The sequence below is a fragment of the Thermobia domestica genome, chromosome 7 (genome assembly GCF_964235325.1).
Source record: "Thermobia domestica chromosome 7, izTheDome1.hap1.1, whole genome shotgun sequence".
Classification (NCBI taxonomy): Eukaryota; Metazoa; Arthropoda; class Insecta; order Zygentoma; family Lepismatidae; genus Thermobia; species Thermobia domestica.
Window position 1 is genome coordinate 277,909,456 of NC_137460.1, and position 144,179 is coordinate 278,053,634.

The 144,179-nt window shown below is 35.3% G+C and overlaps 1 protein-coding gene across 1 annotated transcript; it reads left to right on the forward strand.

Moving 5' to 3' along the window:
• The first annotated feature begins 1,110 nt into the window (after positions 1-1,110).
• Positions 1,111-62,469, forward strand: LOC145690952 (uncharacterized). Its single transcript, XM_081766415.1, has 2 exons — positions 1,111-1,725; positions 59,837-62,469. The coding sequence occupies exons 1-2, from the start codon at positions 1,361-1,363 to the stop codon at positions 61,704-61,706; spliced, it is 2,235 nt and encodes a 744-aa protein (XP_081622541.1). The 5' UTR covers positions 1,111-1,360; the 3' UTR covers positions 61,707-62,469.
• The last annotated feature ends 81,710 nt before the right edge of the window (positions 62,470-144,179 follow it).

Consider the following 144,179-nt stretch of genomic DNA (forward strand, 5'->3'; position numbering starts at 1 on the left):
ATCATAATATAGTAATACAATGCAATTTTCTTTCTGATTTTACATAAATTCCCATTTTGGGAATCTTCCCGGGAATAATCCCGAAAAATATCTTCCCGGGAATTTACCCATCACTAGTCGTGACATCCTCATATATATATATATATATATATATATATATATATATATATATATATATATATATATACCTTCTGCGTGTGTGTGCCTCTCCAAATATCCAGAGAAATGAGCGCCCTTGCCTAGTGCTATATACCTAGGTACTTGCTAGAAATTACAGAAGGTTAATCGTTTTATACCCACCCATTTTCGGTTCGGTGCTGCCACCTGGCGTATCATACTGGAATTATGGTCACCTTACAAGGGCAGCGTTTGTCTGGCCTGGAATTCTAGCAGACACAGTTAAAGATGCTTTTATCATGGAATCTGGAAAGTCCTCAAAACTTTCCCTTCTGTTCTTTGAGATATTTGTTAGAGATTTATGACCCCGTTACCTGAAAATCAACGTTGCTACTTCCCTCTATTGTCCCTTTCTTTTCTCTTTCATTCATTTTGTTTTTAAATGCTGAATTTTGTTGTTTATGAAAGGTTACGGAAGTACGGCAACATTGAAGAGAATGACAGCGCACGTGCTGCTTAAGATCAGCCCTGGGTTGTGTGGGGGGAAATGTGTAGCGTTTGGGGCAAGAGATCTCTAAGTTTGTCTCCAATAGTTACAGTAGGTGCGTGAGTGATGGTAGTGACTGTTATCAAATGGCACCGAAAATCAACGTCTTATTCCACGAGACGCTTACACATACACACAAAAGCCACAACCAGTTATTGTTCTCAAGTGAAAAAATTGTGTTAAAATATTAAATTGTTCGCACTAACTATCTTATGTCGCGGCACAAGTCACAATCAAAAGTAGCATTTGAAGCAATAATAGCACGTGTATTAAATAAAATTAGTACCGGTATACGCAACGGGAGATCGACAGTCAGTCAAACCGCAATGGCATACAGAAATACATGATTTGCTATTCCCGCTAAAACGATAAAGATGGATGGATAACTTCTGAAACACGAGAATAGCGGTATGTGAGTGTTAGCTACACTAGCGACAAAAGATCTCACTTGAACGAAATATGAACTAAAGATGTAAACATCCGGGTTCCTTTTCATTTTCCTCCGGCTGCTACAAACAAACAAACAATTGCCTAGAGAGCGATCGTGGCTAAGGAAATAAGGATCTGCAGAAGATGATTTTAAATATAAAGTTGCTTTTGTGAACGTTCTTGTAAATCATTTCATTAAGACTGGCAACATAAAATATAAGGGAAGTATAAGAACAGTGTTATATTCTTATTATATTTCAATTCACAATGGCTGGTGAGGCGTCTGTTAAGATGGAATTGATGTGCAAAGAAGAAACTGCTTTTGACTTACCTCAGGAAGATCCACTCGAAGGGAAAGGGTGGACATACGAACTGATGACTGGCAAGAAAGAGTTAATATTATCCACAACGGAAGGAGAGGAAACAATGGACAAGGATACAGCTATGTGTTCTTTGGATGTGAAACTAAACGTTGAAAGGGTGAAATCAGAATTAGCAGTAGAAGATGATCCTGAATTTGAAAGGAATATAGAAACGCCTAGAAAAATAGTGGTTCAGGAGACTTGCGCGTCGTACTCTAATAACTTCCAACAATTAACAACAAAAAGTTTAAATTCACTTCACCCAGAAAGGTAATGTTCAATTTTTCATATACTAATTGGCTCAGATTGATAATACAGTTACATGCGTTCGGAAAGTGTGTTGGCTAAAAGCAATACTTCACGAGAAATATTTAGATATGGGAGATATCTCGAACGTAAGTTAGTAACCTACAATTAGGAAATTGGAAGACACAGGTAGATAAGCTGTATACCAAATAAAAATAGGATCGATACGACTAATACAAATCTTGTGTAGTTTAGATCTTGATAAACTAATTATTTCTTTATTATTGATCACACACTTCTCACTAATTGTTGCACATATTTTAAATATGGGTGCTCGACAATATTGTTTTATTTATATAGAGACTTATGTAAAATAACAAATCGTGAGAATGGTATATATCCTAATATTTTGCAAATTTAAACGTAAAAAATATTATATTGGAACAAGAACTATGGACGTTTCTGTTTTTACTTAGAATTTAGCTCAAATGTGTCTAGCCTCATTTTTCCGGAGGGCTTCGAAAGACATTAGTAAAATACAAGAGAAAGAATATTTTAACCATCAATGAATGTTCGTTAATTGTAGAGGTCCATACATCAAACCATTTCATAGCTGCACTCATTTCTTTCAAGGAAGTCGCCTTTTACATTCCCAGGAATCATTTCTAGAGTATGAACCTAAATTTCTCAATGTATAATCACTGTAGGGGCTTAGTGAACGTACATGATGTGTGAATTATTGTACAGACAACGCTAACCAGCATGTGCTAGATGGCCGGTAAAAATAAGATTGCTATGCAGATTAGAGCATATACGCAGAATGTTGGTAAACGAGGATAGCGCAAAATTCTGTATTTAGGATAAACTTACATGTCTTACGTGTTGAATGTGTTCTTGTACGTTCCTAAGTATTTTATAGGTAACATCTTGAAATGCTTTCTTTGCTTGTATATTTGTGTTCCAAACTAACGCAATATATTAGGGACGTAATTCCTTAGTTATATGAATTCCTTCCTTCCGAAAGGTTTTTCTAGTTTTGTGTCATGATTTGCCACATTGAATGTTGATATTTCATTTCGCTTACAGTGGTAACTAGCTACCGTAACACGGGGTTACTTTGCACATTGGGCATTACTTCCCACAAAATATGAAAAGAGTTTCAGTCATCTGTTAGTAAAAGCCTGAACTGTAAACAGATTGGTGGTAGTTCATAGTTTTCTCACTGGGTGTCTGTACAGTCATATGGTACTATGTTACTGTGGCGCCACATATTCTGTCTGCTTGTATGTGTGGAATGCGGTGAGCGGGTAATTGAATTTTGGTTTCATGGCGACGATCGTGGTAACTATTCTACAACCAACTTTACTGAATAAATAACTTAGTTCTTTTCATTTTTAGTAGTTAAGTTTAACAAATTTAGATTTGTACTTTTTACAATTTAGAAATTTATAAGAACATCCCTAGGTGGGGAATACAAAGAAAGTTTGAATTCGTTCTATTTCAAGCGCTTTCCAATTCGATTTTTTCTCTTTTTTGCGCTGCTCTGAGCCTATCGTAGAAGTATGTATTTGACATCTAGGTATTCCTAGTAGAAGTGGCAAGTAGCTCGCGAGGTTTTTTTTTTTTTTTTTTTTTTTTTTTTTTTATGAAGAAGGATGTATTAATGTTTGTACTGACAAACAATGAAAGACATTTTCATCGTAGCTTTAAAGTTGTTTCAAACTTCGTGATCAGAACGGCTCCTACTCTGCGGATGGTATAATTTGAGAACGTTTCATTTCTTTTAGCCGAGTGAAATAAATTGAGATCTTATTTGAATTTATAAAGGAAAGTAAGAATATCTCAGGTACAAACCATGAAAAATTTCCCAACCATTCTATTTTTAACATCTTTCAAACTTTAACAGCTATTGCCAGTTATTTCGCTTCTAACTGCAGTGAATGTAATTTGAGATAACGTCTTTCTTATTAGGTGAGTTAAATAAATTTTGTTACTCTGCTTTTAGATTTTAGATAGAGTGAGAATGGCCATAGATACAAGTCCCGCAGGATTTTTTTTTTTAAGAACAGTTTGGAATAGAAGATTAAGAATAGATTTATCAATACAAAATAACTATGCAAAGTATCTCTTTTAGCAAAATAGAATCTTAATATGTTTTAAAAATGTGCCCGACGTCGGTTTCTTCTTTTTGGGTTCCCTTTAAAGGGGGAGGGGGTTCATTATGACTACAAGTCGATTTCTAAGTAACGTTAGTTTCAATTTTTGTTATGGAGGAGCAGCATTTTATCAGATAATGTTCTCGTTGTACTGTTGAAAAGGGTATTTTATAAACGACTTTTCCTTCTTCTACATAGAAATGTAGAACTTCTGTATAGATCATCATTATTATTTAAATTCATTTCAGAACGATGTTAAATCAAATTTCATTGTGGGTTACTGAGATATACTCATAAAATACCAGGGAAGCGTTATTTATTTATTTATAAATTAGCCTTTTTAGAGTCCAGATTAAGAATATCATTAATACGATATTATTAAGTATATCCCGCCCCTCGGACAAAATTTCTTACAAGTAAACCTTACGTTTGGGTGAATCGAGTTGCTGACTGAGATACATATGAGAAAGTAGTACTAAATGTGGTCAGTATTTCAGTGAAGTTGTAGGTGCGAAGCTCCAGGGGTTTAGGAGATACAGCTACCAGAACATCACATGGAAGTAAAGAATAGTCTTCATACAGTTGGAGGTAAAAGCTCTGTAAGACCTCTTGTAACGACAAAAGGTGAATAACAAATATATGGGTACATATTAGGACTAGGGGGAAGTCATATAGTAAGGGTATACCTGACGGCGGCCATCTTGAAATCCGCCATTTTGAATTAAGGTTAAGTTTCTAAAATAGGAATAGGGTCATGTGATACATGATTTAAGGCGCAAATTTAATCAGAAGAACAATGGTGACGTTAATTTTGATTTACGCGCAATTGATAAAAAGTTACAGGGAAATTAAATATTGATGCAGCATATGTATTAGTCCTTTACCCCACCTTGTAAATTTTGTGTTAATGATAATAATTAAATAAAAAGCAGGTGGATAAATATTAGGTCTATGGTAAGAGTTGTCTTGATGGCGGCCATGTTCAAATCCGCCATTTTGAATCAGACAAAAGTTTTAAAGAAAATGCGAAACATTGACACCTTATTAATAGTAAATTTTACCATAAATCCAACGGTATAACCATTATTGCTTTATCATTAACCAGCATTTGTTATTGCATAAACAAGTTGCTAATTTAATGAAAAATGACCAAAGTGGAATTGAGTCATAATTGAACTTGGGTCTTTCTTCCAGAAAGGTTCTCAATTAGTACAATCAATATGTAGTTCAGAAAAGAGTGCATTACTTGCACAAATGCTCTGCACACAGTGAGCACACCTGACATAGGCAATCGAGTTACACTTGACACATTTGTCGTTAACAATTCCGTCAAAGCAGTAGTCGTAAGGAGCGATCCAACGTCCAGGTTCTTCATTCAAATATCCAGCCTGATTGAAAGCGAATCGAATGGTAAAATTTGCTATTAATAAGGTGTCACTGTTATGCGTGTTGTTTAAAACTTTTGTCTGATTCAAAATGGCGGATGTGAAGATGGCCGCCATCAAGACAACTCTTACCATAGACCTAATATTTATCCACCTGCTTTTTATTTATTTATTATCATTAACACAAAATTTACAAGGTGGGGTAAAGGACTAATACATACGGTATGCTGCATCAATATTTAATTTCCTTGTAGCTTTTTACCAATTGCGCGTAAATCAAAATTAACGTCACCATTGTTCTTCTGATTAAATTTGCGCCTTAAATCATGTATCGCATGACCCTATTCCTATTTTGAAAACTTAACCTTAATTCAAAATGGCGGATTTCAAGATGGCCGCCGTCAGGTATACCCTTACTATATGACTTCCCCCTAGTCCTAATATGTACCCATATATTTGTTATTCACCTTTTGTCGTTACAAGAGGTCTTACAGAGCTTTTACCTCCAACTGTATGAAGACTATTCTTTACTTCCATGTGATGTTCTGGTGGCTGTATCTCCTAAACCCCTGGAGCTTCGCACCTACAACTTCACTGAAGTACTGACCACATTTAGTACTACTTTCTCATATGTATCTCAGTCAGCAACTCGATTCACCCAAACGTAAGGTTTACTTGTTAGTATGATAGAAAACTACATTGTATAAGCTGCATTTCATTCTTGAATGTAGGTTTACATTAGGAAAGCACGATGATGGTTGAGTCCAAGTTTTTGTGAGACAAAGATTTAAATTGCTTTAAGAAAAATTATTTTCCACTTTTATTATATTTCTTACACGGGGGAATATATTCTATGATCCAATCGAAAGTGCAGGAACGTGAGAGTAAAACTAACCAAGACAGACGAAAAGATTATGGAGCTAATGGTTTATGGTTTACTTGTTTATCAGTTTTCTGATATATTTTGTGTTTCCACGTATTTTTCCTTTCTTTAATTTGCATTTTTCTCAATTTTTAAGATTTTTTCACACCATTTTAGACTAAATTCCACCAAGATATGAGTTTTCCATCATTTTGTCAGTACTTGTGTGAATTGATAGCTTTTCCCATAGTTCATACTGCCTTTTTGGACAGGTCTATATTTTTGCTCTTAAAGTTGTAAACGCTGAGCTATTCCATATAAAATCAGGAAGTTCACGAGTGAAGCCTTAAAAATTAAAGTTAGATTTTATGTTTCAAATGAAATTGACGTTTGTTTGATTTGCACTTGCTGATGGCTTAAAGCTCATAGGATACAGGCTTCGGTGTCGTTTCTAAGCTTGTGCATCACACTTTACAAGAATTTCCATTAACAAACCTGGATTTCTTTAATTTGTATTATTGTTTTCTTTTGAGATTTTAGCTTGCATTCTCCGTTTTTTGTTGACTACTTACAGCTTTATCTCGGGCACTTGCGTAATGCTTTTTCATCCTTGTAAGTGTCTATTTCCTTTGTTTTTTTTTTCTGGTTAGTTATAACTCAGTAGCTTAGGAAAATGCATTTTAAATATTGCATCGTCCCTGAATTTTAAACACAATCTTTTTCTCCTTCGTTTCCTTCTGCTTTTTAAACCTTAAGACGAAATATGTGTATGTCAGACACCTATGGTTTTTCTTTGTATTACATTGGCAACACTGATTCACTCAATGTATCGGTTCTTTCAGTACCTTCCAATTATTTAGTTGTTTGTGTTTCGCAGTAGTCTATTGTTGGCGTAATGTCTGAGTGAACATTTATCGATGATTTTACAAAGAGGCACACATTTCCATTATTGTTTATATTTTTGCGTGATTATTGGACACACATTTCCTGAAGAGAGTTTTGCTTTCAAAAATTTTTGTGGTTTACTTTTATTTACCATGAAATAGAAGCTATTGAGCTCTTGAAACATACAATTTTGTTTGTGTGAGATTTTATGTATTTGCAAAATATAGACCTAGTACCTCGAGAAAGAAATTTAAGAATGAAACTGTAAGTACAGCAGATCCTTATTTCACGGGAAAAATTCCAAAAATGTTGAAAGTACAGAAGTAATTTATATTATTGTCTTCAGTAGATTCTGACTGAGACGCCTAATTTTTTCCTCAAATCAAGAATTACCTACTGAAAGTGAGGACGATACCAATTCTGATACAGTGCCAGGTGTGAGCTCAAGTAGTAACAGAACTGTCAATGTGAGAAGCCCTAGTGAAGTTTCATGTGATAACGAAGGCCTTAGATACAGAGGTAAAAACAAGTTTGTTTGGAATTGAAATGCACCTCTAAGAAACCGAAGGGTTCTCATCAAAACATAGTCAGAGGGATTCCTGGTATAGTCACCCATGTAAGAAATCTGGGAAAAAAATCCTGTCTAACTTATGTAATGATGATATAATTCAGGAGATTTCAATATGAAGTTGGAAGAAAATCGAAACAAATTTGAAGTAAATTAGAGCAAAGTCAAACTACAGATCTACTGACCTATTTGAAAATAAAGCCCTTATTGCTCTCCTAATATTGTGTTCTATTTGTAAATCAGGCAACGAAGACATGTATTCACCATTTTCAAGACACTTTGGGACGACCTTTATTTAAAGCTACCATGTTCGTTAAACGTTTCCAAGGTCTTGGACAAATAGAACATTTGTACAGGGCAGCTACATGTGGACAAATAGCATATTTGCGGGGTAGTAATATGTAGAATTATACTAATTTAAAATTTGTCAGTTTTTAAATTTATATTCTATTTTAATTTAGATATTGAAATATTTTCCGAATTTATATTCCAATAAAACCGAATTAATATATATAATTCTGGTTTATCATATTTTGCTCGAAGTACAAAATATAAAGTTTCATTGTTCTACATTACACATACGTTTTTTAAAAAAGATCTTACTTTATACATGTCCGTGTCCCAGAGACACGCGTTTCTTGTAAGCGAACAAAAATAACGTTCCCTGTTAAGGGTTAAGATATTTTCTGACTTTAAAAATTACTCTAATAGAATACATTTTACAAAAATGGAGATCCTAAAAGAGCTGGGAGTGAATCAAAAAACTACTCTCTCTTCTTTGTCTTCAGTTAAATATAATGTTACTATTTGGATGAATCTTTCGCGATTAATTCCAATCAGTATTGTCCTAAAATCGATAAGATAAAGCGCAAGTAAAATGGAATTAAAACAAGAAGAAACAGCTGGCAATCAACAGGGATATCATCTAAAAGTTTGTCCCTGGCTTTCTTTTCATTTTTCCGAATATCTCTTTTCTATTTTGTCTATTGCCAAACAACATCTGGAATTACAAACATGTATTATAACGAACATTAACATAACGGAAGTGATGTTCACCTGTTCCACGTTATTTCGAGAGAAGATAATTTTGTTTATAACAAGTTTTCGTCTTCGTTTATAAAGATTTATAATTTGTGCTGAAGGAATGTATGATTTTTTCTTGCTTTCCTTGTTTTTATCTTCTCCCGATATTCTTTACTATATTTTGAGCTAAGTTCTGAAATTAATTTTCTATCTTACCATTTGATGTTATCCCATGTATCTCAATTAGCTTTTTCTAATAACAATATTGTTCTCGTTTCTACCAGGGTCATAATGAGAAGCTGTGAAGGGCGTAGACATAAAATCATAAATAAGGCGCACTGACTGTAACATAGTGACGTTATTTCATATGCGTATTTTTTTTATTAAACATGCTTATCAACAGTTGTATATGCAGTATTATTACAAACTATCCTAGCAGACCGTTTAAACGCTCAAAATTGTAAATAAGTAAAATGCAGCGAAATGATAACTATTTCATAATAAGTTACTAGGTTTGGAAACACCTGCTCGACACACAGGTACCGTAGTGAGTCATCAAAATTGCCAGAATGCCATTTTATAACATTTTATAACTTTTTCGTTTGTATAAAAATGTTAAATCGAATATTTCTGGTTCAGGCCTACACATCCAGGATAACAATGATACCAACTTGAAATGTAAAAAATATAGCTAGAGGACCAAATATTTAAACATGTACAAATTTTGCCCTGTACTCCAAATTGAAAAGTTGAATATAATACAACTCAAAGATATGGTTGTCAAATAGATTGATTATTTGATCTCTGTGGATTCAAACTTCAGAAAAACGATCATATGGTATTTCTCTATATTTGACCCAAAAGCCGTTGCTTGTAGGAAGCGCAAACCGTTGACCGCTAAGTTAGTCCGACGGTGATTTCTTCCGACTTTTGGTCTACCATGCAGTAACATGTTAAATCACATTAGGTATTTAATCTTCTAGTATAAGAATTACAGGAACCCTGACCTGTGAACTTTTTCAAAGTCTGTTTAATTCCCTTTTCCCTTTTTTAATTTTAATAGTCGGTATATTTTTTTCAATTTGTCATCTCTTGGTTAATTTTTACCATGATATGCATTTTCTGTTGATGATTGCTTTTTGCTGCATAACAAGAATTGTTCCAAATATTTCTTAAATGTTCACTTATTTCTCTTTAATCCAATTTTTTATCACTTTTCCATGTCAGCTAACCACTAACATTTAAGGGGACTGGCGTTCTAAGAAATATTAGCTCCTTCCTCCAGTTTAATTCTTTCAGTTTATGGCTGATAGCTGGACACCGAACATGGCAACACGTATGCCCCGAAATATGACATGCCAGTATATTTCTCCAATTGGAGCAAGAAAGAGTGAATATTTCGCCATGACTTAGAGACGCACTAGATAGATTTGATAAACTACATTCACTTTGAATTCTAAGGTATGAAAATTAATGCAAGCAAAATGAATATAACAATATGCATCATGCTAAGACAGAAAGCATGGACACGACAACGAAATTTCAACTTTTAACAATAGAAAGTCTGCATTTCCCATCCTTTTGTTTTTGGTTTTTCTCTTTCCTTTAAAGAATATACCGCTTTTAGTTTCAATAGCGAACATAGCTTACCATGCTTAACTCCCTGAAAAACAAACTGTAGATCCAGGCTGCCATTCGAACGAAGATTAATTAGAACGAGTCTTACACGCTGTCGAATTGGGGCACGATCTAAGGCGTATGCTCAAATCAGCCATAAAACTCCACACTGCCACATATTGCCCCCGGTTCCATTTCAATTTTTAGTTTATTTACGGTTTATAAATGTTTATGGGTTAACATCTGGCCTCAGAAAAAAAATTGCATTTCTAGATCAAGGTCAGGCAAATTTAATCCACTATCTTAAGAAGTTACTGTTAAGTCTAAATATATGTAGGATCAATCGAGGGTTTCCATTGAGAAAAGCTAAAATATCTAAGCTAGAAGCACTTTGCATGTGGTCTTGGAGCACAATGTTGCGTATATCATGGACCGAAAGAAAAAGAAATGAACAAGCACTAAGGGTTGCTAATGAAGGACAACAGATCATGAAAATAATAGGAAAAAGAAGAAACACTATGCTTTGCCATCTTATTCGGCACTCTGATGTGATCACCATGCTGATAGCGGGAAATGCAATAGAAATACCAGGAAGAAGAATACCAAGGATACAATATATAGACAGTTACAAAGAAGAGACGTTATCAAGTTTTAAAACTGATCTCCCACGGTAGAGAAGAGTTTCAAAATTTCCATGTTGCCCACCTATCTATGGTTGGGGTGAACAGGATGGAATCGACGATTTAAAGATTGGTTTCCCTAATTTACTATATTCACACTAGCTCTTTATAGATAATTAGAACATTGATTTCATAAATCTACGAAGCCAGTTGTACCTCTTGAAGGAGGTGTACTCACCAATAATGCATGCGGGAATGACATTTCTTAGCTTTGTTATGTAATGTTCGGGCAGCGTAAATAAAACTTCGAAAATAATATTCGCAACCTCTCACGTGAATACGTCGGAACTAGGTCGTGTTATTTTTTGAAATAAACCGCGTTCAAGTATCGGCTGGTACAAGCTATATTTTGCTCTCAAAACACATTATTTTGTTAATAATAATATGTTTTCTGCATTTCTTGTAGATATCTTAAATTTTATTGGCCAGTGGTTAGTGGAGGTTAGTGTTGGTGAAATATCTTTACACTTCTATTTCTTTCTTTTAACTGCGTGGATTATTCTAGTGGCCATGAAATCCTGTTTCCTGTCGTTAGAATTTTGTAAATATATTCGGAAAGTTCATATAGACTTTCGCTTTTTTCCCAGAAGTTTACACATCCTTCTCTCTCTCTCTGTCACTTGTTTATTGCTTTTATCCCAACTTTGCTACGGCAAATCAGGATTTCTTTCGTACCTACATTGTGTCATAAACCGAAGCTGGGGAGAACGGTAGACAAAACATAGATACCGTAAAAATGGAAAAGTGAACAAATGATCAAATTAAGCTCAGGTATTAACAAACTAAAATTATGATGTGCAAATCACAAAACCTGTTTAAACTTTACAGAAAATATGATAATACCAAATATAATTCAGACAAATTAAAGAACATCAAAAGGTTACAAATGATAAAGTAGCTTTTATTGTATATATTTTCGGCTGTTTTAACTTGTTTTATTTCCCCTTTTATCTTTTATTATTTTCGGTATTTTCGAAATATCTTTTTATTTTATTTTCGGGTTTGTCACACAAAACTGAGATTAGAAACGATTGTTAGGATTAAACAGTGGAGTGCATTGTTCTAAAGTAAACTCATGTTATACTCTTATGAGTGCTCCAATTGTACGGATTGAGCTTCGCAAGCTAAATCGCCGTTTGCATACGTGAGATCCAATTTTTTGTTTGTTTATCATCAGTGGTTGTAGGATATTTTCATACGCCTCCGTGTAAAATAATTTTTTCAAATATTGTGCAGAAATCAGCAGTGAAGTGACTAGTACATATGTGTTAGCACCCTAACATTCGTTTGTAATCTCAGTTTTGTGACAAATTCTGGCTCCATATCATTGAAAAGGAAGGAGTAATTGTGCCTGCTTGAACGATCGCTTATTATTATCTGCAGAGGACTCCAGCGGACCCTTGGGATAATACGACGTGGAACGCCTGAGATCCTATTAACTGCAACGCCTCTGAAGGAGTTGACCGGTCGAAGATTATTGTGATTAAGTGAAATCTTAATTTATCAATTGTGCCACACAGTACAGTATTAAAAGAAAATAAAATAAGATAAAAGTGGAAATAAAAAAAGTTAACACGGCCGAAAATATATACAGTAAAAGCTACTTTTTCATTTGTAACTTTTTGATGTTCTTTTAATTTGTGTAAATTGCAATCAGTATTATCACATTTTCTGCACAGTTTAACCAGGTTTTATGATTTCTACCAGAAGATAATTTTAGTTTTTTAATATCTAAGGTTAATTTGATCATTTGCTCACTTTTCCATTTTTACGATATCTATGTTTTGTCTACCGTTCTATCTAGCTTCGGTTTATAACAACGTATGTACGGAAGAAATCGTGATTTGCCGTAGCCAAGCTGGGATGAACGCAACACACAAGTGAGGGAAAGGATGTGTAAACTTTTGGAAAAACAGCGAAAATCATTATGAACGTTACGGTTATATTTACAAGGTTCTAACAACGACAAAAACCGCGATTTTATGGCCACAGGAATAACCCACGCAGTTAAAAGAAAGAAATAGAAGTGTAATGATTTTTCACCAACAATAGCCTCCACTAAGCACTGGCCAATAAAATTTAAGATATCTACAAGAAAAGCAGAAAACAAATTATTATTAACAAAATAATGTGTTTTGAAAGTAAAATATAGCTTGTACCAGCCGATACTTGAACGCGTGTTCATGCGAGAGCTTGTAAATATTATTTTCGAAGATTTATTTACGCTGACAAAACATTACATAACGAAACTAATAAAAGTCATTCCCGCCATGCTTTCTCTGTCTCAGCATGATGCATATTATTATATTAATTTTGTTTGTATTAATTTTCCTCTCTTAGAATTCAACGTGAATGTAGTTTATCAAATCTATCTAGTGCGTCTCTAAGTGATGGCGAAATATTCATTCTTTCTTGCTCCAATTGGAGAAATATACTAGCATGTCATATTTCGGGGCATGCGTGTTGCCATGTACGATGTCAAGCTATCAGCCATAAACTGAAAGGATTCAACTGAAGGAAGGAGCTACTATTTCTTAGAACGCCAGTCTCCTTAAATGTTAGTGGTTAGCTGACTAAGACAAGTAATAAAAAATTGGATTAAAAAGAAATAAGTAAACATTTAAGAAATCCTGGAACAATTCCTATTATGTAGCTAAACGCAATCATCAAAAGAAAATGCATATCATGGTAAAAAATAATTATAAAAGGACAAATTTGAATAATATATACCGACCTTAAAATTAGGAAAGGGAAAAGAGATTTAAACAAAGAAACGATGGAAATGTTTATAGGTGATGGTTCCTATAATTCTTATACTAGAAGATTAAATACGGAATATTATTAAACATGTCACTGCATGGTAGACCAAACGCCAGAAGAAATCAGCGTCGCACTGACTTAGCGGCCAACGGTTTTCGCTTCCTACAAACAACGGCTTTTGGGTCAAATATATGAAATGCCATATGATCGTTTTTCTGAAGTTTGAACCCACAGAGATCAAATAATCTATCTATGTGACTACTCTATCCTTGAATTTTTGTTATATTCAACTTTTCAATTTAGATTTCAGGGTAAAATTTGTACATGTTTAAATACTTGGTCCTCTAGCTATATTTTGTACATTTCAAGTTGGTAGCATAGTTATCCCGGATGTGTAGGCCTGAATCAGAAATATTCGATTAAACTTTTCTTTACAAACGTAAAAGTTATAAAATGGCCTTCGGCAATATTGATAACTCAATACGCTACCTGTGATTCGAGCAGGTGTGTTTCCAAACCTAGTAACTTATTATGGAATAGCTATCATTTCGCTGCGTTAAGTTATGGAGAAAGAAGTTAGGATGAATACTGTGTAGAAGTTGTGCCGTATACTGTATGAATACTGTATAGAAGCTGTACCGTATAAGAGATGTAAAGAGTATTTACCAACCTTTTCTTTTAAGATTTGTGTGTTTGTAAGATTGCTGAAGGCAATGGTTTCATGGTAAATTCAAGGTGAAAACAAATAGTGTCTGGAGAAATGTAAGATCATTATGTCGTTTCATTACGTTTCTGGTTTTAAGTTTGTTAACGTTGAGATCTGCGCTAAAATACAATTACTATTAATGCGAATACATTTTACTAATCCTCTGGACTTTCCTGACTGGGTATATACTATTCATTTCACTCCGTTTGCTTGTTTGGAAATAGTTCCGCAGGTGTGAATTCGTTTTGCTAATGATTACACTAGGAAAGTAGTACGCAAATCATGTGCTGGCATGTGATGGTATTATTGCCACCTCGCATACTTCGTTTTGATATTTCGTGACTTTTCACGTCACACTTAGTTAAAATAAAAATTAATGTGTCTATTGAAGCTTTCCTGGCGACGTATTGTGAACAGGTCTTCTCGGGCTAGCAGCCAGGTGAATACTGTTATATCTTGCGACGTTTCGAGGGCTGACATCGTCCTCATCTTCAGGCGAATATGATTGTGCAATGGAGTGTATGGAATATATATACTCATGTATGTACGATTGGACTCTTCTGATTGGTGGTTGCAATGGCGGCTTCTGATTGGTGCTTGAGATGGCGGGATATGATTGGTGTCCATGTTTTACTCAGTTGGAATCCTGTGTCTCTGTTAAGGTTCGTTTTTTCTTGTATGATTGCAACGGCTACTTTTATCCTCCTGTCCCAAACTCTTGAGCATTTTGCTATTATTTCGGCATCTGTGAACAAAACCTTATGTTGCTGTTTGATGCTATGTTCAGCCAATCCGGATTTTTCTGGTTGGTTTAGTCTGTTGTAACTGTTGTGTTCTTTGAATGCGGCTTCAATGGTTCGTCCTGTTTGTCCAATATATGACTTACCACATTCACATGGAATGCGGTAAACTCCAGGAGTTCGGAGGCCCAGGTCGTCTTTGGTTGATCGTATTAAGTTTTTTATTTTTGCTGGAGGCTTGTGTATTGTCCTGATGTTGTACCTGGCAAATAGTCTGCTGAGCTTTCCAGAAGTGTTCCCGGTGTATGGGAGGCAAATTGTGTTTTTCCGTTCTTCATTCACAGTTTCTTCTGCACTTTTGTCCTTGTTGTCACTGTCCTTCGTTCTGGTCCTTTTCAGGGCCATATTTATATCTCGCATTGAGTATCCATTCTGTAGCATGGCGCTGCGAAGATGATTAACTTCCTCTATTAAGCAATCTTTGTCGGAGATGGAAAATGCTCTATGTGCTAAAGTGTTGAGAACTCCAAGCCGTTGAGCTTTGTGATGGAAACTGTTTGCGTTCAGATATAAATCTGTATGTGTTGGTTTCCTGTATACCCTCTGGCCTAGGCTGCCATCCGGTCTTCTGTATATCATGATGTCAAGAAATGGTAGACGTCCATCTTGTTCAACTTCCATTGTGAATTTAATATTCGGATGCTGGTTATTAAGATGCTGCAGGAATTCCTGTAAGGAGCTGCGTCCATGTGGCCAGATGGTGAAGGTGTCATCAACATACCTATAGAAATGTGTGGGTGCCAGTGGTGCTTTCTTCAGTGCTTCAAGTTCAAAGTGCTCGATATAAAAATTGGCTACTGCAGGTGATAGTGGAGAACCAATGGCGATGCCGTCTGTTTGCTCATAGTACTGACCACGGTATAGGAAGAAGGTTGAAGTGAAAACATGTTGAACGAGATCCAATATCTCAGGCCGGAAGTGTTTCCCAAAAAGCAGTATTGTATCCTTGACCGGAACTCTGGTAAAGAATGATACCACGTCGAAACTAACCATAAGATCTTCGGAAGAGATCTTCATCGTCCTCAGGATTTTTACAAACTCTGTTGAATTTTTCACATGGTGTTCACACTTGCCCACGTATGGTTGGAGTAATGTTGTAAGATACTTGGCCAAAGAGTAGGTTGGGCTTCCTATTGCACTAACAATTGGTCTCAGGGGTACCCCTGCTTTATGTATTTTTGGTAAGCCATATAGTCTCGGAGGCATGCTGCAGTGTGGTGTAAGTTGTTTGCGAGTATCTTCGTCCAGTCCCGACTTCTTTAGCAGTGAGGCTGTTCTTCTTTCTACTGCAGATGTTGGATCTCGTGACAAGGTGGTATATGCTGGAACTCGAAGTAACTGTGAAATCTTCACTTGATAGACATCTGTGGGAAGCACTACAGTGATGTTTTCTTTGTCAGCCGGTAGAATAGTGACACTTGCGTCTTCTCTTAATGCTTTAAGTGCGATCCATTCGGCTTTGCTAATGTTTGTGTGGGCATGACGGCTCTTTTCAGGACCACGCTCGCTTCCTGACGTATTTCTTCTGCTGTATCATTGGGAAGATTGCTAACTGCTTGTTCTATGCTGGCAATGATGTCTATGGTCGTAATTTTCTTCGGAGTGATGGCAAAATTTAGCCCTTTCTTTAGTAAACTGGAAGTGTTTTCATCCAAAGGTACATTGGTGAGATTGACGACCACTTTCTCAGCTTCGATTTCGTGTTCGGTTGGTGTGGATGGTTTTAGTCGATTGAATTTCTTAATTTGTTTAGTCGTCCTTTTGGCGCGTGAAATATCGGCCAACGCTGTTGAAGACATGTCGATCCATTCCCAATCTATTGGCGAGAGACAGCCGGCTAGTTCCAGATGAGTTGTTAGAAGCTGTCGGTCCATACGGTCTAGCTGCTGACGGGTGAAATGTATTCGTTCTCTTACAAGTGCCATACTTGCGTGTCTTAAGATTCTTTAATTCTGGCAGACTTTAGAGGAAAGTGCAGTCTGGTAAAGATAGGTGACACTCCATTGTCTCTGCATCTCAAGAAGAAGGCTAAGTTGCATAAAAGACGTGCCTTCTTGCTTCGTAGTTCTTGTAGATGGTGAATGCTACGAAGTATTTCCTCCCCGTAAAGGAATCTAAGGTATCTATTGAAGCTTTCCTGGCGACGTATTGTGAACACGACTTCTCGGGCTAGCAGTCAGGTGAATACTGTTATATCTTGCGACGTTTCGAGGGCTGACATCGTCCTCATCTTCAGGCGAATATGATTGTGCAATGGAGTGTATGGAATATATATACTCATGTATGTACGATTGGACTCTTCTGATTGGTGGTTGAAATGGTGGCTTCTGATCGGTGCTTGAGATGGCGGGATATGATTGGTGTCCATGTTTTACTCAGTTGGAATCCTGTGTCTCTGTTAAGGTTCGTTTTTTCTTGTATGATTGCAACGGCTACTTTTATCCTCCTGTCCCAAACTCTTGAGCATTTTGCTATTATTTCGGCATCTGTGAACAAAATCTTGTGTTGCTGTTTGATGCTATGTTCAGCCAATCCGGATTTTTCTGGTTGGTTTAGTCTGATGTAACTGTTGTGTTCTTTGCATGTGGCTTCAATGGTTCGTCCTGTTTGTCCAATATATGACTTACCACATTCACATGGAATGCGGTAAACTCCAGGAGTTCGGAGGCCCAGGTCGTCTTTGGTTGATCGTATTAAGTTTTTTATTTTTGCTGGAGGCTTGTGTATTGTCCTGATGTTGTACCTGGCAAAAAGTCTGCTGAGCTTTCCCGAAGTGTTCCCGGTGTATGGGAGGCAAATTGTGTTTTTCCGTTCTTCATTCACAGTTTCTTCTGCACTTTTGTCCTTGTTGTCACTGTCTTTCGTTCTGGTCCTTTTCAGGGCCATATTTATATCTCGCATTGAGTATCCATTCTGTAGCATGGCGCTGCGAAGATGATTAACTTCCTCTATTAAGCAATCTTTGTCGGAGACGGGAAATGCTCTATGTGCTAAAGTGTTGAGAATTCCAAGCCGTTGAGCTTTGTGATGGAAACTGTTTGCTTTCAGATATAAATCTGTATGTGTTGGTTTCCTGTATACCCTATGGCCTAGGCTGCTATCCGGTCTTCTGTATATCATGATGTCAAGAAATGGTAGACGTCCATCTTGTTCAACTTCCATTGTGAATTTAATATTCGGATGCTGGTTATTAAGATGCTGCAGGAATTCCTGTAAGGAGCTGCGTCCATGTGGCCAGATAGTGAAGGTGTCATCAACATACCTATAGAAATGTGTGGGTGCCAGTGGTGCTTTCTTCAGTGCTTCATGTTCAAAGTGCTCCATATAAAAATTGGCTACTGCAGGTGATAGTGGAGAACCCATGGCGACGCCGTCTGTTTGCTCATAGTACTGACCACGGTATAGGAACGACTGGCATCCTCTGGCACCCACACATTTCTATCGGTATGTTGATGACACCTTCACCATCTGGCCACATGGACGCAGCTACTTACAGGAATTCCTGCAGCATCTTAATAACCAGCATCCGAATATTAAATTCACAATGGAAGTTGAACAAGATGGACGTCTACCATTTCTTGACATCATGATATACAGAAGACCGGATGGCAGCCTAGGCCAGAGGGTATACAGGAAACCATCACATACAGATTTATATCTGAACGCAAACAGTTTCCATCACAAAGCTCAACGGCTTGGAGTTCTCAACACTTTAGCACATAGAGCATTTTCCATCTCCGACAAAGATTGCTTAATAGAGGAAGTTAATCATCTTCGCAGCGCCATGCTACAGAATGGATACTCAATGCGAGATATAAATATGGCCCTGAAAAGGACCAGAACGAAGGACAGTGACAACAAGGACAAAAGTGCAGAAGAAACTGTGAATGAAGAACGGAAAAACACAATTTGCCTCCCATACACCGGGAACACTTCTGGAAAGCTCAGCAGACTATTTGCCAGGTACAACATCAGGACAATAACAAGCCTCCAGCAAAAATAAAAAACTTAATACGATCAACCAAAGACGACCTGGGCCTCCGAACTCCTGGAGTTTACCGCATTCCATGTGAATGTGGTAAGTCATATATTGGACAAACAGGACGAACCATTGAAGCCACATGCAAAGAACACAACAGTTACATCAGACTAAACCAACCAGAAAAATCCGGATTGGCTGAACATAGCATCAAACAGCAACATAAGATTTTGTTCACAGATGCCGAAATAATAGCAAAATGCTCAAGAGTTTGGGACAGGAGGATAAAAGAAGCCGTTGCAATCGTACAAGAAAAAACGAACCTTAACAGAGACACAGGATTCCAACTGAGTAAAACATGGACACCAATCATATCCCGCCATCTCAAGCACCAATCAGAAGCCGCCGTTTCAACCACCAATCAGAAGAGTCCAACCGTACATACATGAGTATATATATTCCATACACTCCATTGCACAATCATATTCGCCTGAAGATGAGGACGATGTCAGCCCTCGAAACGTCGCAAGATATAACAGTATTACCCTGGCTGCTTGCCCGAGAAGACGTGTTCACAATACGTCGCCAGGAAAGCTTCAATAGATACTTTAGATACCTTTACAGGGAGGAAATACTTCGTAGCATTAACCATCTACAAGAACTACGAAGCAAGAAGGCACGTCTTTTATGCAACTTAGCCTTCTTCTTGAGATGCAGAGACAATGGAGTGTCACCTATCTTTACCAGACTGCACTTTCCTCTAAAGTCTGCCAGAATTTCAAGAATCTTAAGACACGCAAATATGGCACTTGTAAGAGAACGCATACATTTCACCCGTCAGCAGCTGGACAGTATGGACCGACAGCTTCTAACAACTCACCTGGAACTAGCCGGCTGTCTTTCGCCAATAGATTGGGAATGGATCGACATGTCTTCAACAGCGTTGGCCGATATTTCACACACCAAAAGGACGACTAAACAAATTAGGAAATTCAATCGACTAAAACCATCCACACCAACCGAACACGAAATCGAAGCTGAGAAAGTGGTCGTCAATCTCACCAATGTACCTTTGGATGAAAATACTTCCAGTTTACTAAAGAAAGGGCTAAATTTTGCCATCACACCGAAGAAAATTACGACCATAGACATCATTGCCAGCATAGAACAAGCAGTTAGCAATCTTCCCAATGATACAGCAGAAGAAATACGTCAGGAAGCGAGCGTGGTCCTGAAAAGAGCCGTAATGCCCACACAAACATTAGCAAAGCCGAATGGATCGCACTTAAAGCATTAAGAGAAGACGCAAGTATCACTATTCTACCAGCTGACAAAGGAAACATCCCTGTAGTGCTTCCCACAGATGTCTATCAAGTGAAGATTTCACAGTTACTTCGAGATCCAGCATATACCACCTTGTCACGAGATCCAACATCTGCAGTAGAAAGAAGAACAGCCTCACTGCTAAAGAAGTCGGGACTGGACGAAGATACTCGCAAACAACTTACACCACACTGCAGCATACCTCCGAGACTATATGGCTTACCAAAAATACATAAAGCAGGGGTACCACTGAGACCAATTGTTAGTGCAATAGGAAGCCCAACCTACTCTTTGGCCAAGTATCTTACAACATTACTCCAACCATACGTGGGCAAGTGTGAACACCATGTGAAAAATTCAACAGAGTGTGTAAAAAACCTGAAGACGATGAAGATCTCTTCCGAAGATCTTATGGTTAGTTTCGACGTGGTATGATTGTTTACCAGAGTTCCGGTCAAGGATACAATACTGCTTCTTGGGAAACACTTCCGGTCTGAGATATTGGATCTCGTTCAACATGTTTTCACTTCAACCTTCTTCCTATACCGTGGTCAGTACTATGAGCAAACAGACGGCGTCGCCATTGGTTCTCCACTATCACCTGCAGTAGCCAATTTTTGTATGGAGCACTTTGAACATGAAGCACTGAAGAAAGCACCACTGGCTCCCACATATATCTATAGGTATGTTGATGACACCTTCACCATCTGGCCACATGGACGCAGCTCCTTACAGGAATTCCTGCAGCATCTTAATAACCAGCATCCGAATATTAAATTCACAATGGAAGTTGAACAAGATGGACGTCTACCATTTCTTGACATCATGATATACAGAAGACCGGATGGCAGCCTAGGCCAGAGGGTATACAGGAAACCATCACATACAGATTTATATCTGAACGCAAACAGTTTCCATCACAAAGCTCAACGGCTTGGAGTTCTCAACACTTTAGCACATAGAGCATTTTCCATCTCCGACAAAGATTGCTTAATAGAGGAAGTTAATCATCTTCGCAGCGCCATGCTACAGAATGGATACTCAATGCGAGATATAAATATGGCCCTGAAAAGGACCAGAACGAAGGACAGTGACAACAAGGACAAAAGTGCAGAAGAAACTGTGAATGAAGAACGGAAAAACACAATTTGCCTCCCATACACCGGGAACACTTCTGGAAAGCTCAGCAGACTATTTGCCAGGTACAACATCAGGACAATACACAAGCCTCCAGCAAAAATAAAAAACTTAATACGATCAACCAAAGACGACCTGGGCCTCCGAACTCCTGGAGTTTACCGCATTCCATGTGAATGTGGTAAGTCATATATTGGACAAACAGGACGAACCATTGAAGCCACATGCAAAGAACACAACAGTTACATCAGACTAAACCAACCAGAAAAATCCGGATTGGCTGAACATAGCATCAAACAGCAACATAAGATTTTGTTCACAGATGCCGAAATAATAGCAAAATGCTCAAGAGTTTGGGACAGGAGGATAAAAGAAGCCGTTGCAATCGTACAAGAAAAAACGAACCTTAACAGAGACACAGGATTCCAACTGAGTAAAACATGGACACCAATCATATCCCGCCATCTCAAGCACCAATCAGAAGCCGCCGTTTCAACCACCAATCAGAAGAGTCCAACCGTACATACATGAGTATATATATTCCATACACTCCATTGCACAATCATATTCGCCTGAAGATGAGGACGATGTCAGCCCTCGAAACGTCGCAAGATATAACAGTATTACCCTGGCTGCTTGCCCGAGAAGACGTGTTCACAATACGTCGCCAGGAAAGCTTCAATAGATACTTTAGATACCTTTACAGGGAGGAAATACTTCGTAGCATTAACCATCTACAAGAACTACGAAGCAAGAAGGCACGTCTTTTATGCAACTTAGCCTTCTTCTTGAGATGCAGAGACAATGGAGTGTCACCTATCTTTACCAGACTGCACTTTCCTCTAAAGTCTGCCAGAATTTCAAGAATCTTAAGACACGCAAATATGGCACTTGTAAGAGAACGCATACATTTCACCCGTCAGCAGCTGGACAGTATGGACCGACAGCTTCTAACAACTCACCTGGAACTAGCCGGCTGTCTTTCGCCAATAGATTGGGAATGGATCGACATGTCTTCAACAGCGTTGGCCGATATTTCACACACCAAAAGGACGACTAAACAAATTAGGAAATTCAATCGACTAAAACCATCCACACCAACCGAACACGAAATCGAAGCTGAGAAAGTGGTCGTCAATCTCACCAATGTACCTTTGGATGAAAATACTTCCAGTTTACTAAAGAAAGGGCTAAATTTTGCCATCACACCGAAGAAAATTACGACCATAGACATCATTGCCAGCATAGAACAAGCAGTTAGCAATCTTCCCAATGATACAGCAGAAGAAATACGTCAGGAAGCGAGCGTGGTCCTGAAAAGAGCCGTAATGCCCACACAAACATTAGCAAAGCCGAATGGATCGCACTTAAAGCATTAAGAGAAGACGCAAGTATCACTATTCTACCAGCTGACAAAGGAAACATCCCTGTAGTGCTTCCCACAGATGTCTATCAAGTGAAGATTTCACAGTTACTTCGAGATCCAGCATATACCACCTTGTCACGAGATCCAACATCTGCAGTAGAAAGAAGAACAGCCTCACTGCTAAAGAAGTCGGGACTGGACGAAGATACTCGCAAACAACTTACACCACACTGCAGCATACCTCCGAGACTATATGGCTTACCAAAAATACATAAAGCAGGGGTACCACTGAGACCAATTGTTAGTGCAATAGGAAGCCCAACCTACTCTTTGGCCAAGTATCTTACAACATTACTCCAACCATACGTGGGCAAGTGTGAACACCATGTGAAAAATTCAACAGAGTGTGTAAAAAACCTGAAGACGATGAAGATCTCTTCCGAAGATCTTATGGTTAGTTTCGACGTGGTATCATTGTTTACCAGAGTTCCGGTCAAGGATACAATACTGCTTCTTGGGAAACACTTCCGGTCTGAGATATTGGATCTCGTTCAACATGTTTTCACTTCAACCTTCTTCCTATACCGTGGTCAGTACTATGAGCAAACAGACGGCGTCGCCATTGGTTCTCCACTATCACCTGCAGTAGCCAATTTTTGTATGGAGCACTTTGAACATGAAGCACTGAAGAAAGCACCACTGGCTCCCACATATATCTATAGGTATGTTGATGACACCTTCACCATCTGGCCACATGGACGCAGCTCCTTACAGGAATTCCTGCAGCATCTTAATAACCAGCATCCGAATATTAAATTCACAATGGAAGTTGAACAAGATGGACGTCTACCATTTCTTGACATCATGATATACAGAAGACCGGATGGCAGCCTAGGCCAGAGGGTATACAGGAAACCATCACATACAGATTTATATCTGAACGCAAACAGTTTCCATCACAAAGCTCAACGGCTTGGAGTTCTCAACACTTTAGCACATAGAGCATTTTCCATCTCCGACAAAGATTGCTTAATAGAGGAAGTTAATCATCTTCGCAGCGCCATGCTACAGAATGGATACTCAATGCGAGATATAAATATGGCCTTGAAAAGGACCAGAACGAAGGACAGTGACAACAAGGACAAAAGTGAAGAAGAAACTGTGAATGAAGAACGGAAAAACACAATTTGCCTCCCATACACCGGGAACACTTCTGGAAAGCTCAGCAGACTATTTGCCAGGTACAACATCAGGACAATACACAAGCCTCCAGCAAAAAAAAAAAATAATATGATCAACCAAAGACGACCTGGGCCTCCGAACTCCTGGAGTTTACCGCATTCCATGTGAATGTGGTAAGTCATATATTGGACAAACAGGACGAACCATTGAAGCCACATGCAAAGAACACAACAGTTACATCAGACTAAACAACCAGAAAAATCCGGATTGGCTGAACATAGCATCAAACAGCAACATAAAATTTTGTTCACAGATGCCGAAATAATAGCAAAATGCTCAAGAGTTTGGGACAGGAGGATAAAAGAAGCCGTTGCAATCATACAAGAAAAAACGAACCTTAACAGAGACACAGGATTCCAACTGAATAAAACATGGACACCAATCATATCCCGCCATCTCAAGCACCAATCAGAAGCCGCCATTTCAACCACCAATCAGAAAAGTTCAATCGTACATACATGAGTATATATATTCCATACACTCCATTGCACAATCATATTCGCCTGAAGATGAGGACGATGTCAGGCCTCGAAACGTCGCAAGATATAACAGTATTCACCTGGCTGCTAGCCCGAGAAGACCTAAAAATTAATGGTTTAACAAATTCTTCATTCCCATAAACAAGTAATAAAAATATCATTTAAATTACTTTGACGATTCCCATAGTACTTAGATACAAAATTCAAAATATATATGTTGTATCTGTTAGTGCGCTCTAGTTCTGGAACTGAGTTGTTGACCACGCGGAATTTACGTGGCATTTCACACCAGGTGTTGACAATAAGGTAACACTGGTTAACAAAAAGAATGTCCTTGTAATCCACAAGGAGCGTAGCAGATTGGGTGTCGCGTAAACGGGAGGTTGTACGGGTAGTAGGGAGTTGGAGAGGGGTAGGTTCCGAAGAAACCAGCAGGAGGCATGCGTTTTGCTGTGATCAAATAATATCAAACCATAGAATGTATTCGTTCGATTGTAACGTTATAATTAAATTTAATGTATTTTTCGTCACATTAGCCCAGTTCGAATACTAAGATAAGTTACTACTATCAGGCACCCTCAATTTATACGTATATTTGTAATAACTAGTGATTGCATAAATTTCAAACTAGACACATCACATTGACTACAACTACTTTTTATTATGTAGTCTCCATAATTAAATACCAGTTGCCATAGCAAACCGAAACAAAAATTCTATTTTATTACTGTAACCACAAACAGAGACTATCTATCTGAAATCAACATATATTCTATATGTTTTTTCTTCTTCTTACACGAAAACCTTTACCACGACTTTGTGTGTTTCGATCCCAAGCGGATTTCTAATTTAAAAGACGTACTACCCTCAAATGCAATGAACAAAATCTGTGGCATAGATGAAGGGAAAACTATCGAAGAACTAAAATTTTATGCAGATATTTAGTCCAAGACATCGCAAGGAGATGTTGTGAGTGAATATGAAATTGAATATATAAGTAGTGAGTATGAAGAGGAAGCATGTTAAAGCGATATTGAACCAGGGATGTAGGAAATCAAAGTAAACTTGCAAGTCCATCCTTACGTGTGCGTTTAAAATTATATATGAATATCACATGTATGCCTTATGTTATACATACCTCTTTAAAATGTACAAGTTCCTCCTTACTATCCCTCTTACACATGCAGAAAGGAAGTTGTAAATATGCTTTTCTTGAAACTCAATATTATAAAATAAGGATTGAGAGCAAACCACGGGAAAGACAACCTTCAATCGTTTATGTTAATGCAGTATGAAAGGATATACTAAATAGAGTGAATAAAGATGTCTTAAATAATAAATTATGTCATGATAATGCAGAATTGAAAAATTTCTGATATAAGGTAAGGATGTCCTTCCTTCTTGTTATGAAAACAGATCAAAGTAATAAAAGTTGAATGCTATATATATATATATATATATAATGCACTGCCACTACATATATATATATATATATATATAATTATTGACAGTGCATCAATAGTAATTAAGCTGTCTGAAACCAAAGTGAACTATTATAACTCCATTTTCGAGCTGTCAACAAGTATGTGTAAAATTGGAAACCCTGGATGTCAAATTCCACAAAAATTGTACATTGCCACATTTTTACATCAGCTTTTCATGTGAGTTTATCCACCACTCTTTCCAATAAGTGATAATTTATCACAAATTATGAAAAACTACAAAGTGTAACCTTGTTGCTGATAGTTTGAAAATGCATTTAGTTCACTGTTTTCACTGTGTTCACTGTTTCAGACAGCTCAATTGAGGTCCCCATAATAAAAGGGATCCAAGTTATACATGATGTTTCCAATAAGTTTTATTTATAATCGGAAAACCACTCTGCGGATCACAATATGCAAACTTCGAAAACCTCATCACACTCCACTCGAGGGTCTACCAACGAGTGAATTGTGCCGTGGTTATCCTCCCAGCTTATATACAGATGACGATAAGAAAAATGAAAAAAACTGTTGTTGGCAGCACGTCAGATGTATGGGTTGGCAGTAATGTGGCACGTGCAGCGCCGGACCGCTGGTGGTGGTGTGTTAGGTCGGTCTCCATACTACGTCAGGCGCAGTGGAACAGCAGTGTCCAGTGGCTGCCTCAGACGGAGGTAGTGTAAAATGGGACACCTATCAGATTTTCAAAGAGGGCAAATTGTTGGTGCGCGGTTATTTGGAGTGAGTGTGACGGCAGTGGCCACTATGTTAGGTGTGTCCCGTAGGACAGTGTCGACAACACTCGGGAAAACCACATCGGGAAAGCGGAATAAAATCATGATTGACAGGTCACGCCGGGTATTAAAGCACATTGTCACCCAGAACCGTCGTGCCACTGCGGAGCAAGTGGTGGAGGAACTCAACCAGCACCCCCCCCCCCTTTTTCGACAATCACAGTCCGCCGCGAAATACATGACATGAACTTAAGGGGTCGTGTTGCACGTGCCAAACCGCTCATCAGGGACCATAACGCTTTCACACGCCGCAAATGGTGCCGCGACCATGCTGCTTGGACCGTTGAGGACTGGAAACGTGTGATATGGTCCGATGAGTCATCCTTCACCCTATTCCCAACCACGGGCCGTGTTTATGTGTGGAGAACACCCAAAGAAGCTTAGGATCTGCAGTGTCTCCGCCCAACTGTGAAACATTTCGGCGGCTTGGTGATGCTGTGGGCCTATGGTCAAACTTAGCGGACGAATCACTGCCAACGATTATGTCGCAATTCTGGAGACCACTTGCATCCTATGGTCCAGATGTTGTTCCCGGACAATGACGCCATCTTCCAGGATGATAAGGCACCCATTCACACAGCTGGAGTTGTTGCAGAGTGGTTTGAGGAAGATCGGGATGACGTTCAACACCTTCCCTGGCCCGCCCAATCACCAGATTTCAACATAAGTGAACATCTGTGGTCCGTCTTGGAAACAAGATTCCGGCGAAGATTTCCACCTCCATCCTCTCTCACAGAACTGGCCGATGCCCTGCACGAGGAATGGTGTAAAATTCCACTTGCTACCATTCACGATCTCTATGCCTCCATCCCACGTCGCATCAAGGCTGTTGTGAAGGCGAAAGGTGGCCCGACACCATATTAATCTGGTAAGTTGCAATTTCGTTCAGGTGTTTCCATTTTTCTGATCACCATCTGTATTTCACTATGGAGTGTCAATTTCCTAGACAAATTTATCTACTTCAAAAGTCACTTTCCTTGCCCTCTAAGGTCTTCACCTTATGTTTGATGTAGATGTATTATTGAGTGGAATAACATTATGTGCTTTTGAAACTTACAATTTAGAGCGTTTAAACGGTGTGCGAGGATAGTTTGTAATGATACTCCACATACAACTGTTTATCAGCAAGTTAAATAAAAAAATACGCTTATGTTATAACGTCTGTATTTTACATTCAGTGCGCCTTATTAATGATTTTAAGTCTACACCTCTGACAGCTTCTCATTATGACCCTGGTAGATATAAGAACACTATTGATATTAGAAAAATCCAGAGGCCAGACTAATCCAGAGGCATTGGATAACATCAAGTGGTAAAATAGAAAATTAATTTGAGAACTTAGCCTAATATATAGTAAAGAATATCGCGAGAAGAAAGAACAACGAAAACAAGAGAAAAATCATACGTTACTTTAGCACAAATTATAAATATTTACAAACGAAGCCGAAAACTTGTTATAAACAAAATTAATTTCTCTCGAAATAACCTGAAACAGGCGAACATCACTTCCGTTTTGTTAATGTTCGTTATAATACATGTTTGTAATTCCAGATATTGTTTGGCAATAGACCAAATAGAAAAGAGAAACAAACCATAACAAAATGATACTCGGAAGAATGAAAAGAAAGCCAAGAACAAACTTTTAGATGATATCCCTGTTGATTGCCAGCAGTTTCTTCTTGTTTCAATTCCATTTTACTCGCGCTTTATTCTATCAATCTTATGACAATACTGATGAGAATTAATCGCGAAGGATTCACCCAAATAGTAACATCACATTTAACTGAATACAAAGAAGAGAAAGTAGCTTTTTGATTGACTCCCTGCTCTTTAAGGATTTCCATTTTTGTAAGGTATTTGCTATTAGAGTAATTTTTAAATTCAGAAAATATCTTAAAAACAGAACGAAACGAAGGAGAAAGGGATTGAGTTTAAACTTCAGATACCATGCAATATTTAAAATGCATAATCGTAACCTACTTAGTTATATCCAACGAGAAAAGAGTGGCAACGAAAATAGACAATTACAAGGAAGAAAAAGGCATGAGACAATGGTCGTAGATAAGACTGTAAGTAGCCTACAAAAAACGGAGAATGCAGGCTATAATCTTAAAAGAAAACAATACTACAAATTAAAGAAATCTGGTTTGATAATGGAAATTGTTGTGAAGGGTAATTCATAAGCTTAGAAACGACACCCAAGCCTGTATTCTATGAGCTTTGAGTCATCAGCCAGTTCTACTCGAACAAACGTCAATTTCACTTGAAATGAAAATCTAACTTTAATTTTTAAGGCTTCACTCGTGAACTTCCTGATTTTGTATGGAATAACTCCGCGTTTACAGCTTCAAATGCAAAAAAAAAAAAAAAAAAAAACCTGTGCAAAAAGGCAGTATGAACTATGGGAAAAGCTATCAATACATTCTGACAAAATGATAGAAAACTCATATTTTGTTGGAATTCAATCCAAAATAGTGTCTTAAAAATTGAGAAAAGTGCAAATTAAAGAAAGGGAAAAATACGTGGAAACACAAAATATACCAGAAAACTGATACACAAGTAAACTATAAACCATTAGCTCCATAACCTTTTCGTCTGTCTTGGTTCGTTGTACTCTCACGTTCCTGCTACTTTCGATCGGATCATAGAATATATTCCCCCGTGTAAGAAATATAATAAAAGTGGAATATAATTTTTCTTAAAGCAGTTTAAATCTTTGTCTCATAAAAACTTGGATTCAGCCATCATCGTGCTCTACTAATGTAAACCTACATTCAAGAATGAAATGCAGCTTAGACGGTGCAGTTTTCTATCCTACTAAGAAATTTTGTTCTAAAATCGGGATGTACTTAATAAATTCGTATTTAAGATAATATTCTTAATGTTGACTTTACAGGGCTAATTTATAAATAAATAAACAACACTTGGCTGGCATTTTATGCGTACATCTCAGTAACCCACAAAGAAATTTGACTTAACATCGGTCTGAAATGAACTTAATTAATAATGATAATCTACAGGAGTTCTATATAGAAGAACGAAAAGTCGCTTATAAAATACCCTTTCTAAAAGTACAACGAGAACATTATTTGTTAAAATGCTGCTGCCACATAACAGAAATTGAAACTAACATTACTTAGAAATCGATTTGTAGTCATAATAACCACCCCCCTTTAAAGGGAACCCAAAAGGAAGAAACCGTCGGGCACATTTTTTTAAATATATTAAGATTCTATTTTGTCAAAAAAAGATACTTTGCATAGTTATTTTGTATTGATAAATCTATTTTTAGTCTTCTATCCTAAAGCTGTTCTTAAATAAAAAATACAAAATCCTGTGGGACTTGTATCTATGGCCATTCGCACTTATGTCTAAAGTCTAAAAGCAGAGTAACAAAATTTATTTCACTCAACTAATAAGAAAGACGTTATCTCAAATTACATTCTCTCCAGCTAGAAGCAAAGTAACTGGCAATTGCTCTTAAAGTTCCAAATATGTTTCAAATAGAATGGTTGGGAAATTTTTCATGGTTTGTACCCGGGATATTCTTACATTCTTTTATATTCTCAAATATGATCTCAATTCATTTCACTTGCCTAAAAGAAATGAAACGGTCTCAAATTATACCATCCGCAGAGTAGGAGCCCTTCTGATCACGAAGTTTGAAACAAGTTTAATACTACGACCAAAATTTCTTTCATTGTTTGTCAGCACGGACATTAATACTTCCTTCTTCATAAAAAAAAAAACTCACGAGTTATTTGCCTCTTCTACCAGGAATAGCAGGATGTCAAATATGCATACTTCTACGATAGGCTCAGAGCAGCGTAAACAAATATTCGAATTCGAAAGGGCTTAAAATAGAACGAATTGAAACTTTCTTTGTAGTTTCAAGGTAGGGATATTCTTACAAATTTCTAAATTGTATAAAGCACAAACTCCTTATTTGTTAAACTTAACTACTAAAAATGAAAAGAAATAAGTTATTTATTCCGGAATGTTTGTTGTAGAATAGTTGCAAGTAAAGGGTAAAAATCCGATACAAGTTAGGGAAATATTTCCAATCCTTATTGTTGAAATATTATCAAACTTGTGGTTGGTAATAACTATTTTTCCGCTTCTCAACACAAAGTATATAAATTGAATTTGTCTTATCCGTAAAAAGTGAGGGAAACACATTTGTTACTATGTGATACAATATGAAATATACAACTATGTCCGTAGATAACAAACAAAATTATCCGTTTCTTCTATTCTTTACGTACTCTAAATTTTGGCCCCTCATTTACTCTCTCTGAGGAACTGACGTGGAAGTGTTTCACTTCAAATCACGTTATCGCTATTCGATGAGTGAAATAATTAGTTATTTTCTACAATCCATTAAAGGATCAGAATATATGGTAAGGTAATATGGTCAACCACTTGCACCTTCGTTACTTTCTGATTATTGCTAATGCTCCTATGTTTGTGCTCTCAACATAGAATTTATTATAACCTGCTCTAATGCTAATCGCAAAAATCGAAATATATAGCCTACTAGGTTTGGAATTTTGCTTTTACAGAATTTTTGCAAACAATGCCTCTCGTGTGTTATTAGCATCGTGAAACACTCTTCATTATTGTTTTTTACGCTAAAAGTAAAAAGGGCATGCGAAGATAAATACTACACTCTGAGTACCGAAAAAGAGAAGAAATATGTTATGCATCACATTCTAAAATACAGGGAGCTGAACTGTTTGAATAAATATTTAATATTATAACACGATTGGTTCGTGTTTCTGTTCGGGAAGGTCATTCATATAACTTGGTGGGGTTCAATTCCTGCCTACCCCTATTTGGGAAGACATACTTATGACCTTCTGGGTTCGTATCTTGTCCGGTACGCCTTACTAATGGTGGTTTTAGTGGTTAGAATTCGTACGAGGAACTAGACCTGCTCGCAACTTGAGATGAATCCGAACCAAGCTGGCATACGCGAGTACCCACCTTCAGTGACACGCCTACTTCGAGTCCACTCAAGATCTGTATTAGGGAGTACTTAATTCTTACCGTACCTGTAGTGATTGATGCGAGGAACATGGATAACAACTGAAAACAAAAATGTACACGAAATTGGTTTTATTCAAGCACAAAATAATATACATATCACATACATACTTACTTCTGTATTTTATTAATATTGACTTTATTTATACCTTTTGATGCTTTTGTATTTCAATTCTTTCCATTCATTATTTTAGCGTACGAAATATAAGCGCATATGTTAGTTAATAGGAGAATAAAAAAATAAAAAAAGAATTTTAACAGATTAACTCAAAAATATAGGATATGACGACGAAGAAGCCGGGTTATTGCGTGATAAGAGAGATGATTATTTTACGCACGTTGCTCACTGAACACTAATTCACACAAGAGTTTAATTTTGGAGATTTTAAGAGAAGAAAAAAGGGAGGGGCATTTAATTATTCCGAGTTAAGGAGTTCCTTATAAATTCATGTTTCCTCTTCAATGGTCGTATTTTAGGCTCTATCTCGGTCGCTTCTGTGTAATTTTGCCAATAGTCGAATGTATAACTGCATCTATCCTTTGTTCAAAAGTCGTGGTCATTCGTCACTTCGAAAATAATGCGTTTCTTTTACATACGTTCATTCACTCTATGAAAATTTAATGCTTAAACTATTATTTTGATCATAATTCCTTTTTCACACAACTTTTTCCACTACACCTTTAAAGATGATCAAAGAAATTTTTGATTTTTGATGCACACAACATTTGCAAGACAGTCCATATTGCAATCCACGCCAAGCACACCGCGCCTTCTTCTTTCAGCGTCTGTAAGATTGCGCTAGCCATGACAGAGAAAATATTTTAAGAATATCTATAAGAAGTGTTTTCTTACAAGGAATATATATATATATATATATATATATATATATATATATATATATATATATATATATATATCGAAAAGTATTAAATGTATACTTCATTAAAATACGATGATTAAAATATTAAAAGTAGTTAAAATATTCTTCGATTACTTTAGATTCAATTGGACTATTTTTTTATAAAGTCCCGACCACATCACATTCCTTTGTCCGACGAACAAGAAGTTCAAGTCACCACTCACAGTACGGCCAACTCATTGACAAAGATAAGACCATAACACAGTATGCGTCAACGTACAGTGCATAGAGCCTCATTCCAATTCAGGTAGAAACAACTGGAAAAATTAAGATGAAATGGGAGTGAGGGGGGCCACACGCTCACAAATGGCGCGCGAAAGGGACGATGATCTTCTTTGAAGATTATCAGAATCCTGGAATCTTGGAATTTTCCTCTTCTTGAATTTATTTTTCTGGTTATTACTCCTCTTCATTCTTTCACTATTAATATTTGATTTACGATGGTTCACTAATACTTTACACAAACGTAGATGGGCTATTTTACTTTTATAGGCTATTCACTTTAAATGTTTTTATTTGTGCAAGTATAAGATTATATTTTTGTTCATAGCACAATGTTTCAAAACAAATGGAATAACATGTTGATTATCTATTATATTTCCATTTTATATCGTATATATGTAGTTTTCATATTCTATTTATACACATCACATAACTAATATATTTCTTATACCATTACATAAATCGTAAAATTTCAACCTTTCCTTTTTTTCTTTCTTTGTAAGTATCTGACTCGTGTTATTACATCTTACACTAAATATCCTTATTATACTAAACATATAAAATTTTCAATATTTTAAACAGAATAAAATATAAAATGCAAAGATAACTATTTTTATACGTATATATACTTACTTATGGCTAATTTTCAAAATAACTTTTAATAATGTAATATTTTCATTATTCAAACATTCAAAATACGAAATTTAAAGACACTATATCAACTTATAAGTAAATTTTCAAACATAATGCAATAATACGATAACACGAATATATGAAATAAATTCTCTCATTAGTAAATATTTTTTTCAAAACATATTACACATTAAAACTTTATTTTCACACAATATTGACTAACGTACGTTTTTGTCGAGATTTAATAAAATTTATCGGCGCCTTTAAGATTCACAGCTAAATTTTTACATCGTAATAATTCAGCTATGATTCTTTCTGACCACTCGACAAGGTCTGCCTGGCTAAATTTCAAAGATACCTACCCACAATGAATTATTTGTTTTCCACCCCGAGATGAGGCCGAAACATAGAACACAAGGTTAAAAATTTAAAATAATAAAGAATGGGACTTACCAAAATTGCTTACTCCGAGCGTTAAAGAAATAATACATTACCCAAAATATATAGGGGGGAACCTCATCTCAATGACTTGGCATATATTTTTGCTAGTTTTTCCATTACTTTGGAAAAGAAAACATCAACGGCCATCTGGAAGTCGCATAGCTGATCACAGATGCCTGCTTATATCGTATGAAACAACTTTTTTTTTACATTCCTTGAACTCTCTCATTTAATAACACATAAGGGTTTTGTAAATTTACCAATGCTAATTCCAACACATCGGATGACCACAGATTTTTACAGTAGAGAAAATTCAAATATTTATCAACTTCCAACAATTTTCCCAAAATTTTGTGTATTCGTTGGTTATTACTTCTTGATTGAACCTTTTGAGATAAACACACTGGTATTGTGGTTAATGCGTTGCAAAGAACAGTTTGAACACTACTTTCTAAATCTGAATTTTTAAATTCGCTTGAAATCACTTCATGGTATTTCTCAGAATTATTTTTCACAGCTAAATCTAACCAAATTTTACGAGTTTGTTTCGTAGGTTTTCACACCTTAAATCGGTCTACTGAATGCGATCCAATTGATTTACCAGTTAAAGGATCGAACAATTCGAACACCTTTTCTGAATTTGACGGTTTATTAACACAAAGATAAAGTCCTTTGAAAACATTAAAGAATTTTGAGATTTTCTTGTCTGTTGCAGAACTTAAGTTTGTCTGTTTCAAGAAAACCAGATCATTCACCTGTATTTTGTGTTTACTCTCCTGTTGAGAATTGTACCTCTCATTTCGCTTTCGGGTCACTTCTTTTCTTTTGAAATCTGCCATTACCAATTTATTATCCCAACTTTCATTGTCATTTTCACTTTTATCATTTGTTAAAATGCCAAAATGTTCGAAGATGGGTTTTTCAGCATGAATGTTCAAATGTAAACTAGCTGGACTCGCGCCAAGACTACTTGATTTCGAATAATTCAATAACACAACAACTTGCGGTATAAATTTCTCCCAGGAACCATGATCATCTTTACAAAATAGTCTGAACAACCTTTTCGTCTCCCGATGGATTCTCTCGACCGCGTTCGAGGCAGGATATGGCGTGGAATAAAATATTTTAACACCATATTCTTCCATTTTTTGTTTGAAGTTTTTAGAAATAAAACAACTACCATTGTCCGCTAATATAGCTGAAGGTATTTCTAAGTGCACAAAGTACAATGATTCCAAACATTTAGCTACACACTTCGTAGTAGCGTTCCGGATCGGATAAACAACAAGGTAGCGAGTAAAAACATCCAAGACTGAAAGTATAAATTTACATTTTGAAGGAGATGGCACAAGAAGTCCGATGATATCAATTGAAATCAATCTCCTAGGGCCTTTCACCTGTATGGTTTCTAGAGGTCTAGCTGGGAGTCGAGTATCAACTTTAGTTCGTTTACACTCGAGACAATCGTTAATATAGTTCATCACGTCTCGTCGCATAGATTTCCAATAACAAATTTCGCTGATAAAACTTACAGTTCTTTCACATCCGAAATGTCAACGGTTGTAATGCATTTCTTCAATTACCAGATTTACTAAATATGGTGGAATGCAAATTCTTCAGCTGTTAGGGAAATGAAAGTTCTTATACAACAAAATCGTGTTTTCCAATTTGTAGAATTTCTCTACATTTCTATTTTGCATCTTTGAATAAGGGTCGTTTGGTTTTTCTAAAAATTTTATAATTTTACTGTACTCAGGATGCTCTTTTTGTTTTTCGGTTAACTCTTCTGGTGTGAGGTTTCTGAAAAATGATGGGAGGACTTCCAAATTGTTAATGTCCAAAATTTCACTAAGAGGGGCTAAAACTATCCTGGACAATGCATCACTGGAAACATTTTCATTCCCCGAAATGTGCTTTATTTCTAAGTTAAATCCCTGTAGTTCGAGACTCCACCGAGCAAAACGAGATTTCCAATGGCGAATTTTATTCAAAAACACTAATGAGTTATGGTCTGTATAAACTTTCACGTGATGTCCATATAATAAATGTCCCCATTTACGTATAGCTGTAACAATTGTATACGCCTCTAATTCCGTGATAGTGAAATTTCGCTGTGCACTATTCAGCACACCGCGTCTTCTTCTTTCAGTGTCTGTAAGATTGCGCTAGTCATGACAGAGAAAATATTTTAAGAATATCTATAAGAAGTGTTTTCTTACAAGGAATATATATATATCGAAAAGTATTAAATGTATTCTTCATTAAAATACGATGATTAAAATATTAAAAATAGTCAAAATATTCTCCGATTACTTTAGATTCAATTGGACTATTTTTTTTATAAAGTCACGACCACATCACATTCCTTTGTCCGACGAACAAGAAGTTCAAGTCACCTCTCACAGTACGGCCAACTCATTGACAAAGATAAAACCATAACACAGTATGCGTCAACGTACAGTGCATAGAGCCTCGTTCAAATTCAGGTAGAAACAACTGGAAAAATTAAGATGAAATGGGAGTAAGGGGGGCCACACGCTCACAATATGTGGAGCGTTTTCATTTATGTGGCATTTTATTGCGTTACGTTCATTCAAATGGGTATCATAAAGACGGGAACAGGATTAAAACTGTACTTCAAATATTATAATCTGAGTGGTCTCTCTTGTTAGAGAAAGGACAGTTGGCACACTAGCCTTTTTTACTTTTAAAAAAGTGTCGCCTGCAGCAGTGTTTTCGGAAATAAACATTCAAGAGAGAGAAGACGAACAATCTGCATACTATACTTCAGTACAAAAAATTCAACATCAACCTAATCTGGTATTAGCTCCAGAAATGGCTGAATCGATTGATATTAAATTTTACGTGTCAGCAGTTAGCCAGACATGTAACTCATTTAGAAAACTTTTTATTTTTTCTTACGTTACTCTCACTAGAATGAAGACCCTACGAGTAAAAGAACAGATTTAAATTTTACGCTAAAAATGGTGAGTGGATTATGCTTAGGAGGTTTCTTTACGCTATACCAGTGAGCAAGTGATCTACGACTTACGAGATGAAAACGGGTAAATTCCGCAGATTCCGCCTTAATATGCATTTATGAATAACAGACAATGTTTTCTATATGGTACTAGTTTATATCTGTTGATATTTTATATTGAAGCACTTCGCAAAGTGTAATCTGAGCTGTGAATAAAACAAGGATTGGTTGCTAATGGTCGTAATATCAAAATTCTTTGTGTTTCAAGTTTTAAGTGCATGTTTCTTATTTTCGTCACAAACTGAGACATTTATATTTTTGTACTTTGAAATAGTTGCTTTTAACTCATATCGATATGGAGGCTAGTGTTTTAGAACAATTTCAAGCAATGTTGACAGAGGAATTATAGAAACAATTAGAAACCATTGCTCAGAAAATGGAATTGAATATTGGACGTCTAGGACAAAAATAGATGAATCTGTAAGTGATTCAATTGTGAAGAGAACCGCGGCCGCCAGAGGGTTAGTGGTCTTTGTTAAGTATCACTGAGGAAATCACTATATTGTGGAACGTCCTATATATAGGTTCAATTCACTGGAAGTTCACCATGGAAATCGGTATATTGGTACCTCACTGTACATAATGGATCACTTTTCACTTGTTAACTATAAGGTTATTCAACCTATAAGACGATAAGCCACTGTTTTTAAAGCCACCTGTTATATTTATAATCCCTCATTTAAGCCACCATTATACCACCATTAATAAAAATGTACATATTATTCATTTAAATTTGCAGTTTATAAGTCCTTTTCTTTCATTCACTTATTTATTTATTTGTCTATTTATTTTTCAACTGTAGGTTTCTCACCATGAGTAGATGTTTAAATTGATTTTCCAATCTTTTTCACTGAACATATAACATATTTGAAATCATAGTAAACACCTGAAACTAAATGAATATACTGGTAGACATTAACACAAAAATACTTAATTACTAAACCATAATAGAAAATGTGTATATTTCGGAAGCGTTGCCTAACAACGGTGTAAACGCTAAAGCCGAAATTCCTAATATGTGTATATAGTGTAGTGTAATGTGTGTATATGCACCTTTTTTTACAACAAACTTGTTCAACACTCAAACCTTTTTATTCAAAAATATTTTGTAATATTCAACTACTAAATATAAACACACAATGTAGCATTAAAATGATAATATAAATTAATATATATATTCATACACAAAAAACATTAAAAAAGCAAGACAATTTTCAAAACAAGCATTTCGCAAAATAGTTATAACATTACTTGTATATTGATTATTTAAAATACTGTATCACAATTTACTAAATAACAAAAATTCTAAAGGAATACAAAAACATTTAAAGTCTCAAGTTTCAATAATCATATTACTCATACGGCAAAACGAAAGACTCATTAAAATGTTTCAAATAAATTTAGAATAACAGGTCAACTCACAAAACAATCCCTCTTGTCTAGCTGTTATTTAAACACATATATATGAAAACTTACATTTTTTTAAATTATCAGTAGTACTCGCAAACAAACTTCTATTTTTACCAAATCATCAAATATAACAGGTACATAGGCATCAACACTAATGCACGGATCTTTACAACATTAGCGAGCACGCGATTTTTAGCTGATAGAATCATTACTTAATCTTATTTTCAACAAACATCTTATTAGCTACGGCAAAGTAAAACTCTACTAGCACATGCACAACAAACGGTTCCTACTCATCTATCATTCACAAGCTAGGCATTCGGGAAGCAAGAAGGAGTAACTATCTACGGAGTGATCCGACCTCTAATGGCCATTGGCATCACGTTAAAATACGCATTCATTATAACTGTAAATTCATGTAAGGATGCCACTCTAAATCAGCCTTTTGGCATCTTGAAAATAGCCCTAAATCATTTATAATGCTCAATTGCCATTTAGTTGAACTCAAACGTACACAGCTCTAAAACACTTTATAAGCAATCATTTTGTTCGCTTGACGAACGTTATCAATTTTCACGTGCCTAGTTGGGTCATGCATTACTCCCTCAACATACCATGAACAACGGGACCTACCCATCACTAGATTCCTCAACGAATCAAAAAAAATTCTTATGTCGTTTTTTAAATATCAGAATTCTCCAATTCAATTTAAAATCCGTTACATAGTATTACTGTTGTGTGAATCATTCGAACCGTAATCAGTGAAAGATTTATGGGGTTTGTAATTTTCAGGCTGAAGGCCACCCAAAATTGCATGATTTCTTCTTTTTTTTAAGAAAAGGAAAATACTTAATTAGACTCAAACAGTGACTTTAGACGGTTCTTATTGTTTCAATCACTTCTCGGAACAGTTTCTGCGTGAGTCACTTGCTGGAAGTGTTCGTGCCTTTTGAGTGACGTCCTTTTTGGTAGTTCATATTTTTCTCACTATATGTCTCTGTACAGTCATATGGTAGTTTGTTACTGTGACGTCACATTTTCTTTCTGTTTGTATGTGTGGAATGCGGTGAGCGGGTAATTGAATTTTCGTATCATAGTGCCAATCGAGTTAGCAAGTACGAATGAGAAACCGTAACATGAATTTAATACAAAGAATTTGAACTTGTGGTTTTTAAATAAGTTTGAATTAGATTCGGATATTAACTCATCGCTTTGCAGCATTGTGTGGTTTCATTGAGTTAGAGAAATCCTAATATGGTTGTGGTCGAAGGCTGAAGATATTTTCGACGTATGGTAAAAGTGGGCGTTTATTGGTTAGTCTTGTTTGTAACAAGTGTCCTCGCTTTAGTAAATCGACGTCTGTGCGGAAAGGAACATTTTTCAGTAATGTGAAATTGAGTATTGCGCATGAGTTCTTGCTATCTTATTTTTTCGTGAATCATCACTTGTGAGTTCATTATTCATGAATGTTCTGGTATGGGGAAACGGTGAGTGATTTCGTTATTAATGGATATTAATTTTATTCTTGATTTGCTTTGCATTTGAGTTTTTAGCAAAGTATTTGTTTGGCTGCTGGTGGTTCCATTATCTTGGTGAGATGTACTTTATTTTTCTTCGTCATGCTGCACTAATTTATAATTAGTGATGATTCTTTTTTCTAAATTTTTCCTTCTTACGTCAGCTTTATAGTACTGGTTTGAATAAATATTGTTTTTTGGGATGTTTTTACGATATTTGAGTGGGGGGTTGAGGGAGCGGTAGTCCCCATTTAGATATCAATATTGATAGTCATCGCTTCACCTGGATTGATTAGGTATAGTGTTTAGTAACATTTTGGCCCTTGTATTTATAGCAACATTCTTTACATTGAACTTTACTTTGACTCGGAAAGTCACTGTAACCGATTCATCTGCTCCGGTTCCGGGAGCAATTGAGGAATGATTCCTAAACTGCTCTGGTAACTGGATCAGATGAATCGCTTGCAGTCACTGTTTGACCGAAACTAAAGATTTGCCGAAAAATCTATTGTTAGTGATTCCAACATGTATAAGGTACAAACCTACTCACAAAAATCTAGTGATTTCTCAAATAATAAGAAAAGGATTTTTGAATGATGGTCCTGTCAAACTACTTTTCTGGATTCGCCGCTGTTCATAATTTTTTTCTAACAAGAAATTCATTCCGGCACTACCTAAATAGGAAATTTACCTAACGTTAAAACACAGGAGGCTCCAGTGGTAATAATTTCCTATCTAAGCGTTATTTTGGACCGGTGCAAAATAACCGCGAGTATAGGCTGAAACCCCTTCTCCCAGTTTTACGTTTTTTATGACTAATACGTTAGACATTTAAATTTCAACTACTGCATCAAAGTCGCACTATACATGGTAGTCTACGAAACTAATTTAACCTTGACGGAAATTCTTATAGATGATATCTTTCAAATTTTATCAGCCTTTACAGTGATTGCTTTCAATACCTCTAGAAAAATAAACTTTCCCGGTAAGTAGAACTGAATTTAACCACTAACATTACAGCCAAAATACAGTTACATGTTCTATCTTACGGTGGAAGTTGAAACTTCCGGTTTACTGCTCATGGTTTTCCCGACAGAAAACTGTGAAACTCTTTTCGAATTTTGTGCAAAGTAACGCCCGATGTGCCAAGTAACCCCGTCTTATGGTACTTCAAAATAGTTTTATGCAAGACATCATGGTTTTCAATAAAGAGTAGGTTATATATCATTATTTGGTTTAGCTTAACTGGGGAAAAGGAATTCCTATGATGATGTTATTAATTTATTTTTTTTCTCTTTCTGTCATCACGTTAGGAATATAAAGCTCGATTCGTATACTAATTTATAACAGCAAGTTAATATACATTTATAACTAACATTATGGAGAAGAGAACTATAGATGTGAAAGACCCCAAAATATTATGAAGAGTAGAGATGAGAAAATGATCCAATTGGGCCGCTATCAGTATCCATAGTCTTCTGGCGCAGTAAATGTTGCTTGTTGATATTTATTTTGCTTAATTTTTATAATAATAGTTATTATTATAATTACAATAAAGAATTGCAAATGTACCGGTAATAGACATTGAAATCGCAAGAATGTGTTTTTTTATTTATTCTCATCAGTTTCTTATTTCAAAATTCTTTCTATATGCGTTTCTTTCCTAAAGCTAGTGCAATTTCGCCTGACACCTGGTAAAATACAAGTTTGTGCAGTATTATAATAAGAATTTTTACCTAATACTGCGCAAAAAATTCGTATTGTGTATCATTTGTTTAACAAAGCATACAAAAGATATAACTGAAAAATATATATTAATAATCAGTACCTGTTGAGTAATCGAGGACAATACATAATGATTCCAATGATGTGTAAAAATATTTATAACAATCTTTGAAAGATTCACCACTCGAAATCGAAAATGGAATCAATAATCACTACAGTCTGGAAATACGTTTCAAATAAAAAAAAGCTAAGAAATTGTTTGTGATTCCTATCTAGTCCCATTCGTTCTGTAAGATCCTCGAAAATTTTATGTCATTTCACTTGTGTTTTAAATGGTGTGATTTCAAATTATAACTCCTATGGTGAAAAGCTGGACGCACGCCATTAATAGATGCAAATTCAAAACATGTTACAAATAAAACGATTGAGCATATTTTTATAGCTCTTACCTACGATATTCTTATGATTTCCTAGATTGTAGAAAATAATTATTTCATTCCTCGGATAGCGATAACGTGATCTGAAGTGAAACGCTTCTATGTCAGTTCCTCAGAGTGCTCTATGAATGGAATAAATTTAGCTGTTAGAATAGACGTATCACGCAGCTACAGTTTCACTTGCAATCGATCAGGAAGGAGAAGGTATCGGTTGACCGGCTTTACAAAATTTCATCTGAACTGTGAACAACTCTACAGAAAGACCAGATTGAGAAATGGATGATCATTTCTTTTATCTCAAAAAATAGAAAGAAAGAATAGTGGTTTCGATAATCTAGTTTGATCTACTAATCCTTCTAAACATGATTTTTTTTAACTATTAACTTTCGGAAAAAAATAACGTGCACAATGATGCACGTTCGGCTGGTATTGTATATATTGCTGATTAGAAGGTCAGGGCTGAAAGGGTAGAAATGGTTATTAGCAATCAGCAATAAGACGTTACATCTTCAATAACTTACTTAGCGTGAGATGAAGGAAAGAATGTTTACATGTTATATATATATAGTTAACACTTACAGTAGAAACCGATATGTCTACTATAGGCGGGTCACGTCGCTTGCGTCAGTAATATGCATGTGAACTGTAAAACTTTCGTGAAAGGTTGGTGTACCAAAACGATAAGATAATATTATACAATACGATAAACTAAGAATGGGCTATAATAATAAAAGTTGGCATGGTTTATTATACTATTTATTGATTTTAGAAAGGCTTACGACTCGGTTAGGAGAGAAACATTATACAACGTTCTTACAGAACTTGCTAATTAGATTAATTAAGATATGTTTAAGTGAATCCCAAAGTAAAGTCCGGGTAGAAAAATTTTTGTCCACGAGCTTCCACGTCGAAAATGGCCTGAAACAAGGAGATGCGTTGTCGCCATTATTATTTAACTTTGTGCTGGAATACGCCATAAGGAAAATCAAAGATAGCAACCAGGGCCTAGAGTTGAACGGCAATCACCAGGTTATGGCATATGCTGATGATGTAAATTTAATAGGGGATGATAGGAGAACAGTAGAAATAAATGCAGAGATCTTATTAAGCGCTTGCAGGGACATGGGTTTAGAAGTAAATGCAGAGAAAACTAAATACATGGAAGTGCGTCGGGACCGTAATACGGCAAATTGTGGAGGCGTTAAAATATTAAATAATGCTTTTGATAAAGTGGATACTTTCAAATATTTAGGATCAATATTAACAGACGAAAATCATATTCACGAAGAAATTAAATGTCGACTAAAAGCAGGGAATTCGTGTTACTATTCGGTTCAAAATCTCTTGTCGTCGCGAATTCTGTCGAGGAATTTGAAGCTTAAAATATATGAAACGATAATCATGCCTGTTGTACTGTATGGTTGTGAAACATGGTCGCTTACTCTGAGGGAAGAACATAGACTGAAAGTATTTGAGAACAGGATCCTGAGAAGAATATTCGGACCCAAGAGGAACGAGAATGGGGAATGGCGGAAGCTTCATAACGAGGAACTACATAGTTTATACGGTTTACCCAACATTGTTAGGGTTGTCAAGTCTAGGAGGCTTAGGTGGGCAGGTCATGTAGCTAGAATGGAAGAAAGTAGAAACGCTTTCAAAGTCTTGACTGGTAGACCCATAGGAAAACGACCATTAGGAAGACCTAGGCGCAGATGGGAGGACAATATTAAGATGGATCTCGCAGAGATAGGAATACAGAGTAGAAACTGGATGCAATTAGCTAAGCATAGAAGTCAGTGGAGAGCTTTTGTGAACGCGGCACTGAACCTCCGGGTCCCATAGGCCATAGAGTTAGTTAGTTTAGTATGGTTTATTATAGTATGAGATCCAGTTGAGAAGTTAAATGTATGAGATGTGGGACTTCGGTTATCGTTAATTACTGAGTGAATGAGTTTCGTAAATTCTTGAATGTATACGAAACTTTAAAGTGAAGTATATATTTTATTTTTAAGATATTAATATTTGCTGCTAAAATTACACAGGGAAAATTACTATGAAAACTTCAAATGAAGGTCACGTTTGTTCCAATCAATTGACTATTTCGGCCTTCATTCATAATTTCGCGAACGTATGCTCATTACGTTGTACTTTCTTGTAACCAGCGAAACAAACATCTGATCACGAGGGTGCTACCTCTGCAAAAGAATGTGCAGAAAACCAATGCTTAATCTCAACTTTTAAATTTCACACATAGTACAGTAAATACAACCAGGACCAAGCTTATGCTTATTGTCCCAGGTTCACGATATGCTTACGCTTATTGTCCCAGGTTCGATATTTTTTCCTAGATGTATGTAGATATACTTCCCCATATAAGTAGATTGCTCAATATAAGTAAAGAAGCACATTCGGAAGGAATAAATGCGTAGTTTGAAAGAGAATGACGAAAATACTTTGTTTCCTAGTAAACAATTTTTAAGTCGTATACCACAAGCCTTTTTGCTGCTTTTGACGTTGCTCTTGTTAAAACATCTAAAGAAGTCTATAAGTTTATTTGAGGTTTACAGCTTAATTTCACAGTATCCTCTTGAAAACGTAGTTCTTCTATAATTCTTTTTATGCTAGCAAAATTGTGATCACTTGAGTGCATCAGCCAATGTGTGATGAAGTTCTGTACATTGCATATTAATGTTATATCATATGGTAAATTTATGTATTATGAAACCTGCGGAAATTGCCCGTTTTCTTTTGTAAGTCTTAGATCACTTGCTCACTGGTATAGCGTAAAGACACCTCTCAAGCATAATCCACTCACCATTTTTAGCGTAAAATTTAAATCTTTTCTTTTACTCGTAGGATCTTCATTCTAGTGACAGTAACGTAAGAGAAGATTAAAAAATTTTCTAAATGAGCTACATCTGTGGCTAACTGCAGACATGTACAATTTAATTTCACACGGTTCAGCTATTTCTGTAGCTAATAGCAGATTAGGTTGATGTCAAATTTTTTGTACTAAGATGTAGTATGCAGATTGTTCGTCTTCTGTCTCTTGAATATTTATTTCCGAAAACTGCTGCACGTGACACTTTTTTAAAAGTAAAAAAGCTAGTGTGCCATCTGTCCTTTCTCTAACAAGAGAAACCACTCAGATTATAATATTTGACGTACAGTTTCAATTCTGTTCCCGTCTTTATGATACCCATTTGAATGAACGTAACTTAAAATGCCACTTAAATGAACACGCTCAACATATTAAATATTTATTTCAAACAGTTCAGCTCCCTGTATTTTATAATGTGATGTATAACATATTTCTTCAATTTTTCGGTATTCAGAGTCTAGCATTTATCTTCGCACTCCCTTTTTACTTTTAGCATAAAAAAGCAATAATGACTAGAGTGTTTCACGATGCTAATAACACTCGAGGACATTGTTTGCAAAAGTCCTGTAACAGCAGAATTTCAAACCTATTATATATTTCGATTTTTGCTAATGGCATTGCAGCAGATTGTGATAAATTCTATGTTGAGAGCACAAACATAAAAGCACTAGTAATAATGTAAGAGTAACGAAGGTGCTGTTGGGTATCCATATTACCTTAACGTTGAATTCTGGAATCATTATATCATGTATTTCAAATAACTACATAATAATAACAATAATTTACAAACTCTATGCTTCTCAAATGTATTTGTTTATTTAGAATGTATGAGATGTAACTACGTCGCTACATATCAATATAAACAAAATTTTACTATCTCAAGGTATCAGATTATATAAAGCGCAACCTTAAAATGGAATGCTTAATGAAATCACGTATCTTGTGCAAAATTTTAAAAGTTGTTATATCGTCCCTTTGTTTCTTTCTAATCATAGCGACAGTTTCTTGTAGCTGCAATTGCAAAAGTTTCATCCGATTTTTAAATTTTCTGACACATAGAGCAATAATGTTAGTGACAACGGATCTCTATTTTCACTTATAATAAACATTTACTCCATATAGCACAAAATAAGTATTTTGTATGTACCTGAGTTAACTCTGATATCGTATGTGTCGTGTCGGACATAAGTCTTTGACCAGATAATGGCGACTGCTTTGAAACAAATGCAGAGTGTAAGAATTAAATCTGCCATGTCTGTAGTTTCGTGTGCAGAAGATACATACTTCTGGGTCATTATCGCAGTGGGTCATGGTGAGTGGTGAGTTGTAGTGGGTCGCGTGCTGTTGACCAAGTATCGACTGTCCCACCGACTCAATGACCAACTCCAGCTGTGGCACTTTCCAGAATATCCGTACAGATTTTGAAAAAGTTCTAAAGGATATGTAATTGTTACATTTTAGGTTAAGGTATTGCTAGTCTGCTGTTTTATTTTTGAATGGAATTACGATTCGCCATGACTTTTTCTACATATTGTTTTTGTGAGAAAACCTTAATGAGCAATAGAAAATACAACTGTTTTTCAATTCGGATTGGTCTGGGTTAACAGCTTGAAGACGAAATCACCCAATGTCCAACGCTTATGCCTGTTAGCCTAAGGAAAACTATGATTGAAGCAGGTGTTGATGGATTAATTGGTGTAATGAGGAATTGCGAGTGTCCCGAGAAAACCCACGACCACTATTTTGTCCGTCTCAACCTTACTTGCCTTGGAAACGAAGCAGGCACCCCACCCATCTGATTGATTAGTAGGCGGGGTCTCACTTTCGATTCTCGATGGAGAACCTTTGAAATATACGATGCCCTTGGTGTTTCCCTGCCCTTCCAGGTTATTGAAATTACCTGTAGAATGAGAATAACCGAATAGAATAGAGGCAAATTTTAGAGATGCTTTCAGTCTTTTTAAAATTTAATCTTGAATTCTCTGGACTGCACTATTTTATCATGACCAAAATCAGTGATTCATGGTTAATAAAACATTGCATTTGTAAACGTTTGCATTTCCTACATAGACGAGTGATTCTTCACACTTACTTAAAAGAGCATTATTATGGTAGTGGCTTGAGTATTCGCTTTGTGTATTAGGGATCCGCGATTCGATTCTCCGTGGATATTCAGAAAAGAAATTATAATTTAGAATGATCATATTTCTGATTTGTAATAAAATGTAGAATTGTCGATTTCTCTCGTTCTTACAAACTAAAGTTGAAACGACTTCCTTCACAGGGAAAAAGTAATTACATGACGTCACAGTCTACAATCTCGATTTCTACTGTCTGAAAAAATCGCTTGTTTCGCAAACGATTCATGAATAGAAACGGGTCATTTTTCAGGCCTAGTTTGAGTCATAAATTTTCCTGGAACGTCATTGTGTAATTGTTACTAAGTGTTCTTGCACTCTTACTAGAAATAATAATAATATTTTCTTTCGGCACTTACAAGAAGTTCCGTATATTCCTTCAAGAAAAATTGATAAATTAAAATTATTCCTTTTTATATATTTTGATAATATATCAATATTGCGCATACGTAATCCAATGTCTAGTATTGTAATAACCTAACTTCTGGGCCAAAGCTCTGGCCAACCCATTTTGGAAATATCTTTTACCAGCACAGATTGAGTAGGGTGAGATTGAGCAGGTTGCTTTGGGCATAGGGTTTTATGCCATTTAAAATCATAAAAAACTTACATCTAAAACTGCATTACAGTAAACATAATTACATTTTTACTCTATCGCATAATGTCCTCCTGATTGTATATAACTTCTAGACCATTTTTTGAGTGTCTATAACTTTCAGCACACCCGTTATCGCAAGGCTTTGATCAGAACATAAGAATAGCGTGAAGTATTTAATAATTAGAATGCTAAAGTGCTTTGAGGTTAAAGCTAAATACTGTACATTGGTCTACAACTAACTAACTAACTAACTCTATGGCCTATGAAACCCGGAGGTTCAATGCCGCGTTCACAAAAGCTCTCCACTGACTTCTATCCTTAGCCAATTGGATCCAGTTTCTACTTTGCATTCCTATCTCTGCGAGATCCATCTTGATATTGTCCTCCCATCTGCGCCTAGGTCTTCCTAATGGTCGTTTTCCGATTGGTCTTCCAGTCAAGACTTTAAAAGCGTTTCTACTTTCTTCCATTCTAGCTACATGACCCGCCCACCTATGCCTTCTAGACTTGACGACCCTAACAATGTTGGGTAAACCATATAACTTATGTAGTTCCTCATTATGAAGTTTCCGCCATTCCCCATACGCGTTCCTCTTGGGTCCGAATATTCGTCTAAGGATCTTGTTCTCAAATACCTTCAGTCTATGTTCTTCCCTCAGAGTAAGTGACCATGTTTCGGAGCCATACAAAACAACAGGCATAATTATCATTTTGTATATTTTAAGCTTCAATTTCCTCGACATTTTCTTCAACAAGTTTTTTCTTTTTTGGTCTGTATGTGATGTATTATATAAATTGAATAGTCTTTATCATACTTTAGAAGTAAATGCAAAGAAAACTAAATACATGGAAGTGCGTCGGGACCGGAATACAGCAAATTATGGATGCGTTAAAATATTAAATAATACTTTTGATAAAGTGGATAGTTTCAAATATCTAGGAACAATATTAACGGAGGAAAATCATATTCACGGAGAATTTAAATGTCGACTAAACGCAGGGAATTCGTGATACTATTCGGTTCAAAATCTCTTGTCGTCGCGAATTCTGTCGAGGAATTTGAAACTTAAAATATACAAAACGATAATATTGCATGCTGTTCTGTATGGCTGCGAAACATGGTCGCTTACTCTGAGGGAAGAACATAGCCTGAAAGTATTTGAGAACAAGATCCTGAGACGAATATTCGGACCCAAGAGGAACGAGAATGGGGAATGGCGGAAACTTCATAACGAGGAACTACATAATTTATATGGTTTACCCAACATTGTGAGGGTTGTCAAGTCTAGGAGGCTTAGATGGGCGGGTCATGCAGCTAGAATGGAAGAAAGTAGAAACGCTTTCAAAGCCTTGACTGGAAGACCAATCGGAAAACGACCATTAGGAAGACCTAGGCGCAGATGGGAGGACAATATTAAGATCTATCTCGCAGAGATAGGAATGCAAATTAGAAACTGGATCCAATTGGCTAACGATAGAAGTCAGTGGAGAGCTCTTGTGAACGCGGCATTGAACCTCCGGGTTTCATAGGCCATAGAGAGAGAGAGAGAGAGTCTTTGTCATTCCCATAGACATTTATAGAAATATTAAGTAATTTTTCGACTTTTGGAATATCGCTTAGTTTTACAGGAAAATGAATATTTTTTAGTATGGATTCTAAGTTTGACAATAGTTCATCATCTTTTGTTACTCGTTCAGGATGTGAATTTGTAGGATATAAGGCACTGTATAATGAGTATAAGAAGCATTTTCCGTCTTAATTTTTACATTAATTACTGCCTTTTTGTTTGAATCTGTTTAGGTAATTCTATGTATGATGATCCTCTGTATGGTATATATTTAACGATTGCTAGTTCAAAAAAGTTAATGTTTATAAGAGCCCAGCCAGAACTTCAAGCTTGAAACTCATCCATTCTTGTTCTTAATGCTTGTTTCATATTAGTTAGTGGTTCCTTTACATTGGTTGATTGATATATTACTCGGTTTTCAGTATTAAAATAAAACTCTTGCATTTCTTTTCCTTTCTTATATTTAGAACAAACATAGATTAATTTTCAATGAGCCATGTTTTTGTAAGCTGAGTTGAATTATTAATTTTCAATGAGCCATGTTTTTGTAAGCTGAGTTGTATTCTTCTTAATATAGCTTTAGATGTTGTTTTAATATTATGTTCTATTGGATCTTCTGGTTTGTATTGTGTTGTGAATCTCCATGTTTCTAATTTTGATTGAAATGTAGTATTTTGACGATTTACATCGATTGGTATTGATTCAGATTTGATTTTTGGTTCTTCAAATACTTCTTTTTTAAATGGAAACAGTTTTAAAGCTCTCTTCCTACCTAATCTCTTATGTTTTGGTTTTCCAATATGCCTTTTTTTAATGGGAAAGTTTTCCTAAACTTTAATCTGTTTTGCTCACCTTCATATTCTTTAATACGGTCTATGAGTTCTGTTTTTCCTTAATCGGGAATAACTTTTGGTCCCCTTTCCTTTACATAAGTTTTTTTTAATTCCACTACTGTGCGCTTAATTAAATTCATAATTACTCTCTTGCTTTTATTATACAAAAAAAAATTTTTAATCATTTTCGTTATTTAATACAACAGCTAATATTCATGTGACGTAGGAAATCTCGATGTCTATTAGCATATTGTATTAGAACATTGCTTTTATGGGAATAACCCATGAATGTTACTAATGATCTAATGTAAACTAATTCATTTTTGTTATTATTTTTTCAAATCTACCTCATCATGTTCATCACTATCATTTGTAGGCTCAAGTTCTTTGTCACTATCATTTGTGGGCTAAAGTTTTTTGTCGCTATCCCAATTTGATTCTGGTGTATATCTTTCTAATACTCCATCCTCTTTTTCTTTTAATAGCATTTCTTGTTCTTTTAATATTTGTTTTTCTAGTAGTACTGTTATGAGTTGAAGATCTTGATGAATAAGGTTAAGTTTATTCTGTATCCATTCATACTGCTTATCCATATTTATTAAATACAGAAATGAACAAAAATGAATACCTACTTTCTTATTATTATAAAAAAAGGAGGTTATGGAAAGGTAAACTATCCCCCAACTTAAGCAATAATGTAGAGAGAACGGAGTACATGGTTATTCAAAGCTTAGAAAAGCAAAAATAATAGCCTTAATCAACGAGCACAGAAATAAGTCTCTAGCAACAACTGCTGCAAATTCACAACAACCAAGTAAACAAGATAAAACAATGATGAATAAAGATGAGCTTATAAAAGACACGATTCAAAGGTTAAACCCTGAGCATATTGTAAACTACTTTCAGAATCCGATTTGTAGAAATATAGTTATAAATGAACTTAGTAGTCGAAAATTCAAAGAATGGAAACAAAGTTTAGAAATAAAGAACTTACCTGATAACTTTCTACATATCTTCAAAAACAAGATACATTTGTGTTGAGTTACATCAACCCATAAACTGTCACTTTCTTTTATAGAACGTTATGAAGAACACATCAATTGGGTCAGATTATCAAACAGGAGAGACTTAGTTAGATACGAAAACATTATTAATAAGTATAGTGATAAACTTTTCTGAGACAAATTGTGTGAACGAAGGTATGGTTCATGTTGTTATCATCATTTAAAACCAGATTTCGTACGAAACCATAAAGAACATACAAGACGACATATTCATTGGGAAGACTACACGTATAAATACGGTCAACAAATGAGTGAAGATTATGTTAATGAATTTAAAGAAAAAGTTGATTGGCTCGTGTTTGGTGAAGAAAATAACTGGAGAAATATTCGCAAAAACAAGCTATTGAGGTTTGCACACAATTCCAAGAATACTTACTTTGGAGCATACTCTCTTGCAAAACAGATTTGCTTATACTTACATTCCTAAAGACCTTTAAAGACAAACTCTGTTGGGATATAGTTTCCAAAAATTGTCGCATCTCAGGAATAGAACTAACAGCCTTCTTGAGAGAATTTGATTCTATTATCGATTTGCACGATATTACACCACTGCTAGATGAAGCACATGTGAGAAATAACAAAATAAAGTTTACTGGTCAAATGTTTGTTTACACGATAAAAGCAAAAAATTCGTTCTCGAGTTCGAAAGCAAAGATTTAGAGTAAAAACAGCATAATAGGCATTTGTTGCGATAGGAAGTTCTCAGAAAACTTTCTAATAAAAATCACACGTAAGATCGATATGTTTAAATTGTTAAGAGTAAATAAGCATGTCACGAGTCCCTCAGAAACAAACTAATGCTACTCTTAACAGGTTTACATTTAATAGAGAACTCAGAAGAATGCTCAATATGCAAAGAAACAAAAACTGAATTATGCAAAATGACGTGTAAGCTTGTGTTCTGTGTTGAATATATGCTTACCTATTTAAGAATTAATAACACTTGTCCTTTCTGTAGAACAGTTATTATACTTAACAACAATAACAACAACAACAATGAATATCCTGAAGAAAATCCTGATTTTGATAATCCGTTTTTTTTTCTGTGGAAGATTGGAAATATCAACATCGAATATTGATGTTAAGTTTTTTTGAAATGATAGTCATAAAAGTTATATCGAAAGTTTTTACATAGGACTAGATGTTAACCGATAATAGAAACAATCAATTTTTTTAATTTCTTTAACCAAATCTTCTTCTGATAGGGACGTCCAAAACTCATTACCCTTACCTTTACGAATATCTAATTTTTTTCGCACTAGGTTGAATAACTTAATACTGTTAGGACCTCGAAACTTTTCGTATATTATCTCATGATCTGGATATTTTTCTTCTGCCTCATTAAGAGGCTTATGTAGACTTCTCTTTTGGCATCTGATAGCATAATAAGGGAAAGGATAGGGCAAGTTTGTTCTTCTTGTATATGATTAGGCAATTATCTTTTGAATCTTCGTCTGTATATGGTGCTGCTATTTTTTTAAGCCCTTGTTCTTAAGACAACTTTTCCGTCTTTATTTCTATTCCTTGCATTCGTGTTTGGAGTAATTCGTTGTTAACTCTATATTGCTTAAAGTCTTGGATGAAATAGTCTTCGATAATATCATAACACTTATTGTAAAAATCTTTAGATAACAAAAAGGCAACAGCTAGAAATATTTCTTGTGTACATAAGTTCCACATATGATTAAGGTTGCTTCTTTGTCTCCTCCTTTTATTAGGTATGTGGAAGAGCAATTCCTATAATTAGAGGAGTTGGTTAATTCTAGCTCATAGTATCTTATTAACACTTGTGACTTTATTTTTTAACCAATTATCAAACCTCTTACCACCATCTTGACACAACTTAGTAGCAATGAAGTATCTTCTACTCTTATCCACAATCAATTTAAAATCTCCAAAAATAGCATACCAATAAATGTCTTTAATCTGTTCGTAACAAATAACGTTTAAACTATCCATAGTACTCGTATTTATTGTTTAGAAAATATTTTTTAACATTATTTCGTAACCAGCTAGTTTTACTGTATAAGGTGAGTTTTTGAAGTGGCCCGAATTCGGTCCACTTAGTTTGTTATTGTAATATTCTAATATTCTAAAATTGCACACAATTGAGTAGCATTGAAGTAACCTGTGTTCTTATCTATAATCAGTTTAAAATCACCAAAGATACCATACCAATATCTTTAGTTTGTTCGTAACATATCTCATTCAAACTTTGATGGTTAGTTCATAACTAACCTATTATGGTTTTATTCTATAAAAATAATATTTAAATTTATACTACAACTTTACTTTTATCTATCCAGCTATTATGTGAATCATCAAATACTAACCATTTTACTTATGCTTTGTCACCTTTCTTTCTCAACACCTGCACTAAGTATTCATCTTTATGTTTCGTCTTTAATAGTTCTGGTTCGTAAAATCTACCTTGCACATCCTCTTTTTCTAAAGCTTTAATTATATACGTAGGTGCATTAGATGGTATAACTTCGCTAATAACAAATACTTCTGTTGACCAATTAGGTGTATATCCTTTTTCAAATAACCCTTTCGATTTCCTATTTGCTTATTTTTTTTATTCACTTCTATAGGCTTTAAACCAATGGTTCTATGCATAGAATTATTATACTTGTTAACTAGTGTTGGTAATATTTCTATCCATTTATAATCTCCTTGTGTTGTAAATTTTTCCACATGTTTTGTTTAAGAGTTCTATTGAATCTCTCACCAACAGAAGCTTTCTTACCCCTATAGGTTGAGTAATGATTAATCTTATTTTCCTCCATCACCTTCTTAAATTTTTTATTGTAAAACTCTTTGCCTTGATCAGTTTGTAAGTTACTAGGTTTTCCCGTTCTTAATATGGATTCAAATGCTTGTGTAACATTTTTACCGCTCTTATCTTTAACAGGAACTGCAAAAGCATATTTCGAAAACACATCTATAATCGTTAGCAAATACTTATAGCCTTTGTTTAACTTGGAGATACCTTTTAACATGCCACTATGCATTTCCAAGAGATCTGCTAGCCATAAATCATCTATACCTTTAACAATAACATTTAACCTAAGATAATTCTTTCCGGAACGTTTGTGAATTTTTTCTATAATGTCTTCTCTAATACCTTTACCTTGTTCTAGTCAATCTTTCTTTTTAACGAATTACGATTTAGTAACACCACATACTGAACCAATACCTTTCTTACTATATCTTCCATTCTGTTTTTTTCAATTCTAATAGTGTTTTTCTTCCTATCTGTTGATTTCTTACACTTAACACAATACATCCTGTTTATTATATAGAAATTTAAAATTCATCATTACCTAATACTACCCTCCTAACATTATCATTATCACTTGATTCGTTTTCGTATTCATCTTCATCCTCTTTTTCTACATACATAATAAGCATTAACGATTTGCCTTGTTTCAAATCAGAATTTTTGGATGGTCTAATGTTTAACTGATCATTTATATTAAAATGTAATGGAAAACTTTCAAATAGAATGTCACTTAAAAATGTGTCTATAAGTTATGAATTTAAACTTGATTCTGTATGCATTAACTACTTCTATAAATAAATTTGTAGGCAGCAGCTAAATTATATACAAAAATGCCTGGTTTCTCAACATCATCTTTTGCCAATCGACATGGTAATTCTACAGTTTCTTTTTGTGTAAACTCTTCGTTTGCTTATTCAAGATGCTCTAATGTTACAAGATCTTGTTTATCGATAGCATTAGATACATTAACCAATCTTTTATTCTGAAAATCAACCCAGCATGTATAATTTGACATAAAAACTTCTTTTTTATTTTTAATATTAGATGTAAGTTTCAGATGTAAATATTTTATGATTTTAAATGTCATTAAAGCCTATGCGCAAAGCACCCTGCCTAATCTCACCCTACTCAATCTGTGCTGGTCAAAGATATTTCCAAAATGGGTTGGCCTAGAGTTTGGCCCAGGAGTTAGGTTATTATACTACTGTCCTTTACCCAAAGAAAAGGTGTTACTTCGAAAGGGTGTTGTGATTAAGACACATCCTACTTAGGTTCTGTTCGATTTTCACATTATCCAGTAGCTGACACCTTTTTCCTACCTTTTTTTTTTGCATAGTATCTCATAACTCAATTTATCCTTATATAGGGTTAAAAGAATTTATTTTCATTTCCGTATCTTCAGTATGTTTATTTACATTGCTGTAGGACGTAATATTGAGGTCTCAAATATTCAATAATAATAATAATAATAATAATAATAATAATAATAATATAGGTAACAATTTCCGTATGAGGACACAGTGTATTAAAATCTGTAAAATCGACCGTAGCGTTAGCCAGAAGTTACAAAACAGTCGGGATTAGAGAGAAGTGTCAGGATCAACAGGACATACCCTCACATACGTCCCTATAACTAGCTAAACGTTATAACGGAAATTTTCCCTAGTACTAGTTAAATGTTATAACGGAAAGTTTCGAGGCAAATTTCGTTTAGAAAGTATGAATTCTGAACTAACAAGAGCCGTAAGAAAATTTGTTTTTAAGTAGTGGTTATGCCGGCTAAGCTACAGAACACGTCGATGATGAGAATGAAAGAAATATTGAAATAAAGAAAGTACGAGGAAGCAGAACACAGAGGAAACCTATGCACACGTTGTTTGTTCAGCACAATGCATACTAGGCGGGAGCTAGGTGGGACAGGTTGTACCATTAAATTTACAACACTTCAATAATAATAATAATAATAATAATAATAATAATAATAATAATAATAATAATAGCAATGGTATTAAAAGTTTATAGTTGCACTAAAATTCGGCAAAACTTACTTAATCGTAGGGGTTTCGAGGAAGGGGTACAGCTACTCTAATTTAAACGAAAGCTTTCTGCTAATATTTCGTGTAGAAAATATTCTACTTTACGTTTCCAGGAAAATAACTGTAATAGAAAGACCTGAATATAATTGAACACTAAAGCTTGTAATAAACTAACGTGTGGAGTTCGCAGATGTAATTATAAAAGCCTTGCTACAAAAATATATACCCAGACCATAAATCAGTGAGCTCTGAAGTACAAACTAACAAAATAATATATAAGATTCAGTCTACATAGAAATTGTTGCTTAAAGAGTGGCATATACTATTTCTAGAATCGAGATAAGACGAGAAATGTTTACGATACTTTTCGTCTCGTCTCGATTCTCATCTCCAAAGCATGACGATACAGTGAATTAGCCTTGTCCCGTCTGGAATTAAAATGTTAAGTCTCATCCCGATTTTGTTTTGTTTGTTTTTAGAATCGAGATGAGAAATTCGTCTTTTCATGGGCAACGTTACACAAGACCAATTTTTTTTATTTCTGCTTGTAATGGTATGACCTGAGCGATAATAAATTTTTAAATATTTTTCCGGATAATATTTATTATCACTAGTATTATTCCTGAAAATTTGATAGTTGAAGTGTTGAAACAAACGAGTATTTATTTATTTATTTATTTATTTATGTATTTATGACTTCTTTTGCGTGGCGAAGTTAAGGATCTGCAGCCTTCTTCGAGCACTTAACCACGTGCATACATTATATATTTTTAAAAAACACACCATTATATAGAAAATATTAACAATTACAAAAGAAAAGTATTGAACCACATAGGAAAACAATATACTACTTAATTTAAAAAATGGTTAAGCACTTCAAAAAACAAAAATTGAAAAATAATATTCAATAGGGGAATCAAAAATAACATGGAGAAACCAAAAATTGCATATTGCATATAGCAGTACTAGAGGTATGAATAAGCTGTACAAATTAACATAGGTTATCTATTGGTTGTGTGTTCATAAGTGGGTTATTAATAATCTGGTAAAACGAAGATGCCTCATGTGTTACCAGTGTCCTTATCTTTACTTAAGAGAAGAGAATATACCGATTTTTTTTTTAATTTGGCGACTGTGGAAACGTTGTGTATTATTTGAAGTAAACTGTTCCAGATGCGTGTAATACTTACTGTGAACGATTTTGAGTATGAATCAGAATTGTGACTGCGGATGGAGAGCAAGAAATTTTCTTGTGATCTTGTGCTTCTAGTATGAAAATCTCATAAATATAAAAATCTACGGGCTAGATACGATGGTTCTGACGTAGTAAGTATTTTGTACAATAGGGTAAGATTATGTAAATTTCTTCTTCCGACTAACGTCAGCCATGACAGTTTTTTTTATAAAAAGATGTGAGATGTTCCCTGTAAGTTATTTTGAAAATAAATCCATTGCAGGCATTTTGCACTCTTTGCAAGCGCTTTGATTGATTTTCTGTTAGATCAGAATAGACTGAGTCGTAATAGTCAAGATGTAGGAACACCAGCACCTTGACAAGTTTGATCTTCAAAGATATTGGTAAGAAAATTCATAGTCAATTTACGTATGTAGGGCACCAAATGCTCTCTTACAAACTCCATTTATTTGATCTGACCAGGAGAAATTTTGATTTATTATGACTCCGAAATTTTTGGCAGCTCTAGAGAATGGAATAACAGTATTGGACAATATTATATTTGGGAGCTGATAGATATTAATAGAAGAAAGAATTCTTGGAGAGCCAATTAAGATGCACTGCGATTTTGTTGCATTTAATTTTAACCCATGAGCCGTAGACCAGTCGCTGATTTTGTTTAACTCAGTATTTATTTTGTCAATCGCATTATTAATATCTTGTTGGGGAAAAGAAGCATATAACTGAAAATCATCAGCGTTAATATGGTATTTACAATAGGTGAGAGATTTAGGGAGATCATTAATATAAAGGGCAAAGAGAAGGGGACCTAGTACGCTACCCTGCGGCACTCCACTGTTGATACAATGCCATGTCGATATGTGATCCTGATTGATCACTACTCTTTGTTTACGTTCGTGAAGGTAAGAATGAAACCATTTAACCACGGATTCAGAAAAATTAAACAATAATGATAATTTCTGAACTAATATGTCAAAATCAAAGGTTTGAAATGCCTTACTATAGTCAAGTAGAGTAAGGAGCGTCAGGTTTCTTTTATAAATAGCCAACCTTATATCCTCCGTTATGTTTACTAGTACAGTGCATGTGCTATGATTACTTCGAAAACCAGATTGAAATGTATCCAATAAATTATTTGTTGTTAAGTATTCCTGAATTTGATCATTTACAATATATTCAAAAAATTTTGAAAGCTCGGGAAGGACACTGATAGGACGATAGTCTGCAATATTATCAGCGTTGTTCTTTTTTGGAAGTGGGGGGACCTTAGCGAGTTTCAATACTGTGGGAAAAGTCTCTGTTTCAAGAGAGTAATTAAAAATGTCAGTGATGGGATTAAGTACATGCAGTAGGATTTTCCTGATCATGGTTATTGAAATATCATCTGTACCAATGGCTTTACATTTAATTCTTTGGATCTCTTTTAATACATGTGCTGTACGTGAGAAGACGAGAACAGAGAGTTAATTTCCGAAGCTACAATATTATTCATTGTTTGCAGTTTCAAGGAGGCTGGTACCATACAGGTTTGACAGAAAAAAGTGTTCAATTCATCTGGCGTATAGTTAACAGCATTCTTGGCTATGTATCTCCCAACAGCTAATACTTTAGCCTTTTCCAAAGAACTGCTCCATTATTTTGGAATTCAAGTATTTAATAGGCAAAGCGCCGTTTTGCCTTCCTTACTTCTTGAGTGCAACGGTTTCTTAACATCCTATTATTTTGAATTTCGTATCAGGATATTGTGCTATCATTGGAAGGATCACTATTTTTAACATGTCTCCTGTATTATCGATAAGCTTTATCTCTCCGCGCCATTAACGAAGTAATTCATTGGTTTAGCATGGTGATGGGTGTTGCGAAACACGTTTCTTAACTACAGGGGCGTGTCTGTCATAGAAATCTATTATTAAAAAATTATTAAAGAAGTATTCAAATATTTGAATGTAATAAAGCGTGTGTTATCGCTGGTCAACCGCCATCAACATTCCTAAAGTAAAAAAAAAAAATGCTCGACGTGTATTCGATCGAAAAAGTTCCAGATTACTCGCCAATCGCCTAGACCACTGAACTAAAATCACTACGCTGTAAATGATTCGTACTGTTCGATTTAATTCTCGTACTGTGCATTTGTTTCAAAGCAGCCACGGTCAAAGACTTATGATAGCCACGGTATAAACGATGGCTCAATTTGATATATTGAAACAAACTACAGCCTCTTATTTTGAGAATAGAAAGATATGGAAACTACTCAGTGTTACTCCATTTCACATTTGTACAATATTTCATGTAATAAAAAAATTGAGTGTAATTTTATCATGAAATAAAGAGAATGATTATTTTTTTGTTGCTACTTAATCATTATCTCCATTCACATTTCCTTATTTGTTGAATTTGTTACAGGCGCGATAACGTATTACCATTCCACGGAGAAGACGACTCGTGTATTACTTTAAAGGAAACCATTTCTCATTCACATGAGGAATCTCATACTTCGATGCAGTTTGGCAAGGGGTTTCATCCATCACTTTTGTCAAGGCATATTCTAGCTCAGGAGAGTGAAAAGCGTAATACCTACCGAAAGAGTGAAAAACACTTTAGTCAAAGTACAACTTTGTCAAGCAATAACTTAGTGCACACAGGTCAAAAATCCCACAAATGCGGAGTATGTGGAATGGAATTTAGTGTATGTTCATGTTTGGCTACGCACATGTTAAATCGTACAGGAGCAAGGTTACACACATGCCAAGAGTGTGGTAGGGCATTTACTCGACGTTCATATTTGGCTAGACACATGTTAATCCACACAGGAGATAAACCTCATGCGTGCCAAGAGTGTGGTAAGGGATTTAAACGACGTTCTGATTTGGCTACACACACGTTAATCCACACAGGAGAAAAACCTCACACGTGCCAAGAGTGTGGTAAGGCATTTACTGCACGTTCAGGTTTGGCTTCACACCTGTCGATTCACACAGGAGAAAAACCTCACAAGTGCCAAGAGTGTGGTAAGTCATTTACTCGACGTTCATATTTGGCTAGACACATGTTATTCCACACAGGAGAAAAACCTCACGCGTGCCAAGAGTGTGGTCAGGGATTTAGAAATCGTGCTCATTTGGCTACACACAAGTTAATCCACACAGGAGAAAAGCCACACACGTGCCAAGAGTGTGATAGGGCATTTACTGCACGTTCAGGTTTGGCTAGACACATGTTAATCCACACAGGAGATAAACCTCATGCGTGCCAAGAGTGTGGTAAGGGATTTAAACGACGTTCTGATTTGTCTATACACACGTTAATCCACACAGGAGAAAAACCTCACACGTGCCAAGAGTGTGGTAAGTCATTTAATCAACGTTCCCATTTGTCTTCACACCTGTCGATTCACACAGGAGAAAAACCTCACACGTGCCAAGAGTGTGGTAAGTCATTTACTCGACGTTCATATTTGGCTAGACACATGTTATTCCATACAGGAGAAAAACCTCACGCGTGCCAAGAGTGTGGTCAGGGATTTAAACATCGTGCTCATTTAGCTACACACAAGTTAAGCCACACAGGAGAAAAGCCACACACGTGCCAAGAGTGTGATAGGGCATTTACTGCACGTTCAGGTTTGGCTAGACACATGTTAATCCACGCAGGAGAAAGATGCTACACATGCCACGAGTGTGGTAAGGGTTTTATTCATCGTTCAGCTTTAGTTAATCACGTGTTAATCCACACAGGAGAAAAACCACACACGTGCCAAGAGTGTGGTAAGGGATTTAGTGCACGTTCAGATTTAGCTACACATATTTTAATCCACACAGAAGAAAAACCTCACACGTGCGAAGAGTGTGGTAGGGGATTTAATTTACGTTCACGTTTGGCTAGACACATGTTAATCCACGCAGGAAAAAGATGCTACACTTGCAACGAGTGTGGTAAGGGATTTAATCATCGTTCATCTTTGGTTAGACACGTGTTTATCCACATACGAGAAAAACCACACACGTGCCAAGAGTGTGGTAAGGGATTTAGTACACGTTCAGATTTTGCTATACACACGTTAATCCACAAAGGAGAAAGATGCTACACATGCCACGAGTGTGGTAAGGCATTTTATCGACGTTCATATTTGGCTTCACACATGTTAATCCACACAGGAGAAAAACCTTACACATGCAAAGAGTGTGGTAAGTCATTTAATCGACATTCCAGTTTGGCTTCACACATGTCAATCCACACAGTAGTAAAGCATCACACGTCCCAAGACATGGCATAATTTCAGCTGCTATTTTTACGCGCGTTATGAAAATCGTACAATGCCAAGTCGAGTGCTTGAGTAGAATGTTCGACAAAGGAATATCATTTGTGCGATGTTATCCCATGTTTACTGTAGTTTCATATGTAAGCCCAAGATATATTCACGAAAATGAAGAATTTTGTCACCTTGTGACAACATTTGGAAATGATTCATGGCATGTTTCAACTAAAATTGAGGACTGTTCGTATATGCTCTGCAGAAACACCAGACGAAATTTGTTTTGGATAGACTTACTTAAGCTCAAATACTTTTACACTCACCTACGAGATCATTCTGTGCTGTGCTGCCCTATTTATTTTAATACTACAAACAATCCGCCCCTGTGGTCTTGCGGTCGTTTATCTATGTAGAGGATTGGTTGAGAAAAGGCATTCCACTCTTCCTTACCAATACTTTCAGACACGTTTCAATTACCACTAAACAGCATATTCCAGCAACTAACTAATATTCATACCACAGTCCGTAAAATTGATTATAATGCATTGTATATTTAGATAGTATAGTTTAAACGTGGTTTTGTTCACTGCACTTTTGACCAGCATTCTTCTCTACATCACACTCGTGACATTCATTATTCTTAACCCTACAGTGGTAACGTGAAAGAAAATTTCATGAATGGTAACACTTTGCTTCCTGGACCCAGGACAGTACAAGAATTTCTTCCTGACGAAAATACCACCTCATAGCTTGGTATTAACAAGGATCACTGCATGGAATATTGCTGAGGTATTTGGTGTTTGTTTAGAACACATTAACCGAATTTCAAAATATTCGAAAGAAAATCCAATCATATTGCTCCTCGAACACCACGAAAACTTCGTAAACATCATTGTGGTAGAGAATGCTTACCAAAATAGCGTGTAATGAACATTTTAACCCGCATTGCAGTCAAACTGCATCTGGTGGATGTTTCGCTTTATGGACCTCTGAAGACCCATTACAATCGTGTGTGCAATGACTGGCTGATTAATAACCAAGGAGAAACTATTTCTCCTCATTCTATTGATGAGTATATAGGACGGGTATATGCTATGACACAATGGAATATCATATCTCGATTTAAAAAGACTGTAATATACCCTTTCAACAGTGCTTCTTTTACAGAAGACTAATTTCTGATATCTTTAGTAAATGACCGTCCAAATCCCTCGTTGAACAGAAACGCACCGTTTCACCAGCAAAATCTATAGGCAACCTTACCACACAGAATGTTCCTGTCATATCTGAGGGTATGGACCATGGTTCATCAGAGTTTCTGCCTCAAAGCTCGCTTATATTAGCTATCCAAGAAACTACATATGTTATATTTTGCAGCAATATCTTCCACTGCGTTAGTATTCACTCAGAATATCCGTCCTTATCCGAAGGCTGCCTACCCCTCTTAATAAAACCAACCGTGAGAAAAAGAGGAGTGGTCGAACAAGAATACTAACAGCAACTCCAGGAAAGATGAAACCAAAGAAGAAGGCTTTGCACAGCAAAAGCGAAAGAGATGTCGGTATTAGAATTCATTTACAACAAATAATAGGAAGGTTGATACGAACTCAGAGTACTCAATCGAAGACAGTATTTTCTCTCAAGAACAGTGTGTTGATATATCCTTTAGTAGTTCTGTTAGTGATGTAGGTCTATCAATGAACGAAATAGGATGGGAAAATACTAATGTCAATGTTGAAAACAGTATTATTATACTTCTTAAATTTTACATCAATAATGCGTACAGTTTCTGCCAGGTTTTCCAGACCAATTACTAATGGTTGAGATCACTCAATGGTAATGGTTACTTCTTCTTTTCAAATTAAATAATATGTTTCAGAGTAACTTCCGAATTTTTTTCATGAAATGAGTAGTGTGTTTTCTTGGAATGTAAATAATTATAAAGTGGAAGTTATTATGTATATGTTGAAATTATTAATATGTCAGGCGATGTAATTGTAAACTTAATAAAAAAATAAGAAATATCTCAACTCTGCGCTGCACAGCATTATTAGTTTGATAGAGATTATGATTATTATTATTATTATAGTTCGATGTGTCCAATTCTGCTCTGAGTTTATGGGAGTAGGTGATGGTGATGATGAACGACAAAGTAGACTGAATAACGTGAGATAAATCGGGTTCGGGACAAACCTGAGAAGTCACACGGATAGGATGTTTATCTAGCTAAATGCCCACTTAACAAGAGCCAGGATCCAAACAGGAATCTTACATATCAGAACTGATCGGTCTACTACTGAGCCACTTCGAGAACCGGAAACATTCATGTTGGAAATGAACGTGATCCTTTCTACTCCATATCTTATCCCGAATTGCATCCAAAGCACCGAGAATTATCAAAAACCCTAAAAAAAATACGCATACTTCATATTATGTGAAATCAAATGTACATTCTAATTATCCATATTCTTCTCCACGTCCACATTTCAAAAGCCTGCAATCTTTTATCGTCCCTTTTGCTTAAGTCCATGTTTCTGCCCCATTGAGAGAAAATGTATAAAGCAATCTAAACATCTGAAAAGAAAACAGGTTCGCAATTATAGTATCGGTGTCTAAACGTATAAACAAGTACTATGACTATGGGGGGCTATCTAGAAGCAAATGTGATTAAGAGGTTTGGATAGTTTATCTATTAATGTTTACAGCGTTGAATATTAATGAAAAACGCAAGTGCAACTCTGCAAAAATTGAGTCACACACAACATATTACAGTAATGCTTAAACACAGTTAGTGATGCCCACGAGACAAGATTTGAGAATGTCTCGTCTCAAAATAGTTTCGAAGTTCTGTCTCGTCTCGAAAACCGTATATATTTTCTATTGAAATAGATCTATCTCGTCTCGAATCTTGTAACGAAAATTCTGTATCATCTCGTGCGTATCACTAAGTATAGTGTGTGAAGTAACAAAAAATCAAAATCACGAACCTTGATCCTTCAATAAATCCCAAGTTTTAATTAATCTTTAGTCTAATTTTTGAATAGAATTTACAAATGTTAAAATAACTTATTCGTATGTTTAGTTTGGACCCTCGAAAGCTTTGGATCCCTTCCGAAATAAGTTCCTGCACACGTGACTGATTATTAGATATTCATGATTGTATATACATAGTTGGACTTCCGTTTTTCTTCAGTTTCATCCCTTAGTAATTATAATACTTCAATATGAACGACTCGATTATGTTATATACAGAAACAGTATCGTCAATATTGTATACGCTTAGTTAACTATCTACTCTCTGTATTTCGCGATTCATCGCCATATTTAATCTCGCTCTATTAATAGAAAAACTCCAATTTAATCTTTTCAGGTGGCTAAAGCGCGTAGCTCTATGGTAGATTCATAATAATTAGAGACTTGCTTTTCGAACTGACTGAAAATCTTACCTGGTGAGGGATAACGCGCTCTTTAGTGTCCGAATTCTCGTTTATATTCGCGAGATCAGACTAGTTAAAATTGTTTGCGGTGTTACCTCTTACGAGAAAACCTATCCAAGTAAAACTCTTGACTTCGAGTCGAGACTATGGCTGTTAGATACCTTGTCCCAAAAGAAAATAACACGAAAAGGGATATCCTCGATCGCAACCATTGCGGAGATAAAACGTGAAAAGTTAAATATTGAGCTCCATACTATATATTACAAATTCGGATTCCGGGTCAAATTTTTCGGGAACGGTCCCGTAAGGAAACGTAGCCAATAACTTTCAAATTAGTGTTGGGAGCCCAGCACCTTTTGAATGAAAAATTTGTGTCACCGGGGCACTCGCAGGGTCCCATGCGAAGTCCAACTCAAAATTTGCTAATCGAACCTGGGGTCAAGTAGCATACTGTATAAGAGCTATTGTTAAATAAAATAAGATAGAGCAAATCTCAAATCTCTACGATAACGCTGTGCAAACGGGCAAGTGGTCAAAATGTCAATACAACCTACATCAGAAAATCTATGGCCAAGCTTCTAAACCCGTTAAGTTGCGACTATAACAAAACAGAAAAATACGTTTAAAAGTGCAAGGTATTGAAGTCAAACAAATTGCTGCAGTCTCTCACAGAGTTGCACAACGGACCTTATCCTGGTATAAGTGTGACTTCGAATGACCAATGGACCACAGAATGACAATGGCCATTGGATTTCGTGTCCTAGAAGAGAATGGTAACATTGTTAGCCGCAACCGTCGTGGAGGGTGAGAAGGTCAAAAGCCAACGGTATATGCGTCGCACATCGGGACCCCAAATTCACAGATTCCACCGTGGAATTTCTATTGGAAGTTTGGAGAAACCTGGAATAATGGTGCAGAAATAAAATATATCGGAGGATGCTTTTGAGAGAATGACTCTGCAGAAATTTCCTTTACTTCAATACCTTGCACTTTTAAACTTGTTTTTCTGTTTTGTTATTGTCGCAACTTAACAGATTTAGAAGCTTGGCCATAGATTTTCTGATGTAGGTTGCATTGACATTTTGACCACTTGCCCGTTTGCACAGGGTTATCGTAGAGAGTTGAGATTTGCTCTATCTTGTTTTATTTACATGTTAGGAGAATACATTGGGTGAGAGTGTTTAACTCATGAATAGTCTGCACCTTCGTTGAGTCTTGAAGTGCGTAGGTCTATATAGATTTGCATTGAAATGAGTATTAATACACAATATCTGTTGAATATTTCGGAGGCTTGCGGACAGGTTTGCAGTGCATTTCACGGAGTTCGATATTGTAAGGATCCCAGCGAACTCCTGAGCCTTCCACACTGTACACCGTAAGTTAAATTCGTGCTTAATTAAAAACTATTTGTTTAAATTTAACACTGTTAACCGTTGTCACCTGTGCACTACGGGCAACAATCCGCTAGTACTTCTTCAGTTTTGTCCTTTGTTTTAGCGCCATAAATGTTTTTGTTCATAAATTTCTTTGTCTATGATTTTGCATATACGTAACGTGGGCATTAGATTTTGACTTCTACTTCATATGCATCTAATTACAAACACACGTATAGAATGAACACAGTAAACTTGGAATATATAGTTTGTGAACAGAAAATCATACACGAGGTGCTGCACGGGAGAGCAGTGTGCATATTTTTGGCAGTCGACTTCCTAAGAAATTTATAATAATAATAATAATAATAATAATAATAATAATAATAAACCGAAAACGAAACAGTTATTTACATAATTTATTTATTTAAGTATGTAAGTGCAGTGTACTTAAGTTTTCTCTCTCTCTCTTTCAAGGCAACAACCTTTAGGGTACCAAGACGTAGAAAAGGACTTTTGGCACTCACGACTATAGGGTGGTGTGTGTTTGGCACATCGGCTAATCTTGTTGTTAGTCCCATTTTTTAAACCGGATGAGTTATTCACGGTAGAATATACAAGAAAATATACTTTTCTTTTACTTTTAAAGTAAATAAATACACTCATTCCCTCAATGTGATACTTGTTTGTTTAACTGTATACAGATAACTGATCCGTGGAAGAATCGTTGATAATAATAAATAAAATAAACTCGACAAATATTCTTGTAAATAATAAGTAAAAGTTTGCGTTACACTTCATTTTGCTGGGCACGCCAATGTGCCGTGTTATCCGGTTGTGGCACACTGGAATATAGGGTATGGCTTTCTATTTTTCCCAGCTATTTTAACTGCTTCAATTGAAATGAATCTATAATAATAAGAGAGTGAATTTAGTCTTTTTATCCTTCGATTTGAAAGTAAGGTCCACTAGAATTGTATATATAAAAATAATAATACTCAGAATTCTATACAGTAGTTTGTTTTATTCGAAATGACATACTCCCTGCAACTGTTTGAGTTGGAATTATTTGAAATCAAATCTTTAAATTTTACGACCTACGGTTATACCGGCTAGGCTAAAGGACACGGTGTCGATGAGAAATGAATGAAATGGTGGAATGAAGAAAGTGGAAGAAAACGGGAGAACCCCGAGAAAACCCTTCTTCATGGTGCTTCTCCACCACAAAATTCACTTGGTGCGAGCTGGGGTCGAACCAAGAATCCCATGCACCAAAGATGAACGCTTTATCACTGACCCACCGCGGCCCCTCTGAAATTATTTATAGGAGAGATGACTACTTTATGAAAACTTGATATCGAACACATTTGTTTAAAAAAATCCAGCTTTTTGTGAAATATTGCTTAATATTCAAGAAAACCTAAGTCAATAATAATAATAATAATAATAATAATAATAATAATAATAATAATAATAATAATAATTTGAAAACTCTCTGGACCTAGTGCATTGGCACAATTCCAAGAATTAAAAAGAATTTGTTTCCTTCTCGTGTAAGTGCACAAGGACTTGATCCCTGTTGCTTTCAATATACGAAGAAATTGTCCAACTGTCAAATGAGATGCTACATAAAATGCCCTATGCAACATAATGTAGTATAGAGCCATCATTTCAGGTTGTCTAAAGAACACTTTCGTTTTAGCAAGAAAAGATGAAAATAGGAAGTAGTCAGTTTTAACCTAGTAGAAAGTTTGCAGATTTAAGGGAAAATGCACAGAGTTGTTGGATATTAAATGTAGTTCGGATTGATGGAGTAAGACATCGTAAGTAGTTTATTGTTTGATATATACTGGAAGTGACCAAGCCAATACTTATGGAAATATCGAAAGAGATACGTTAATGGTGTTAGTTTCAAACTATTGTAGAAATGAAAAATTTAAGGAAATCTCTAAAACTCTGAAATCACAGATCCACATTCACTGACTGCTAAGTAAAACTGCTAAATCTGACTAAAGCCAAAGAAAAAGTCTTAATGACCTTTGTTACAGTTTCAGACATATCATTCTCATATCAAAAGTTCGATAGAAGTAAATTATGAATAAAGGTGAATTTAGGTTTGGAATACCAACAAATGATTTTGCTACATGTAAATTTTGGGAAAACTTTTTATAAGGCTTTAGATTTTGTTTATTGGTTTGTTTGTTTATTAGCTTCCTCATGCCGTAAACGTCGCCAATACCTAGTGGCTCACTTGACGGTAAACGGCGATTGTCGATATTGCGACGCGTCGAAGGATTGCCGCTAGTGTGCCAAGAGTGGCAGGGATTCGTCGAGTCGAAGGAAATATCGGAGGTATTGAAGTTACCACCACATAACAGCGAGAACTTCATTTTGATCCGCGCTCCTTTGATTTGTCACGGAGAATGGCAAAGGGACAAACACGAACTATCGCCAGTCACGTGCATGCGGTTATTATTATATAATATTTTCCCTGACGAATTGTTATTATAAGGACAACACTTGAGCTCCGGGGGTCAAGAGTAACTCGTGCTTTTGCATCTTGAAGTGAAAAATCTTGAGATGGGTGCGTATAATCGTATGAATTAGGTTGGCAACTGTCACCGATCACTAGCAAGTGAATATGGGAGAACTATGAAAAAAGTAAATAGACGCTTGTCATTTTGTTATAAAATTACATGACGAGTGCATTTCATCTGATTCCAAACAGTTATTGTCAAATACACACGGTTAAAGGAGCATTCTGATTAGAAATATTGAAACGACTTCAACGATTTATCACTCTACAAGCTGTCTTCGTAATCGCCTCCGTGGCGAATTCGGAAAAACACGCAACTAGTAACCCTAAGGCTGGTGTTTCATGCCGAGCTCAGGGCACTTCTTTTACTTTTTTAAAAGTGTTTTAGACTCACCTTGATGCAAAGAAATTACGCATATAGGCGATTTAACGTATTTTAGGGGAATAATTTTGTGGTTCGTTGGCGTTCCGTCGCTTCTCTGCCGGTAGTGGTATAATTTTCAAAACGGAAGTGGGACCAAATTTTGGCTGCTGGACCGCCAATTATTGTGGACGTGTCGCTAGTTGCTTATCGGTGGTCCACCGACGCTTACGGCATGGGGTTGTCCCCTCACAAGTGAGACAGATTGCAATCGACCAAAATTGTTTTGGAAAAATGGGAAACATCTTCCGACTTCGACTTCCGAATGATTCGTTTAGGATCAACTCGAATCAAGGCCGCGCCACGGGAAGGTAGAACAAGTGAGGCAATCGCTCCAAGCACTACGCTCTTGAGCCTCCGTGTCATTGAAGACTTAGACTCTTCAGGGAAAGTAACAAGTTTATTACTTTATTACTAATACTCAAGATTTTGATTTTGAGTATTAGATTCATAAAAACAGCAAATTGTCAGGAAATAATAATCCACGAAAAACAAATTACATAAACATTGTAGTCATTGCATTTTAATGTAGAAATACTTATGCAACGATGGTATGATGTACGCTTTCTCTAGCAAATTGTTTCATTACAGGAAATTAAAATCAGAATTCAATTAATGTCCGATTGAAAAGAATTGGCAGAATTCGTTGTAAGTAAATTTGTAAGATGTTTGTGAACACAAGACACTCTTCTCGGGTATGTTAGAATTGCCAGTAATTGTGAGTCGAAGCATTCCAAGCATTGCCAGTCGTCGACCACAATGAGGAAACCATTGCGTTTCCTAGACAAGAGCACACGCCTCTGACGTCATGCAGAAGCGGCAGATTCCAGGTCACAGGAAGTTCAACAAAAACGAGAGGACCAGAGGTCACTGGAGCAGTTGGACAGTCGAGATCAGATCAGTCAGGAGTGATCAGTCGAGATCAGTCGGAGACGGAGATTTGGAGAAACGGAACAACGACTACAAGTCGGAGATTGACGTTAAAACTTCTAACTAGTAGAATGTCTAGAAACAGCTTTATTTAACTTAAGCGAGTTAACGTTTCGCTAAGACGAACTCTGAAAGCTTATCATACGTTACGGAGGAGATATTATTATGCTGACCGTTCGCAAAACTTCGGCGTAATCAAATCATATCGCAGCCCGTTCTTAGTTCGAACCTCCGTTCCGTCCTTTGGAGTGACCGCCAGCGAGATACCATCCAGCCTGTGGTTTGACGATCGGAAGGAGATTTTGGTGGACCAGCATTTGCAGGAGCAGCAGAACAGAACACCAAGAGGTATGTGCTACATTCTAAACATTAGTCGAAGGCTCAATGTTTGGTATGCAGTGTTAGAACTGACAATTTCTAATTACCCGAATTCATACACGACACCTTACACGTACTTACACAAAGTAATGAAAATACAACAGTAATTCAATTATCGAAATCTGGAGTTGTTATTTAATTACAGAAATCCCCATAATAACATGAACCGAAATATTATCTCTCGCTTAGTTGTACATCATATTCCCACTCATTTCAGATAGTGAGTGGGAGGTAACTTCTCTGTGTTCACTCAAAACAACCCCAAGATTAGAAACGAACCAGGGAGGTTCACAAATTGTAATGTATTCTTGGAGTCAAAGTATTTTGCATAAAACATCGTTTTGTAAGATATGTATACGATTGTATACTATTAATTTCGAAAATTGTACTCATAATATAATTTCCCATCATGGATTTGAAAAACCAAAGTTCGAAGAAAGAAAGATCTCCGATCCACATATCTCTTCATGTTTGATATGGAAGTCTCATCTTCATTATTGACTCTTAATCTATTTTAGTCCTACGCAACGCGAATCAATGGGATGGCTCTAAGTGAAAACATTCATTTAAATGGTTAAGTAATCAGGAAATTCATGCTGTTATTTCACGAAACACAATAGATCTTGAGGAAAAAACAATTTTGCTTATCAGGGGGAGGGAGTAAATCATTTGCTTACGTTTGCTTAACTAGGAAGAAGGCAAGGGCACCGATCCTGGGGGCCGGGCGCACCAAAGCTCATGTAGGCCCCTTTTGTATTTATGAATATACAATATTTGGCATAATTTGAGTGCAATTTATCTTAAAATCCTCATATATATTTTCTGCATTTGAATATCCCCCACCAAATTTACAGAGAAATCGGCGTCCTTGGAAAAAGGTCTAGTGAAATAAATAAATAATGTTACAACGTAATACTTGAAAGTAGAGTACATATGTAGGTTCTAGGACACTTTTCCCCCTCCACCCCCTGACAACCAAAAATTATGAAGCCGCCACTGACTTTAACACAGATGGATAACCCAAAGTGAGATTGAATATGCTTTTATGACATTTAAAATCATAAAAACTTGCATCTAAAATATTACAATGGAATCCCACACAAAATATATTTATTGCATCTTAATCTCCAGTTTATAAGCTTTCATTTGACACTTGAATCATGAAAATCCGTTAGTAATTAGCTTTAAAAACTCAATAAGAAGGAATACATACAACTTCGGAACAGGTGATATGTCACTGATTCATTTGAACGATTCCAGTACCAGCGCAGGACTGTCTAATCCGATTCTCTTTCCTTGTTCTCATATCAACATACATATATATGCATTAGCCTCTTCCTTCAACAGAGCTTCTAGCTAGCAGTGGACAGAGGGAGCTGTACAATGACGTAGTCTCCTTTGGGGAGAAAACGTAATACATGACGTCATTGAATCCGTGACGTAGTCTCCTTCGGGGAGAAAACGTAATACAATCCTTTAGAGAGAGCATGAGTATAGAAGCGGTAAATTCAAAATATATAACAATAAGATTATCTATATCTTGGTTACTATTGAATATTTTGGCAATCTGATTGCATTTTTGGATAGCCCATATATGTATTGCGGGTTGCATACTTATAGGGGCAAGTGTTCCGGATTGCATAAATTTTGAAATTACAGGGGCAAAAACGAAAAAATGCTTATACCATCCTTATTTGTTAACCGATTTTCAAAATTCAAACGGCAAATGAATACCAATAGCATAACCAATTTTTTAAAATGCATAAATGGTTGCATAACCCACAGGATATTTTCCCGTTTTTCAATATCTCTACAAAATTTCAACAAATCGAAAAAATAAAAATACTACCATAATCACAATGAATTCTAAGACTTTTTTTAAGAATAACATTTCCCCGAAAACTCAAAAATAAACCCGTAAAAAATTCCCGAAATTTCGAATTGGCTATAACTTCATCAAATATTAACCGATTTTCAAAATTAAAACCGTAATCAATAGACAATTTAATTTCCTATCTATCCTGTGTTCTGTATACCCAAAAGTCATAGTTTTTTATAGTCTGATACTATAAAAACACTTATACACTTAAAACATACTTAAAATTACAAGTTCGGATACAGATAATGAAATATTCTGTTAACCTCTATGAAACAATGACATCTTAAACTCTGTCCACTGATCATAATTCAAGCTGACTAGACAGCCGTTAATATCAAAAACTACTTGAACTTCGGTTTGCACATTTTTCACAATTACATTGAAATTGATAGTAAGAATGAACTTCTTTTGGGGATCCATTTCTAACCACTCCATTTTTTACTTCTGGCAACATATTTTTGTTCATTCTTATTATTTTCTGGATTCACATACAGAACTCAACAGTTGGATAGTTATCTTTTAGACCAGTGTATTTGATTTTTATTCCATCTTTAACGATCTCGTCAATCATTTTATCTGTTATGTGTTTTGTAAATCTAGGTGGAAGAAAGACCTTCAACTCCTCACACTCAACTAAAATGCTCTTTCCAAACTTAGTTTTAATCTTTTCCACTTTCACAATCTTGTATTCTGTATTTAATTCTAATTCTCTTAATCCAACAACTTGTTTCTGCTCAACACTTCCAAGTTTATTTAAAAGTTCAATATGACTCGCCATCGTATTTATTATATAGAAAATAAACTCTTCAATTTTTATCTTCACCAAAATATTTTACTCATTTTTATCGATTTCGTTTAATGGAAAAACTTCCATAAAACAATGCCAACATACATGTAACTATCTAAAACTCCTCTACAACTTTCTCATTCTTAGGGTCATATGTAAAGTTCTTTCGTCCAATTAAAATCGCATAGCATATAGTATCAGCAGCCACAGCTTCTGCAAAGTCTACTACAATCTTTATGTTTGTTCTCTCATTTACCGATACATTCTTCCTCTTACTACAATTAATCACATACATTGGTCTGTTGTCTATAAACTCTTTAGGATCATAGTACATTTCGGTATTGCCACATGTTATTCTCTTAAATGCAGTATAATCTTCGTACATCTTAAAATAATCCTTGTTAGCAATATCTAAGTTTCTTGATTCTTTTGGAAATACCTCATTCCTCCCATTCTTAAGATAGATATTCTTTACCTTACAATGATCAAACTTACTTGCATCTGCTGTTTGTTTACACTTCTATCAGTTTGGAACATTACAACTACGAAATCAGGCATATCAAATTGTCTAGAATTAAATTGAGTAGTAACATCAAACTCCAAGAAAGAACCTGCAACAGTTTTTTTACTAATTAAATTGATATGTATGGAATGAAAACATGATTTTAGGTTCTTTAAGAATATTCAACTTTAACTTGTTTTCATAATTAGATACGTATTCAACAATAGGCATTCTTATCTACATACTTTTTATTGTTATTTTTCCATCATGAGGAGCTGCTCCTGATCCAGCCCATTTGTACAAGACATCGTTATTATTGTTAGCTTTTGTAAATGTTATTCTCAATCCACCTTTCCACATAACCTCTTTATAATTACTTAAAAAGCCTGGAATTAATCTTAATCGATACAAAACGCTAAAGTCCTTTCTTAGACCAAGTTTATCATCTGTTTCAAATCCTGCTTGTTTTAGATATTTAACTTCTGGTTTGAAAATCTTTAATGTTCCGATAGCTGTAGATGTTATTCCAGGTAGTTCAATCTTATCTATAACAACTCCATGCTTTCTAACCTCAATTTGAGAAAAGAAGAATGGGAAGAAGTTATCTGCAAGTTTTATAGTATCATTTGCACCAAGTGTTCCTCCAACTAATGCACCAACAACTTCAAAAGTCATATGGCAATCTGCTTTGTGTGGATGTATAAAGCCATCGCCCACATCGAAATCAAACTCAATATCTTTGTTAGCTTCATTCAAATTATTAAATGTTCTTGTGTTAGCTTTAAAATTCTGTAACTCGTAACTCTCAACACTATCCATTTATTATAAAGAAAATCTTGAAACAACGCTTTGATGGGATATACCCATAAAAGAATCATACATAATAACATTTAAAAACTTATAACCTCCATCCCAACTTAACCTTAGCATTCATAGCAGTACCAACTCCAAAAGCATCTAATTGTTCACCAATTGATGCATCGCTGCTAAACGCTCTTTTCCAAGCTTTAGTTTCTAGTTCCTTATCTGCAATATGTCTTGACTCTGTATCTTTATTGTCTCTGTAGTATATAACGTGTTCTTTACAAGCCTCATCTAATGGGTTAATACCTTTATCACCTCTTTCTAATCTTTCTTGTAGCTTAGTTCCCGGACCACAGTACGAAATCCTGGAATATGTAATTCAAATGGGAGTTTATTAATCAAATCATTTACTAATCCTTTCCCAAGCTTCTCATCATTCCAGAATCGTGGTGGTAATGTATTTAAGATCTTAATCAAATACCCTATTCCTTTTGGATCATTAGGAATAAACTGTAAAAGCTTATTATTAATCATACTCACTATACCTAGTTTCTCATTGTAAAAGTTATTATTGCCAGCCTTTTCTTCTCCATCTATAACTATTAGCCGATCAATTAACTTTCCCACATCATCCATCCATATATATTCTTTAGGTATCTCTGTATATTGTTTGATTCCTTCGCCAGTCCTTTTAGGTGTCGTGCTCTTTTTAGGAGTTGGAGGTAAAGTTGGTTTAATATAATTATCCCAAATAGGCTTGATAATATTAATGTATTTAGAACCTCTACTAGATGCTACCTTTTTATCTCGATTATATTTTTGGAAGGCAGCATCTGATTCTATTATTATTTCTTTGTACTGTTCAAAATCATCATCATCATAATCTTCAATGGTTTTATTAGTATTCGTCGTTAACAATTCCCATAGACCTTCTGTTCCTTTATAAGTTTTACCATTAATTATCAAATCATCACCATTCACTTTAACTTCCAAATTTCCTATCTTATTTATTATTTTTCCATCTTCTTCTACAGTTCTTATTCCAAACACAGTATCATTTCTTTTACTATAATATTTCGTTGCAATCTTACCAAATGACTGTGCTGTTGTTAAAGGTTCTACTCCTTCCACTTTGTCTTTAATTTGTTTTCTCATTTGTTTTATTTCTTCCGTTATAGGCGTACCACTACTACTTGGAAAACTATCATATCTTTTTAGGTGTTTCTAGTAGACTATGATATATTGAAGCCGTCTTATGTGCAACTGGAACAAGTTCAGTTATTAGATTTTTATTTTGTTCTGCTACTTCTTTGATCTCACTTCCCAAGTTTTGAATAGCATCAATTACAGGTTGTTCTTGTGTCTTAAATTTATCGTATATACCTGCTCTTTCTTTCTTCCAAGATTTGAAGCCCTTTATCAAGAACTCCTTTAACTTGATATTCTTATTAATTTCTTTCTCATCCATTTATTGTATAGAAAACGAACAAACGTCAATAAACGTGAAAGAACGTCAATAAACGTGAAAAAACGTCAATAAACGTCAAAGAACGTCAAACGTTAAAACGTAAAACGTGAAAAAACATCAAACGTTTAAGAAGTGTTTTATCTTGTTCCTATACTTACCATTGTTTATCTTCCTTGTCATATCAATTACTATAAAACTATAATCTTCTTGCCAACATTTTGAACATATCTCTTTAAATTTATCATAAGACATATCTCCTCCAACAAACTCATTATACACATGTTTAAGATTAGTATCATCTTGCCTGAACATACATAGGAAGTTAACGTTATCTCTTATAAGCTGTTTAGGTACTTTTGAATATGTTTGTGCAAAATAGAAACAGTCTAAATGTCTATGCCTACCTCTTGTAAAGTAATTTCTAACAGTATCTTGATCCTCCAAAATGTAATCGTCAAACACAACAGAGTATTTTTCACATTCATCAATAGGTACAATAGAATCATTACCGCTTAAGAACGTTGCTATTTGCTTCTTAAACTTTAATTCTGCCTTTTCAAATCGATCTTTTAACTGCTCATACTTTGGCTGATTCATGCTTTTAGAATATATGTAGAAGTAATTATTGTTTAACCAACCTGGCTGTAATAAGAAGTTAAATAACAAAAAAGTTTTACCACACGCCGACGGACCCACTATAACACAACGAATATCATCAGGTATAAGTTCTCCATTTCTTTTCTTAGCTGTTGTTTCTTTTAGAATCTCTTTTACATCCCAATTAATAGTTTTCTTACTCATTTATTATAGAGAAAATCGTCTCTTTTATGATTAGAGAGTACAGACCCGGTTCGTTGATAAAGGTTGTGTGAGGTTGTTCATTTGGAAGAGTGTCCGGATTACGGACGCTTTCTGAACTGGTCGGGATTCAGGCCACTTCGAAGTTTGTTGTAGTAATCTAGGACGCCATTTGTAGCCTCCAGGTCTTCAAATCTACTCTGAAACTTTGGCCTTACGTTGTCTTTAAGGACTTGACTTGTATTTACATAGCCTATCTTATATCTTTAAGTTGTTCTCTGATCTTAAGCAACGTATCTTTTATATATTCGCTATCCATTTCGCCATTTAATGTTATTATCATCTCTAACTGTTCTTTAAATGAGTTAATACAAGTGACAATGGTTTTATATTCGTCTTTTCTTTTGCTTACGTTTAACTTAGAAGACAAACCTGTTATTATAGCACTTCCAGTTGCAAGAGACCTTGTTAATATCGAGTAAATTGTTACAGGTATAAAAATATTAATAAACCCAGTTGTTGCAGAAAGTATAACCGACAACGTGATCAAAGTGTAGTATGCATATTTAACAATTCGCAGTTTTCTCTTTTTCTTCTTTAAATTGTATTCTAACTTTCGAATGACATCTTCTATTAGCTTGATTACTTTCTCTCTTGGAATATCTCTAGGTAAATCAAACTCATTCATTTATTATATAATAAATGGCTAAGGTATTTAAGCTAACGAGTGATACTTCTGTTTTAAAGAAGAAACTCCATTACGAATTAGACAACAAGAGCAACTATTTAAGTATAGGACTAGTTGGGTTTTACAGTACATATCTAACTCCAAACATAACAACAAAAAAAACAGTTTCTCATATGGTGATAGACAAAGTTTTTATACCAGAAGGGCAATACAGCTTAAACAGTCTTAATGAATATTTAAAATCTCAATCCATCAACATAACATTATCAGAAGATCATTTAAGAAATAGAGTTAAAATTGAAACTGATAGTTATGATGTTACAATTGGGAGTATAGGCACTGTCCTCGGGTTTTTAATGTTTTTGAAGTTTTAGAAAAGAACAAAACACACATTGGAAGTAAGTTGCCAAAGTTTCATCCGTTTGATACTATAAATGTTCACTGTAATATAGCAGATGGCATGTTTGTTAAAGATACAGAGTACACACATAGAGAAACAGGAATTATAGCATCATTCAAAACAGATGCTGAGTTCAAACATAGTATTATTTACGAGCCTACTTATCCATTATTTTACCCTATATCCAAAGGCAAGGTTGACAATTTTGAGATAAGGGTAACAGATGAGAATGATTCCTTAATTGATTTTGGTGGAGCAACAACAATTGTATTTTTACAAACTAAGATTTTCTCTTAAATAAATAGGAAGATGTGTTCTATTAAAGGTTGTATGTTTAGTGTTCCCTACAGTGAACTAAAGGATTTAAATATTGATCATGTATTAACAAAGAAACAACTTAACGACAAATCTAAGAAAATTAAAGAAGGTAAAGGAATGGATTTAACTTTAACTACTGCACAAATGAAAAAGATTAAGAAAGAGCATATGGGTGGTTTTATCTTTACAATTCCAGCCATTTTAGCAGCTTTAGGAGAAGTTGGCTCATTGGCAGGTGGTGCAGCAGCGATTACTAAAACTGTATTGTATGCTAAGAAGAATAAACAAGAACTTGAAGAACAAAAAAGACACAATATGGCTATGGAAGAAAAGCAGGGGGCAGGTAAACCGAAGAAGTCAAAAAACTAAAACCATTGACCAACTTCGATATAGAGAGGTTGGCTAAAGAACTAAACATAAAACGATTTAGAGGTGTATTTATGAGTGATGAACTTCCACAAAAACCATATGTAAATGAGTGTGGTGTAGTTAACCTTGATAAATTAGAAAACATTGGTAATCATTGGATATGCTATTGGAAAGATAACAACATAAAGTACGTGTTCGATTCTTATGGTGGTGTTCCACCTAAACAGCTGGTACAATATCTTGGTACCGAAAACTTATTTTACAATGACGAACGAATACAAGACTTTAATTCAGTTATATGTGGTCATCTTTGTGTTAAGGTTTTAAATCTTCTAAATCAAGGGCATTCTTTTAGTGATGTTATGTATATGATTAAAAATGATTAAGTGCTTTTATGGTTTACATCCATAAAAGTTTAGTCGTTATCATGATTAAGAGCGACGACTACCGCAACGGGTTCATGAACGCAACTAAACTAAGTAAAGATGGGGAAAAGGATCTATTTAACTGGAAAAAATTACAAGATGCGAAGGAAACAGTTGAAACGTTTACAAGACTTTTAGGCCCTTCACATGTGAAGGGCCAAGGATTAGAGTTCTTTAACAAATCAAAAGGCACAAACAAGCTTGATCTTCTTATCTCAGACACATACTATATACCATCTTCTAAATCAAGGGTATTCTTTTAGCGATGTTATGTATATGATTAAAAATGATTAAGCGCTTTTATGGTTTGTATCCATAAAAGTTTTGCTTTAAGATAAATATGGAAGCTATACACAATAGATTTTTAGATTACTTTGAGAAGCATGAGGATGAGCTAGATGCGCTAGATAGATATAATTTTATCAGTATTTTGAGTATGTTAGCGAGATAGACTTAAAAGATAAAAACAACGTATATGATGTTATTGATTTATGGAAAATGCTAATACCATAATTTTTGTACATGGAAGAAGAGCTGGAAAAGTTACGTCCAATAATTAGCTTAAAGGACTTGTTGTCAAATTATAGCTCTAGACCATTAGAATGCAGTAATTGTGGTAGTAAGTCATTAACAAAAGGTATGAGTAGATACATTTGTGATGATTGTTCTGTAGAGAGTGGTTGGGTTTACAGTACTTGTGAAGTAACGAAAGCTGCTTGCGTACGAAAACCATGGTATGATACTATAAAAGGATTTAAGTTACAGTTATCTCGTTTGCAAGCTTTACAGGATAGAATTATTCCCGAAGAGGTGCTCAAGGTGTTACATGATAAACTTAGAGATATACCAAAAAACTTAATAGAACAAAAGATGTTCTAAAAGTAATAAAGAAAAACAAATACACAAAATATTATGATGATGTCTATTTAATACACTATCACCTTACCGATCAAAAACCATTAAAATTACAACATATGGAGGAAACACTTATAAATGAGTTCGAAAACTTTCACGAGGTCTTTAGGGAGCTGTACCCGGAAAGAGCATTGTTTATTAACTTAAAATGTGTATTGTACCATCTGTTGAAAAATCACGATGCTCATGTTGATATTGATTTTAAACACTCACCTAGACAAATAGAGATGTTAAAGAAATGTTTTGAAAAACTAGGATGGACATTTTCTGTATAATAAATGAGTATGGATATATTCGGTAATGTTAAAGATAGGAAAGGTGATGTTGATATTAGTGAAGAAAAATTAAAATTATTGGAGAACTTAAATGATGTTGTTAGCGTAAGTCAACTTAGATCGATAGAAGCCCAATTAGAGAACGATAGAAAACGATTTGAAGATGCATTAGAAACGTTACAAGACACATACGTCAAGAAAGAAGATATTGAAAAGATTAGGATGTATACTACTAAATTGGTTATGCAGAAAGAAACCATGCCTCTACTATATCGATTAAGAACTAAAAACGTTAAGGAGCCAATCTTTAGAATATTTAATCTCTCTAATGGTTAAAAATTTCTCTATAATGGGAAAATAATGCACATGGAATTAAGTTTGGATAAATACTTTCTAGATATATATTTGGGTGATACTTTGATTAAAGAGATACCTTTTAGCTTTAACAAGAACGATATAATTGCGATTAAACCAACTAAAAATTCAGCTATGGAAGAAGGGCAATTATTGTTTGTTGTAATGTACATAGAAAGAGAGCTTTCCTAAGGACGTTTGCTATATAATAAATATGGATATCTTTGGTAATGTTAAAATGACATCAGAGTTAGATAATACAGTTGTGAGAAAAGATATTGCCATGTTAAAAGAAGAGCTTAACTTCATCAAACGGAGTCATGTTATAGAACTTCCAAGTCGATTGATATCAAAAAATGTTGAAAATCCGTTCTTTTTAATACATAATCTATCTACCGCATACAAATTTCTTTATAAAGGTAGGGTAATGTATATAGAATCATCTTATAATACGTATTTTTTTGATATATATTTAAATGGTTCTCTAGTTGAAACTTTTCCATTACACTTTAATATAAATGATCTATTAGCAGTTAGACCATCTAAAGATTCTGATCTGAAACATGGTAAATTACTATTGCTTCTTATGCATGTAGAAAGAGAAGACGAAGATAGTGATGATGGTGGTGAGAATGTTGATAGCATAATATTAAACAGCGATAGTTATTGATTTTCTATATAATAAACAGGATGTATTGTGTTAAGTGTAAGAAATCGACAGATACGAAGAAAGATACCATTAGAATTGAACAATCAAAGAATGGAAGATATCTAAAGAAAGGTATTTGTTCTGTATGTGGTGTTACTAAAACTCAATTCATTAAAAAGCCTGATTGACTAGAAGAAGGTAAAGGTGTTAGAGAAGACATTATAGAAGAAATTCACAAACCATCTAGAAAAAATTTTGACAGATTAAGTGTAGTTATAAAAGGTATCGATGATCTTTGGCAAGCTGATCTTGTAGAAATGGATAGTGGAGTATTAAAAGGTGTTTCCAAATTAAATAAAGTTTATAAGTATTTGCTAACGGTTATAGATGTGTTCTCTAAATATGCGTTTGCTGTTCCTGTTAAAGATAAGAGTGGTAAGAATGTTACAGAAGCATTCGAATCCATATTAAGAACAAGAAAACCTAGTAACTTACAAACTGATCAAGGTAAAGAGTTTTACAATAAAGAATTTCAGAAGTTAATGGATGAAAATAAGATTAATCACTACTCAACCTATAGTTGCAAGAAAGCTTCTGTTGTTGAAAGATTCAATAGAACACTTAAACAGAACATGTGGAAAAGGTTCACAACACAAGGGAATTGCAAATGGATAGAGATATTACCAACACTAGTTAAAGAGTATAATTATCAAATTCATAGAACAATTGGTTTAAAGCCTATAGAAGTTAATAAGAAGAATGAGCGAACAATATTGGAGAAAGTGTATCAAAAAGAATATAAGTGTGTTAAACCCAAATACAAGTTAGGTGATCATGTTCGTATAAGTAAATCAAAAGGGTTATTTGAGAAGGGATATACGCCTAATTGGTCAACAGAAGTATTTGTTATTAGTGAAGTTATTCCATCCAATCCACCTACATATAGAATTAAAGATTTAGAAGAAGAGGATGTGCAAGGTAGATTTTACGAACCGGAACTATTAAAGACGAAACATAAAGATGAATACTTGGTGGAAAAGGTGTTAAGAATGAAAGGTGACAAAGTATATGTTAAATGGTTAAATGGTTTGATGATTCACATAATAGTTTGGTAGATAAGAGTAATGTTGTAGTGTAAATATAAATGTTGTCTTTTATGGAATAATAGCCATAAAAGGATAGTTTAAATGAGATACGGGTAAGGAAACGATAACCCTCATAGCATATATTTCCGGGGACGGTATTCCGACTGTAGAAATTATAAAAAAAAGGCGATGGGGACGATTCTACCAACCGCTCTATATACACAATCAAAATATGGAGAAAGGCTTGATCATTGGTTAGAAAATAAACGATCTAAGAGACGAGTTGAATATTATGAGAAAAAGCATGGCTCCCGGTATACCGGTGACCATCATCAGCTATTTTGGAACTCCGAATACAGAGGGGCTAAAAATTTTCTGAAATTTAGAGACCAAGAAACAACATCAATCATCTCAGGAACATATGTCTACAGGAAAATATTTCTTGCTATTGCTTTTTGAATTTCACAAGACTTCTATGACAAATGCTATGACTACAAGAAAATTCGAAGTCGCCGGGATTCCGGCCACTTCAAAAACTCATCTTACACAGTAAAACTAGCTGGTAACGAAAATGAAGTTAAAAATAAAGATTTTCTATATAATAAATATGAGTACTATGAATAGTTCACTTAGTTTAAACGATATTTGCTACGAACAGATTAAAGATGATTACTGGTATGGTTTGTTTGGTGACTTTAGACTGATTATAGATAAGAAGACTGATTACTTCAATGCTACTAAACTGTGTCAAGATGGAGGAAAGAGGTTTGATCATTGGTTAAGGAACAAAGAATCAAAGGAATTGATAAAAAATTAGAAGAAAAGTATCAGTCTAAAAAATATATTACTTGATTTTAGGAGGAAGACGAAAAATAATCAGGGGTACATATGTTCATCCAGACTTGTTCCAAGAAATAAGAAGATAGTCTCAATTGAAAAAAGATAATGATAAGTCAGGTTTTGTTTATATAGCAACTACCAAACAGCACCAAGAGAAGAATATATATAAAGTGGGTTCTACAAAAAACCTTGAACAACGCCTAGGTCAGTTTAATGAGTTTAGACTTGACTTTGAATTATTTTATTATGAAGAAACCTATAAGACAAATGATGCTAAAAAGTTAGAGTCACTTGTGCATAAACAATTAGATGATTTTAAATATAAAGGTGAATTTTTCAAGTGCGAACTCAACACGATCAAAGAAGTTATAGAAGAAATTCAAGATGATGAAGTAATCGAAAAATTAAAAGGATTGGAGTTAAAAGATGACTTTAAGGTTAGTAAGAAGTAAGAAACTACTTGAACATTATGATAAAAATTAGCCGGCTTACATCCAAGCCAGCAGAACTCAACGTATTATATAGAGCCAAAAGGTACAAACAGTGATCAAAGATTTTCTATATAATAAATATGAGCACTAAGGATAATTCTCTTAGTTTAAACGATATTTGCTACGAACAGATTAAAGGCAATTATTGGTATGGTATTTTTGGTGATTTCAAGTTGATTATAGATAAGAGTACAGGATATTTCAATGCTACTAAGTTGTGTCAAAATGGGGGAAAACAATTTAAACATTGGACAAGGTTAGATAAATCAAAAGATCTCCTGCGATATTACAAGAAATTAGGTGGGCCAGATCTGCACCACCAAAACCCAATTTACATAGTTGAGTCAAAAGGAACAAATAAACAAGATCTATTAGTATCAGGAACATATGTAAGAAAAGAATTAATATTGGGTATCTCGTTTTGGATTTCAAATGAGTTTTATGATAAGTGTTACAATATAATCGAAGATTACTTCACACAAGACTTCAAACAGATTCATGAAGACCAAAAAGAGTTGCAAAGAAGAGTAGAGGAGATAGAACAAACAATGGAGCAATTACGATTGTACAATCAAGAACTAGAAAGCAAAGTTGATTATCTTATAACAGTTGCAGCACCATATACAGAAGATCAAGGAAAGATACACAGGCTATTTATTATCAAGAAGAACCTTAGTAAAGAACAACTTGAAAATATACTCCTTTACTATGACGAAGAAGAACAAGACCAAAAAGAAAAAATAGAACAATATAAGTATTGGGTTGGAAGAGTACAAACACGCAATTACGAAAATAGAATTAAACAACTCAAACTTAAATACCCAAGTATGAGTACTGTGCTTAACATTGATGATCCTAACTCTATAAACTTATACAACAGAGCTAAAGAAAGATATGATGATAGAATAACTTGGCACGGCTCGCATATGAACACAGATTTAAGTGATATAGATCTTGTTGACAGGTTTATTCAGTTAAGAGACATTTAAGTATAAAAACGAGAAACTAAATATGCTATTGCTTTTATGGGTTAACCCATCAAAGTACAATTTAAGTGTTAAACAAAACCATCTGCTGCAACAGCGAATGCTACATTCAACATATCACCTAAATCGGGATTATTATGATATTTTCTTATTATAGCTCTCATATCCACAAAATATTTATATGCATATATAAACTCTACAGAGAGGTCTTGATAAATTGAAATGTTATGCCAATGAACTCTGTTTTCGAACTCTGCAATAAATCCTTCTGTTAAATTTTGAGACATTGAAATCATTTCCCAATCTACTTTGTCAGCGTAATCTCTTATAAGGTTTTCTGATAATTGATGAGTTGCAGATATGCACCACCAAGAAACTTTATCTGCATGTTCTCGTATAAAGGCTTCAGAGAGTTCGTTTTTATAAGATATAGCATTAAAATCAACTTTATCTATAAACTCATTAATAAATTCTTCAGATAGCTTTTGATTATACGATACTTCTTTCCAATCAACTCTATCTGCAAATTCTCTTATAAAGTCTTCTGATAAGTCTTGGCTTCCTGAAATAATCTCCCAATCAACTTTATCAGCTAATTCTCTTATAAACTCTTCCGATAACTTTTTCCATAAACATATTTCACTCAAATTAACTTTCAGCAGATATTTGCGTATGAAATCTTCTGTAATATGATCATAGTTATATTCCCCCTCATAATGATCATAGCCTATAGATAACCATTGTTCATCAGTCAGTGAATCTAATATTTCATCAGACAAATTCATAACGTTTGCATAGAGAATGGTTTGTATGAGAAATGAGTTGTTTTCTTTACTGGCCTTCTTGAACAAATGATCTAACATACCTATGGACACGCTAAAATTTATTTTGTCTCATCATTATAACCACCAATATCTAAATATTTACATACACAATCAAATATAGGTTTGTAAGATAATATATCCTTAGCACTGGTCATGTTTGTTTTTATTTTAGATTTTTTAAATTTATTTCATTTTTTCTTGGTTTTCTATATAACAAATATGGAAGCACATTTTGATTTATTACATGATAGACTTAAACTAATTCATCATGATCTTAAACTCTTAGCAACACTACTAGAGAAGCAAATACTGTTGAAGGAAAAAGAATTATTAATAATGCAACAAAAAACATCTGATTTGAGTAGTGATGATGAATATAAATATGGTAGTGATGATTATGATGATGATGAGTAAGTTACAAAAATGATTTAATTTTAATATGTGTATATGTGACTTTGATGAGGTATTCTCATCAAAGCCGTGTTCTAATACAGCGCGTAATATGTAGACAATGGCAGGAGTGTACAATGTTAAGCGTTGAATTAGGATATATGGAATTAAAAATAGCACGAAAATGAACTGAAATAATCCGGTGAAGATAAAAATTGAGTTATAGCAAGATTTTCTATATAATAAATAGGATGAATAATTATAATACATTTACCGTAGTAGAGTTAAGACGACAATGTAAAGAGAGGGGAATCAGAAGATATTCCCGATTAAGAAAAGCAGAACTGATAGACCTTCTTAAACAATATGATGATGAACAAAGCAGAAGACAGATTAGAAATATATTCCCATTTAAGCAAGAAATAATTGAAGAACCGAAACCAGCACGTATACCAATTAAGATAGAATTAGAAGAAACAGCATTCAAGAAGCGTTTACAAACCATTAAAGTTGAAAAGACAGGAGGATATAAAGACCCAATAAAATTTTTAGATACAAGTGGAAGAGTTGCTATTAACAAAATCTAAGAGGAATTAAAATTTCACCCTGTTAAAGTTAACCTTGTTTTCATTTGTGACTATATTAAAGATAAAGAAATACAAGAGCGCAATTTCAAAACATCAAACGAGAGAATATTAGAATCAACTGACTTAAGTGAATATATATATCATGCAAAATAAAAACTTCGTAGAGAAATGGAAGAGTTTGAAGGTAGAGGATCAGGATGGACATTACACCAAATTAAATACTTACAAATCAGATTAAACAAATATGTACCATTAAGAGCTTCTTCATATATTGAACTTCCTAAACCAATTAAAGATAAGAAAGCAGTGATTAATGTTAAAAATAAAGACAATAAATGTTTTTTGTATTCTATTGCAAGTTGCTTAAAACCTGTTGAAATACATCCTGAAAGACCTTCACATTATAAACAGCTTGTTAATGAATTGCAAAAGAAGTATTGTGATAACATTGAATTTCCTGTACAATTAAAAGATATTCCAAAATTTGAAAGAAGAAGAAATATCTCCATCAATGTTTACAGCTATGACAAGAACTATAATGTATATCCACTTCAAATCACAAAAAAATAAGCAGGAAACTCATGTCAATTTATTATATGTAAAAGATGAAAAAAACAATCATTTTTGTTGGATAAAAAAACTATCACGATTAATAAGAAGTCAAGTGACAAAACATGAGGAAAAACTATACTTCTGCGACAGATGTTTATCAAGACACTTTCGAAATGAGAAACAGTTGCAAAACCATGAGCTATATTGTAAAGAGCATGAGGCTGTTAGAATAGAACTTCCTAAACCATACGACAATCAAATAAAGTTTCAAAACTATAATCGATCATTAAGAGTTCCATTTACGATAATGGCTGACTTCGAATGTATCTTATGTAAGTTAAAAATAGAGCATAATTGTAGTAAAACAGTAAAATATCAAAAGCATGAACCAATGAGTTTTTGTTACTATGTCAAATATTCAAATGGGGACTATAAAGCTCCTGTTAGTTATATAGGTCCAGATGCTGCGAAAGTATTTATTGAAATGTTACAAAAGAAGCAATAGAAATTATGGAAATATATAATAGGATAGTTGATATGATCCCGCTTAGTGAGAAGGAAATAGAAGCTTATAACAGTTCGGATACTTGTCATATATGTGAGAAAAACTTGAATGACTTACCACCAGCTGTTGAGAAAAAAATAAATATACTGAAGAAGAAAATACAATTCTACAAGGATAAAGATGATATGAGTGAAAAAATAGAAGAATGGAAGCATGACTTAAAAAAATGTTTGTATAAGATAAATAAAAATAAAGCAAAGGTAAGAGATCATGATCATTTAACTGGAAAGTTTAGAGGTGCAGCTCACAGTTATTGCAATTTAAACTATAAAAATCCAAACTTTGTTCCTGTATTTCTTCACAACTTAACTGGTTATGATACGCATTTCTTTATTAAGGAGTTAGCTTATGATACACAGAAAATTAAACTGATCGCTAATAATGAGGAAAGGTACATAACATATGAAAAATATGTAAAAGCAGGATCAGAAAAAGATGGAATAAATTTAAGATTTGTTGATTCATTTAGATTTATGCCAAGGAGTTTAGCAGAGCTAACAAAGAATTTAAAGCCAGAACAATTTCGAGAAACATTAAAGTTTTTCCCGATTGATAAACTTGATTTAGTTAATTCTAAAGGTGATTACCCATTTGATTATGTTGATTCATTTGAAAAATTGAAAGAACCTGTTCTATTATCTCCAGACAAATTTACAAACAGATTAACAGGAGAAAAAATGAGTCCTGAACGTCATAAGCTTCATGTGCGAGTTTGTAAAGAATTCAATCTAGAGTTATTGGAGGACTTAACTGAACATTATAACAAAACAGATGTCCTTCAATTAACAGATATATTTGAAAACTTTAGAGATGTGTGTTTAAAGGCATATGGATTAGATCCTGCTTGGTATTATACAGCACCAGGTCTATCGTGGGATGCAATGTTAAAGATGACTAAAATTAACTTAGAAATGTTGACTGATTATGATAAAATACTAATGCTAGAAAAGGGTATACGAGGAGGAATCTTACAATGCAGTAAACGATATGTAAAAGCTAACAACAAATATATGCAAGATTATAATAAGGATGAGTGTTCAACATACCTAGCATATCTAGACGCAAACAACTTATATGGATGGGCTATGAGTCAATACATGCCTTATAAAGACTTTAAGTGGGTTAAACCTTACATAGATATAATGAACAATACAGATGATTCAGAAACTGGCTACATATTAGAAGTAGATTTAGAATATCCGAAGTATTTACACAACAAACACTCTGATTTACCATTAGCTCCAGAAAACATGTGTCCACCAGAATCAAAACAATCGAAACTACTAACAACATTTTATAATAAGGACAGATATATACTTCACTATAGGAACTTAAAACTATATATGTCGCTTGGAATGAAATTAAAGAAAGTGCATAGAGTATTAGAATTCAAACAATCAGACTGGTTAAAGAAATACATTGATTTAAATACAAATATGAGAACGCAAGCTAAAAACAAGTTTGAAGAAGATTTTTATAAGCTCATGAATAACTCGGTATTCGGAAAAACAATGGAAAATATTCGAAAGAGGCAACCTATACAATTAGAATGTGATCCTGAAAGAGTAGAAAAATTAATTACAAAACCTAATTTTGATTACAGAAAAATATTTACAGAGAATTTGTGTGCTATACATATGAAAAAAGAACGATTAACATTTAATAAGCCAATATATGTTGGTATGAGTGTGTTAGAACTATCGAAGCTATTAATGTATGATTTTCACTATAACACGATGAAGCCGAAATATGGAAACAATATAGATTTATGTTATATGGATACCGATAGCTTTATATATGAGATTGAGACTGATGACTTTTATAAGGATATAGCAGAAATAGTTGACCAGTTTGATACGAGTGAATACGGGGAAAATAACATATATGGACTGCCACTAATAAACAAAAAAGTAATAGGTAAGATGAAAGATGAGAATAAGGGTAAAATAATGACGGAGTTTATTGAATTGAGATCAAAGATGTATGCTTATAGAGTAGAAAATAAAGAAGAGAAAAAAGCTAAAGGAGTAACTAAATGTGTAGTTGCCAGGGAGTTGCAGTTTGGTGATTATAAAGAAAGCTTATTGAAAATGTTAAAACGTATAAAGACATAAACCTCATTAGGAGTTATAAGCACGATATATATAGCATAACCGTTCATAAGCTAGCATTAGATTCTTCAGATGATAAGAGATATATATTACGAGATGGGGTAAATACATTAGCTTGGGGTCATTATAAGATAGAAAAGAAGTAGATGTAAGTTAGTTATAAGTTTTAGATGTAAGTTTTTATGATTTAAATGTCATAAAAGCATATTCAATCACACTTTGGGTTATCCCTCTGTGTTAAAGTCAGGGGTGGGTTCATAATTTTTTGGCAGTTAGGGGTGGAGGGGGAAAAGTGTCCTAGAACCTACATATGTACTCTACTCTTGAATAACTCTATCTAATGGTGGAAAGTAAATTAGTATTCAACACTTCTTTCAATTTTAAGCATTTCAAAGATTCTCGTAATTTAGTATCGTCCCGGATTTGCATTTCTGAAGTACGAGAACTCTATCTATATCTTAACGTGGGAATCGGTTTCGGACCATGCACTTATGCCGCTTTGCCACAAGATGCACATAGGAGTTTTTTCTTTCGATTTCCTTAGGAATATTACGAATGGTATGACTTTTAAAACCATGTTTAAAAAATAATACACGCCGACACAATAAGATGATAATCTGATACTAGGAAATATATTGAATTGTTTTTAATTTGTTCTCACGCCACCAAAGCAGTACTTATGCTTTTTTATTCCAGCCTTTTAATATAAGCATTTCCCACTATTGTCTGTTCTAGGACAATACAATTCTAGTTCATTTATATGCTAGCTTTAGAAATACAGTAGGCTTTCGCTTATCCGACATAAACAGGCAGGCAGAACGCTGGATAATATGGATGTGTTAAGAGAAGACCTATTAAAAATAAAACTTATGATATAATTTTACATATTACGCCTCTAATAATAATGTTTCATAACAAAAAACTGCAGTGCACTGAATCAGGGATGTATCCAGCGTGAGGGCCTGAGGGCTGGCTCCTCTGAAATTCAAGCACTTTTTAATAAACTTGTTTCTACCCTTTTGAGGTTCTTTTATATCAGTTTACTAGTAGTCAGTGTTCAAACTTTGGGCAATGTGCTGTTGTCTTGTTATAATTCTAAGAACATATCATAATGCCATTATACCAGGTGGAATTAACCCGTAAGTACTATGGACCATCTCTCAGACCGCTGCTGCTTTTCGTATCAATATATTTTCTACAGTCTCACTACTACAAGTGGATCTTTTCGTCTACATTCCTGTCTAGCATATGGTTACGTAGTGTGAAGTTCGTGTTATAATTGATCTCCTGTGCTCGGCGCTGGAGGGGTTGAACGGTCTCACAGACGTACTATAGTAGTTACGTGAGTATTTTGCTGTTCAGTTGTCTTTTGTTATCTACTGATTATTATCAGTATTGAGTCTTACCGTGTGGCACGTCTTACACCACACATCAAATAATGACCCAGAGACTAGAAAATCTGAAATTATCATATTTTATAACATGAGTAAAGGCGGAGTGGATACTCTAGACAAAAGATGTACAGATTACACATCAAGTCGTCAAACAAAACGATAGCCATTGACAATTTTCTTTTTTCTGGTGGATGTTGAGTGTGGTGTCAATGTGTATGCCTTGCCTCAAGTCTATGCTAAGTCCGAAGTGATGACAAGACTTGATTTCATGAAAAGGTTGGCAAAAGGACTTGTTAGGCCTCACATAGAACGTAGAATATTCATTGGACATCTGCCATGAGAGCTGAGTTTTTCAATCAAGAGCATACTATAACTTGAAAGTGAGTTTCCCACCATCGCGCACAAGGAGTGGAAGAGGAGAACATAGTCCGCTCTACACTAAGTTGTAACCGCAAAGCAATGATATTCGTGTCAGCGGTGTAGGGTACCGATTTCCATGTAGTGAAGAATAAAAAGATGTAAGTGCCTACTTGAAGAAAGTGCATGCAATCAGAACAGTTAGTGCGGTACTTTCTTTACCGGCAAAACGAATTTTCTTTACTCTCGCGATCATATAAAAGCTAAAGATAGGTGTTATTCATTACCTTTTTACTACAAAAAATATAACAGTACAACTGTAACTGTGCTTTCTTGTAAGTTTTGAAAAGCTAATATTCCATGTTTTTCCTCCGTTTTTACTGTATTTTTTATTCTCAGTGCATCTATAAGTAGAGTGTATTTTAAATTAGTGTTAATTTTACTACATAGAAACGAAGAAAAAATTGAATATTTCAACAATTACAATTTTAGAATAACAATGAAAACATTGTTGCAAATTTTAACTATATTATTTTTCTCATTACTTTAAAAATATAAAACTTTTTCTACATCGTGAAATTACTGTTTTATTTTTCTATAAGCAACTAAGATATGTAGGATAGCATTATAAGAAAATATGCAATAAAACTACTATTCAGAAAATGTAAAACAACAATGCGGTCTGACAGATTATGTGATTATTTTCGTCAATAGTACTTAAGGGTTAAAGAATAGTTTCAAATAGGATTAACACTTCGTTTCCGTTCTATTTTTAACTTTAGTATATTAGAACGATACACTCAATGTCTTCTTGCTATTTTTGTTATGTGATATACGTAATAGACAGTTTTCTTTAGTTACATTTCTCTCGAAAATATATTTCATTTTGTTTGTGCTTAATGCAGTTTCCAAAGTAAACCGGTTTATAAATGAAAAGTAGGAAAAAGTTTAAGAGAAGTACAGAACTGTTGCAATATTATTATTATTATTATTATTATTATTATTATTATTATTATTATTATTGATATTTTTAAAACATTAGAATTACGTGCTTACGAGGATTCGTGTTGGGCCCCCTCCGAATCGAAAACCTGGATACGTGTCTGCACAGCATGATAGACGTATGAGTCAAGGTGTAGACTGACGCGATTGGCGATAGACTCCAGAGCATGAAAAATATATTAAGACCACAACTAGCAGTTCTTCTTGCCGATTGGTGCTATCTGCAATGATATATTGGATCATACAGTATGTGGAACAAAGGATGGTCGGATAAGCGAGACCATGGTGTATTGGTGTTTAACGCACCTAAACTTGTAAAATGTTTGTATAAACAATTATCTTTCACTCTTTAGCTAAATTTGTGGGTACGATCGCAGACCTTGCCTCATAAAGTATAGTTTTATAAAGAAAAAAAAACTTTTTTTTTACCTAAAAGCTAAAGAGAAGCCAACTTCAATAATTTTGTTTTCTTTTTTTAATAATGGCAAACTAGTCCATTTCATCACGAGAAATCAGGTTTGGTACTAAGATGTCTTCTTCTGTCCGTATATATCCTTCACACTTTGTTGGAGACAAAATTGTTCTCTTCCCAAGAAAACAGGATGAGAGAAGCTATACAACAGCATGAACTGAAAACAATAGCTATTATCAATAGTACTCTAATCCTTGATAAATACGTCATTACAGCAAAATATCAATAAGTTGACCTTATTATATTGCTTCGGTTCTTATTAACATGAAAATTATAATGTTTTGTAAAAAAAAAAGAAAAGAATGGGATAGGATGGGATTCGTTGGTAAGATAACTACGAGTCCGCCACTCTATCCACCTAACCGCGGAGGCAACGCTGTGTTTGCTCTTTTTTCTTAAGAAATAATCTTCATAACCATGGTTCGTATCGCTTCGAACCGTAAGATAAGAGTTTTTCTGTTTAATTCTATATTTTCGTACGACATCTTAGTTACAGAATCTAATTTATATTTGGCAGGCAATCTACACACTAGGTTTTAACCAATAAATGCAACATTTTACTCCACTATCCAGTTTCTTGATCCAACTCCTTGACTCCCCTACTGAATTCCCTCCGCAAATGTGCTCTGCTACTGAAAACATCCCTAGAAAGCATCGCTGCCAGTATACACAAAACCGAGCATAATTTTTTTTTTGCTTATATTTTTATTATTTTATTATACTTTTTGAAAATATCTCGTTAGATGGATTGCTTTCTATTATCTCCACATAGTAATTAGTGAATTTTACCCATAAAATGGAATATATGCGAAAAAACGTGAGTTGCAGTATACGCGCAATTTTTATTTCGCATGGGAGTACGTCCGTCTGTCTGTCAACAGCAAAATGGCAAAAGCTGTCGACAAGCCGTTTTCAAGGATCGATTCAGCGTTCAAAACATATAGACCAACGGCCAAGAGGGTGATAACTCTCCCCCTAGGGAACTTTTGCCACTATATTAGGAATGTTCCTTAGTGTCCTTAGAATCTAAAAATAGTTGTTAGTCAACATATAATTGTAACACCTGGGTCCCTTAACACTTTAACACCCGTGTATGTATACAGACATCGACAGGACCTCTCTAAATAACCGTAGATCAGACCGTTAGGGCAACACTGGTATACGTTATACCTCAATCGATTTATACGACTGTAGGCTTTCAGTTTACGTATTAAAATTGACATTTCTGTGTACAAAGGAAAACTAATGGAGGGATATTTAACAAAGTTTCCCCTAAAAACGTCCCTTCTTGCCATTCTTTTAGTTACTACGTGGCAACACTGAAAACTACGTAAACAATAAAATGCATTTATGGATCTAATTTCATGCTTAACTTACGCTGAAAATTTCATCTTGATCCAACAAATAGCAGCAGAGGAAAGTTTTCACAAAGTTCATAACAATAGATATTCACGGAAGTACGAGTATTACTTTGTGTCAATATTCTGACCGTAGGTGCAACACTGGAACAAGTTATACCTCGATCGATTTGGAAGAGTGTAGGCTCTCAGTGTACGTAACCAACGAGACATTTCTGCTTACAAAGATTAAATAATGGAGGGATATTTAAGCAAATTTCCCTTAAAAAGTCCCTTCTCGCGATTCTTTTAGTTATTACGTGGCAACATTGCAAATTGGGGAATAAAAATGTATTTAGGTATTCTGTTTTATGTTCAACTTAAACTGAAAATTTCGTCTTCCTCCATCAAATAGCAGCAGAGGACATATGTATTTTATATTCTTCACAGGGTTCATAATAATGGATTTTCATGGAAGTATGAGTATGACTTTGTGTCAATGTACAGTTATTACGTGGCAACACTGCAAACTGCGTGAATAATAAAATGTAATTATGTGTTCTATTTTATGTTCAACTGAAACTGAAACTTTTGTCTTGATTCATCAAACAGCAGCAGAGGAAATATGTATTTTAAAGTCTTTACAATTTTCGTAATAATTGATTTTCATTTAGGTATGAGTATGACTTTGTGTCAATGTTCCGTTTTATTTTTCTATAGAAAACAAGTGATACAAATTATTCTATTCGATTTTCTCATTAGTTGTATTACGACATACCCCAGTACCGAGAAATCCCCCAGGAAGGTTTAATGGTTTGTTGGTTCGTGGTATAATAGAAAAAAATTTTAAAGCAATAATTTTACTGTTGTTCGATTACATTATGTTCCTTTCAAAATACTTGTTGTTCTGATATTCTACAATGAATACACTTCTAAACATGTCTGCTGGTATGTGAAGTTAGTAAACAGCTCTCGAACGTATTGCGTAGGACATGTATCCTTATTGCATGTGCACATATATAATCGCACTTAATATAGTATGCAATATGTAGTTTTTTAACTGCCGTAATATTAAATAATTTGTTATATTCTTTGTGTTCTTGTCTATCTGTAAGTTGATAATAGTAGAACATTCGCCCTGAAATCACGTGTTCTCAGTTATTCTGAAAAGAATGATAAACAAAAAGAAGCCAGTCCGACAGACGACAATTGCAACAAGAAAAATGATTACTGTAATGAAAAATTGAAAATCCTGTGTAATACACTACGCATAAAACGAAACTGACACGAGGACGATAAATTTCATTAAAAAACCTTCCGTATGAACTTTCAGGTCAAAGTACTGCGGCAAGAGACTGACACTGCAAAGCTGCATCGGTCAACATCAAATTGCATCCGAATTCCTACAGAACACGACACAAACAAACATGGTCTATCCCTGGGACTACCAAAATTTCACAAAATTACCACGATTGCTAAGTCAGTCTGCTGAATCCTGTGTAGCGAAAAGTTGTACACTCTTAGTGGATAATTCACCATATTTATAGAGTACTGCTATACGGCAATATATAGCAGACAACGTGTTTAACGAGGAGCAGTGCGTGTTTGGTTAGAATTAGAGCTAAAATGGTAATGACGAAAAAAGAGAAAGGATGTTTCATGGGAAACTCTGTTGACATGTGTTACTAGAATAGTTGAATGTGTCATTAAAGAATCACCTATTCGATAGGAAGACGAATCATTAGTGTTACACATTCAAGAAGTGGATATCATAGTAGCCGAAATGATGAACCGTAACTTGTACCAGATCGTCGAGCTGAAAGTGTTCATGGAAGAAACATTCCTAATGATAAATTCATTGAAGACGCAGTGCTAAGAGGGAGATGCTATTCGAATGAAATCAATCAATGATGAACATGAAATCAGAGCAAACAAAATATACACCTGCGTTTCAAAGAAGCTGAGCAAGATTTTCAGAAACACAAACTTTATTGTGAAACTACTTTGTTAAAGAAACCTGCATTCTATGTTTAATTGTAAATTTGGTGATTCTGTGGAAACTGAAATTATTTAAATTTTTCTTCAACAGAAATCATGTGAGGCACGCACGTACGCAGGAAGGGAAAGTGCCCCTGGTTCGATTCCACGGCATGTGAATTTGTGATGATCAACATTACGTTTTTTGTATTTTTTCTGGGTTTTCCTATTTCCTTTCATATTCTTATTTCACGATGTCATTGAAAACCATTCACTATCATGGATTATCGATCTCTTTTAACTTCTACAGGGCATACAGTAATCGTCGTTCATAAAAGTAGGAATTTAATTTTCTACAATAGAATCTACAATAATAAGTGAAAAATAAAAAGCCGAAACGAAAGTGTATAACTATTCCCACTATTTTTTCCCTCAGAATTTGTTTCGAGATTACCGAAACGATACCGAAAGCAGATCAAGAATAATATTCTGAACGAGACGCTTTTCGACTCGAGACGAGACTAAAACCGCTGTTGTTTTGACTTGTCCTGTTTTGTTTTCATCCCTTGCTATTTACATTCGCCTACTCGCTAGTCTTATTATTTTAAAAACAGTTGGAATGTAGGAAAATATTATTGTAAAATATCGTCTAGAATATATGCTAATATGTGTAACTAATAATCATAGTCGTAGCTATGGGGTGTGCTGAATGTGCCTTTACACACACACAAATAAAATGGTTTGAACCTATTATCTTCAAAGGTCGTGTAAACTAAAACGCTTTTTTGTAATTCGTCAATTTATTATCTGTTATTTTATTATTTGTAATACATTTAAAATCCAATAAAATTAGCACGTGGAAATGTTATGGTAAGATACGGTCGAGCTTAATTACCTTTGGACAAATCCATTGAAAAAGTTATTTTAATTTCTTAGGCGCACACGCATATGAAAAGTTATGTTTTGTCTTTGATACACCCGTATGAAAGATCTTGGTTTAATTACCTTTGGTAGACCCGTATAAAAATTCTGCTTCAATTAACTCTGCGGACACCCAAATAAAAATTTCCGGCTACTCCTATGTAATAATGTAATTTATTAGAAGTTTCAGTACATACAAAACAAAGCACTTCAATTGATTTTGCGCACCAGTATATCCGTATTCCACAACTCAGAAACTTCAACGTCAACGTCCATTTACCAGCAGTGTATCGTACTAATGTTTAGGTCTAATAACTCATACTTTTACTTCATGTGTCTACACACAAAACTCATTTACGGCTAGTGATACGTTAGTTTGTGTGAGATCGAGTTATTATATATGAAAATATTAAATACCACATAAAACAAACTAACTTCGATGCACTATAGACGTTAAAGATTTGCAATTAAGATGTTTCTGGTTTGAATTCTGCGGTAAATCATCTCGAGTTCTATTTTCTGGTTTTACGTGGTTGCACAAGGGCTATTTATGGACCTTAAATACATAGCCACCAGAAGAAGCGACTTTCCTCCACATACTGAATACTTAATATATAAATCAAGTAGAATGTAGTGAAAATTCGGTGAAAACTGGAAATATCAACATATTTTCCTTTTCTCGCATTAATATATGCATCGCGGGTGCTTTATTTGAACCTGCCGTAGAACATCATATTGCTGTTATTGTGTTTCATTACAGTTTAGCGTGATCCTTTTCAATACTGAGATTACATCAGATAAGATCTACATAAAGAGGGATCCGAATCATTACTCAAGATTCTATCTAAGTCAAGTACTCTCACGAGAATCGAAACTGGAACGATGTAGAAACATAAGCGCTAGGGACTTGGCCTATGTACCACCGTCTTACTGTATTCAGAATGAAAAGACATACGTGATCTTAATAAATATTTAGTATTAAATTTTCTATATTTGTTTTGGTTTACCAAAACTCCTTTATATATTTACCATATCTGTCTGTGTGTGTGTGTGTGTGTGTGTTTGTGTGCTCGGGAAACAAAATTATCAAGAACTTTTTGATGGATCATCACCAAGTCCAACTTCGGGTATCTTCGGAAAAAAGTAAACCAGGTTCGAACCTCGAAGCCAACCTTTGCAATCGGGAAAAAGTTCGCAGATGTGTTTTTCTTCTTTTAAATGTAATAAGACTTGTTACCAATTATATATATAAAAGCAACATTGGTTGAAATACTTAACGATACAGTATTTCGAAATTTTGTATTAATGTCATTACATGCTTGTTTGTCATTTTGCTCTCCATACTTAAAAGAACATTTAGATACGTAAACGAGTGTTTCCATATGTAAAAGAATGGTGAAAATTAGGACTTAGAACATAATTATCGCCTGAGTACTAAAATAAAAGTCAAAGTAGTACAGAAACAGCGTTTCCAGTGGATACAAATGTCATAATTATCTTAAATACAGCTATATATGGCTAGAAGTATATTCCGACTAGCGCTTGTGTTAGCTCAGTGGTAAGCCGTTGCATTTCAAATTGCAGCGTTGTGAGTTCGATTCCCATCTTGGTGAATGCCATTTTTTATGAAATTCTATTTTCCGCAATGCATGAAAAATTATATAAAATAATTACATTAAAATACATCAGTTGTATATATATATATAACATATAATCAATCCAGAACATAATGATTATTATGTTTAAAATATAACAGGTGTTCACAGTACGTTGGTATTCTGTGAATATTAAATACAAATTAAGAAAATAATATCATCGCAAGAAATAAAGTAGTGTATTTATTTGGAGCTATTTGACATATAGAGGTTACTTCTCAACATTCGTATTACAATTTGTCATTGATGTTCTTGAAAAATTATCCGAGGCATTAAAAGAGGGTATAAACAGAGAATCCAAAGTCGGAACGCTCGCAAGAAATTCATGAACCCCATGAAGGTCACGTGAGCAGACTGGAATTGTTCTTATGAAGCATGCCACATAAGAAAGTCTTTACATAGATTTTCAACTCAATACGTGATGTATGCTGAAGTGGTGATGCAATGTTAAAGTGGTGATGCTTTTGGTCGGTCTCTTTCACTTTCTCGCTCGCTCACTCTGTATTTATATATATAAAAGTGGATGTATGTGTGCGTTTCAACATAATTCTGATATGTCTAGAGCAATTTTAACCATATTTCTTACAATCTGGAAAAGAGTACTTTTGGGATACATATCAAAAATGCTAGAAAAGGATCGATATTAGTATCGAATCCATAGTTTCGTGGTCGCTTAGGTAAACAATTCTACTTTTAATTCAAGTCCAATTAAGCTCCCATTAGCACCCAGGGTGGTTACGTAGCGACATAAAAATATCAAAATCAACCAATATTAGAGTCGAATCGTTAGTTTTTAGTGCCGCTAACAGTGCCGCATTTCCCATTAGTCCAACTAGGCCCGTTTGAAGAGCGCAAAGTTTAAAATTTTATTTTTTTTTCGTATGAAAAAGTGAAAAATCAAGAACAAATATACTATTTCATGAGCAATTCTCTTTTACTATCCTAATATATTTAATGATGGTGTAAGAAATCTAAAAATAATTCAGAACATGTTTCCCATTTATTTTTTGTTAGGCAGTTGTAGGTGTAGCATCTAGTCAGTGGTATTTAACTCCAATAAATTCACTAATTAAGCATATTCGAATTAAGTTTTATTTGTAAGTTAGGGATAAAGGGCCAGAGAAATATGTAGTTATTGGTTGCGCCGAGAGTAAAAGTGCGTGAGGACGCCGAGCTTCTAAATGCAGCACTGGTCGCTAAATTTATTGGTAGAAATTTTAATGCCGTTTAAGACCAAATTTAGTCCTAGTAGTGGCACTATCCGTCTGCTGTCCTATGAGGAATGAAAGGGGCTGACATCAAAATTATAAAAAAATGACCGACATTAGTGTCGAATCTATAACTTTGGAGGTTGCTTAGATAAAGAGTGGCACTCCGGATGCCATGTAATTTAAGCCCCCGTTAGCACCCTGAAGGAGTGTGTGAAATTTGTGACATGTAGAAGTAATTGAAAATGACCAATGTTAGTATTCAATCCATATCTTTCGTGGTCCCCAAGTTTATTGGGAGCAGTTCTGATGACCTTTAAGTTTAAGTTCAACTTCCAGTAGAAGTAAGATCCCCCAGCACATCTAATAAAGAGAGTCGAAGGGAGTAACATAAACAATGATTCAAAACGACCGATATTAGTGTAGAGTCCATAGTTTTGTTATCCCCGAGATAAATAGCAACAATTCTGAACGAACATGTCAGCTGGATTTTGAAGTTACAGGGGCAGAATCAATGGCATTGCTCGCACACCTCTAAGTATTTTAATGTTTCTGTATAAATGGATATTCCAGCGTATTTCTGGAATGTCTGGGACCACCTTTACCAAACTTGGAAGACATATTACTTTCAACCTAAGAAGAAAATATTGTAGTAGTATGAAGTGATGGAAGTTGATAGATGTGACATATAAACATAATGTAAAACGACTGATCTGAGTGTTTTATCCATAATTTTCTCGGTCGTTGAGATGGATAGTGATGCCCCAAATGGAGTTTACATCCAAATTCATCCCCATCTTCACAGGATGATGGCCTGGGAGAGCTAAAAATAAAATCTAAAAAAAATTACTGAAATATTTGTCGAATTCACAGTTTTCGGAGTGAGAAAGCGTTTCTAATAACTTTGGAAGGTAATTTGTACCCACTTCAAGATGGGCTTTTTAATCATATCAATTTCTCATCTTAAGAAGAAATTACCATTTCAACTATGATATTAAGCCAACCTTCGCACTCAATGAAAAAAATGTGTGGATGTATGTTTCGTCTTTTAAATGAAATAAAACATGTTAAAATAAAAGATGAGATGGGTCAATGGGTCGGTTGGTAAGTGGGTGAAATGGGTCAAGATTTGTGAGTAAGTCAGTGGATCGTGGGTCAAAAGGACGTGACCTACTGCGAAATACCACTCACCGTGACTCACATTGACCCACCAGCTCACCACCCTTTTCGTCCAAAGAAGATTCGTTCAGAGACATTTAATCCAAATACATTTGGTCCAGGTACATTTGGTTCAAAGGACAATTCGTCCAAATGACATTTCGTCCAAAAGACAATTGGTCCAAAGGGCATTTCGTCCAAAGGAAAATTGGACCAAAGGACATTTCGTCCAAAATACAATTGGTCCCAAGGACATTTCGTCCAAAAGATAATTGGTCCAAAGGAATTTTGTTTCTATTAGAAGAGTAAAATTGATGTATATAACATTATGACTCAGTAGCTTCTTAATTCTAAAGGACATTTGAAATAGAGATTTATTCCGCAATTTTCATTTCGATAGAACAAATATATTTATTTATTTATTTATTTATTTATTTATTTATTTATTTATTTATTTATTTATTTCCTCCAACAGAGAGATCTCTTCAATTATAGAAGGTGTACACAATTGATTACATTATTATATAATAATAATAAGTAAAACAAATTTATAAATGAAAATAGTAAAAATGAAAATATTAAGAATATTAAGATAGCAATAAGCAAATACAATATATAACTTTGTATACGAACATTCCACAGATCAATGCATACATTTTATGAAGCACGAACTCATGCTCTCATTCTAGAAATAGGCATACTTACATAATACACACTAGCATATACATATACATACACCAATATTTATACATGCAAATATATATGGACGAACACACACACATATCTCGCACATTTCACATGCACACATTCATGTGCTCACCATTGATATTGTACATTACAACAACATGAAAATAGAAAATAATCAAATTTCATTACCGTAGTTAATATAGTAATATCATATTAATTACGTTTTCCATTTAACTTAATTTCACACAAATATCTGTTCAATAATTTTTTAAATATTTTTTCTTTCAAACTTAAGTCAATGTAATCGATACTCTCAGCTATATTATTATATAATGAACATAATCTTATTAAAGGTGAGTTGTTGTATGTGTTGGTTTTCGCAGTTGCATACCATAATAATTTCCTCGTTCTTAAAGTTCTTGATTTTATATTGAATTTGATATACTGCAAAAACTCACTGTTATCGAATTTACCATTTACTATTTTAAATAAACACATTTCTTGTAGAATAACTGATCTATCCGAAAAAGTTGAGTAATTAAATTCACCTAGTAGTCTGGAATACGAAATTTTATTAGTAATTGCAGATTGTCCAGTCTTCTTGTAGTATAGATACCTTAGAAACCTTTTCTGAATAGCTTCTAATTGATTGTTTTGAGTTACGTATTTCGTAGTCCAGATCACCAAGGCGTACTCCATCTTTGATCTTACAATACTTTTAAAAATAGTTCCTATAACATCAATGTTAGTAAACATTTTCGTGTTTCTTATTATAAATCCTAATTGCTTAGAAGCGTTATGTGTTAGCAACAATGTATGTTTATTAAAAGACATATCACAACTGAAAGTAATACCCAAATCTTTATATGTATATACACGTTCTAATACTTTGTTATCTATCTTATAGGGATTAATTTTAGTTAACCTTCTTTGCTTTGAAAACATCATGAATTTACACTTGTTAGTATTAAAATATAATTTATTTTCTATACTTCACTGATATATGTTATTTAGATCCTCATTCAGTTTTAATACATCCTGATTTTCCTGTATATCTTTGTATAATTTTAAATCGTCAGCATATAATAAACATTTGGAATATTTAACGTATGTTGGGAGGTCATTTATAAAAAGTAGAAACAATAAGAGTCCTAAGTTTGATCCCTGCGGGACACCGGAATTAATATTATAACTGAATGATCTTGTGTGATTGAAGTATACATACTGTTTTCTATGATACAGGTAACATTTAAACAATTTTAGTAAATTTGATGAGAATCCAAACCTTGAGAGTTTTCTAAGTAGTATGTCATGATTAATTGTGTCAAATGCCTTTGCAAAATCAATATATATTGTGTCTACTCGTTTGCGATCATGAATAGCTTCATGAACGAATTTAGTGAAATTAAGCAAATTTGTTACCGTCGATCGTCCAGGGTAAAATCCATGCTGGTTTTCACAAATATAGTTCTTTACATGGTTAAAAACACGATCATAGAATATTTGTTCAAAAACTTTTACTGGTGCACAAATTATGGCTATCGGTCTATAATGTTCTATTTTACTCTTATCCCTATTTTTAAAGATTGGTGATACTTTAGTAATTTTCAAGATTTCAGGAAACGTTTGGGTTTTAAGTATTAAATTGAAAAGTATAGACAGTGGTTCTAGTAGTATTTCCGAGCATGCTTTTATCACATATGGAGGAATACCATCCGGTCCACATGCTTTTTTAGGTTTTAACTTCTTAATAGCTTTCCTATACTCTTCATTCGACACTCTATCAATTTCTAAACAGTTGCTTACCTCCATATGTTCTTCCTCAGGAGGGTTGTATGATGATATATTTTTATCATATGGGCCATTCCACGCGAAAGTGAGCCTGAACCCAAATTTTCGAAAACTGTTAAAATCAATGCATTTTTACGTATATATGAAGAAAATAGAACGAAATTTACTTTTTCACAAAGAAAAACTTATTTATACTTAGAATTCACATAAAATTTTAAGTCTGAGTTGTGAATTTGTAACATGTCAGCTGCGAGGAAATTTTTTATTCTTGTTATCGGCAACATTTTACGGTATATTGTGCATGTTTGGCTGAAGTAGCTTCGAGCTATTCAAGATGCTTCTTTTTTCTACAAGCTGCAGTTGAAATAGTGTTTACAGGATAAAAATTGTTTATAATATTATTAAACATATAAACGTCAACTTGAATGTCCTGCCCGTGACAGAAAACTACCAAAAGTTATTGTACTGAATTACTAAATTTGTGAATGTGGTTCATACTTAGCAGAAGTAACAATTTTCACGTGTACTTCACATTTACCAAATTTTGAACTAATGCTAACAATATATTTCGATTTATTTCAATTTGAAAACTTGTCCTGCCCGTGACAGTGGGCATGCCACTGGTGGGATAGTTTGTGTACATTGGTTATTCATGATAGAAAATGATTCCATGTGTACTAAAATAAAGTTTCCTAAGCATTAACATTATTTACTTAAATAGAGGATTATGTGTTACTGTCAGTATGATGTTTTTTAAAAATAAAATAAATGTCATATAAATATTATCATTAGTGTCACCTTTCTGTTCGTTTCAAGGGAGCAGTAGATGGAATTGAAGTACGTACAAAACGGCCAGTATGGAACTTTGTCAAACAAAACAAAGTAATTGTAGAATGTGCTGCTGATTTCGTAGCAGCTTTAAACTCTTCGTTTCAATATATATCTGTTTTATTACTATCATCAGCAGAAATTTGGTAGTTCGTCGAACTTTTAAATTAGAGCTTTATCCGTATAAAATCTTTAAATTTCTAAGAGACTTTTATTCAGATTCTGAAAATGGTGACTCCAAAAGCCATGAAGGTATCCTGAGGGACGACTTACAAGGCTTGTGCATGTTAACAAGGCTTGTGTTAGACCAGCTGTTGAAGATATAACACAATAAACATTTTTGTTGATGGAATTTTTCTCTAGTGGACAGAAAAAGAAAACATAGACATGCAACTATCGCACAAAGCTCAGTAGAAGAGGACGAAGAAGTCAAGGAAATTCGTATGAAGACCGTAAGCGATTGCGGTAAAATTTTCAAGACTGTTGAAGATGTGTCTTACGTGCATTTCGATCAAATAATACCTTTAATACCAGCAGTGCTGTGCCCCAGGGGGAAGGGGGCCAGCGTGGTTACGGCCCCGGGCGTCAAAGTAAGGGGCGAAAAATTCAGGAGGAAAAAATAATATATATAATGGAAGGAAAATAGTATTAAAAAGTGCTCAAAATCAAGGAAAAGCAGAGTTTATTTTTGAAAATTTTCTTACGCATCGCGCCAACCATGGTGACGCTTTGCGGCTGGTCTGTTGATCTGAATCATATTTACGGGAGCGCCGTCGCGACGCGTCGTATACTCTCGCCCCGGCGCTGATTTTCCACGGCACGGGCACAGGATACCAGCACCTATTTTACATACTGTTAGACAGTGTTTTGTACGAATTTCCCTACAAGGTGGGTGTAAATGGGCAAATAAAACCATTTCCTAAAGTGTAGGTGGTAAGAAATAAGTGTACGGCATATTATTATTTTTATGTGGTAAAAGCGAGCCTCAACTAAAGTAAATATAATTATTTATGTAAAATGGTATAACAGAACAGCAGAAATTAACTTATTTTCCATTTTATTTCTTTTTTGAAATCATTCTTATTGAGATGTTGTGTGTTGATTCACACGGTGTCCTGCCCGTGACAACCATGTGTCCTGCCCGTGACACGGTAAAGTTTAGTTTATTCATTAAATAAATATTTGGCAAATTTCTATTATGTGAAGTTTGTTTTAAAATTTCATGATTTATACATTTCCATTTAAATAAAAACATTTTGAGCTAAGAATTCACAGAGTTTTGTAACATTCACTTGGTGTGTCGAACGTCACTTCTCTTTTTTGTCCCCACCCGTGACAGACATTTAGGATTTAATATTTTCTACTCTAAACAGAAAAAAAAATACTGAAAACATCAGCTACATATACTCTTAAGTCTGTACTGCTCATATATCATACAATTAGCAGAATTTATGTTGTACTTTTCGAAATATACAACTTTAAAGCATCAAAAATGTAGTGAAAATGTCCTGCCCGTGACGATGGAATGGCCCATATACTGATTTAAAATAATTTGCAAAACCATCAACAATTAGTTTGTTTATGTTCAATGTATTACCGTTTAACGTCATACTACCACTTTCACTATTATTGTTCTTCTGTTTACATTTTATATATGACCAGAAAGATTTTACATCCTTTTTAACCTCTATTTCGCTTTCCCTAATATAGTGTTCATACGCCTTACGAATAATTTTCTTTGTATCCTTTCTTATCTCCTTATACATATGTTTATTATATTCTGAATATTTCATGTGCTTCCTATAATGTTCTTTTAATTTTAACTTGTTTATTATATCTTTGGTAAACCATCACGGATATTTTCTCAGACTACATTTTCGTGTTTTAGGTACTGTATCAATGATTATTTTATTTATTATATCATAAAATGCGTTAGTTGCATCATCAATATTACTAAATTGTTTTAAAACCGACCAGTCAACTTCTCGAATTAATTGATATAGTTTTAAAAAATTAGCTTTCTGGAAGTTGAAAACAATTTTGTTTCATTTTTTAGTGGATAATTTTGCCCTTTAAACGGAATAGTGATTTCTAGTGCAGGATGATGGTTATCTTCATTTATAATCGGCAATTCACTTCTTTGTGCAACAATACCATTCGAAATATTACTAAACACTAAGTCTAAAGTTCTACAATAATAATTTTTTGCTAAGATATTCAGAAAAACACTAATGCCTGAAAACAAAACGGCCGAACAACAGGAATGAGGGAAAGGTTGCAGTGTGAAGTATGTTGCTGTAATAAGTGCTAACATGACATCTACAATTTTCATGTTGTGAATGAAATAGTTCTAAAATAAGTACCGGTAACTAAAATTAATGGAGTTTAAATTTGAGTAAGTAAAATATTAGGCATTTAAACCTCTGTGTTAGAAAAAGTGAAAAATAATGTATCAAGTATCTGAAGAAATACTGAGAATAGAAAAATACACATGTGTGAAACATATTCTTAGTGACCAAATACAATACTCTTAAACAGTCACATTCTTGGCTGCAACATTGAGAAACGTGATGGACAAATATAAGATGAAAGTTGGAACATTTCGTGTAGATTATACGTATCTTTTCAGGATAACTACAAGTCTTGTTTCTATTCGTACACTATTGATAGTGTGTAACTTCGGCAGACGTTTCTATATAATTAGTGAGTTGTATGACAAACTAGAATTGTTAACTTTTCTTGTATTTTTATTTCAGTGTTATTCCTATTGAAAATACAGTATATACTTTGGCTTTCATATTGACTTTCCCGGTACAGTACAGTACATTTAAGATATCCATTGCAAAGTCTCAAACCAAATACAAGATTCTCATGATCATGCGGAGGCAATGTTGTCCTCAAATGAAAAGGGAGTTTGCTCTTCAAAGGGTTGTTTATTATTTCGGGTGGAGATGAATTCCTTAACCAACGAAGCTACAACTGTATTTTTGTAAAATTATTAATGAAAACAAAGAAAGGTAGCCATTTAGTTTTCAGCGTTTACGTTCTTCTGAATATCTCAGCATATATTTGTTCTATTGAAATGAAAATTGCGGAATAAATCTCTATTTCAAAATTTCCTTTAGAAATAAGAAGCTACTGACAAGTAACACTTCTTTTCTTTCTAGAAAAGAAAAAAACTGTTGAGCGGACCGAGGTGTTGAGTGGCGGAAGGTGTGGACCGAAGCGAATGAAATTGTATTTAGATATTGATACGTAAAATAAGGCCTTTCGTGTTTCACAAGTGTCTCCATCCGATTTCTTCAAATTTGGCATATCAACAAAAAGCATAAACAATATAGTGTATTTTATAGCGTTTCAGGAGGCACCTTTAACCCTTACAATGTTTTTCCGCAAAAACAAAAACAAGTGTCGATTAATTTCCTGTTTGCTGTTGATGTGCAAAATTTGAAGCAAAACGGATAGGGACACTTGAGAAACAAGAAAGGCGTTATTTTACATAGGATCTCTAAAATATCTACCCGTAATTTCATTTGCTTTGATCCATTACTTCCTGCGTTATTACGGTAATATTTACTTTTTTTCGGAGGCTTAGGCCCCAACACTCCATACTCTTTAATAACTTCTGATGTATAATTATTTGCACTTTTGACATTTCGTAATCAACGGTTTAAAAGGTCCGTGATATACACAACCGCTTTTTTCAGGAAACTACTAAACCCAATTACCTCAATTTACGTCTACAATATCTGTGCACAGTTTCATTAAATTCTGTGCACTTCTTCTTGCCTTTTAGGCCTCAGATTTCAAAATTTTGAATAGGGGATTTTGCCCCTTAAAACCGTTCTTCCGCAGAAAATAAAAAAACCGTATTTGTTTATTTTTTGCGTATTGTCCCTTCTCAAAATTTCGTTGCAATTCTTCATGTCCTTTACACACATCTGACATAGTTATTAGCACTTTTGATATTTCGTGATCAAAGGTTTGGAGGGGCCCGTGCCCCACGTAACCATTTTTTCCAGGAAAATACGAAACATGTATTCCCTCATTTTACGTCTGCAATATCTGTGCACAATTTCGTTCACTTGCTCCACTTCTTCTTGCCTTTCTGGTGCCAACTTTCAAAATTTTGAGTGGGAATTTTGCAATCCTGAAACCATTTTTCTGCAGAAAGAAACATATATTCGTTTATTTTATGTGTAGTATCAATCTGCCAAATTTTATCAAAATTGGAGTGTTACACTTGGGAAGTATTACTCGTGAGTCATAATGTTATATGCATCACTTTTACTCTTCTAATAGGAACAAACCCCGGACCCCCAAGCGTTCCCGGACCAAATGTTCTTTGGACGAAATTTGCTTTGAACTAAACATCCCTGGACGAAATGTCCCTTGGACCAATTGTCTTTTGGACGAAATGTCCTTTCGACCAAATGTCTTCTGGACGAAATGTCCTTTGGACCAATTCTCTTTTGAACGAAATGTCCTTTGGACCAATTCTCTTTTGGACGAAATATCCTTTGGACCAAATGTCTTTTGGATGAAAAGTCCTTTGGATCAATTGTGTTTTGGACGAAATGTCGCGGTCATCGAAATGTCAAATTACAAAGTCAAATGAAATGACATATGGTATATAATCAGGCCCCAATCCCAACTGGGAAGTTATCATAGACGTATCACTTTCATTATAACACATATCCTTAGGGGGGGGGGTCCGAATTTTTGCGAAAAATATAGTATCTTACAAACCGTTCAACTTAGAGAGCTGAAATTCAGGATATAGCTCTTTATTAAAAATAAACACAAGGTGTCCTGGCATTTTTTAAAATGTCATTTATGAACGAGGGAATTGTCTATTATTGGAAATTGGTAGTGGGTTGATTTGTAAAAATAATCAAAAACGATTTAGCTTTTTTACGTTGATCTACTTTATTTTGATTTGAGGCTTTCAAATTTTATCATGTTTTCTACTGAAATGTATCTGTAAGCCAACAAAGAAATAATTATATATGATAAATTTAAATTCAACTTAATTTGCAAGATGAGAAACACTTTACCATTGTATATCCTAAAGGTCAGATCCACCGGTGTTGTAACTAAGCGGTGCTTGAGCGATTGACGGTAGGAACTCAAACTACGATAAGTGATAATATCACAGTCTTGTTTTATTTCAAGTGTAACCACTTTAGTCAATGGAGAGAAAGACATGGATCATGGGTCAGAGTTGATGACGATGAGTTTTGGTGGGTTGGAGTTGGTCACAATGATTCAGAGTGGTTCATAGTTGGTAGTGGGTCCATTCTGTATTCTACCATTAATTTCATAATTCACAATCACCCTGTCTTTTAGCTTAAACACACAATCGTGGAACGAAGAATTTAACATTAGTGATGTAATAAACCCATAATGGGGAACTTCTTGTTTTACCCTGGCGCATTATACTTTTGCAGTGGTAAGACAAATGTTTACCTCTTCTGGGTAGTTTCACAGTTTTACATTTCTAGAGGTGGTCACGAAGTTTTCAATGAAGGACTTATTACCATCTTGAACGCTCGCTATTTTGCACAAGTTAGCATAAAGACTCGAGACTCTTACCATTTTTTTAAAGTTTAGCAATAGTTTTAAATGACAAACTACTTGATTCCTCTTGCCACTTTCAAATTTTGAGTTGCACCCCTCCGGGGAACCTTGGACAAATCTTTTTCCTTGACACGGGGTACTTTTGAAATTATAAAATAAGTGTTTTCCGGTTTTGACATCTGTTTTATCGTTTCAAACTTTTATTAGTGCCAACGGGCTTCGTGGATACCATGCTTCTTTATTCTCTTAGTTTTCAGATACAAGCCCCCAAGCCGTAAACGTCAGTGGACCACCGATGAGCAACTGGCAACCTTTCGCCAAAAGTTGGTGATCCCGTAGCTACGATCCGTGGTGGTACCACTTCCGTTTTGAAAATTATACTACCAGCTTCAGAGACTCGACGAAAAACCAACAAAGCACAAAATACCTCCCCCAAAATATGTTAAATCGCCTATATGCCTTATTTGTTTATATTCAGGTCAGTGCAAAAAACACTAGGAAAAAAACAAGTATCCCGAGGTGGGCGAACTTTCAACCTTAAGTTTACTTGCCGCATATTCTTGTGACCTCGCTACGGAAACGATGAAGAAAATCTCGCTTGTAGAAGGATAAATTATTGAGGTCTTAATTTAGCCAATCAAACAAATCCCTCTATCTCGAGTTCTGTGAGATGGTACTGTGAACCGTTTCGAGATTTATTGTTTTCTGGTGGGGTACTATCTATGTGCAAAATTTGAGAAAATCGCCGACGCGCACCTTCGGAGCGTCTCCTCTTTAATGCAATGTTGCCCAGAGATGGTGCGGGTCAATGAAATCTTGATCCACATTATACTGTCCCACCACACATCGTGACCCACGGCCACCGTGACCCAAAATGACTAAGGACCCAACGAGACCCATTCACCCACCATGACCCACTCTAACCCACCACCAACTATAAACAACTCACAATCATTCTTACCAATTCCGACCTACTACAACACATCGTCATTAACTTGATCCATGATCCACGCCATTCTCTCTACAAGAGGTTACATTTGTAATAAACCGATTTTTACCAGTAGTTAGCTCCTCTAAAATCTCACAGCCTGCATCTCAAAAACCAACTAGTAAGTCCTATTGCCATTGTTACAATTGGAAATATCAAAATCCAAAAGAGCCTGAACTTCTTTCTTCATTACAACCAAATGAAAAAAAGAAGAAAAATGGAGGTCTTGAAAGTAAAACGTAGACAAACTTACAGGTGTTCAGAATATGGTATCTAGAAGGCACTTAGCAGAATGGGTCGGTGAGTCAATGGGTCAGTATGAGTCACGGTAAGTGGTGTTTTGCAGTGGGTCACGCCTTGTTGACCTACAATCCACTGACCCACTCACAAATCTTGACCCATTTGACCCACCGACCCACTCAATCTCTGATTTAACATGTAGTATATAATTAAAAAGACGAAACATACATCTACACAATTTTTTCTAGAATTGCGAAGGCTAGCTTGATACATATACTAGTTGAGATGGTAATTTGTTCTTGGTTGAGGTGAGAAATTGATACGATTAAAAAGACCATCTTGAAGTGGGTACAAACTACACTTTGAAGTTATTAGAAACGCTTTCGCGACCCCAGAAAACTATTACTTCGACAAATATTTAAGTAAGTTTTTACATTTTATTAATCATATCTCCAAGCCCCTTATCCTGTGAAGATGGGGATGAATTTGGATATAACGCCATTGAGTGCCTCACTACTCATCTCAACGACCCAGAAAACAATGGATAACACTCTACAATCAGTCGTTTTACACTATTTTCACATGTCACTCCTCCCAACTTCCATCCCTTGAGGTATCTGACTTACACAATATTTTTTTTCTTAGATTGAAAGTAATATGTCTCCCATGTTAGGTAAATGTTGCGCCAGACATTCTGGAGTTTCGCTGGAATATACACGTATACATACATGAAAACATTGAGAGCTGTGTGAGTAACGCTTTCGATGTTGCTCCTGTAAATTCAAAATCCAGGTGGCATAATCGCTCATTCCAAAACGTGACATTAAATACATTGTGTTTGTAATAACTCACGAACTCAAACTATGCATTTGACACTAATCTCAGTTACTTGAGGCATTTTATTTTTCATCCTTTATCACCTGCCATGATTGTGGGTTTTGAATCGATTGAGTTGATTTTGAGTTTAACGTCCCGTTCAGAAGTGAGGCTATATGAGACGTAGACCTACTAATTAACGTAGAATCCGAACTACATGAGCTCTCGCTTGAGGGCCGAATCTGGTTATCCCACACCGGAACTTTACGATGAGAGTTAAATTTGGACTTTAACGCTATCGGAGTTGTAATTATTAATATTTGCAACAACGAGAACTATGGATTCGACACTAATATCGATCACTTATACTTTATATATATCCCCCTTCCAACTGCCAGTAGCTTACCCCGAGAGCACTCTTTTTTAGACTGTAAGTACTACATGTAGAAAGTTTGTTTACATGATGGAACATACACACCCAATATATATGTCGGAGTCGGAGTTGGACCGGTCGGAGTTGGTCACAATGGTTCAGAGTGGTTCATAATTGGTGGTGGGTCCATTCTGTATTCTACCATTAATTTCATAATTCATAATCACCCTGTCCTTTAGCTTAAAGATACAATCGTGGAACGAAGAATTTAACATTAGTGATGTAATAAACCCATAATGGGGAACTTCTTGTTTTACCTTGGTGCATTATACTTTTGCAATGGTAAGACAAATGTTTACCTCTTCTGGGTAGTTTCACAGTTTTACATTTCTAGAGGTGGTCACGAAGTTTTCAATGAAGCACTTATTACCATCTTGAACGCTCGCTATTTTGCACAAGTTAGCATAAAGACTCGAGACTCTTACCATTTTTTAAAGTTTAGCAATAGTTTTAAATGACACACTACTTGATTTCCCTTGCCACTTTCAAATTTTGAGTTGCACCCCTCCTGAGACCCTCCGGGGAACCTTGGAGGAAATATTTTTCCTTGACACGGGGTACCTTTGAAATTATAAAATACGTGTTTTCCGGTTTTGACATCTGTTTTATCGTTTCAAATTTTTATTAGTGCCAACGGGCTTCGTGGATACCATGCTTCTTTATTCTCTTAGTTTTCAGATACAAGCCCCCATGCCGTAAGCGTCAGTGGACCACCGATGAGCAACTGGCAACCTTTTGCCAAAAGTTGGTGATCCCGTAGCTACGATCCGTGGTGGTACCACTTCCGTTTTGAAAATTATACTACCAGCTTCAGAGACTCGACGAAAAGCCAAGTACCTCCCCCAAAATATGTTAAATCGTCTATATGCCTGATTCGTTTATATTCAGGTCAGTGTAAAAAACACTAGGGAAAAAACAAGTATCCCGAGGTGGGCGAACTTTCAACCTTAAGTTTAATTGCCGCATATTCTTCTGACTTCGCCACGGAAACGATGGAGAAAATCTCGCTTGTAGAAGGATAAATTATTGAGGTCTTAATTTAGCCAATCAAACAAAACCCTCTATCTCGAGTTCTGTAAGATGGTATTGTGAACCGTTTCGAGATTTATTGCTTTCTGGTGGGGTACTATCTATGTGCAAAATTTGAGAATATCGCCGACGCTCACATTCGGAGCGTCTCCTCTTTAATGCAATGTTGCCCAGAGATGGTGCGGGTCAATGAAATCTTGATTCACATTATACTGACTCACCACACATCGTGACCCACGGCCACCGTGACCCAAAATGACTAAGGACCCAACGAGACCCATTCACCCACCATGACTAGTGATGGATAAATTCCCGGGAAGATATTTTTCGGGAATATTCCCTGGGAATATTCCCGGTAAGATTCCCAAAATTGGAATTTATCCGGGAATTTATGTTCAATCAGAAAGAAAATTGCATTCTATTACTATATTATGATTTCAAAGGTGAATTAATTTTTATATCACAGCATATTATTACTTTTGTCCACAGAGTATTCTTTAAAATATATAATCTGGACGGTACTATGTTACTTTATTAACACTTTATTATATTTAGAGGGTACGCATAAATGTATATTTATTTACAATGTGTTCTATCAATTAATTATGTGTGAAAAATTAATACTTTTAAACCACTAAACAGTTTAAATTTATATGTAAGTGGATTTGCTCAACTTGAGTTTATTACTGATATTATAAACACATTAAATTTATAAATGTTATAAACAAATTAGATTGGGTAAATGCTAGAAGTTACATGTCTTATGAATTTATCAACATTTGTGCATACAGATTTATGTTCACAAAAGTTTCAAGATACTAACTTGTCTTTATATTTTAGCACGTAACGTTGCCAAACACGACTTTTCATTCTACTTATTTCTCGAAATTCCATACGTTAATTCACATGTAAAAGAAGTCCGGGTACCTCTTCAGAAATTCGAGTCAGAGAGAGGAGACAGAAAGAGGTCTATTACTAATGGTGGTTCAGGGTTTATTAATAGTACTTCATCTCTATTTCTACATAATTCTAACTTACTTTACAAAATGGTTCCTTTTCATCATTTGTAAATTAGTACTTTGCTAATTTTGGCTGTTCTTTAGCATTGGGAATCAGCTTTTGCACCTACTTTTTTTTTTTGCGATATTCTATTCCGATGCGGTTGTTTTATGGTTTCATACGTTAAATTACGTTACCAACATTAAATTCAGACAGCATTGCAGAGCGAGTGTTAGCGAATGAAGGCGGGTTAGAGCCCCGCATGGCACGTTGTTTCCTATCTTCTTTACCTTTAATTCACTTTCTTTTCTCACATAAATCACTTCTACTTACCTTTCCGTTTTGTATAAATCCCCTACTGCTCTAAACAAATTGTGTTCGATACTTTCTTGACTACTTGAACATCACTATCAACTCATTTCTTCCGTAAATCATTTTACTTTTTGCTAGTTTTGGCCTCCCAATACTAAACAATTATCTTACTTTTTAGTACAAATGGAAATGGAACTTAAAAGCTCATATTATTAGTTATATAAAGTACCGTCAAATAATTTTAATTTTTTTTTCCTCCAAATTCTTTAAAACCTAGAAGTAAATCATAATATATTAAAATAAAGTAATTAGTTATATGGTTCTTATAATTTTGAAGATAAAGTAGAGAAATGGAAATAAATTCCTTCCCGTGAATTTATAGGTCAGTGAAAAAACCGGGAATAATCCCATTTTTAAATTCCTTCCCACCGGGAATATTCCCAATGCACATCACTAACCATGACCCACTCTGACCCACCACCAACTATAAACAACTCTCAATCATTCTTACCAATTCCGACCTACTAAAATACATCGTCATTAACTTGATCCATGATCCACGCCGTCCTCTTTACAAGAGGTTGCATTTGTAATAAACCGATTTTTTCCAGTAGTTAGCTCCTCTAAAAACTCACAGCCTGCATCTCAAAAACCAACTAGTAAGTCCTATTGCCATTATTACAATTGGAAATATCAAAATCCAAAAGAGCCTGAACTTCTTTCTTTATTACAACCAAATGAAAAGAAGAAAAATGGAGGTCTTGAAAGTAAAACGTAGACAAACTTACAGGTGTTCAGAATATGATATCTAGAAGGCACTTAGCAGAATGGGTCGGTGAGTCAATGGGTCAGTATGAGTCACGGTAAGTGGTGTTTTGCAGTGGGTCACGCCTTGTTGACCTACAATCCACTGACCCACTCACAAATCTTGACCCATTTGACCCACCGCCCCACTCAATCTCTGATTTAACATGTAGTATATCATTTAAAAGATGAAACACACATCTACACAATTTTAAGTTTTTACATTTTATTAATCATATCTCCAAGCCCCTTATCCTGTGAAGATGGGGATGCATTTGGATATAACGTCATTGAGTGCCTCACTACTCATCTCAACGACCCAGAAAACAATGGATAACACTCTACAATCAGTCGTTTTACACTATTTTTACATGTCACTCCTCCCAACTTCCATCCCTTGAGGTATCTGACTTCCACAATATTTTTTTTCTTAGATTGAAAGTAATATGTCTCCCATGTTAGGCAAAAGTTGCGCCAGACATTCTGGAGTTTCGATGGAATATACAGGTATACTTACATCAAAACATTGAGAGCTGTGTGAGTAACGCTTTCGATGTTGCTCCTGTAAATTCAAAATCCAGGTGGCATAATCGCTCATTCCAAAACGTGACATTAAAAAACATTGTGTTTGTAATAACTCACGAACTCAAACTATGGATTTGACACTAATCTCAGTTACTTGAGGCATTTTATTTTTCATCCTTTATCGCCCGCCATGATTATGGGTTTTGAATCGATTGAGTTGATTTTGAGTTTAACGTCCCGTTCAGCAGTGAGGCTATATGAGACGTAGACCTACTAATTAACGTAGAATCCAAACTACATGAGCTCTCGCTTGAGGGCCGAATCTGGTTATCCCACACCGGAGCTTTACGATGAGAGTTATATTTGGACTTTAACGCTATCGGAGTTGTAATTATTAATATTTGCAACAACGCGAACTATGGATTCGACACTAATATCGAACGCATTTAATTTATGTATATCCCCCTTCCAACTGCCAATAGCTTAGCCCGAGAGTACTCTTTTGTAGACTGTAAGTACTACATGTAGGAAGTTTATTTACATGATGGAACATACCACCCAATATATATATATATATTGTTATGTGTTATATTGTTATACACTTTCTTTTGCGTAAACGTATTTGATATCACTCCTCTACTCTTCACCCAGTATGTCAAGGTTGGTTCTGAGTCCTCAGTATCGAAACGTCTTTGGCTTACTGGTTCGAAGATGATGAGAAAGTGCACTAAAAGTCTCAATAGTGGGGGGAGACTCGTATTTCAGTGGTAGAGCTTGTACTGGAAATCGAAACCCAGGTAACATATGAAGACTGTAAACTGAATCTAGATAGGGAGGGATAGCTTGACTAAATTAAAGAGACTATTTCCATTGTACGGTTTATTTATAAGAATAAAAAAAAATAAAAATGAAAATACAAAGAATCTCACAAATCGGTTACTTGGAACTACAACTTGAACTTATTATTACATACACCACATTTATGGGCACAACCCCTTCATTACCAAATGGGTGCTAGGAGGTTTTTATGCTAAGCCGCGATTTATTGAAAATAGTAAGTTTGATGATTTTTACTTGCAATTTGCATTGGCCCAAAGGGGAAGTGATAATTCTTGAAGGGGGAACTTGGTTTCATGTTGGAATTAAACTTTATATTAATCACTGACAAATCTCAAGGTGCTCATCCCGTATCGAGGGGGGACTTAGAAAAATAATCACATACCTGATTTTACGACGAGCGTCCGGGTCGAAGAGCGAAACACACTGGACGAATGCTGGAAAGAAAAATCAACCGAGCTGGGCGACGGGCCTCGCTTATAAAGCGACTTCGTCCCACGCATTTCTGCCAGTGATAACGTCGCTCGAGAGCTACGTCACGGGCCTCGACGAGCTTGGAAAAGCTTCTTCACGCGCATGCTCAATAGTGGCCAAGACTTCTAGTGTTTCTATGACTTTTCCCCATCACGCCGGGGCTGAAGTATCTATTTTACATTTACTACTACATTTTTATTTCACACATAGCTCCAAATACATAATGTTTTTTCATGTACTTATCGCTTCCGTGGTGTTAACTAAATTTACATCCGCGACCCGGCACTGTGATTTGAGTAAATCAAAGCCAGGGTCAGTGGGTTGGTGTCAATGAGGTCTCAGGTTGCTAATACAATCAAAGCCTCACCTGACTCCGTTCTCCCTTTTTCTCTTTTCTTTGCAACACACACAATTAGAAAAGCGCGGGCGTCTCGCCCTATAATTTGAGTCCGGCTTAGGACTTCGAGGCTTAACTGCGTAACAGTTATCCGCTGACCTCAGTAAAAGAAATAAATAAAAAAAATGTCGAAAGTTATCTTCCTAATAAAATAACCAAATACGGAAACGGTTGTCCAAGGCAAGTTGCTGGAGTTTAAAGGGTTAATATAGAACGGGCCTTACGTAAGGCGCTAAGGAACTAAAAACAAACTTTCCTGAGAATTTGGAGATTATGAACGAATGATTTGCAAGAGAGCGGGATTGTAAGATTTCATGTGTTTTGACTATACTACATTTAAATGCTACAACAGTTCCACTAACAAAATAGTAGATTAAAGAACCATGTTTAGTATTACCATGTTTAGTACGAAGCTTTATGAGTTGAAATTTGTTGGATGAAACCTTACAATCATGGTATCCTTCTAGCCTATAATTACTAAGAGGTTTCGTGTGAAATCAATCTAGTAGATTTTAATCTAGTAGTAGAATTAAGTACACTCAAAAACAAATAGCGTGAAGCGCTTTAAAGTTTGACTGAAATGAACAATAAAATTACAAGAGCAATATTCCTTGTTTATAGTATAAACCAAATGGGAAACACATAATGATATAGAATAGTACACTCGATCGTTTTTGCCTTATTTCTCTAAACCTTGCGGGGTTGTGCCTTACAATTTGTGAACAAAATTCATTATGTTGTTTCAATATACCATTTATAATTAATAAAGCATAGGCGATACTCTATTTTCCTATAAAACAAGAATCAAGTGAATGTTGAATATTTATGGCATATAAGGAAAAATATAACTTGGAAAGTATTTGAGTACAATGTTACGTATCCTGTAATATATTTCTTGTAATACAGAAGCGATTGCATACTAAATGCTTAAATCGTGTATGTAATATAACTTGAATAATGAGCAACTAACGATTAATACACAATGCTTAATAAATATTTTCAAGTGTGTCTATAAACATTTGATATTTAAAACTGATCCCAATTTTTGGCGAAGAATATAACTAACATTATTAGCTATTACTATCAATATTGGTTGCAATAAGTGTAATATATTACAATCTTACTGCATAACTCTGTCCTATACTAGTGATCAAAGCATATATATTTTTTATTAATTTCTACTCATTTCGGTTTTTTTTGATTTGGTTCTTTCTCATCCTGTGTGGTATGCATCACGCCAGACACATTGACATTTACGTATACTGGCAAATTACAGAAATTACAAACTAATGAGCGCACTTTAGCGCACCTAGGGGTGAAATACAAACAAGTATGGATTTCCTTTCTATGAGAGGTTCTGTCAGCAAGAGGGAGGCTGAATAGTTGAAGAATTTACCCTATGGTTAGTGTGTTAGTTTATGCCCTAATGGCCTACGGCAATAACGGATACAAATTATAATAATCAGGGATACAGTTATATTTACCATACTAGAGTACATGTTTTGAAGGGGACTGTACAAGGAAACGCTTTAAAGTTTCTTCGTAATCAGGGGCGATGTTTGGAGGGACTATAGGTTAGTATTGTTAGTATTCCTATTCCTATTATTATTAAAAGTAGTATTGGTACTAGCATTTGTATCTATATTGTTTTATATACAAACAAAAATAGAAAGGGATTTCTTTGTAAAAAAAAGGAAATTTACGAAGTAAAGTTACATCATGTTCCATCATGTTGGTGGTTCTTGTTGTTTTATAGGATAGATTTTAAACACAAAAGTTAACCACAACGAAAGCTATGGTTGAGCTAGAGGATTTTTTTTAAACACCGGAAGTATGCTCCGTGCTTTCTTTTAATTCAACTAACCTTGACTGATAACAACCATATGTTTCCGTCTGTGGTGAACTTTTCTGTTTTAAACTGCAAACGCATAATCGTAAGTGATTTAGTTATTCAGAGAATAATTCTACATAGATACTATATACATGGATATATATATATACATCCTGTTGTTGAGCAACAGTTGAATGCAGATATGATTAATTTCAATGTGCAATGGATAATTTAATAAATTACTTCCTTGTTCTTTTTCGCTTTGGTTTTTGACAAAAGATAAATATACAGGGGTTCCAAAAATTACGGGTTTTAACGTAGTGGAATGAGAATGTGGAGAGTCGATTACCATACTCACATATAGGCTTCTTTAATTGTCTGAAACGAATCTTGTGCTTACATTCGATCAAATAATAGGAATTTAAATTATATATTCAGACAACAACTTTCAATGGTTTTGGTACAATGGCCAGGGACCGTGGTTATTACAATGAAATTGAGTTATTTCATATATTGAGAAAGTTTTAAAGTCTCTTGACGCTTGCCTGTTTGGTTATTACAATCTTCTTATGATTTATCACAACGTCGATTGGAAAGAGTTTTTATTTATTTTGCTTTGAGTATTATCACCTGTCCAGATTCTGTGTTTGTACTGGTACAAGAAGAGTTTTTCACCTGTAAGCAATGAACTGATGTAGGTAAATGGGAGTTTGTCTGTAGATAAAAGAGATTTCCTTGTCACTGCAGAAATTTATAAATTTTGTGGCACAGAGAATGTTCTGTATCCGGATGGAAGTTCAGATTTTAGATAACTGTTGTCCACTAACAAAAAGTGATGGATCGAACAATAAAAATAATCGATTTCCATATCGTCCCTCTGGATCAGCCCTGGTTGGGGCCGACAAGCTGTGATCTGGATCCTTGGGTATCTCCAGATACTAGGACTGAAAGGGCTTTACCCTAAGCATCACACTGGGAAGGCAATGGATAGAGATCTGCAATCAAAGAGACTATTAGACTACATTATCATTAATGGTTTACATAATAACCTTGGCTTATGCGGAGTGCTTGTTTATATATGATGGTTCACTGTATCCTTCTCGTAATTGTTCATTATGTTTTTTTTAAATGGGGCTGACCACACATCAGTTTAGGAAAGATATAGTGATAAATGGAACCTGCAAAGGTTACCAATATTGAAGCTATCTAAGGATGTGAAGCGAATAGGTAAATGTTTTCATTCAGATGTCCTGAGTGTGCTGTCCACACATCATCAGAGTCTAAGTATAGATACCTGTCTTAAATAATGTATGTGACTGTATTAATATCACTATGAGATTAAGAATCAATTTTGTACCATGAACAAATTAAACCGGAAGCCTGGAAGTAAGTGCATGTACGCTGACCACACATTATTGTTAGAATGTCTCTTGTGTTTGAGCTGTGATGGTGCGAAGATAAAGATAACACCATGGTAGAACAAGTCCTTCATAAGATGATTGACTTAACTAACTTGGTCTGTTTCTTCGTGAGTGGAATAATAATGATGGAGGAAAGTGGATTATCAAATATACTGTTCATTTACTGCAGTGATTAATGGGTGATGAATCATATGGTGAGTAAATCCAAGGTACTTTACAAAATGGGCAATACCTTGTCTGTTATTAAAACGTCTGAACATAATTGCCTTATTGACGTACATTTGCCGTATATTTTGTTTCCAGATGTAGTCAGGTTGAGGAATAGAGAGTTAAGAGGAAGTTTGAATTGAGTCAGCGTGGCGGAAGTTAGCTAATTATACAGCTTGGTATAATGATATGTGGCTTGTAAATTATCAGCTCAGCTGACGAATGTTCGGAGAGAGGAAAAAAGGGGGTTTTTTGCATCGCAACTGAGAGAAAATATCTAGTATACTGTTACAGACGTCGGCTTCAGACCAGGGACATCTTAACATTGTCAGATAAGTATATTTGCATTTATTTCTAAATTAAAGGATAGGAGTGGTCAGTCGTTTGGATTGCTATGCATGCGTACAAAAAGTGTGTTGTATACGGTATTTTATACCTTGAAATGTTAACATTATCCACATTTTTCTTTCAATTTTAATTCTCACAAAAATAAAACTTAACGAGTTGATGCAAAGCTTTTAAGTAAATTCGTGAACCATAGGACTAATAAGCAGATCTTAGATTCAACAAGATTTAATTAAATTTCTTTATACCTTTGCAAGTATGCCAGTTAGGAGAATTAGTTCCAAAGTATCTTCAAAATTTATGTCAATTAATTAAACTAATAATTTAAAACATCTCAAGCAAACTGATATAAATTTTAAAATGTAATATTTCATAATTGAAATTCATTTCTAGTTTTACGCTTTATTACAACTTGTGTACCTATAGTGTTTAAATAAGACATATTCCACAAGAGGGTATAACAAGCATTTGAGAAATTCACAATAGTGTCTCACTAAATCTTTGATGATATGTTGTCTCAATTTTTATAGATTTCTTGAATTAAAATTGGAGGGTTTTGAGCTTTGGTGCAGCCCTATAAAGTTAATTATTGACAAATGAGGCCCTCAGAGGAGGCAGTCTTATCTTGTGCACATTATGATTTGTTCATTATATTTGCATACTTTTGTAGGTAACTTAGTAAGAATAACAAAGGAAAATGTCAAATTTCTTTTTCGAAATAAATTGATAATCAAGTGGTTAAAAATTTATAACTTTTAACAAAACATATAAAGGAAAATGAATACTCAGTTATCTCCAATGCGCAGGTTCATTCACTTCTCTCACCTGGGCAGGCATCTGCGGAAAGGCTTCTGAAATGAAAGTTCTGAAACGAAAAATTCTCACACACAAAAATAGTATTATAGATTGAACCCGGGGACTCGAATGTGTTCGTAGTATCCCGACTACTTATTAGTCGAAATTTAAAGAACTTGTTAGTTAAAAATTTACTGGATTTAATTCATAGTTAACTTTTATCTTTTTCTACACTATGCTAATTATTAGGTATGATAACAAACGAGGTTAAATAAGTTCTTAACTTTGTGGTTCATATTTTTCAGCTTGTTGGGGTATACGTATCAATCTTTGCTCGAGAGACGCAAAGGAAAGAGAAGGGGAGACTTACGTTTCCTAAGACAATGTGGGGAGGTCTCCCGTTACAAGAAGAATTTCTTGAAGGAGAATAAATAAAGAAAAGGGGTAAGTACTATCTCCCTGAATTGTTAGTGTATTATCCTAGAAGCATGCATTTTCAATGACTTCACTTCAAGTTACCAATTCGTTTAGCCGTTGAATGTTAACATAGTTTAGTGCTGAACTCTAGTGTGCAACGAAGTCGAAGTTCGTATCCTGGGAGTATCCCATACCGATTTTTATTATTACTGAATTAAGTGAAAGCCACAACGAAAGATAGCGTCCGAAGTTGCAGTTTAACAGTGATTATAGGAAGTGCGTTTTTCATTACCTGTGAATTTAGTAAGTGTTTCCCTAAGGAAAAACAAAAACGAAAGAAAAAACGATGTTTAATATAGTTTGGGAGCGTGTCACGCATACAGAAAATGCGTGAGTTTGGTTTCGATCTCAGACTTATCTGTGTAAGTGCCAATAATCACCGAAAACTGGGATCATTTTGACAACGATATTAATTTTGACAGCAACATTCTGGGTCTCGAACTCGGGACCCCTAATGTAGCAAGTGATGATATGTGGTAAACTAAGTTTCTATTGATTTGATTCTAACCTACCTACACATAACCAATTCGATTAACTCGTGCGGAGCGATAATTTAGATATCAGAAAACAGAAGTGATTCATCGGGGGATTGAACCAGAGGTCGTTAAGAACCAATTGCTTAACAGAGACGACGGTGTATCCCAATCGTGATGATTTATTGGGCGACATTATTAATATTATTCGTTTTGTTGTAGTTTCATTCCCCGGTTTTTAATTATTTATCTATTTTCCCGTTATAAATATTGGTGTGTTCTTCGATGTTGACGCTACGCGCAACATCATCCTGAGTCCTTGTTAGCAGCTGGATTCACTTCCGTCACCTGATAACAGGTGATTTGCTTCAGTTTTAACGCTGAATGAAAGGCGGGTTTTGAGGTAGTATCCACGAACATTTTAAGAAATTGCATTAAACAAAGGAATATTCAATTAACTTTTAAGTTTGAAAGAGTACTAATTTTGTTTGTTTATTTTGACATTGAACGTATTTCGCTTGAATTGATAATTAACGTCCAGTTCTTATATTTATATCCTAACGTTCAGCTGTGCGCTAATGTGATGTGATGCTTCCCATCTATCCAGCAGGGCCGCTTATGGTGGGGGCCACCAAATTTGAAAGTCTCATGACGTATAGTTTTTGAGTTCTTTGTTTGGTTTAATCAGAAGTTTTATTCTAACTAGAATTAAGTTAGTTTATACCGCATTTATTAAAACCAAGTTGACAGAGCTCGAGTGCCTTAATTTGTGTCATGTAAATTATGAAGGAGTCTATTATTCGAGTATTGAACCTCATTACGACATGTTATACACGTAATGATTCTGTTCTATTATTATTATTATTATTATTATTATTATTATTATTATTATTATTATTATTATTATTTTAATGTACAAGTGATAGCGTGATTTAATACCACTCGGCGTTGTATTATCAGCGTTTTGTGCCTTATAATCAAACCAAGCGAAGATTTTAGCCTGTACCAAGGCAGTTACACAGGGATGATTAAAAAACACGAGTATAGTGGTGTAGTGGTAAGACCACTTCTAGGAAGTTACTATAGCTCACAATGATGTTATTTATGTAACCGGTACTTTACATAACATGTCGGTAGTATTATAATCAAGTTAGTTACAATAAGCGGGTTCTAGCCCGTTTCCCAATGATGGGAGGACATAAAAAACAAATGGGGGGCTCGATCTACACCTAATGTCCTTACAAAATACATATAGTAACCTTAAAAACAAGAAATAGTGACACAATATGATACTACCTAGTATTTTGATAAATATCATTAATGTCTTTATAACTGAAAACATTATTCTAGAATGAGCATCAGCTTTAATAAGCATAACTGTAAATACTTGATCATAATTCAACATGAATATAGCTAAAGGTAATGTAATCTTAATAATTAAAGGTAGCGAAGTATAGTACACAGGTAGTTATTTACATTCTTTAAAAGCAAATGAATGGCCGATACATATATAATTGTAAATGCATTATGTACAATATGCGCAGTATACTAGTACATTGCCGTAGTTTGCCAATCGTTTGGCCATTGCTAAGAGATTGGCCATTTTACAGCAGCAGAAGTTCACTTGTGTTCACCCAGAAGGGTCGCAGGAAAACTGCACGTATATATATATATATGGTGTCCACATCAGCAGCAGAAAAGCATAAAAGAGACGAAGGCGTATTTCTCCTTATTTTTGTTTTTATTTTATTTTATTTTTTATTTTATTTTATTTTATTTTATTTTATTTTATTTTATTTTATTTTATTTTACTTTTTTTTTAAATTACCAATATGCTTCCCGCCCGAACTACGCGGAAAAGAATAAAATAAAAAATAATAATCGCTCAAAGAAAAACAAACGGGGAAGGCATTGTGTGGAGTAGCCTATGTAAATATCTGGTGGGGAGAATCAAGCTCCCTTTTTTAACACGGGTAGATAACCCAGGTCAAAAGAAAGCGACACCTAAACATTAACGCGTTTATCATGAGTAGGAATAAGTTTGTAACTGAGCAACCAAAACAAGCAATATTGACTCTGTTTTATTTTTCAGGGTAATGCATTCCTAGACACGAAGAGGGAGAGCGGCGCGTTTCCTGGAGAGAAAGAAATAAAGTAATCAGGCGTCGGCAACGGATGGATCCCTGTAATGTGAATGAGGAGTTTGTAGCTGCAACGAAGTATACTTAAAACCGGAGTTGAGTATACGCGGTAGTACAGGGATTTACGCATGTATGTATAAATGTTCGGGATCACTAATAGTAATTTCACTTTCAGCTATTTCAACACTTGTTTTCCTTATATGTTCTCTGTGTTTGTCAGCATATTGGGAGTCTTATAGGAGAAGAAGAAGGGTAACTCAGTCGTGGCCGGCCACATTCACACAAAGAACAAAAAAATATTCATCCCAATATGTAGGCAAAACATTCATTTTGGTATCAACTCGACATAACTTTTCCTGTGACGCGTCTTGGTATGGTAGATATGGTAGGGCCCTAATTCTAAAAATGACTTATTTGATCCTCAGATCAGTTTTTAGCGCCGCCGACTAAGATGAGTGCCTATTACCCATGGCCTACTAATGCCTTTTACAGCATCGAGGGGAGAAGGGAATGGATCCCAGGAAGTAAAAAGAGAATCAACTTTTTGTTTCTGATTGCTGAAGAGTATACTAAACAGTTTGTTTCTTTTTATTTTTATTATCTTTTTTCGCAATTTCACAATGTATACCTTTAGGCTCTATCTATAGCCCTGTATGCACGTGTTCCGGTATACCAGAGGTCATGCTTAACTACGTGTACTCCACTTTTTAGAGGTCTATGCGATATATGAGATATTCAACACACTCACTAAATAATATACTCCAAGTTTTCCCTTTTTTTTAAGTCCGTCTAAATTGAGGCGACTGGGCTTCATGGTCAACCTATACGTTACACTTAACATTCATCGTCCTCACTATCGCTAGATACTTCCAACTCGCGTGAGTTGTTTCGGGGGAAATACTTCTTTAACCTTTCAATGGTTACAATCTGAGTGTGGTTAGGGTTTGCCACTAATTCGATTTTACAGGCATTTGTAGGAGAAATACTCCTTAAGTAATACGGTCCCATAAACTTGGGTGTCAATTTAGGAGAAATATCCTTCTTTGGCAGATAATCTCTACACAATACTAAGTCACCAACTTTTAGCTTAATAGGTTGTCTAGTGCGATCAACTCGTAATTTAGTCTGCTGCTGTGCATGCGTCATAGCCTGCTGAGCTAATTTACGGATTAACTTTAGTTGTTTCTGAAGTTCCTGTATTTTCGTAAATTGATACTGGGTGTCCAACTGAGTGGGGAATCTTGCCTTTTGACCAAAGACAATCTCGTATGGGGAGTATTTTCTAATTGGGGAGGTTGATATATTGTAAGCATATGCACACAATCGGACATATTCCGCCTACTTGATAAGCTGCTTGGCCGTGTACTTAGTTAGAAAATTTGTAATTACAGAGTTAAATTGTTCACATAGTCCGTTTGTTGATGGTTTGAATGCTGCAGTTCGAACATGTTTAATGTCAAATAAGTCATTTAGTTCGGCCATTATCGTTGATAAGATGTTCGTTCCCCTATCCGTCAATACCTCTTTTGGGGGGCCAAACCGCGTGATTAACTCGTCCAACATGGCTCTAGCCACTGTCGGAGCTTGTATGTTTCGCAGCGGTACTAATATTGCGAAATGGCTAAGATATTCTTTCATAACCAGGATATAACTATAGCCTGCACTACAATGTAGCGGGCAAAAAATATCCAAACTCCAACGGCAGAATAGTTCCTCTTTTACAGGTAAGGGGTGAAGAAAACCTTGTTTCTTTTCTCGAGGGATGTTCACCCTTTGACATTCGTCACACGAGCGCACGTATTGCTTAACTATTTTCCCCATGTTAGGAAAGTAGTAACGTTTGTTCACTTTAGAGTACGTGCGAGAAAATCCCGTATGGCCTCCACACAGCGGAGACGAATGGGCCTCTTGTAAGATGTCGGGGATAGCCTTTTCCGGTATCACTAGTTTCCTATCTTTGTTCATGACTCGATATAAAACATCGTCAACTACAACATAGGGTTTTAGAGCACGATCGGTAGGGTTATCTTTCTTCTTTTGTATTAGTTCCCTAATTTTATCGTCCTCTTTTTGCATTGCTCTTATATCTATTTTGGGACATAACACTAGGTTGCACACGTCTGCACAATCTTCTTCTTGCCCAAATTTGGAGGATAACTCATCCTTCAACGGACACCTTGACAAAAAAATCTGCGGTCACATTATTGCGGCATTTTACATGTTCAATTGTAAATTGGTAAGCTTGTAAACGGATGGCCCAACGCACAAGTCGAGAATTTAGCATCTTATTATTTCTTAGGTAACAGATGCCGTGAGCATCAGTCCGAACAATAAAGGGACGATCTGCCAATAAGAAGTGGAAATGCAAAATTGTCTTAGTAACACCCAGCACTTCAAGCTCAACCGTGGAATAGTTGACCTCCGCTGGAGACAACGATTTCGAAAAATAGGCTATTGGGTGTTCTTTGTTATCTTCTTTAATTTGTGCGACGTATCCACCTATTCCGTCTCGACAGGCATCCGAATAGACTGTGGCGTCCTGATTTGGGTCAAAGTGTGCAAGGACTGGAGCTGATATGAGACAAGATTTCAAGGTATCCCATGCTTGTTTCTCGGTTTCCCCAAATTCGAATTTGGCGTTCTTTTTAGTCAATGAAATGAGTGGTTTTGCAATAGTAGAAAATTCTTGGACAAAAGCTCTGTAAGATGAACAAAGTCCGATAAAACTACGTGTTTCTTTGACTGTGGTGGGGTATGGTACCTTTGATATAGCTTCAGTTTTGGCGGGATCTACACAAATTCCTCGTCTACCGACGATGTGACCAAGCACCGAGACTTCTTCGTAACCAAAGTAAAATTTCTTAGGGTTCCCGGAGTCGAGATAAAATAATTCTCGTTCTTGCTATTAGAGCTGGGAAGGAAGGACTGGGGCAAACCAAATCGTCTAAATAACAGATTACATACCTCCACATGATGTCACCAAAGATAACATTCATCATATTTTGAAAAAGGGCCGGGGCTGTGGTTAGGCCGAATGGTAGTATCAAAAATTTGAATTTTCCCCGGCTGCAGATGAATGCAGTCTTCTCTATATCGCACGGACGGATGAGTAATTCATGGTATCCATTTTGCATGTCCAAAGTATTTATGAATTTGGTACCATTTAAGAAAGCTAGTACCTCATCTATGCGTGGCACTGGCACAAAATTTGGCCTTAAAATTTTATTAATTCCTCTGAAGTCGATACATATACGTGGGGAGCCATCTTTTTTAGGTACTATCACAATTGGTGCCGAATATGGGCTCTTACTTTCCCGGATAATATTGCTGTCTAACATTTTCTGGATCTCTTCTGCGACTATCTCTGTTTTGGTGTTTCTCTATATGGGGGGTGAGAAAGAGGAATATCTGTGATGACCTCTAAGGGGCACATAAACTTATCGGTAGCCGCAGTAAGACGAGACTTGACCCAGGCTACAACATCCCTAAATTCCATCAATAAGTCCAGTAACTGGTTTCTTTCTTCTGGGTTTAAGTTTGGGCCAATATTTAGTACTTGAGCTAATTCTTCCTTTGTTTGGGGGGCTTTTTGGGGTTGTCCAGAGACTTCCACGTCGTCTGTTTCATCTTTGTTAGTAAGGTGTACGATCTGATTAACGGTCTGCACGTCATTGTCTGTCTCGTCATTTAAAGACTCAACCTGGGGAACAAGTTTCCCTAAATAAAGGTTTTTAGACAAAGATCTAGTTCGATCCGAACTATTAAAAATAGTCAGAGTAATATTTCCATTGTCAGTAAAAACTGGACCTCTGGGGATCAAACAGGAGTGCCAATACCGAATTCCTTTGGAAGGTATGATGTCCCAAATATGCACGGTCCCGGTTGGTGCGGTAATTTCTATGTCATACGAAGCCTTGGACGGCACGCGGACATTTGCTGGAAGGTGCACTTTATAGGTAGTATCCGGATAGATATCAAAAATTTCGTCGCTCAACCCCAAGGGGTTTGGCACGACCTCTTCCTTAATATGATCCTGAGCAAAACTCTCTAGATCAGAGAGGGTTACTGGATCATTTACACTTCCTTGCGTTGTCAAAGGTTTTTCTAACGTTTCTAACTGTCCTCTATTTCATTTGTCCTTTACAGGCTCATAAGGCGCCTGTGAGGGCAGGGGTGGCTTTACAGAGTGTTGGTTCTTCTTGCTATATTTTACCGCATAAAACGCTTTCTTTTTCTTTCTGGGAATAATCTCTGTACTCGAACTTTCTGTAGAACTAGCTACCAAAGTTCCACTAGGGCCTGGTTGAGGGTCAAGGCTCCATAGATTCTTTTCCTCTTTTTCTAAGTCAGGCGAATTGGTAGGTTCCAGCTCGGGAGCACTGGAAGATACCTTGCCTTTCTTAGCTCGTTTAGGTCTTGCCTTTTCACGCCTACTGACTTTTCCATTCGTTCTATTCATAGGCTCCGAGGGAAATTTTGTAGTTTCCCTGGAACACACGAATACTCGAGATGTAATTTCTTTAGCAGGGAGTTTTTTCTTTTATCAGCTACACTAGCAACGGGATTTATGGGATTTCCGGTGACCAACTTTGGAGACGGATCCTTACTCCTGAGTGGGAGGTTCCGTTTCCTATAAGTTTGGTTGTTTCCATGAGGAGGGTTAGAGAAGACCGTTTGTCTAGCATTATCATCTTGTGCCGATTGAGAATCGTTAAGCGATCCTTTTACTACTGAGGGTGGGTATCGTTCAACATGTGTTAAGTCTAAGGTATGAATTACACCTTGACGATGCCCATTTGTACCTTTTGGGATTGAGAACCAAAAGTCTTCAACATGATTCCCGTCTTTAGCTGCTTATATAAGTATTTGGAATGAATGGTTGTGACATACTTATGCAAAAAATCTATCCCTAAAATAACATCATAGGTGCAAAACTGTGGCTCAACTATAGCTACGTCTAGAAACCTTCGTTTGGTTGTTTCCAAGTGATCCTTGAAGCAACACGCTATTCTCACCACAGGAATGTAATCTGTGGGGTGGGCACCTACGCCACGAACCTTTACATAACCCTTCAATCTCTCAGTTAGTGGAAATCTTGGGGCTAAGAGGGTTTTCGAAGCCAGCAAAATTTCTGAGCCTGTGTCAATAAGAACTTGCGCCCAGCGGTCTCCTATTTTTATCTTGACTGTACAAAGCTGCGCCCGCCCATGGCCAAAGCCATAGGTATTTTGGTGAGTGTTCCTATACATTTTGTAACCCGGTTCTGCTACTACTTCGTCTGAGTAACAAGAACTAACCTGTACAAATCCAGGTTGGGTAGTTTCTTTAATGCTTGACAAGTCCAAGCGGTCATTTTCCCATGTTACGTCATAACTCATTATCTGACTAACTAATCTTTGTGCTGTGTGAAGTTTTCTAAGATATTGCAGGCACTGTACGAGATTGTCACAATCATCCACTTGAAGTATCAGCTTATTTAGGATGTCTGGTAACAAACTCATTTTAAGCTTACTCATCAATTCACTTTCATTAACCCAACCTCGTAAGAATTTCAAATCCTTTATTAACTTATAAATGAACGCTAAAGTACTCCCATTGGGTTGTTGTTTTCTTGTATCAACGTCGTATTCTAATCTTGCAGTATACTCAATTCTAGGAAATGCCTTTTTAAGTTTTTCCTTCATCTCGTTATAGTTTAAGGATGAAAGGTTTCCTATGTCTACTAAATAGAAGGAGAGAGCTTCCCCTTTCAAACAATAAGGGAGGTAATTTACTATCTCTGGGGTTGACCGTTCGTATATGCTAGCCACTAATTCATATTCTTGCAGGAAAATTTCCACGCACTCATGTCTATTACCAGAGAAGGAGGGAATTTCAACATTTGGATAAATCTTGAAGGATTGTGGTTTAGCAGTAATAGTAGAATTTTGATTGTCACCCTCGGGAGGAGGGTTGCTTACTTTGCCTGTTACAACAGTATCTGTAAATTTAGGTTTCTCAAAACTATATGGTATAGATGGCTCGGTAGCCGGACTAGTTTTAATTTCTTGCTCAGATTTTAAATTTATACAAGGCTTATCCTCAGGATCTACGTTTAAAAAGGGCGAAAAATTTGATTTTTGCTTGTCAGAGGTCTTATCTTCACTTGATGAATGTGAAACAGGCTCATCTTTCAGACCTAAGGACCTGTCTAAAGAAGCCGATGTGTTGAAATTTTCAGAAACGGACCTATAGTCGGTATCAGTTACGCTTCTATTTTCTAACTCGGAGGTTTGTTCTGGACTAAATTCTGATGTATAAGATCTATCTTGTTTGCTAAGTACTGATTTTTCTGACTTTTCCCCTTCGCTAAACTCGAATTTCTCCACTGGGGTCGTGGGTGTAACTACGCTACTAGGTGGCGAAACAAACACTATCTGTAAGGGATCTAACTTTTCCTCTTGTTGGTACTTTTTCATTTCGTTGGTCGCAGGTGATTCACCAGTTTCATTATAGGAACTAAATTTAGAACTAGCACTAGCTGAAGGTTGTAAACCAATATCCTTAACACTATCAGTTTGTTTGCTAGATTCACTTTGGGTTGGAGAGGTTGAGGGATCGTCTCTATTTTGTACTTCATCTAAACAAATTACTGATGCACCAAATTCCGCGTAATCAAATATTTTACCAATGTTTTCGTTTATTCTACTCTCAGACCAGGAATCGTTGTCTTCTCGTTCTCCTTCAATTTGCTTCTGGTGGTCGGAATAAACTGAGGGGAAAACATCATCACTTTTTTCTCATCGTCTAACATCCTCTCAACTAGAGCAGGGGCGACGAGGTCATTTCTCTGGTCAGCGTCCTCTGTGGGAAGGTGTTGGTTCGCTGCTCGGGGAGTAGAAACCGTAGGAGGATCCCAACGGTCATATCGGAGTTCTTCTTCGAAGTTCCAAGAAGGTTTTGACTCATCCTCCAGGGATGACTCAGGAGAAGACTCCGGGTTGTCTTCTTGAAATTGGGCTATTTCTTCGTTTTGTAATTTCTGTAGTTCGTATCCCAACCAATCGTCTTTCAAAGATTAACCCCCGTTTGAATCTGCACTACTAATATCTCCGTTTGACCACCTGACTTTAGTAACTACATTGAGTATGTTATCTATACTGTCCAAATATTGCAGTTTCCCTTGGAGGGTAAGGCTATTTTCAAACATAACAGGGTTGGTCTGCGTAGCTGTCGTCCGAATAACTTTAAGTTCACGATCTGTGTCGATCCGGATCATTTTAGGAAACTTATATTCGGTCTGAACGCTAACATCTTTCTTTTGAAAAACGTCGGTCTGTATTTCCATATCAAAATTTCCAACTACATTTTCCTCAGGTAATAAGTCTTCAAAGGAGGCTGAGGGGTCAGCTTGAAATAGAATACCTATTTTCTCTTCGTCGTCACCTTGGCGACGAACAACTGTGACCTGTACTTTCATGTTCCGTAGTTGTTTAGTTAAAGTTCGAATTAAGTTTCCTACTGCAAGGGACAGTTCTGTTTGTAATGAATGTTTAATCTGGTCTATTAATGCTTCATCGTTAGGCTGTGTCAGGGAGCGCAATTGACTTTCATTGTTCTCGTCAGGGCTCTCAATTTTCCTTTCCCTTGGTTCGGTTCCTATATTTGCATAAATTGGCTCTTTATTCGTTAAAGTCTGGGGTTCGAGACCAATATTTTCATAAATGTGCTCTTTACTCGTTGAAATTCGTGATTCAGTATTTAAGTTAGCATATATAGTTCTAGGACCGATCTCAGCATAAACTGTTTCATCACTACTACCAGCATAAAAAGATTGAAAGGTCGGTCTTTGCATTTCTAACGGCGTTGTAGGATCTGACAGTTCGTATTTAATAGGAAAAAAAAGCGCTACTGGGCTATCTGGTTCTTTTGATACATCAATATCTTTATTTCCTGAACTTAACACTAAGTTACTTAATCTATTTTCCTTATCAGCTAACTTATTATTATCTAAGGATCTTTGGTTCGAGGGGACATCAGGTATTACACCTGCTGTTGATTCTATCTCAATTGTTGCTTGAGGGCATTCCTGACCTGCAGTTATTAGTTCTGCAATTTCTAGTTCATCTTTTGAATTTACTTCATTCACTAGAGTTTTTGGATCTACCCCAGGTGGGGTCTCGTCAGTATCTGAATTTACATATATCGTCCTAGGAGCTGGTGTTGGTTTATCACTCGAACCAGCACTTTATATTTCTGTATCATTTCTAGTCGAGATAGGACTAGACGCGGCAAGCGGCGTTAGGTCGTAGCCACTCGCCGGCGCATCAGGAGTTTGCGGGCTAGCGGTCGTTGGTTCGAGATGTCTGGGCTGACTCCACGTATCCAAGTAACTCGGTAACGGGTTCTTTTTTCTAGGGCCAAATTGAGGAGGAGAATGTCCATGTACTTTTACTTTATTGCATTCAATACAATAATAATTATTCCACCGATCCAAAATATAACGGTGCTTGCAGTGCGGGTCTTAGGACAATGGGATTGCCCTAAATCTAATAGCCTTTCTTTTATTTTCTGCGCGAAACTCATTTTTGATGAATAAATCTGTTTTTCAAATCAGTGGCCTCCTAAACCAGGGCAGTGTGTAATCAACCTATTTCCTCTGATATAATAGGAATTTAATCACTGATAACTACTTCCCTCGGAAATGCTACGTCAAATTTTTACGTATTATGAGACTTATTATTATTTCAATATCTTTATTTAGCTTCCTTTGAACTTGAATACTCAATTTCCCTTTCTTTATAAATATTGCTTTACTTTTTAGAACGGGAAACGGAAAGTGACTAGACAGCTGTTTATAAAAGAACATGTTTATTTGTTCACTTATGATGATTTTACTTTTTACTTCTATTCTTTAACTTGTTTTCTTTTTTAAACTTCATTTTTTAAACTATTTTTTTAATTCACACAGGGGGGGATTACGAACATCCAACCATTGGATCATGTACCTGCATTTTGATTTTTGGTTTGTTGCATTTGCATAAATGAGAGTTTTAGGCAGTTATTCCCAGGCAACCGTCGGACATGCACCCCTAGTGCAGGGGGGGCCTTGTTGAACCAAGAGAATAAGATACCTGTGACCCCCAAGCTTTGCATGGGAAAGGATTTTAGACACTTATCGCCGGAAAGACCGTCGAACTTTCATCCCGTAAAACGGGCGGTTCTGCTGTCTAGATATAAACTCCCTGTGATCCTCCCCAATTAAGTGGTAGGGATTTTAGCCACTTATCGCCGGACAAACGAGTCGAACTTTCATCCCGTAAAACGGGCGGTTCTGTTGCCCAGAGATAAAACTGACAGTGATCCCACCAAAGCTAGCAGAAGCATAAGCAGATTTAGGGTTTTGCAAGTACATGAGATAAAAGCTGAATTCTGTCTTAACACTCGCGTCCCGATTTTACATTTGCATCACTACACAAGAAAACGTCGTGAGGTAAACTGAGTCTTGCTCTTCGGAACCTAGCAGCTATTCCGCTGACTTATAACAACTTAAAGCGAGAGAAGTTGAGAATAGAAAATTTTCGTCGCTACTTCACTCCTTGTAAACCGCACTACTTAGAGCAGAAGGAATATACTTGTATATCAGAGTCATAAGCTGAACACCGCCTAGGCCAAGTACGCCACTGAACTTTACTGACTTTACATAGTACAGATACACCACTTGACTAGTCAAAAGAAACACTTTGCATACACTTTACACTTTTATATATTGAAAACTCTTCGATAAAAAAAAATCACTCGCGATTTGCCCTGAAACGCAACTGAGACTTTTGGTTCCCCTATAAAGTGAACGAGCACATGAGACTTGTTTAGAGATTCAAGAACACACAGTTCGTTACGAGGCGAACACCGAACACCATAAAACTGTTATGTGTTTTCTGAGATTGACATTATATTTGTATACACTTTCTTTTGTGTAATCGTATTTGATATCACTCCTCTACTCTCCACCCAGTATGTCAAGGTTGGTTCTGAGTCCAACTCCTTTTAAGCCTCAGTATCGAAACGTCTTTGGCTTACTGGTTCGAAGATGATGAGAAAGTGCACTAAAAGTCTCAATAGTGGGGGGAGACTCGTATTTCAGTGGTAGAGCTTGTACTGGAAATCGAAACCCAGGTAACATATGAAGACTGTGAACTGAATCTAGATAGGGAGGGATAGCTGCCCTGACGAGCCCGTCACGAGCCCTGACGAGCTTGGAGAAGCTTCTTCACGCGCATGCTCAATAGTGGCCAAGACTTCTAGTGTTTCTATGACTTTTCCCCATGACGCCGGGGCTGAATTACCTATTTTACATTTACTACTCCATTTTTATTTCACGCATAGCTCCAAATACATAATGTTTTTTCATGTACTTATCGCTTGCGTGGTGTTAACTAAATTTACATCCGAGACCCGCCACTGTGATTTGAGTAAATCAAAGCCAGGGTCATACCACTATTACATGCGTGTGGGTTGGTGTCAATGAGGTCTCAGGTTGCTAATACAATCAAAGCCTCACCTGACTCCGTTCTCCCTTTTTCTCTTTTCTTTGCAACACACACAATTAGAAAAGCGCGGGCGTCTCGCCCCATAATTTGAGTCCGGCTTAGGACTTCGAGGTTTAACTGTGTAACAATATATATATATATATATATATATATTTATATATATAAGAGGCGGAGAGAAAGGGACCACATCCATATACAAAAGCATTGTAGATTATTGAACTGAACCCATGCAAAGAGGATATCTAGGGTCATCCTTTGGAAAGAAATCCTATTCTGCCTTCTTTCGAAACTATAACAAGTCTCTTAGACATGACTTCGTGTTCCTAGATATCCTCTTTGCATGGTTTTGGGGATCGTGAATTTTGTGTCTGTACTCAAGATTGGAGTTTGTATAATAATTTCTGTTTATACCCGCAAGTCTGTTTACCTTTCAGAAAGCGTAAATCACTTGCTGTAATGAGAAAATTGAGAAGTAACTTCCGTATGACGAATAACTGCAAATAAATACACTACTTTATTTCTTGAGATGATATTATTTTCTTAATTTGTATTTAACATTTACATATAGTGATATAGAATACCAAAGTACTGTGAACACCTGTTATACTTTAAACATAATAACCACTATGTTCTGCAATTATTATATGTCATATATATATATATATATATATATATATATATATATATATATATATATATATATATATATATATATATATATACAACTGATGTATTTTAATGTAATTATTTTATATAATTTTTCATGTATTGCGGAAAATAGAATTTCATAAAAAAACATTGACCCAGATGGGAATCGAACTCACAACGCTGCAATTTGAAATCCAACGGCTTACCACTGAGCTAACACAAGCGCTAGTCGAAAAATACTTCTAGCCATATATAGCTGTATTTAAGATAATTATGACATTCAGATAGTGATCAGAAAAATGGAAACACCTCTAGTTGGCAACACGTCAGATGTATGGGTTGGCAGTGGTATCGTGGCGCCCGCAGAGCAGGACCGCTGGTGGTGGTGTGTTAGATCGGTTTCCATACTACGTCAGGCGCAGTGGAACAGCAGTGTCCAGTGGCTGCAGCAGACGGAGGTAGCGTAAAATGGGAGACCTCTCAGATTTTCAAAGAGGGCAAATTGTTGGTGCGCGGTTATGTGGAGCGAGTGTGACAGCAGTGGCTACTGTGTTAGGTGTGTCGCGTGGGACAGTGTCGAAGGTGATGACGGCCTACACAACACACGGGAAAACCACATCGCTGAAGCGGAAGAAAATCATGAGTGACTAGTCACGCCGAGTATTAAAGCGCATTGTCACGCAGAACCGTCGTGCCACTGCAGAGCAAGTGACAGAGGAACTCAATCAGCACCTCCCCCATCCTGTTTTGACAATCACAGTCCGCCTCGAATTACATGACATGAACTTGCGGGGTTGTGTTGCACGGGCCAAACCGCTCATCAGGGACCATGACGCTTTCGCACGCCGCAAATGGTGCCGCGACAATGCAACTTGGACCGTTGAGGACTGGAAACGTGTGATATGGTCGGATGAGTCATCCTTCACCCTATTCCCAACCAAGGGCCGTGTTTATGTGTGCAGAACACCCAAAGAATCTTATGATCTGCAGTGTCTCTGCCCAACTGTGAAACATGGCGGCGGCAGGTCGGTGATGCTGTGGGCCGCCATATCATGGTTTTCATTGGGTCCTGTGGTCAACCTTACCGGACGAATCACTGCCAACGATTATGTCGCAATTTTGGGAAACTACTTGCATCCTATGGTCCGGATGTTGTTCCCGGACAATGACGCCATCTTCCAGGATGATAATGCACCCATTCACACAGCTGGAGTTGTTGCAGCTGGTTTGAGGAACATCGGGATGAATTTCAAAACCTCCCCTGGCCCGCCCAATCCCCAGATCTCAACATAATTGAACATCTGTGGTCCGTTTTGGAAACACGACTCCGGCGACGATTTCCACCCCCATCCTCTCTCACAAAACTGGCAGATGCCCTGCACGAGGAATGGTGTAAAATTCTACTTGCTACCATTCACGACCTCTATGCCTCCATCCCAGGTCACATCAAGGCTGTTCTAAAGGGGAAAGTTGGCCCGACACCATATTAATCTGGTAAGTTGCAATTTCGTTTAGGTGTTTCCATTTTTCTGATCACCATCTGTTTATATCCACTGGAAACGCTGTTTCTGTTCTACTTTGACTTTTATTTTAGTACTCAGGCGATAATTATGTTCTATGTCTTAATTTTCACCATTCTTTTACATATGGAAAGATTCGTTTACGTATCTAAATGTTCCTTATGTATGGAGAGCAAAATGACAAACAAGCATGTACTGACATTAATACAAAATTTCGAAATACTGTATCGTTAAGTATTTCAAACAATGTTGCTTTTTTATTCACTTGGTAACAAGTCTTATTACATTTAAAAGAAGAAAAACACATCTGCAAACTTTTTCCCGATTGCAAAGGTTTACTTCGAGGTTCGAACCTTGTTTACTTTTTTTTCGAAGATACCCGAAGTTGGACTTAGAAAATTTTTGCCTCGAAACAGCAATAAAGAATGCGCTCAACCTTTTTGAGACAAGGTGTACCACGAAAGAAAAAATCTTAATCACAAGTAATACTTTAAAAAGATAAAATTCTAATAGATGACCTTTAAGTTTCAATATTGTTTACTTTATTTATAAAAAAGCGTATCTTTTCCCTACTTCTTACACAATAACCATATGATCCCACTTCCAGCGCAATAGCCTACTCGTATACTGCACACGTAAGGACGTCAGGAAATTGTTTACTATGGACACATGGTTGTTGTAAAAAACAAATGTCTCGCGAGCAATAAGAATCAGATTGAATAAGGCTATACTATGAACCTAAGAAAACATATTATTCCTTCTTAAATACAACATTTTTGGCTCCATTGCCATTAATTGTTTAGAGATATTAATTTAAGTGTAAGACCGATAAGATGAACTTACTTTTATTCGGCATGTCCTCGTGAATGAGCAAGACATTAGTTAATTCTATTTACTAAAGCCACTGTAAACACCTTTTCCAACATACCTCTACGTATGCTAATTCTGTTGTAAGTCATGTACATTGTTACGTGATTTTTGAAACAATTTGTTTTAGGAATCTCCACAAGAAAAGATCGTATGGAGTGAGATCTGGACTACTTGGTGGCGATTCGACAGTTCACCCCATAGCAATAAGTCGTCCTCCAAACTTGTCTTTTTAAAGATTTATAAGTTAGTCGTATTTGAGCGTTGTAGTGGTGCTCCGTCTTGTATGAACCATAATTCATCATTTTGACCTAAATTTAAGGGATCTTGTGCAACAAATATCTTCTCCCTTAGTAGCTTTTAGTATGATGCCTTTGTTACATTTTCATGAAAATATAAAGGTCTTATCACCTCATTAGCAGTTATGCCACACCAAAAAATGATTCCTCGTTTCTGCATTGACACTTCTGATCTCACGTTCGACAGTACTGATGACCAATATCTTGCTTTTAATGAGGGTACGAAGAATTTGGCTTCCTCAGGAAACTTAAAACAAGAGCATAGGGTTTTCATTTAATTTGTCAATAAACCAGTTACAGAAATAAAATCGATCACCATAATCACTTACACACAACTGAAACCTGCTGTGGTTTTCACATTCAAGTTTCTTAAAATTCTTTGTAGCGTAGCGTTCTAATATTTAAGCTAAACTTCGACGAACAAGGGATTTCCACGATGAACTAGTGTCAGATAACAACATCTATCTTTTCTTTCTTATGAGGGGTCTAGTATCAAAACCTACCATTTCCATTTTTCACTTCCACTACCATATCCTGTGTATATTGTCTAAAAAGCGTTATTTATTGCTCAGTTCTTGATTTTGTGCGACCGAACATTTGTGTAGACAAAAATGAACAGATTCCAGTGTCGAGAGAACAGAATTAAAGTCGCATGTTATTACAGAGATACATTTTCTCAAAAGTCGCATGTTATTACAGAGATAAATGTTTTTTTTTTATTTTCTCAAAAAGTAAAAAATGGATGTGGCCGGTTTTAATAATAGACCCCTCTTTTGTAAATACGCTCAGAGGTCTCCCTGCATTTTGCTAGATGCAAGATGGATACTGTGAAAACAATTGCTGCGGAACTGTTTGCACAAACGATGAATTTGCACACCCTGTACTGTTAGTCCGATTTCTTTAATTATATGAGATCTTGTTGCTTTAGCCAATTTTTTTCTGATAAAATGTAATGTTAATAATATTAGTACGCTTATCCCCAGTTACAGACTTCACGATCAAAGAACACTACAGTATGAACATACCCTAAAAATGTAGTAGGAACGCAAGCATTCCACAAACGATTATGCCAGTCTACTCACCATATTCACGTGCTATGTTATGTGGATTTCCGAAAAAGTCGATCGGTTGCTGATTACTGACAAACTCCTACTGAACCGTCAAAGTAGGTCGTAAAGCATTGTTGTATTGCGAAAAGAAAAGGTCTGAAACTGTTGTCAGTTCAGATAAACAAAAAGTTGAGTCAACAATTAAAAAGGAGTTTACGAAACAAAGGATTGTTGACATTGCTTGAAATGAATTTACAATGGAGCGCCAACGTATGGTTCGGACATGGAAATTGTGTGTTACAATTTTTCTTTAAATAAAATCAGTCTGTATTCCGAATGGGCCAAAACGAGCATGAAAGAAAGTGTAAGAAGGTGGTCTGGATTTTTATTGTACTTTTAAAAGTGATTTTGGGACAAAGAAGGGAAACCTGTAGCCTCACAATGACCACTGGCATATAGAAGTAACTTCTGAGTTTAATCCTGTGATTTTTACGCTCACACCAATAACGCAAATAACGAAAAGTTAAATTGTTCTTGTCGTTATTGTTGCCCCAAAAGGAGGAAGGGACGTAACAAAATTCCAGGTGCATGCACCAACAAAGGTACAAGCAAGAGTGTTATATTTTCTAACAAAAAATGCAAATTTATCAATAAGTTCTTACAAATAATTAGAACAGAGGTTCTCAGAGTGGGATCCACGGACCCCTGGGGTCCGCGGGACCTAGCCAGGAGTTCACGACACCTAAAAATTGAAATGTGTTGCAATAAAATGGAACTCACAGCTGTTATTCAACAACTATTTTTTTAAGATTAAGAAACTGCTGTTGTGGGAAGTACGAGTTCTAAACAATAACTACTCATCATTTCCAGTGCTCAAGGATTTCATTGGTTATTCAGGTGAAAAATTCTCTGCGGAAATGCACATAACACTTGTAGGACACTTGAGCATGAGCGGAAGGTTTTCGAGAATATTTCCCTGTTCCACAAGAAATCGTGTTTTTTGCCGTTGTTAAAATTCTATAAACCTAAGCATTCATTTGCATTCACCCCAGCTTTACTGCGGCAAATCACAATTACATCCGCACATATATATTGTTATGGAATGTTATGAGTTGCTATTAGATGATATGGAACTTGGTTCAATTCTTGGTAACGCTACGATACATTGTGTTATTGAAAGTAATTTAATTAAATTTTATTTGCATAATCACTTGTGCTTATTAAAATCATGTTACTCGACAAAGAAAGGAGGAAATAGCGTTATGAAAATTATTTACATTGTTCATGAATTGTTATCTTTGTTACGAAAAGTAAAACTGCAACTTAGTAAGATTACGTTAAAGAGAATTTACATAATGAGGTTATTATATAACTGTTATATAATCACTATTAAATCAGCATTTTACTTTCAGAATTGTGTACGGGGATGTTTGTTACACTGTAAGAATTTTTGTATTCATCTCTTCCAGAAATTTCTCAAATTGACAAAATTTAGATTATCTGGAAGATTGCGTTTGGAGATTTTAAGGATTTTTGGTCAGCAGAATGTTCTTTCTCAACTGAGTTTTCTCAAGAGTTTCACGTGCTGGCTGGAATCATTGTTGTTCTGAAACATCTCTGAAATCTGCAATCTCATATTTTCCATTACATAAAACTGTTTCCTTGGAAATAGAGTAGTTAGTAAGAGATCGGAACCGAGTAGTAGAAGATTGAGAGTTGAGAGAACGCGGACTATTGAAAGAGACGCGACGAACTAGTTAACGCGATGAGTCGTAAATTATAAACAAAACGAACGTCACTTTGTAATACGAAACTATACTTAAAGTAACGAGATCGAATTAATCATTTCAGTTTAGGGTGTTTGAAAAGCTCGTGCACAATTCTTATTTGAGAGTGTTTTACAATTACCAAGTTTCATCCTTCCAAGGACATTTTATAACATCCAAAGCCGAGCTGCAGAGGAGGATTCTTGACAACATGGATCCAGAAGTACTCAAGGTATGACGTTCTCTTTGCCTAGATCTCCTTTCTTTTATTCCATACAATCTTTCAGACATTTAAACACGTCAAATCTGAGAACATTTAATTCTATGTCGAATAAACTGATTTAAGATGAACGCTAAGCTTTTCTCTAAATTAAACACCAACGTCATTAGTTACAACTTGAATTAGTTTTGGTTTTCATTGCACAAAATTTTGTCTAACTTTTAGGGGCATGTTTACAAGAGAAATTTCAGATATTTCTCTAAGTTTAGTTTGGTCTTCTCCTTTAAGCTACAATCCCCACATTCATTTCAAGCTAGAGTAGACCAGGCTAACATGGTAGAAGATGCTGAAGGATCCCAAATATTTACATTAGCTTATCAGAACATGGTTGGAGATGCTGAACGATCCTAAACGTCTAAATACTTTTACATTAGCCTACCAGAACATGGTAGAGATATGTTGTGAGGCTTACGCCTTAGTAACGATCCCGAATGTCTAAATATTTTACATTGACCAACTAGCATGTCCGAGACACTTTAAGATTTACGTATTTTCTTTCGATCCCAAATTTCCTAAACATTTTTTATTAACTAGTTAAGTAGTTGCATGATAGTCATTAACTCACCCACCCGACCACGATTGTTGTGATTATTTTCTAGTTTATTATAACAACATACACATACACACAAAATACATACATTTTGCTCCGGGTTTTCATTTTAATATAATATGTTGATTTTCTGGAATAATGTGATGGCATAAAATCTTAAGGTGTTATATATATTATAAATATTTATTTATCTTATATTGGTAATGACTGAAGATATTTTGACTAGAAGTAAAAAGGCTATAAAGGACATTGATATTGGTGTAGAAAATATTAGTAAAATATTAACTCCACGGCGACAAGAAAGTAAAAATTTTAGATTTTTAAAGTTCCCTAGTATAGAGTCTAAAGTAGAAAATATGGCGAATCAAGGCGGTAGTACATCGCAAGAACAGAAAATAGCAGTCACAGTATTTTCAGATTACGGCAGATTACACTGTTCAACAAATTTTGATCGGGAGTATGTAAATTGTTTAAATTTATGAGTTTTGCATTCATTTAAGCATAATATGAGAAAATGTAATAGTAGTGCACTATTCTTAGCTCTGGTTATGAAAAAAGTTACTCTTGTACAACAATATCAGTATATTTTAAATAGTGCTCTTAAACAGGTCGGGTCAGGTCAACTCGGGTCGGATTGTCGGGTCAGCTCGGGTCGGGTTGTCGGGTCAGTACACTTTGGTCAACTGAGTTTAGGTTCAGTTTAAACTCGGCTGGAGTCAAAAGCTGCTGTTTTTCAGTAGCTGCCTAATTAAAAATAGCAATTTTCAATTGATTTTATAGAAACCATAAATCTATTTTGAACACTTGCAGCTAGTGTTTTTATGGTAAATGCTTATTTTTGTACTTGTGTGTACTTTAATTCTTAAATGTGGAAGATTGATTTTAACAATCGACTGTAATATTAATATCTACGCCAATATGGAGTCTGGATTTAGAAC

Excerpts from the sequence above, each read along its gene's own strand:
- LOC145690952 (XM_081766415.1), top strand. The coding sequence starts at position 1,361 with ATGGCTGGTGAGGCGTCTGTTAAGATGGAATTGATGTGCAAAGAAGAA. Across the intron at positions 1,726-59,836 it reads AATTCACTTCACCCAGAAAG|GCGCGATAACGTATTACCAT; the intron begins GTAATGTTCAAT and ends AATTTGTTACAG.